At 36.8% G+C, this 128,625-nt stretch overlaps 10 protein-coding genes across 22 annotated transcripts; 2 read left to right on the top strand and 8 right to left on the bottom strand.

The window, feature by feature from the left end:
- The first annotated feature begins 19,760 nt into the window (after positions 1-19,760).
- LOC132055245 (glutamyl-tRNA reductase-binding protein, chloroplastic) lies at positions 19,761-24,473 on the top strand. Its single transcript, XM_059446967.1, has 5 exons — positions 19,761-20,259; positions 20,349-20,429; positions 21,191-21,295; positions 21,653-21,802; positions 23,929-24,473. The coding sequence occupies exons 1-5, from the start codon at positions 19,873-19,875 to the stop codon at positions 24,166-24,168; spliced, it is 963 nt and encodes a 320-aa protein (XP_059302950.1). The 5' UTR covers positions 19,761-19,872; the 3' UTR covers positions 24,169-24,473.
- A 6,340-nt stretch (positions 24,474-30,813) lies between these two features.
- Positions 30,814-33,785, top strand: LOC132055244 (protein MANNAN SYNTHESIS-RELATED 1). Its single transcript, XM_059446966.1, has 6 exons — positions 30,814-31,200; positions 31,706-31,814; positions 31,901-31,971; positions 32,109-32,194; positions 32,486-33,065; positions 33,196-33,785. The coding sequence occupies exons 1-6, from the start codon at positions 31,099-31,101 to the stop codon at positions 33,472-33,474; spliced, it is 1,227 nt and encodes a 408-aa protein (XP_059302949.1). The 5' UTR covers positions 30,814-31,098; the 3' UTR covers positions 33,475-33,785.
- Positions 33,786-34,802: 1,017 nt separating this feature from the next.
- LOC132055243 (calcium-transporting ATPase 9, plasma membrane-type) lies at positions 34,803-51,862 on the bottom strand. 5 transcript variants are annotated; one of them, XM_059446965.1, is made up of 34 exons: positions 51,756-51,862; positions 51,449-51,568; positions 50,784-50,900; positions 50,665-50,704; positions 49,569-49,684; positions 49,335-49,466; positions 49,162-49,251; positions 48,231-48,300; positions 47,166-47,236; positions 46,987-47,070; positions 46,827-46,904; positions 46,675-46,746; positions 45,940-46,023; positions 45,773-45,855; positions 45,562-45,670; positions 44,541-44,596; positions 44,399-44,441; positions 44,203-44,286; positions 43,959-44,096; positions 43,330-43,395; positions 43,147-43,248; positions 42,426-42,536; positions 42,065-42,232; positions 41,309-41,368; positions 40,718-40,882; positions 40,496-40,612; positions 38,553-38,651; positions 37,053-37,190; positions 36,739-36,839; positions 36,082-36,127; positions 35,826-35,960; positions 35,555-35,662; positions 35,375-35,466; positions 34,803-35,285 (listed from the first exon to the last, which is right to left on the bottom strand). In XM_059446965.1, the coding sequence occupies exons 3-34, from the start codon at positions 50,811-50,813 to the stop codon at positions 35,180-35,182; spliced, it is 2,994 nt and encodes a 997-aa protein (XP_059302948.1). In that variant the 5' UTR covers positions 50,814-50,900; positions 51,449-51,568; positions 51,756-51,862; the 3' UTR covers positions 34,803-35,179. The 5 variants fall into 5 exon arrangements, with proteins under 5 accessions (XP_059302948.1, XP_059302944.1, XP_059302947.1 ...); XM_059446961.1 differs by lacking the exon at positions 51,756-51,862 and having other exon boundaries at positions 51,449-51,656; XM_059446964.1 differs by lacking the exon at positions 51,756-51,862 and having other exon boundaries at positions 34,803-35,265; positions 51,449-51,656.
- Positions 51,863-53,657: 1,795 nt separating this feature from the next.
- LOC132058052 (metal tolerance protein C4-like) lies at positions 53,658-56,747 on the bottom strand. Its single transcript, XM_059450618.1, has 13 exons — positions 56,230-56,747; positions 56,073-56,124; positions 55,836-55,968; positions 55,665-55,720; positions 55,445-55,559; positions 55,290-55,347; positions 55,078-55,196; positions 54,870-54,989; positions 54,608-54,709; positions 54,453-54,525; positions 54,305-54,372; positions 54,141-54,201; positions 53,658-54,014 (listed from the first exon to the last, which is right to left on the bottom strand). Exons 1-13 carry the CDS (start codon positions 56,537-56,539, stop codon positions 53,890-53,892), a joined length of 1,392 nt encoding a protein of 463 aa, XP_059306601.1. The 5' UTR covers positions 56,540-56,747; the 3' UTR covers positions 53,658-53,889.
- A 654-nt stretch (positions 56,748-57,401) lies between these two features.
- On the bottom strand, positions 57,402-77,167 carry LOC132055242 (mannosyl-oligosaccharide 1,2-alpha-mannosidase MNS1). 6 transcript variants are annotated; one of them, XM_059446958.1, is made up of 21 exons: positions 77,078-77,095; positions 76,973-77,045; positions 74,889-75,231; positions 74,397-74,477; positions 74,177-74,310; positions 73,279-73,410; positions 73,033-73,141; positions 72,144-72,215; positions 68,017-68,064; positions 67,578-67,772; positions 65,390-65,502; positions 64,694-64,759; positions 64,408-64,579; positions 63,563-63,652; positions 63,278-63,402; positions 63,026-63,091; positions 61,293-61,401; positions 61,105-61,203; positions 60,415-60,495; positions 60,146-60,316; positions 57,402-58,057 (listed from the first exon to the last, which is right to left on the bottom strand). In XM_059446958.1, the coding sequence occupies exons 3-21, from the start codon at positions 75,216-75,218 to the stop codon at positions 57,806-57,808; spliced, it is 2,445 nt and encodes an 814-aa protein (XP_059302941.1). In that variant the 5' UTR covers positions 75,219-75,231; positions 76,973-77,045; positions 77,078-77,095; the 3' UTR covers positions 57,402-57,805. The 6 variants fall into 6 exon arrangements, with proteins under 6 accessions (XP_059302941.1, XP_059302942.1, XP_059302938.1 ...); XM_059446959.1 differs by lacking the exon at positions 77,078-77,095 and adding an exon at positions 76,436-76,561 and having other exon boundaries at positions 76,973-76,991; XM_059446955.1 differs by having other exon boundaries at positions 74,889-75,212; positions 76,973-77,167.
- Positions 77,168-83,687: 6,520 nt separating this feature from the next.
- Positions 83,688-85,764, bottom strand: LOC132055241 (beta-glucuronosyltransferase GlcAT14A-like). The gene is made up of 4 exons (XM_059446954.1): positions 84,902-85,764; positions 84,734-84,812; positions 84,455-84,570; positions 83,688-84,358 (listed from the first exon to the last, which is right to left on the bottom strand). The coding sequence occupies exons 1-4, from the start codon at positions 85,488-85,490 to the stop codon at positions 83,865-83,867; spliced, it is 1,278 nt and encodes a 425-aa protein (XP_059302937.1). The 5' UTR covers positions 85,491-85,764; the 3' UTR covers positions 83,688-83,864.
- An 889-nt stretch (positions 85,765-86,653) lies between these two features.
- LOC132055239 (kelch repeat-containing protein At3g27220-like) lies at positions 86,654-92,936 on the bottom strand. Its single transcript, XM_059446953.1, has 7 exons — positions 92,574-92,936; positions 92,295-92,483; positions 91,774-92,003; positions 90,745-90,915; positions 89,391-89,496; positions 88,247-88,453; positions 86,654-87,109 (listed from the first exon to the last, which is right to left on the bottom strand). The coding sequence occupies exons 1-7, from the start codon at positions 92,748-92,750 to the stop codon at positions 86,942-86,944; spliced, it is 1,248 nt and encodes a 415-aa protein (XP_059302936.1). The 5' UTR covers positions 92,751-92,936; the 3' UTR covers positions 86,654-86,941.
- A 780-nt stretch (positions 92,937-93,716) lies between these two features.
- Positions 93,717-100,983, bottom strand: LOC132055238 (uncharacterized membrane protein At1g16860-like). 4 transcript variants are annotated; one of them, XM_059446951.1, is made up of 5 exons: positions 100,880-100,983; positions 99,096-100,012; positions 94,787-94,942; positions 94,324-94,535; positions 93,717-94,104 (listed from the first exon to the last, which is right to left on the bottom strand). In XM_059446951.1, the coding sequence occupies exons 2-5, from the start codon at positions 99,984-99,986 to the stop codon at positions 93,912-93,914; spliced, it is 1,452 nt and encodes a 483-aa protein (XP_059302934.1). In that variant the 5' UTR covers positions 99,987-100,012; positions 100,880-100,983; the 3' UTR covers positions 93,717-93,911. The 4 variants fall into 4 exon arrangements, with proteins under 4 accessions (XP_059302934.1, XP_059302933.1, XP_059302932.1 ...); XM_059446950.1 differs by having other exon boundaries at positions 100,833-100,980; XM_059446949.1 differs by lacking the exon at positions 100,880-100,983 and having other exon boundaries at positions 99,096-100,026.
- A 5,644-nt stretch (positions 100,984-106,627) lies between these two features.
- Positions 106,628-107,778, bottom strand: LOC132058596 (uncharacterized membrane protein At1g16860-like). The gene has a single exon (XM_059451053.1). The coding sequence runs from the start codon at positions 107,249-107,251 to the stop codon at positions 106,628-106,630; it is 624 nt and encodes a 207-aa protein (XP_059307036.1). The 5' UTR covers positions 107,252-107,778.
- Positions 107,779-113,108: 5,330 nt separating this feature from the next.
- On the bottom strand, positions 113,109-122,034 carry LOC132055237 (uncharacterized). The gene is made up of 2 exons (XM_059446948.1): positions 121,637-122,034; positions 113,109-113,358 (listed from the first exon to the last, which is right to left on the bottom strand). The coding sequence occupies exon 1, from the start codon at positions 121,905-121,907 to the stop codon at positions 121,647-121,649; it is 261 nt and encodes an 86-aa protein (XP_059302931.1). The 5' UTR covers positions 121,908-122,034; the 3' UTR covers positions 113,109-113,358; positions 121,637-121,646.
- Between the last annotated feature and the right edge of the window lie 6,591 nt (positions 122,035-128,625).

Raw genomic sequence — 128,625 nt, 5'->3', positions numbered from 1 at the left:
AAAACAGTAGTGTCAAATCAAAACCATTACTCCAAAGAGTATAAAAAACAGAGTTTACTTTAAAAGCTCATACCTTCAAAGGACAGCCTCTTTTGTTATGGTTTTTACCATGACAAATGCTGCAAGTCATGTCAACTCCTTTTCTTGACAACTTACCATATCTTTTTGACTCAGTGGCTTCTCTTCTCCTGACCTTCTTTGGTCTGCCTGGCATAGGCTTTACAACTGGTGGTGCAACATAGGGGTTATTGGACTCAGGCCACATTTTCATATTGGTGACTGGTTGAAGATCAATCGACGATTTCGGGTCAAAATCCACCGCGATGTTACCACCTAAAGTTAGTTTAACTATGATTCACACTGATTTGCAGTTTAAAATGGTATTTGAGTGATTAATATGGCAGAAATCGAGTGGAAGGTGAGAGAGAATTTTGGATTTCAAATTTTGGAAACCAAAATAATGAAAATGACCCGTCTGATTTTAATTTTATGAGCGCGTGCATACACTCAAACTCGTTTGAGTGACTTTGTCCGGTTGAAAGCGAAAATAATACACAAAAAATAAGTCCGGGGGGTCATAGGACCCCCGCAAAGTTGAGGTGTGTTATGGCAAATTTGGCCATAGTTTGAGTGTGTTTTGAATACTTTTCCCTAAAAAATACTACTACCCTAAAATATCGACTATAGAACTATAAGAATACCTAGAAGATAAATGTCCCAAACAATATATGGTCTATATAAAATCTTTTAATCTTCAAATTGGTAAAGTTGCTAATCATAACTTCTGAAAGTGTAAGTTGAATCAATAAAGTAATTGAATAGCTAACGACGTATTGGAAATCTTCTACAATTAAAATCATAAGCTACTTTTACTGTAATTTATTATGCAGAATATTAGTGACCTAGTTAATAATTAATGTTCGTAGGTATCATTGTTATGTCTCAATTCCACGCTAGTTAAAATTGGTTATTACTGCTGTTGCTCCCAAACGCACACGCAAGTATACGTGGTCGTACAAGTAATATAGGCTTGTTAAGTCCGGATATCGATCCCACGAGACTTAGATTCTCTTGATAAGCTAATTCAAATTCGAATGAAGCTATTCAAGAAAGTGAAAATCAAGATGTTTATTGTACTAAACTAAAACTGAAAAGTAAACAATTTGTGATGGGTGTTTTTGTGACTGGGGATATCTTGACAAAGATTGTAAGAATTATCAGATGAGAGAAAAATCTAGGGTCATGGCTTTCGACAATCCAGTTGATCTTCAGACAATTCCACCTATTTTATTTCCTGGATTACTAGTTGACGGGTTAATTATACTTTGTGATATTCTCTCGAACTACTCACAAGCCTGTAGATGTTACTATAATGCCTATATCTCTATGGTCATCAGAGGTAACAAGAACGCATTTATTTCTCCGTATTCAACTAAGTAGGGCTAAAGGGTATATCTCTATCCTCAGAAGCGAATTGATTAAATCGAACAAACTCTATTCATTCTTATTACGTACGTGAATTCCCTTTCTCAAGTTCAATTCGCGCACCACAGATAGTGTCTAACTATTGGCCAGATAATCAAACAATTAAGATCAAGAATAAATAAGCAACCCAAAATATGGAAAATCAATAGATAATAATTGTCATCAAATCAACTTTCAAGTCTTTCGCCACAACCCTAGAATTAAGAAGTTTAGCTACTCATAATTCGATCATAGACAAAAGAATTCATGAATAACCTAGGGTTGAAAAAGATGAAAAATAAAAGAAACCTAGAGAGAGAAAAGAGAACGGTGGCTTACAAGTCTTTGAAATAATCCCAGCACACCGTTCTCAGCTAATAAAACGTCTATATATAGTCTAGGGTAAAAATAAAAAATAAGGAAACCAAATCCTAGTCGAATCGGGAAAGCTGCGCAGAACCCTGCTTTCCTTCCGCATCGCGGAAGGATCGCGCATTGGTCGGCAGCTTCCCACTTTCCTTCCGCGATGCGGAAGGATCGCGTGATAGTTCTGGGGCTGATTTTTGTCTGCTTTCCTCACGCGATGCGGACGAAAAGCGAGGCCATTCAGTTCAGTTTTTTCTCTTTTTGTTCATCGCTTGTGGTCTTCGACTCGTCACCTCGTCTAATCGTCATATGCTCCAAAATCACTCACTTTCAGCACAGTTTTCCATCGTTTGTTATCTTCGTACCTATACACATGAAATATGACAACATAAGTTCAAATACGACAATTGCATCACGAATTAAGCGATAAAAGTCATAAGAGTAGGATGTAAAATGACACAAAACATGATATTTGTGCCAAATATCACTGCAAAGTCTTAATCGAATCAATAAATATATATTATAAAGCTAGGCATAGACAAGGTAATGTGACACCTCTCTATGACCACCGTTCCTATTTATCTTTTCTCTCAATTTTTTGGTTTTTTCTCTTGTAATTTTGCTATCGAAACTCTAATAATCTTGGTTTTTTCCTCTTTCCTATTTAAAGTCCATATAATTATATATATTAATTGTATGTAATTTGTCAACAACCGGTTGAAGTTTAAGAGTTAAGTTGTCAATCCACGTTCTATACTAGCTTAATTACCTATAACTGCAAAATTAATATCAATAAGGACTATGAAGAATAATATAGATAATAAATAATGGTGTAAATGATGACAATCTATATATAATATAAAGCTAGGCATAAACAATCCTATGTGGCACCTCTCTATGGCCACCATTTCTATTTATCTTTTTTCTCATTGTTTACCTTATTTGATGTCCAAAAAATCTGGAAAATAATAATTTAAATCCACCTTCTTTATGTCATTCATTATTTAACATTAAATTCCATACGCACGCTCTATACCCTGGTGACTTTTTCCATCATTCTTTCAATTCTCTTTGTCCTATTCATTCATTTATTACATGCTACATCAATTACACATTGCTCTTTCTTAATTATTCCTAAAGAAACTGATAGCAGACAATTATGAAGTTTTTTGCTGATTTATTAACGTAACAATTGTTTCTTTTTGGCACCAAGATGTAGTATGATCATTGTTGTTTACAAAGAATTTGTAGAGTCAAGAACTCCAAACGTCTAAAAGCACCGGAAAAAGAAAAGAATGCAGGTAAGCCTTTCCCCTATAATAAATGTAGATTAACGTATATAAACAATTTAATTACCTGAAATCAAAGCAAAAATAAGTTATCGGTTAAATTTGATCCTCAAGAATTTATGTTTTCACCATCTTCATATTCACCAATTACCAGCTCTATTCAACTTCCCCTCTCTATTTGACTATAAATACATGCATTTGTGCGTTTGGTCTTGTGGATAATTGAGATGTTCTTTCTCTAATTTAGGATGCTTTAGAAGATACTTACTACGTATGTTGGATGATTGAAAGGTACGGGATTGGCAATTTTTGTAATTGAGAAATGGTACTATAGAGTTACGTTGAAAGCATTGGTGGGTCTTTAAAGATTGTCAGGATACTTTGTTTCCGAAAATATTTGATTGCATATATTGTCTTCTTTATGGAGTAAGCCGTCTAAGTTTCTTCAAATATTTATTTTTCCTCTAGATTTAGCTTTCTTTTTGTATCTGTGTGAATATTTTCTTCAAGTTTCTTTTCCTATTCAGCTATTCTGCAGATATTTTGGAACTACCCGTCACATCATTCGAAATTTTCTTTTACAGGTATGTTTGTGATACGTTCAACCTTAAAAACTAAACCGTTGACAGTTCAAACGCTTCAAGTCTTGCTAACCCAACAATAATTGCATAGATAGATGACTTTTTCTATGCATATGATAGTATTTCTTAATTACCTTATTTCATTTAAATAACTTCATGTGAGTTTTGAAATTCTCATTTATTTGATTTAAACGTTTGAAAATAGCAACATTTACTTTAAAATTATATGATATTATAGCGAGATTAAACCAAAGGCGATGAGCAAAGAAAGATTTATATATTATATATTTTTAAGATTATATTAGATCAAAATTTATGTAGATGAAGTTATGCATTGCAAGATAAGGAAAGAAGAGTAATTTTAATGATAGATGTATAAAGTGTGAGTTAGTAAACTAAATTGTCTTTTAGAATTTAATATTTCAATATTATAAAATTTTGTTGGATGAGTTATATAAAAGTTTGACATTCTTATATGAAGAGATATTATTTAGTTGACAATGTCGAACTTCAATTTGTAGAAAAATACCTTTTCATTCATTCATCTTAATATCACTGAGAATAAACAAAAAGAACACATCTACAAAAAAAAGGATAATGACAAAGAAAAAGAACATGAAAGTAGCTAGGAGATTCGAACAACACAAGAACTCTTGACAAAAAGAATCACACGATTAGAGAATATAACATTGATCAAAGAATAAATATTGATTTTGGGTTAAGTTTTTTAAAAAAATTATTTAAAAACCGCGCGAAGCGCGGACAAATTTTCTAGTGAAGAGATAATTGTGAGAGCAAGCAACTTTTTGCAGAGTGAGCATATCAATTATATTCAACGAGGGATTACGCAACTCTTTTGAGGCATCATTCTTTCTGCTCATGCTCAAACACAGAGAGGGTTAGCAAAAAAACACACATGGAGTTTTTGTACTTCTCTTTGATTTTCTGCATCAAAGGAATCTTTTTTTTTTTTTTTTTTATAAGAAGTAGTGACTTATCAATGGCTATTGAGCTTCCTCTTTTTTTTCTTCCTCATAATCATTGAACTTTTGATTTCTCATTTCATGGTGCAGATTTTAGAGTATTGAACGTCAGAGGTATGCCATTGATATGCTGAAAAAGAAAGTTATAAGGTTCAGGTATTTGATTTCCTTCAAAGCTTAAATTAAGCATGTTTTGACAATTCATCTTATTTGAGGATGTTACCACAGTTGCAGAAACTATTTTAGAGTGCTCAACGTACATAAAGATCGAAAATTCATAGGTATGTATCTTTATATATGATATTGCTCTTATTTGCATAGATTTGTGCTTAGAAAGTGTTTGTATTCCTGGATGTGTATGAAACCTACTTTTGTTAAATTTGTGAAACTTTTATTTTTGAATATTTATCTTATTTTACCACAGTTCGCAAGAGCTATTTAAGAGTGTTCGACATTCATACAGATTGAAAATTTATAAGTGTGTATCTTTATATATCTTATCGTTTGTATCCCTGGATATGTATGAAACCTATTTTGTTAAATTTGTGAAATTTTACTCCATTTTTAATCAAAAAATTACATGTATATATTTTAAAGATGCATTCATATTTGGATCTTTTAATTTACAATTTTGACAGGGAGCGTGGGGGGGGGGGGGGTGTGTGGTTGGTATATGTGGTGGGTTTCTCTAAGGTGTCATTCTTTGGCGAATATTTTTGTTTATCTCAATATATTTATCAAAAGAAAATTAATGTTCATGCATTTTAACTGAAAGTATATTTTATATATCAATTTTTTTGCAAAATCTAAAAGTATATTATCACATAAGAGTATTATTTGTACTGATAGAATTCCTTCGCAGAATGTATTAGAAGAGACGCCTAATTAAGGATTCTCTGTAACACAAATGGCCTAAACAGCACGAACAAATTAATAACTTTAGCTTCTTTCTCTTTCACTTTGACAAATGATGGGGTAATGGAATTTGCTTTAAAATAGTACCAAGTCTTTTAAAGAATAGTTTATCCTCTCACGATTTTTTCTTTATTGTTTGGAATATTTGGTTATATTTAGTATTCTTGAAATTAAGATAAAATATAAAAAACCAATTACTTACATACAAAAAATAAAATATTTGTTTTTAATATTTTAAAAGTGATATTTTCTGATTTTTTATTTAATATTCTAAAAGTTTTATTTTATCTCATTTTTCCTTTAATGTTATACCTTATTTTAGAAATCCAATTCTATAAAATGGGAGTACGAAAGAAGAGAAAAAGAAGAATGATATACAAATCTTATAAAAGTATAAGGCCCCGTTTGGACATGGTTTGAAACCTGGTTTCAAATCATGTTTGGACATACAATTTGAATATTTTAAGTTGTATTTTCTCTTATAGATATAAAAACCCCACAAATTGTGAAAACTATCAAAACATTCTCAATTCTTATACAATCTTACCAAATGAGCAAATCATAGTTTATAACAAAATTAGTATACTACTAGAAGGCTTTTCTAAAAAATGCAACATCAATTAATCAAATTTTACTTCAATAAAATCGAAAATTTAACATGAATAGTAATGTAACTACTATTTAATATAATCTTCCCACATAAATTAAAGATTGGTAGACATAAATAAAGGTTGGTGGAAGTTAATGAGATTGGTAAATGATTGATGGGGTAATTGTTAAAAATATTTACCAACTTATGGATTTTTTTTTTACAAAATATTAACTTATGGGTTAAATTTTGTATTTAAAAAAGTTGAAACCATCAAACCCAAACCATGCTTTTTTGGATGATTTGGGTTCAAACCATGGTTTCAAACCAGGTTTTAAACCACGACTTAAAATTGATGGCCAAACGCTGGTTTGAAACCATGGTTTCAAAATTGATGGCCAAACGCCTACTAAAACTAAACCCTGTTTTGAATTTTTTAATATTTATTGTTCTTGAAACTAATATTATATCATAAGATTATAAATATATTACAATAATACATAAAAAACAATTATGTGTTCCGTTGGATTTTGCATTCAGTATTTCATATGAAATATATAATATTTACTTAAAATTCATTTTATCCAAGAAATTAAATTGTTTGGGATAATATTACTCTGTCGATGATGTCATATATTATCCAATTTTGACAAATGGCACAACAAAGTAACATAATGTCCATAGTTACGAGAGGCCGGGGGATGTAAGAAAGGAGCAATCAACTTTGGGAATACATTATATCAAGGTAATCAATAGTATTGCGATTGACGAGTATCTATGTAGAGAAATAAAATTGATCAATAATATAGATAAATGTTTTTATATAAAACTTATAAAAATATTTTTTTAGTCATATTTTAATTTTTTGTAATAACTGCTCGAAGCGCGGCCATATTCACTAGTCTCAAATAAGTTAGGAATTGACAGTATTGTTTACCCCGAATTTGGATAATCAATTGAATTTGTAAGTGGGTATAGGATATGTGCTTTATTCTTGACGTATGTTAGATAAAGGAAATAGGGATTGGAAGGCTCTCCAATGAAGCAGCCAAAGATGTAGACGTTTGTGAGCAATGTATTATATGATTAGCAATAATTCCTGAAAGAAAACGGCCTCGGCCGAATAAATAAAAGGGAGAGTAAATATATGAGATTCTTTTCTTACAAATGTTCTTGAAATGTAAAGGAGCCAACCCCCCCAAAGGAGGGGGATGTCCCATATTTATAGTCTTTATCCATGGGCTCAGGTACAATGTGAGGTGAATAAAATAATAATAACAAGGACGGCTACGAACGGATTTGATGGGATTAGGCCCGACGGCGCCGTCGACACACGCGCGTGTTGGTAGGCGTCGTGACGGGGACATGCGACGCGCGGCTCACGTGCAACGGCTATCTACGGACCAACGACCACCGGACCAACGGTTATCCGGCCACGACCATACGGACCGACGGCCACACGGGACCGAATGGCACCCTTGCTCGGCTTCCGGTATAAGCGCTCATCCGGTTCGGCTTTCCGTATAAGCGCTCCTCGGTTCGGCTTCGGTATATGGTCGGCTCGAATGTCGTCGGGCACGTTCCCGTCTTCCTTGCCTCGGCCCTCGCCCATTGGTTTACGTTATGTCGGTTTCCCCGTATACGAATAGCCCCTCACTTCTCGTCATGCCGATCCATCGGGGTAACGGGGAGTGAATAACCTTAAACGGTGACTCGGCCGGCTCGTTCTTATCTTTAAATTTTGGCGGGAATGACCACGTAACGCCTGCGCCAACCGCCTTTTGCACGTTACGCCACGTCGCCCCTCGTGGCAGATGGGGACACGCGGCGGCCCATGCGATTGGTCACCCTCGGTAACCGTTCCCCCCTCGCCTATATAAGGCCCGTTACCTATTCATTTGTCACTTTCACATTTTGTTTCTCTTCGACCTCCTCTCTTCTCTACATTCCTTCACGTTCCCGAAAATTGCTATCTGTTGCGTCGACTGCGGTTTGACTCGTTAACTCAAAATCAATGCAAAAAGAGTTGATTTCGCCAATTGTTTTGGTTTGGTTCTTCTTTGTTTCGTCATCCCCGAATTACCGGTTCCTTCACTTCCCTTTTCACTTTTAAACCTTCTCCTTTCATACTTTCGAAATGTCAGGGTCAGCTTCCACGAAGTTCCACCGACGTCACCCCAGGGATCCCGTCTGCGTCCCGGTAAAATCGAGCTCACGGTCTCGGATATTATTCCGGCCAAATTCAATTTTAACAAAGATCTCGAGGTCGACAAGCGTCCTCGGTCTCGGACAGGGGATACGATGTGAGGCGATACCCTTCGTCGATTACCGAGGAAAAACTCGACGTAGTCCGGGCCGACTGCGGATGGGATACCCGCCGTTAAGGGTTTTTGCACGGGCCGGATGAATCTGTCACCGATCACGCAGAAGGGTTCTTGTTCGTATACACTTACCACTTTTACCCTCGAAATCGATCCTCCGATTGATCGGTCATCCTCGATATGTGCTTGGACCTATGGCGTGACTTTAGCGCGAGATTGGTCCGATCGTTTGGAGGGTCGTTGCGTGTCTCCGGCTTTTAGCCAACAACGCCGAGAAGGGGTTTACGCTGGGCCACTTGATACGCCTGTACTCCCCGAGGGTCTTTCGGGGCGGTGTAATAAAACTTGTCAAGCGCAGCCGGAACCCGTTCTTCTCGAAGATGGACGAGGACCGGGATAGGGGCTGGCTAGAGAGGTACGTCCGAGTGAAAACCGAGGACATCATCCCTGCCGACAATAGGCCTTTTCCGGAGGAATGGAACAATAAGCGTAAGCTCGAATTTTTGGGCAATCTTTCTTGTGCATTTAGTTGTTTTTTATTCATTCTTTGATCTCGTCGACTCATTGCTTTCTCTTCTCCCTTGCCCAGCCAACGGATACGTACCTCCGTCGTCGCGATGCGAGCGAATGGGTTCTTGCGCTCCTCCGCCGGCGTCCACTGCGAGAATCGGACATGGGCCCACATCTCGTGGCGGTGGGTGGCGCAAAACCACGGTAATATGTTTATTCCACTACGTGTTTGTTGTGCTCCTCTTGCGTGTGGCCCTTTGAATTCACTATCTCCGTTATTGCTTTTGCCTTTCGGGTTTGCCCCCGGGCTCGGTGGCCTCGAGGCCGAATCGGGAACCGCTGTTCTGCACCGTCGTCGGGTTCGACACGGCGGGTTCTTCCCGTGTCCTTGACGATGCGCGAAAAAGAAGAGGGCCTCGATAAGGCGCGGCGGCACCAAGAGGAAAAAGGCACGGAGTGTCGCTCGGTCGTCGAGGGAGGAGAATGAGCCGACATCGTCATTCGGAGGGTCGGCTCGGTCCCCTCCGTGGCTCCGTCTGGAGGAGGCGGCCTCGTTCGACCTCCCTCCTTCATCGGCGAAGGCCGTTGGTTCTGCGCTCTCCACTCGGTGCGGATGAAATACTTTCCACGCCGGTTCCCCGCCGGTCGATTGACTTTATCGACATTTCAGGTGAAACTTCCTCGGAGGATGCTCCCTTACAAAGAAAAAGACCCGGGGAAGCGGTAGCTGCCGAGGCCGGTGAAAGGGCAGCGGGAGATCCGGAGATCGAGGCCCCCACAGGTGTCCGTCCATCTTCCCGGGTGCACGAGCACCGTGAGGCTGAGCCACGGTCTTTGCGAAAACATTGAGGCCGCTCCAGTTCCTCCACTCCGGCTCTCTCGTGTGGACGATTTCGATGACATGTTCTCGGGGACCCCCCGGCTTGCGAGAAGCGGCGGGCTTCGGTCGCCTCCTTATTCCTCGGGTCACTAGGCGGCCAACCGAGCATCCGAATCGGCGCTAGGGACGGTTTGGTGAACGTTTTCCCGGCCCGGCGTGGAACCTCGGAGGACCGTCCGCCCGGTGGTCAACGTCCCCGAAGACTTTAGCTTCTTATCACGCCCGTGGGCGTTGCGAGCTATTTGCGTCCCCTTGTCTCGGATTCGGACAAACGCAAAATGGCGGGGTCATAGGCGGTGCCTTATGAATGAGGGTATGCGCGCGGGCAACCGGGTGGATTCTTAACCACCCTTGTACATTCTATCTCGAGAATGCCATCCCTTCTTCGCCTAAGACCTTTGGTTTGTCTTATCTGCGAGTGGTGGTCTTTGGTCAACGAGGCCTTCATCCGTGCCCCGACACGAGATGAGCGACCTCGGGGCCAACTCGATGCCCGGGCGGGAGACGGAGAAATATCAGACACCTTCAACGGCGAGAAGGAGGGAGAGTTGGCCGGGTGGCCGTGCTAGCCAATCTTCGCCCCGAGCTCGATGCGGTTAAGGAGGAGAAACCGTCGTTTGGCGGCGAGGGCGGGCCGCGTGGACCGATTACGGCGGGTCTCGGGCCGACAAGATCGCCCTTAGCCGGGATAAAACCCAATTCTCTACCCGGTTGGACGAACTCGAGGCCACGGTTTCCCAACTTCGGGGAGAGCTGGACTCGGTGAAGGCTGATGCTACGGGCTTGTCCGAGAGGAACCGGCAGCTCGAGTCTGAGGCTGCCTTGTTCAATGAGCGCAGCAGAATTTTGGAGGAAAGAGCCGAGGAGCGGGCCCGGATATGTGAGGGTATTAGAGCCGAACTCGAAGGGGCGAATAAAGCCAATGACAGCCTTAAGGCCAAGTTGGGTGCGGCCAACCATGCCAAAGATGACCTTGAAAGAAACCGGGCTCACTCAGAGGCCAAACTGGCCAAGGCTGAAGCCGATTTGGAGGAAGCATGGAGAAGTGTGGAGGCGGCCGAGGGCTCGGCACCGCTATTGTTGCCGAGTATGAGAAGTGGAAATCTCGGCGCCTCGCCCTCGAGCAAGTTGAGCATGGCCTCGAGAACGCTTCCGGCCACGATACTAGAAGCCAAAGGAATGGAGGAGAAGGCCCGACCACGCTCTCGGGTCGAGTCGGATGACTCGAGCGGACCGAGTCCGACATTCATCCTCTTCGCCATGCGGATAGTGTAGAGCCATTACTTTGGCATCTATCTTTTTATTTTTCATTTTCATAGAACTTTCATTTTTTTTTTTCTCAATGTAAAGAACATCGGTTGTTTATAAATGAAAAGTGTATCTTTCCCGACTTAACGTTTGAATGTTTGTCATTTATCCTTTCCGCGATTGTTGGTCCGTTTTCGCGGTAAGGTGGCTCGTGGTCACCGATTCATCATGCTTGTTCGGTTTTTTACCCGACTCTTCGAGAGTTCGGTTGTCTCCGAATTTTGAGGGTCATTTTACCAGAGTCGACATTTTACTTCGGCTTTGTTTTAGGGCCGGTGTCTTTCGGCCTTGGCTAATAAAGTGGCGACCCCGTTTGGGGGTCTTATCGAGTTTTTGGTCGGTTGCTTTTGCTATTTTGTAAGAGTACGATTTAACGAGGAAGTTGCTAACTTTGACGACTTTTTGACAACTTTATTTTTGTAACACGTTTGTACATACGAGTTTTGACTCTTTCTTCTTTTGCTGTAAAGCAAGTAAAAATGGGACACGATTCATTATGATCGTTTGGTCCTTACATTGGAGGCTATGGCCGGTGGCCGGGTCTTATTTTGCCGTAGCAAATTTTGGATGGGACACGATTCATTATGATCGTTTGGTCCTTAATCGGTGTCGTCGTTGGTGTGGGCACGGTACTCCTTCCCGATCCGAGCTTTGAGGTATCGGGTGCGGGCTTTGTTATTTTCCTCACGGTGAGTGCTCGTTTTGCCCTTCATATTTGTTCGGTAACATGTTGTACTTGTTGCCTCGTTAAAAACCTCGTCGGAAAACCACTTTTGGGACAAAACCGCGCTAAGGAAAAGAGTGCGACACGTGTTTTCGAGCCTAGATTCTATTTTTTCATCCGTTCTCGACTTCCTGCAAAAATGAGAAAGGTTAATGAGAGAATATGACCCATACCTTAGCGATGAGTATCTCTTTAGGTGAGCCACGTTCCGGTTGTTGCGTAGTCGTTGCCGTCCATTGATTCTATGAAAGGTACGATCCTTTGCCCGTTATACCGGTCACCTTGTACGGGCCTCCCCGATTCGGACCCCGACTTCCCCTGCGTTGGGTTTTGGTGTGCAAGGTGACCTTTCGAAGCACTAAGTCCCCGACTGGAAAATGCGGAAGCGGGATCCCGGTTGTAGTATCTTTCCATTCTTTGCTTCTGGGCCGCTATGCGAATAGATGCGCATTCGCGTAGTTCATCCGCGAGGTCGAGTTTCACGGCCATCGCTTCCTCGTTTGACTCCCCGGTGGAGTACCTGAAACGGAGAGTCGGTTCACCGACTTCTACGGGGATAAGAGCTTCGGCCCCGTAAACCAACGAGAATGGAGTTTCTCCGGTGCTCGACTTGGACGTGGTTCTGTAAGCCCACAGCACCTCCGGTAATACGTCTTTCCAACGGTGCTTCGACGCTTCAAGCCTCTTCCTTAGACTTTGGATTATTGTTTTGTTCGTGGATTCTGCCTGTCCGTTCGCGCATGGGTGATACGGGGTTGATACGATTTTCTTAATCTTCAACCCTTCGAGGAAACCGTTGACCTTGCTGCCCACGAACTGAGGGCCGTTATCACAAGTTATCTCGGCAGGGATGCCGAAACGGCAGATGATGTGATCCCATATGAAGTCGATCACTTCCTTCTCTCTTATCTTTTCGAAGGCCTGTGCTTCAACCCATTTAGAAAAATAGTCAGTCATAAAAAGAATGAAACGGGCCTTACCTGGCGCTTGGGGTAGCGGGCCCACGATGTCCATTCCCCACTTCATGAAAGGCCAGGGTGAGACCACCGAGTGCAGTAACTCCCCGGGCTGGTGAATCATCGGGGCGTGTTTCTGGCACCCGTCGCACTTTCGGACGAAATTCTTAGAGTCTTCATCCATCCTATTCCAATAATAACCGGCCCTGATGATTTTGCGGACCAGAGCTTCGGCACCGGAATGGTTGCCACAGGTTCCTTCGTGGACCTCTCTCAATACATACTCCGTTTCGCCGGGGCCCAAACATTTAGCCAGTGGGCCGAGAAAGGATCGCCGATACAACAGACCATCCACCAAGCAAAATCGAGTCGCCGTTCTTAACGACCGCGATTCCTTTGGGTCGTTCGGAGCTTGCCGTCACGCAAGTAGTCGATGTACCTGTTGCGCCAATCCCACGTTAGTCCCATTGTGTTTATCTCGGCATGTCCGTTTTCTATGGCCGTGTTTGACAGGTGCACCGTGGTGCCGGAGTTGATCTCCTCCCCATCGACCGAGGACCCTAAGTTTGCCAGGGCGTCGGCCTCGCTGTTCTGTTCCCTCGGTATGTGCTGCACGGTCCACTCTCTAAATCGGTGAAGTATCACTTGGACTTTCTCGAGGTATCTCTGCATCCGTTCATCCTTGACCTCGAAAACACCGTTCACCTGGTTTGCGACCAAGAGTGAGTCGCATCGAGCTTCGATGCATTCGGCTCCCATGCTCCGAGCCGCCCTCCAAACTCGCAATCACATGCCTCATACTCGCTCGTTGTTAGTCAATTCTAAAGCAGCTCTAATCGATCGTCGAATGATATCCCCGCCGGACTTTTGAGGACGATTCCCGGCCGAACCTTTAAGGTTCGAGGCCCCGTCCGTATGTAGAGTCCAAATGCCCGCGGTTTCTCCCGAGGTCGCAGAGTTCCTTCTCGACCTCGGGGACCATTGCGGGGGCAAAGTCGGCTACGAAGTCGGCCAAGACTTGGGATTTGATGGCCGTTCGGGGTCTATATTCGATGTCGTACCCGCTAATTTCTACAGCCCATTTCGTTAACCGACCGGACAGCTCCGGTTTATGCATGATATTTTTCAAAGGGTAAGTGGTCACAACACGTATAGGGTGGCATTGAAAATAAGGTTTGAGTTTTCTAGAGGCGCTTACCAATGCTAACGCCAATTTTTCCAAATGAGGATACCGGGTTTCTGCATCCCCCAAAGTTCTACTCACATAATAAACAGGGAATTGCGTACCTGATTCCTCCCGGACCAAAACGCCACTCACCGCTACTCCGAGACAAACTAGGTAGAGGAAAAGCGGCTCGTCGGCCTTCGGTGTGTGCAAAGAACGGGGCTAGTCAAATACCTTTTCAGCTCTCGTAGAGCCTCGTTGACACTCCGGTGTCCAAACGAAGTCGTTCTTTTTCCGAGCAAAGAGAAGAAACGGTGGCATTTGTCGGAGGACCTCGATATGAAGCGACTCAGTGCCGCTATTCTCCCGGTGAGCCTTTGTACCCCTTTTATGCCGTTCACGACCTCGATATCCTCGATGGCTTTGATTTTGTCCGGTTGATTTCGATCCCCCGGTTCGAGACCACGAAGCCCAAAATTTGCGGACCTCACCCCGAAGGCGCACTTCTCCGGTTAAGCTTCATGTTGTATCCGCGGGAGCACATCGAAGGTTTCTGCAAATGCTTTAAATGGTCCTCTCGTTTCAGGACTTAACAACCATGTCGTCAATATAAACTTCCATCGTTTTTCCTATATGTTCTTCGAACATTTCGTTAACTAGGCGTTGGTAAGTTGCACCGCATTTTTTAATCCGAAAGGCATGACATTATAACGGAAGTCCCATATCGGGTTATGAAGGATGTTTTCTCTTGATCCTCCGGTGCATCCGGATTTAGTTATACCCGGAGTAAGCGTCGAGAAAACTTAACATTTCATGTCCGGCCGTAGCATCGATCATTCTATCGACGTGCGGCAACGGGAATGAACCTTTTCGGCATGCCTTGTTTAAATCTTTATAATCGACGCACATCCGAAATTTATTACCTTTTTTGGGTACCACCACCACATTAGCGAGCCAATCCGGATACTTCACCTCCCGGATGGAACCAATATTTAAAAGCTTTGTTACCTCGTCTTTGATGAAGGCATGCTTTGACTCCGACATGGGCCTCCTTTTCTGCTTCACCGGGGGAAACTTACCGTCCAAGCTGAGCTTGTGTGAAGCTACTTCTGGTGATATACCTGTCATATCTATATGCGACCATGCAAAGCAATCGGCGTTAGCTCGAAGAAATTCAATTAATTTGTGCCTGAGCTCCGGGGTAAGCCCCGTGCCCGTGTATACCTTTTCTCGTGGTAGGAACTCGAACAGCATGATCTGCTCCAGCTCTTCTATGGTCGACTTGGTTGCGTCCGAGTCATCTGGCGTGATAAAAGATCGGGGCATCCCGAAGTCATCCTCTCCGTACTCCGGATCCGCCCCGATATTCTTTGATTGCTATTGGGGGGCTTCCTCCCCGGTTGCACCCTTTTTCCCCTGAGCCGGTTCCTCGTGTCGGTGCTGATTCTTCTACAGCGAACATCTCCTTTGCTGCGGGTTGCTCACCGCGGACGATTTTCACTCCCTCTAAGGTGGGGAATTTCAGCATTTGATGCAATGTTGAAGGCACCGCCTTCATGCTATGTATCCAAGGTCTGCCCAATAACGCATTGTACTTCAGTCCCCTTCGATCACGTAGAACAGGTTTGTTGAATGGTGGCCTCGATGCTCGCGCGTTCGGCGTGAGATCTCCCCTTTTGTGGTTTCGCTCGCCATGTTGAACCCGCTGAGTACCCGGGTTGCCGGTACGATTCGATCGAGCAGCCCTAACTGTTCGATCACTCTCCATCGAATTATGTTGGCTGAGCTACCTGGATCAATCAAGATACGTTTAACCATAGTTTTAAAGATAAGTACGTAAATTACCAACGCGTCATTGTGTGGTTGAATGACGCCCTCGCGTCCGCGTCGTCGAAGGAGATGGAAGCTCCGGATAAATGATCTCGGGTACGTTTTTCCCGACAATGGAAATCTTAGTCCGTTTCACACGGGACACCTAGGGACGTCAACCCCCCCGACTATCATATTGATCACATGCTGGTGTTCGACCGGTTCGATCCTTCGATGAACTTCTCTCTCCTTGTAATGGCTTTTGGCTCGTTCACTCGGTAAATCTCGAGGTGGCGTTTTTCAACAACCGGGCTAACTCTTTCTCTCAACCGGCGGCAATCCTCGCTTTGTGACCGTGGGTTCCGTGATATTCACAAACCATGCTCGGTCCCGTTGCCCCGGACTGTCCCCAGTGGCTTTGGCCACCGAACATCCGAAACACGACCGACGCCGAGACAAGATCCGAGGTACCGACGTTGAAGTTGTACTCCGAAATCCTTGGAGGACCTTTATTGTTAATTGAACTCCCGTATCGCTCCCCGAACGAGGGCCCCGACCGTTTGGCGCGTGTCCATTCTCGCTACCTCGACCGAGAGGTGGCTCGGCCTTCCTTGATTTTTCCGTTTTGAAATTTGATCGCTCCGGTGCGAGTATGGTCGAAACCTTTCTTTAGTCGATTCGGATTTTGCTTCGTAACCCTTCCTCGGTTTCTCGCTTCGTTCATCTTTTTTGACTTTACCGGAGAGAGCTCGAGCTGGTCGTCCTCTACCCGAATCTTCGACTCATATCGATTGTGGACATCGGCCCATGTTACGGCCTCGTATTCTAGCAAGTTTTCCTTCAATTTGGCCGAGGCAACCGAGCTTAGCATATTGAGCCCCTTCGTGAAAGCCTGTGCGGCCCATTCTTCTGGCACCGGGGGTAATTCCATCCGTTCCCTCTGGAACCGGGAGACAAACTCCCTTAGCAACTCATCGTCCCTTTGTGTAATCCGGAAGATGTCGGCCTTACGGGCCTGCACCTTGATGGCACCGGCATGCGCCTTCACGAAGGCGTCAGCCAGCATTTCGAACGAAGTGATCGAGTGCTCGGGTAGATGGTCATACCACGTCAACGCTCCCTTCGACAGAGTTTCCCCAAACTTTTTCAGCAGTACCGACTCAATTTCGTTTTCTTCCATATCATTGTCCCTTTACGGCGCAGCATATGAGGTCACGTGCTCGCGTGGGTCGATGGTGCCGTCGTATTCGGATGTCCGGCATTCCGAACCTCTTTGGGATCGGCTTCGGGGCGCTTGGCGGGAAAGGCCTTTGGATGTACCTTGAATTCGCCCTTCCTTGAAAGTGCGGGCCCCGTATCCGGTCCACCCGAGAGTTATATGTCTCAACCTTCTTCTCGGTCGAATCCACCCGTTTTGCCAAAGTCTCAAGCATCTTTAGACCTCGGAGGAACCGGCCCAGAATCATTGCTCTCGACCACCCGCCGTTCGTTCCTTCCGCTTTGCACCGTATCCTGGCCTTTTCCGCCCGGCCTTCCCCGTGTCCATTTTGCAACCGGCAATCGCCATTCCTTGCTCGGCAATTGTCGCTCTTTGTTCCCGCAACATTTCGAAAATCGTACGCAAATTAATGCCGTCCATTCGGTGCCTCCGCTCCTTCCTACGCTTTGGGTCCGAGACAATGTAACCGAGTTATGAGTTCTTAGAGGATCGGTGGCGGTAGGGGCGGCATTCTCTTGATCCACGGTGTTTTGCCGATTGAGCCCTCCCTCGAGTCAACGGGGGGTTTGGGTCGGCAGGATTCTGGGCAGCCCCGTTGTTCGCCGCCCTCATTTTCTCGCCACAATTTCGTTGTTGTTAACGTGACCGATTGCCCGACGTCGCCCATAGATTTGTTTTTGACGAGACGAACGAAGGGTTACGGTTTAAATGAGTTTGATAAGAGTCAAGACTAAGAACTATTATCCTAGCCCCACGGTGGGCGCCAAACCGTTTACCCCGAAATGATAATCAATTGAATTTGTAAGTGGATATAGATACGTGCTTTGTTCTTGACGTATGTTAGATAAAGGAAATAGATTGAAGGCTCTCCAATGAAACAAAGATGTAGACGTTTGTGAGCAATGTATTATATGATTAACAATAATTCTCGAGAGAAAACGGCCCCGCCGAATAAATAAAAGGGAGAGTAAATATATGAGATTCTTTTTCTTACAAATGTTCTTGAAATGTAAAGAGCCAACCCCCCAAAGGAGGGGATGTCCCATATTTATAGTCTGTCGCTCCATGGGCTCGTACAATGCGAGCCGAATAAAATAATAATAACAAGGATGTACTCGAACGGATTTGACGGGATTAGACCGACGGCGCCGTCGACACACGCACGGTTGGTAGCCGACCGTGACAGACACCATCGACGCGCGCTCACGTGCAACGGCTGTACGACCAACGACCACCGGACCCGGGCGTTATCCCGGCCAACGACCATACGGGCCAACGGCCACACGGGGCCGAATGGCACCCTTGCTGGTGTCCTATAAGCGCTCCTCCGGCTCACGTCCGTATAAGCGCTCCTCCGTTCGGCTTCGTATAAGCGCTCCTCCGGTTCAGCTCGAATGTCATCAGGCACGTTCCCATCTTCCTTGCCTCGGCCCTCACTTCATTGGTTTACGTTATGTCCGGTTTTCCCCGTATACAAGTATGATTCATTTTCAGTTTTATTTGATGTTTTCTTTTCAATTTTCAGTAACTTGGAGTTCATAATGATTTTCTATAAATTCTACCAACACACTCAAAAACCCATGAAATATTATTAACGTGCATACATCCTCGTGACTCAATTAAATACGAAGTTGATATTGGCAATATATTGATAGTTTATATAACATTATAAGAGTGGGGAAAAATGAAAATGTCGCCCTTCTTTTTAGTTACTTGATGATTTTTCTATAGTGATATATAAGTTGCAAGTCTTTAACGTTTGCAAAAAGGGGTTGACAGTTTCACTCTTGAAATGGATTCTTTGGTTATTGCTAACATGCTTCAAAACAACAATCTGAAGAGGCTTATTCAAGATACCAATAATCAAATTGGAAACTTCTCAATCAATATTAATCACTGTCTCAAGGAAGCCAACATGGTAGCAGATTTTTTTGCGAAAATGGCCTCAAATAGTGGAAATGAAACCTTTTGTTCCTCTTTACAACATCTCACTCAAGAGGTGAAAGGTTTAATTCAACTAGATAAGTGGCAATTTCTTACCATGAGAAGAAGGTTTGAGAAGTGCAATTTCTTTGTTAGTTAATGTACATTAGTGTATAGTGAAGGATATCGTATAAGCTAATCCTTCATTTCTTTTGTTAGAGTAGTAAATACTCCTATGGTTAGAGGTTTGGTCCATGTCCCCCTCTAACATATGTAATTTTTTGCGGTTAATGGACATGGTAGGGGTCAAGCCTAACCTCCTACACCAATGGGATCACAACCATGGTGATGGCTTAATTTTTTCGTGTTGATACAAATTTTTCATGAATCCGCGACCTAAATAAGTTGCATTTAGATCTAAACTCTAATAATGAAATTTGATATATTATGTTTTTTTTATCGTAAAAGTAAGTCATCTAATAGTACTTCTAAACCTATTTCATCATTATCTTCTCTAAATATTTTCTTCAATTCGAAAAAATTACATTAAATATAATTTTCTGAAATTAATGTAGTTGATCACTATAATCGACTTTGAATCATGTATATATTATACCCCTATGAAAAATAGAAAAAAACAAAATTTATGTGGAGTAAGAGTAACGTGTGAATTGGAGATGCGTGCCATTTAAGTAGGCAAAGATAGAAAAAGGAGGCCATTATACATCAAATTTTAAACTGTGACCAGTTGTTGATCGAAATTTCTTTGTTATAAAAAAATATATTCTGAACTGATAAAAGGATAGCTTCTCAACTTTCTCCTGAACGTACACCCAATTCCATTTGTTGTTTGTTGGAGCAAAAAATTGAATGACGACCCATCTTCCAACTTCAACTCTTCCCTCTAAAATTGCATTACCTTTCAATAAACCCTGGAATAAACGAGCTCAATTCACCTTCCCCAAAACAAACCCATGTCCAAGATTTTCAGTTGGGTCTCTTAGATGTGCAGTTTCCGTTGTTTCTGAGCCAATTCAATCTGAAATTACCAACAATGGCAAACCATTTCCAGCTGAGGTTTCCAGGACAATTATGGAATTATCTTCAGTTGGCACTTTATCCACGCCTACTCAAGATGGTTGGCCTTTAGGCATTGGTGTTCGTTTCGCTGTTGACCCTAATGGAACTCCTCTTCTCTTTTTGAATGACTCCACTTCGAAATTCGCTGTTAATTGCAAGTCTAGTTTCCTTGTTCAGGTCTGTAATTTAAACCTTTTCTTCATATGTGTGTTAGAAAGTTTCAAACTTGATTTTTTAATGATGGAAAGATTTGAAATTTATATCAGTTAGAGCAATATGGGTTGCGGACTCCACAGTGCACGATACAGGGAATACTTGAAAAGCCAGAACATACGACAGATTTAAAGGTGAGATAAGGATTATCCAATTTATATGTATATAGGTGCTTTTTTCATTTGATCTATGCTCACGGTGATAATGGAACCTATAAAGCTATGGTATACTTATCTATCTAATTGCATATTACAATAGTCTTAGAATTGGATGGATGCATATATGGGCCAAGTTTGACGAAGTATTAGGACTGACTCTCTGGTTTCCAGCAAGGTTAAGTTCAGCAGTACCTTTTGAACTAATAAGGATGTCTTTTGGCATGTGTTATTGTCATTTGGTTTCAAAGAGGGAGATATAAGTATGCCGTACAGTTTTCTGCAGCTGACTGCGAAAAGACGGAAATTTGTCTATGCTCACCTTATGGTGAGGAAATGTAGGATTTTAGCGAGCGAATTGATTTAATAATCTACTGTTTTTTTTACTAGAAGTTGTTCAAAGAGGGTATCACCTATTCATTCTTGTAAGGACGACTGTTCTCTTCTTCAATGCTTTGCTAGTGTAGGAAAAAGTGATGTCATTTAGAAAGAAATAAATACACAATAACATATTCATAGGTAATAGGATACATTTATCTCCGAGCATGCTATTCACTATTTTTCAACAAATTGTGTGCTGTTGACAGTAGTAACCATGCGTGACGGGTTGCACTTCTTTTTTGGCCAATTTCAACGATGTCATATGTTCTGGCGCTTCATTTATGATGAATTTTACCAAGTTTTGGTCTTCAATGATAGTCTGAACTCTCTATTGATGACACTAAAGTTTCTTGTTTTAGAAGCTTCATTCAGTTTGGGAAAAAAGATTTGGGCATGAAGTAGATGGGGACCGCTTATTTTTGCTTTCTGTGGATCGGGTACTTCAAATTGAAGATTTTGCAGAGGTTTGTTAGTGTATTTTGGTTTATCTCATTGATTTCTGTTGGACCACTCATAGCTTTGTTTTGGCCTCTTTGGTAGGGATTGCTTCACCTTATTTAATCTCCATATTAAAACCAAGTTTGTTTAGTGTATGTAAAAACAAAATTTTATCTTGTTCTAATAACTCTACTTATCATTTGAACAGAACAATTTAGTTTAAATTGGTTATCTAAGAAAGTCTATTTAAATATGAGGAAAAAAAATTAGGATCCATACCAAGCAGCCATTCAAGTTTATTCTTTTGCCCTGAATAGTAGTTCATGTTGATTACTGATTGCAGCTACATTAATATAATTTTATGAGATATATACTACTTTCAGGCTGGAATTTGGGTCACTTCTTCAGACTACAAGTCCGCGAACCCTGATCCTCTTCGAGACTTTGCAGAAAGAATGATTGGCGAGATAAATGCTAACAATAGGGAAGACATCTTACGGTTTTGCAACATCTATGTAGATTTGGATTTCCAGGTTTGTAATGAACAAAACATTATGACTTTCTCTTACTCCCAATTTAGTTTTTCTTTTTCACTTTAGTTCCGTATTTTAGTATAATAGTTCTAGATGTACAATTTTTCTGCTTCAAGTAGTGTCTATTCTTTCATGAGGATAAGATTTTATGGAAAACTTGCCAGGAAGTGTTAGTTTGGTTAAAGAGTAAATAACAACAAACCCATTAAAAATAGAGGAGAATTATTGACAATGTTTACCTATATTATATTCTGACTTCCATATCCTTAGATTTTTTTTTTTTGAGAAGGTAACAACTGTTATATATATCCAGAAAAAACCTGCACCAAGTTAATGCAATCCAAAGTAATTACAAAAGGCTATAGATCAGCCTCCTATTCCTTTGGTTCACAAGGTTCCTGTAACATCTAAAATTGATTCATGATCTTCCATATGTTCATGTTTACACCAAAAATAAAACAAAACTAAGCACTTCATCTTCATGTTCTGGACGGAGCTGCTTTTGTTTTCAAAGCATCTTTGATTCCATATCCTTAGGTATCCTTTTCTCTTTTTTGTCCTGAAATAAAATACATAACAGGCCTAGTCTAGAACAGACCTAATCCTGTTTGAGTTTTCTGAATATATTCACTTGAAAAATATTTTACTTTGTCATATGCATATAAGATGTCATAATTTCAAGTATATATCAAGGTTGTCAAATTTTGTTATAGTATTTACTAAGTGGTTTTCGTGGAAACTATAAGAGTTATTCGCCACTTCTAGAACATGTGAGTTGCACATTGATTACAAAATTGTATACTTTTCTATCCATCATCTGATTCGTAATTCATGTTGCTGATGTGACGTAGTGGAAACTACACTCTCTTGAATGCAACTTCCTTTGATGCTTCATTTCTTCATTGGCACATTGTCAAAATTCTCTTTTCTTCTTTTACAACAGTTTTACCTTAAATTAGTCTTTAATACCTATTATAATACTTTATTTTACTGGCTTAATATTTTTTCAGTTTCAAAAAAAAAATAAAAATCGCTTGGGATGTTTGGATGCTGAGAGGACTATTTGCTTTTAGAGGACCTGTACTTTGTAAGAAGGGAAGAAAGAAAGTCATAGTACTTGATAAATACTCTCTGGACCATTTGTCCACTTATACTTAACATACTTATTACAAGAAAAGTTGAAAACTACCCCTGGGGCATTCCAAAGCAAAGGTAGTACAATGCGGGATGTGTAGCACACACAGATCACGAGTTCGAGTCCACTTGTAAACCAAGTCTGGCATTTAAATGGAGAGGGGTAGAGAGACAAACCCATTATCCACCAAATTTTGAAGTTGGAAACAACATATTTCTTGGTTATTGCAAAAAAATGTTGAGTTGTTCAATGTTTGTTGGAAATACCCGCAACCATACTTTTGATTTTTTCTGTTAAGAGAAGAACAGATTATAGGACAGGTTTGTTGAATAGAATAAGAAGATATTTTACGTTGTCCGTAAGAAAAGTAGACAATGTTTTGGAATAGCTGATAAAAAAAAAATAGGACAGCATTTTTGGGACAATGGAATTTAAGGAACAAATGGTCCAGAAAATAATGTTGACGTAGGGGGCACATAGGCCATCATTGGCAAGACAAATAAAGATAAGAGTTCCAAAAGTGATATACAAAGAACTTTTGGTAAACCTAATCACTGGTCATACATGGTCAAACTTCAGAGCTTAGGCTTTGGGTTATGAAATAGGACTCGCAGTGGCATTTTGATGGCCCTGGGTTCACACTAGCAGTTGATAATGTGCTTTTACCTGGCTCAACAGTTTATTTTGATCATTGTCTCACTCTCTATCTAGTTTGATAGGTATGATTTGGTCATTTTCTCCATGTTCCATTTTGACCAAATAAAAGCTCTCTAAGTTAACAGTGGTATATTTACAATATTATCCATGACCTAATGGTCTGGTAGAATGCTCAATTGTTTATATATTTGACTTGTGCTCCAGGTCAAGAAATGTGTTTTACTTTCCAAGTTTATTGTGTGCTTTGAAGTACATTACGTTTTTGAACTGGTTTTTCTTCACCCTTATATGATGACTTATGTATTTATTTTCTTTTCTGTGGATGCACTCACAGGTTTGCGATGCCAAGATGCTTTGGGTTGATAGATTAGGTTTTGATGTCCGCTTCAGGTCTCCGCGAAATGATGTATTTGAAGCCCGTATCCCTTTTCCCAGAGAGGTTACAGATGAGAAGGGGGCAAAATCATCTTTCAATTGTATGTCTCAACTTGCTTGGGAAGTAGAAAAGAATTTCCATTCTGCTGAGTTTGAAAAGGTGAAACAACTGAAAAAGATCGAGCACAGAGGACTCTAAATCAAACTGGTACCTCTTTGCAATTTTTATGGTTGTTATCTCGATGTTCTGCAGTTTTTTGATGCAATTATCAGTTGTAATATCTTGAGACACCATTCTTTTTCTCGAGGAATCGCTAAGTCGATTTGAACTTTGGAGGCTGATCAATGTAATTTCTCAGTTAGGATAGTGTAAATTGGTGAGTGTTTGCAATTGCAGCGGGAATGTAAATGTGCTGGAAGGACATGTTCATCTCTGCAGCAACACAATAATGTATGTTAGCACATAAGTTATCGGTTAACGGAGCTCTTCTACGACTTATTTTTTACCTGGAGCAGCATATTCTGTTGCAAAGATAAAATTTTGATAGAACATAACTTGAGAATCCAATGCAATTATGGCAAGTACATTTCTTTACCAATTGGCTGCTACTTTACTATCTGGGGTTGCTTTCACTAATCTCTAGATTTCTCTAAGCTAGGAACAGCTGTAGTTGACCCTTTATTTTTTAAACGTTCAAACGACGGGACGTTGTCCGTGGATTGAGGCTGGGCGGAGCTAGGTAGGCTTCAGGGGATCCGAACCCTCTCGGCAAAAAATTACACTGTATATATAAGGTTAAAATTATTTTCTTGTGTATATATAGTAGATGTTGAACTTCTTTGGCTTCTTTGTGTATTTATTTCTTTATATTTTTGAACTCCCCAGCTGAAAATCCTGGCTTCGTCACTAATTGAGGCTGGCAAAAATGGTTCGCTAGTCTTGTTTTGACTCTTTTTAATGCATTGCTTCAGTAACACAGAAACCCAACATGTAAACAGGCAGGCTTGTTTCAAGTTGTTTTTGTCCGTCAATAATGGATGACAACTGAGTCGTCACAAAACACTACAAATTTCCTTCAGTTGGAAGAGAGGAAAGTAACAGATTAACAGTCGTTCTTGTCGTTGTGTTCTTTTTGCCACAAGAGTTGTTCTAAAGAAAATGACGTCTCAAGTTTTGAAAAGTATTCAAAAAATGATTTCTTTTTTATTTTCGGGTGACGTTTAAAGATAGTTAACTCTGCAAGAAAGTGGGCAACTTGAATAAAAGATGTCGCAAATATAAAATGTACGAATTTTGTAAACACTAAACACTACCTTTGAAGTCATCCAATCTCGAATAAACTCCCAGACACAAATATATATATTGCCACACTTTTAGAGACTTGTAAAAAAAAGGAAATTCTATGGATATTGCAATTAGAGTCCAATTAATTAATTAATTAATTAATTAATTAATTTGTAGCTCTCATTTGATGCAGAGTTTTGAATTAGGATTTGAAACCAAACAGACTTTTAGGGCCTGTTTGGAAAGCCACACTGTTAATTGAAATGGAGTGTGACACACACGGTTTGAGCTTCGCATTGTTTGTTGTAAGAATTACACAAGGTGGGAATTAGGTGTAATTGAGAGGATGCAATTACACTTTCCAATTCTCAAGGGAGGGTTGAGAATTAGGTGTGATTACACCTTGTAATTACACAGTTACTTTTTTGTTAAATTTAATTTCTTTTTATTTTCAATTTATTTTTATTTCTATGATTTTAATTTATTTTTTATTTTTAAAATGTATTTGTCTTTTTATATTATTTATTTTTCACTTTCTTCTTCTCATTCCCAACCTTTACTTCTTGTTGGTTCCATATAATTGCTCCTATTTATTTTCTTATTTTATTCATTTAGCATAACTGTGTTATTATTCTAATTTTTAAAACTACACCTCTTAATATTGGAAAGAATGAGTCATTAACAAACTTGACATTTAACGAGTGACGTTATTAAAATAGAATTCCGTTGTGAATGAGGTTATAGACTTATATTTTCCCTTTCTTTTGAATTATTTACTCTAGATACGTTGGAACTTACTTATGTATGATGGAATTTGACATAGGAATATTATGTTAAAAATTTTCTTTTGAATTTTAAATTTAGGTTATATTTTTAATTTTAAGTTATTTGCTTTCACATTGCATGTTGTTTACTTTTCACTTACATTTAAATAATTTAATGGCAATATATTTATAAGTATTATTTTTTTGTCAAACATCCAATCCACGACGTTCTCACAAAAAAAAAGGTCTTCTTTTGAGTTTTATAATTAATTAAAATTAAATACTCCATTATTAATTGAAAAATATATATCAATTATTTTTTTACAATATTAGTTACAAATATATGATTATTAATTAATATATTTTCAAAAAATAATATTTTATGAAATAACTAATTTAATATCATTTATAAAGGCAAATATTTTTTAAAATATTAATTTTAAATTTTATAATGAAATATTATATTTAAATTAAACCAATTGTATAATTGCACCAGTTCCAAATAGGGCCTTAATTAGAGTGGGGACCTAGACGAGGAAAGAAACGAAAAAGCATAGTACTTTCTACAGAATGACTTAAGAGTTAAGAGTTTGAATATTGTGACCTAACAGGAATGTGCATACATGATAAATAGTTGGCTTCCACTTTTTTACTCTGCATTGGTCTCCATCGTCAAATAAATCAAAGATTTGAACTAGGAGAATTGTCAAAAGAGCATATATATTTTCTATATAGAAGGATGAGTTTTTATGTGGATTGATAAATCTGAAATATTAGACGTGATATGAGGTCATGTAGCGATGAAGACGAAGAAGAAAAGGAAGGTGATGAAGTTCATCCAGGAATAAAAGCGCTGGTGTTCGCGTGCATGGCTGCCGGAATCCTATGGACATTATTCATGGGTAATAGTGAACTGCGGTCTAAAGAAGTATTGGACAAGCAGCAAGTTTTCCAATTAGCGACGCATCTCATCTTTGCCATCTTCTTGTTTTGCTGCTCTGTTGTTCTAATCAGCTTTACTCTTTTCAGTTGTATCCATTTTTTTATGAGATACTGCTCTCATCACTTTAATCAACAAACAAACTCACTCCAACGAGCAACGGAAGGATTACTAACAACCCCGCCTGAACCTGAAGAAGAAGTAGCACAAGGGCCATCAACAAGTTTGGTTTAGCTCACTATTAATGCTCACAAAAGTCAAAGACGGTAGACTTTGTGAGAGCTTATTTCTTTTTTCTTTGTAAATACTGTAGTAATAATATACACACCTTTTTTGAGAAAAATAAATACTGCTACTGTATAAATGAAGGATTGGATAATGTAAAATTGGAATTGTGATGAATTTCTTGTGTATTGCTTCACTGCACAGTGTGGTATATATAGTTTTTACAAGGAATCAAAATATTAACCAACTGTACAGGTGTCCTATACTAATTGGGTATTATCTAACAAACTAATAATTACAATTTCTATGTATTAATGCTATATCAGAAAATAAAATAAGTATATACAATTGGGAAATTTCAAGGAAGGTTCCAGATGCAGCAGCCACTTGTCCACTTAGCTGTGAAAGAATAAAATGGTTCCATTCACTTTTCAACTTTACTCTTTGACGGTGTATTTGTCTTCAAAATACCCAAAATCAAAACTTCAACTCTTTTTACATTTTTTCACTGTATTTAATTTTTCTGGTGAATCAACTATGCCAGAGTCAAAGACAACTACGAATATAACCAGTTATACTTTTCGCTTATTAGGTTATACCTGGTGACCTTCTCCACTCTCTCTCACTTTTTTCTAAAAAAAGGAAAAAAAAAGGTTTGTCATTGTTGTTATCTTCAATAGTTTTTAATTTTTCTTTCTCTAACTTGAATCAACAAGAGTAGTAGTTCAACAACTCATACCGGTTTTAATTGGAACACCTTTCCTTTAATTCCGCAATACATGTAAAATTCGGCAACCTATAAATCAGGGCCCGATTAGACATGTTGGACCAGAATCAAGGTAATTTAATTTATCCTAATAGATTATTGTTTGTGGAGATACTTAAGTGTTCGTGAACGATAATACTAAATCCATCAAATCTTTAAGCAAGAGTCCAGCTTCATTAAACTCAATAGCGAGGTTAGTCATTGAGACAAAAAAAAAAAGTCAAATGACATCACTTGTGAATTTAGAGATATTTTAGAGATTATAACCTTCATTATTCTTTTGAAATAAAATTTTATAATTCGTATGCTATTTCATCTTTCAATACTAGGAAAATACACATTTTTCTAAATACAAATCCACCTTTATTTTGGTGCATGTGATATTGTTGTCGGCACATTAATTCTACCTTCAACTTTATCTTTTTCTGCATTTTATATTAGCTTTAAAACGTGGCCATGCGACATCTCTTTTGGGCAACTTGCGGGATTGTCCTTCGCGGGGCTGGTTTTAATTTTTAGCCCTCACAATGGTGGTTCTAACTTTTGCTCTTCAGGCGGAATTTGAGTCTTATGCGCCTTGCAATTTTTTTGTTTACTGAGCTGGGGTTCGAACCCACAACCTCGAAATATTAGGCGAAGGGTAAAAGTTAAAGACCACCAATTTGAAGGCTAAAAATTAAAGACCACCCCAAATGAAGGACAATCTGCACAAAAAAAAGATCTCTTTTTACGTAACCAAGCCCAATTAATTGGAAAACTAAACATTTCCACACTAGTTAATACTCCAAAACTTTCCTTATTGCCATCAAATTTGAATTCAAACGATTAAATAATGAAAAGCTGAAGGTAAAATCAGAATTAACGTTAAACAAGTACAGACTAAAGTAGAATTTTTCTTGCAAATGGTGAGTCAGGCTCTGGCCCTCCATACTTGTTGCATTTTCTTTCTCACTAAAGTTAAAACAATTCAACTTGTCTCACTCCTCATAGACGACCAAAATGATTTTTTTTTTCCAAAAGAAAAACAAAGAAGAGGTAGTTGAGAACAATTTGAGGTGCTACATATACATCGAGAAGGATGTAACCTGTTACAACAATCCAAGTCTTCTTCTCAAAATAGATTTGTTTAATTAAATATTGTATGTACATCCCGAGAATAGCATGTAACAAATTTCTAGAACAATAGAAAATACGGTTAAGTCGGTAACTACTCTACATACCATGGAATTATCGCCAGGGCAAAACTATAACAGCGAATGATTAACCATCTTTTATCGAAAAATTATATATATAACTTAAATATTATTTTATATTAGGCAATAAACAGTTCAAGTAATGGAGATTGTTTTATATTTGAATATTGGTGCTATTAGGTTGAATAAAGAATTGGGCAGCAGATCCACTTCAGTCGTCATTAATGGGTGGGAAGGCAAATTTACTTTGCTCACTTGCCTTTAATTACGGCAGAATCCTCGCTCTGGTCTCCTTTCTTATACTAATACCAGAAAGAAAAAAAACAAAAAACCAATGGTTTGACTCTCTTTTTATTGGCTGCTATTAATTGTGCCTTTAATTATTCAATAATCATGTTTTGGTAGCCCAACTTTGTCCAAACAGGGAGGTAATCTATCAGCTTCAGTAAAGTCTTGAGTGAACCATCAAAACATTATTGATATTATTGATATTGAGAATGGTCGAAGGGATAATCTAGTGTTTGGAATTTATTGATCCGATTAATTACTAACTCGTACTTTGGGTACATTCACTAAAACAATAAAGCACTCTTTTAGTTCCTACCAAGAAATTTTTCTTTTCTTGAGCTCTAACCTGATGCTTCTGATTTAAATTGTGAAAATTTCAACTATTCCATTATGTTCCTTGATGGTAGACATATTAATTAAGTATTGAAGAAACAAAAAGAGAAATTAAGGAAGAAGTTAGAAGTACAAAAGAGTGTTAAAAGGAGAAATAGTGAACTGAATCAAAGCAATAATTGATGGAAAGATGGTAGTCTATTAAACTAACTGAATCAAAGCAATAATTGATGGAAAGATGATACTCTATTAAACCAAGGACTGGAGTCAATTATTAGATCTAAAAGAAACCATTCTTCTCTTCATTATAGGTTTTATATAGTTTGTCGTGTTTGAATATTTTCGATACTAAACCAGATAGTAGTACAAAACTTGAGATGGAGAAAAGGATGAAAGGCACGTGGCAAGTTGAGTCACAAAGTCAGGTAAGTCACGAGTCCTTACAACCTGGATCTTCTTTCCTTGTGATTCACTCATAGTTCAATCATCTATCATACTTTCACCCACCCTAGATCTACAATCAAAACTTGACATATTCAATTTAGGGATACTTTTTCACTTACACATTTATTTCTCGTTTTAAAAATATCCAATTCAGCTGAAACTATTGATAATCCATTTAGATCTGACCTGAAGCATATTCGGATTTACACTTAATTCCTACCTAACCTCAAATTAATATATAATAATAATAATAATAATATTTGAGTTTAAAATCACTATTTATGGGCATTTAATAAATTTCTTACTATATATAGTCTAAACAAAAGTCATTATAATTTACGTGAACACATAAGTTACACGGTATCCGATGCTTAATAAAAAATGAATGTGAGACAATTAGTACTATAATTTTGCTAAAAAAGACTGTTTCTATTCTAATGTAAAAGCCTCTTTATGCTTATCCAAGGTTAAAACATTACTCAAACACTACATTAAAAATTTAAGAAAAATTAGTTCAAGGTGAATAAAAATAAAGATGGTTAATTTGAAAAAGAAGGTTGGGTTTAGGTGAAGAAAAGAGAAGTGTCGGTGGAAGAAGACAGAGTCGCCCTCTCTCCGACACACTTTTAACTTACTCCAACACACACACTAAACACTGTCTGGGCCCTACGTACACAGAAATATATAATACTAGTAGTGAGTAGTAATGTAAACATTGTAGTGTGTGTATTACTAAATCACTGTCCGGGTTTTAGCTTCTGCTTGTTCCAATATCCAAAGCATATTCTATATATATTACAATCCATCATTTATCATTTGGACTGGTTCAGTAGTTTGCTCTTCTCAGTCACCACCACAGTTACTATTCAATACATTGCTGGTGAATTAAAGATGGCTGTGGATCCGAGACAGGTCTTGGCTGGTGTTCTTACTATCACTATGTTCGTTATGCTTGGAGATATGATCAAAAGGGACCATTTTGATGCCCTTCCTGTAATCCCCTTCACCTTTCATTACTGCAATTTTCATTTCCTTAATGTTGCTATATATTCTTCAAGACTGCATCTTTTCATATTTTCATTGTGCCACTTTAATTGGTTCTATTTTGTTTGTACTTCTCCATATTGTATTCTAGTGATCCAGATTGTAGCTTGACACTTGTTCTTCTCCTGCTCTGTTTTTTCCTCAAATATCTTTGTTTGTTTCTCCGTCTACTTTTGTTGCTTTATGAAATCCAATTAGATACAGCAGCTTCACTTGTCTAAACCGTTGGAAGACATTAACTGGAATACCCTTCCCAGTTTCTCGAGATCCCACCAATTTGTCTCTTTCTTTCAAATCTTGTACTCCATCTTGTTTACCACTTTGTATTCACAGATCCCGTTAAAAGCACTTCATAATGATGAAAGAGTGATTATGAAGTAAAGTTATCTTCTTTTTTCACTTTATCAAAGAATTTACATTTGATCAATTCTGATTTCCTTTTATCTTTACCAAGGTGGATTCAGAAATATCAATTCATGGTACCAGAAAGCAAAGTCTAGTTGGTGGGCCTTGGAAAGAGGATGGGGAATCTCTAAACTCATGTTGGACTAAACCAGTTCTTGGTGAGAGATCTATCTTTTAAGGGAGTACAGACTCATTTCTTTCCAGCATATTCTTTTAATCTCTTCTTATATGATTGCTCTAACAGAGGAAGCTGACGAATCACAAGGATATGTTACCTTCTCGCTCACTAATGGTCCTGAATATCACGTCTCTCAGGTATATATATTGTTCAACCTCTACTATTCAACCAGAAATTGCTGCTTTTGTTGCCTTCAACTTCACTTTTTGAGTTATAATTAGTTTACGATGGCTGAATTTAGTGTTGTATGCCTCTTCTCTGTGTCAATTTTCAGATTGCTGATGCAGTGGTAATAGCAAGATATCTGCACGCAACTCTTGTACTCCCAGACATAAGGGGAACTGAACCTGGTGATAAAAGGTCAGTGTTTAAACTGGCATTGCACCATCTAGTTATTCTACTGTAATTGTGCTGCTTGTTTCAAACGGAGACTGAGTTTTTAGTTTTTTAACAGATTCATGTAGTGTACTAGTGTAGTGTAACTGCAAAAGAAACTTTATCTTCTAGTTATTTTTCAAACTCTGGGGGTAAAAGCAAAAGTTACAGTAGATTTGTGAATATTCGAACAGCTTACCTTTAAGTTTTTCCATATCTACAGATTCATGATATAGTATTCACATCATCCAGGGCTCATAATTTTGCGACTTTCAGGAAATTTGAAGACGTCTATGATGTTGAGCAGTTTGTGAAAAGCCTTGATGGGGTGGTAAAAGTAGCTAAATCTAAGCCATCAAAAGTCTCAGGAAGGAATCTAGCAGTTGTGAAGGTTCCTAGCAGAGTTACTGAAGAACACATTGCTGTTAACATCGAGCCAATTTTCAGATCAAAGGGGAACATAAGGCTAGCGACGTATTTTCCATCAGTAAACATGAAAAAAACGAAAGAGAATAGCAACATCGACTCAACTGCATGTTTGGGGATGTTTGGAACTCTAGAGGTTCAGCCTGAAGTTAATGGAGTAGTTGAGTCTATGATGGAGCGCTTAAGAGCTTTGAGTAGGAAATCAAATGGACAGTTTATCGCGGTGGATCTAAGGGTTGATATATTGGAGAAAAAAAGTTGCCAAGGAAACAGTGCTTCTAAATCAAAAAGTTGCTATGGTCCACAAGAGATAGCTATGTTTTTGAGAAAACTTGGTTTCAACAAAGATACAACTATATATCTTACTCAATCTAGGTGGGATAGCAGCCTTGATGCATTAAAGGATCTCTTTCCTAGAACATACACTAAGGTAAAGTTTCTTCTGTGTCATTCTTACCATTTCATGTTTCACTTTTTAATAAGAGAACAGGTCCAGATGTATGTGTATGTGTGTTTAGTCTTTGTTTCGAATCTTAACTTGCTTCGAAATGCAATTGCAGGAAAGCATAATGCCCATAGACAAAAAGGCAAAATTTCTTGACACGGAGAATTCTGAACTGGAGAAAGTTATCGATTTTTACATGTGTTCTCAGAGTGATGTATTTGTACCAGCCATCTCGGGTCTATTTTATGCCAATGTGGCTGGCAAGAGAATCGCTTCTGGAAAGACTCAGATACTAGTTCCAGCTGATATTGCTGGTTCTTCTGCTTCTTCAACAGACTACTTATCTCATTATGTCTCAAAAAAGAACCACTTTGCCTATTCGTGCTTCTGTTAGCTCGTTGCGAAGAAAAGATCAATGACCCAATATACTGTACTATTACGATGTGCGATGGGCTCGCTCTAGTGCTGCAGTTCTTTCAACTTTTGTTTACAGAAGACACAAGTTTGCTTCTAAAGTTTGCAGTGATCAATATTTAGATAGACCTTTCTGGGGTTCATTTGTAGAGGTTTTGGTGGAAGAGATCAAGCTCCCTCCCACTTCAGCCCCAAACAAGTTGTGTTGAAGTTTATCATTTGTTGGACATACGGTATTGTCATACAAATATAGTGATTTTGAATGGAAAACCTTGAACATTTTGAGTTTCATTATGCCGCTGTCGACTTTACGTTTTTGTTGAGAGGAACAGAAATGATGCACTAAGCACCTATTTCTAAAATGTCACCGATGTATTTGGCTCCTATACCCTGGGGAAAACAAACCTTTTGTTTCATTCATTTTCATTCTAAAACATAAAATCGTACACCTTTCTACAAAAATCTTTTGGTCTGATGAGTTTAAATACAGTAACATGATCATGACCGATAAGGATATCGCATATAACATCTTTTTATAACAATCAAGTTTTTCCGAAATTGATTTTTTATGTTATATTTTACTTCTCTATAACAACAACAACCAACTTTATAACAGTATGCTCTTTGTAAAATTACCCCCCATATAACAAGTTTTTTTTTTTTTTTTTGCAATATAATAATTAACCATCTTTATAAAAATAGAATATTTATGATTACCAATAATAAGTGTAGTGATTTTAACCAAATATGTGAGCATTTAATACACTATTTATGACAAAAAATGTCATATGAATATATATACTTTCATCATTAAAGGATTTTTCTTCGTTATACAAAGAAGCTTAGAAGTTGACCATTAAAAATGAAAATTAGATTTTATGCATCTTTTTTGTCTATAACAAAGAAAGTATTATTTAAATGTCAATGCTGTTATAGGTGTATAACAGCTGAAAAATTTCGGACCCAACAATGTTGTAATAGAGAGGTTTGACTGTGTAAGGTTCTAGCGAGGGCACACGTTGACACTAATTATTATGCTCTTGCCGTTGGCATTTGTGAATGAATGCAAACACAACTGCTACACCAAAATTAATACACCTGTTCGGCGGGAAAAAAATACATATCTCCCATACATATCCATAGATACAATCACACAAATTACAATAAACAAGATTTAAACTTGCTACTTAACTCCTGTTCCGTAAAAGAAAATATACATATTTAATTATTTATCATGTACTATAAGCAACGTACTTTTTCAGGTTGGTTTCTAATGGACATATCTTCCAAGTTCCATACATATACATATAAACAAATTACTATAAACAAGATTTGAACTTACTACAGTATTTCTGTTCTGTAAAAGAAATATATACATATTTATCATGCAACATGCTTTCGGCTTGCTTTCTAATGTCTATCTCAACTTTTTTGGGATTCTCTTTTCTTCCCATTCAGCATTAACAAATGCTAAGTTATGTTGTATAACTATTATAAAACCTAGTGGACAGTAATATATGTCTGTCATGTACTATAAACAACACACTCTAGGATTGCTTTCTAATGTCATCGTAATCTTTTTTGGGTTCTTTTTTCTTCCAATTCAGCACTAACAAACACTAATCATACGTACTACACATATATACAACCAAGTAGGACAGTAGATCTGCATGAAAGCAATTTATTCATGCATTACGAGCTGCAATGCATCGCTGATACGATTTGATGAAGACCTTACCCAAGGGGGTCTTTGGAACTGGGATCAATTTTCCTGCAGCAGCAAGAGGCCAGCTGTGACAATAAAACAAAGATGTTGACATGCGGATGAGATAATGGCTAGTCAACCCAACAAAAACCCACAAAATCGTGCTGTACACTACCTGATAATACCAATGGCAAGTGAAACCAACCATAATTTCCAACTGACTCTAACGGTTGAGGTAAATTTTCCAAGGAACTCGATGATAATGATCTGTTGTATGGAGGAATATGCTAGTCAGTGATGAAACATAAAGAAAGAATTGTAATCAGAAATATATCCACGTTGAAAGATATCTCACCTGAAGTATGAGAGTAGTTCCCACAACCCCAGTAAAGAGGGGGTTTTTGGTCACACCGGTAAAGACATTAATTTCATCTGGCTTTCGAGCATTAACCTCATTGAATATCTGTATTTGAACTAGTTAGACAAGTGAAGAATGAAGATTATCGACAACCATTTAAGAAAATACACAGCATACACATTTTCCTTTTTCATCAGATAAGACAATAATTTTAATGACATCTCAGACCCAGACTTCTTCTCCTTTGCACTAAGATGAAAAAACTTACTTGGCAGAAAACAAATGTGTTGAAAATTAAGGTATTCTTCACCATATTAGCATATTTTGGGTCATCATGCTCTAAGCTGAGAATACTCTTGCCCTGGAAATTGAGAACAAGAAGGATTCCGATTTGGTAGAGAGCCTACAGAAAAGAAAATAACCAATTTTGTTTATAAAAAAGGCATGCTATTAAAATTTCTTCTTTAAGGTGAAAATAACAAGATAAAACGAAACAATGATGTTATATCAGTGAGGCCACAGACCTGAATCAACAAGTTCCTCCACATGATATTTGTTACCAGAGGTTCCCTAAATTACACAAATGGTAGTGTCAGAGCATGTAAAAAGCCTTAATGCATTCTTGAGACACAGTAAAATAAGCAAAACAACACTCTCTGTCTGTTTTCTCTTTTTTCTTCAAAAGAATCATATACGGAGCCGTGAACTAGAAAAACAAATATTAGGGAACATACAGAAGGTGCAAGCCAGATTATTTTAGATAAAGAATATCTGTCTCATGATGAATCTTATTCCTGTCAGTGAGGAGTTCTGACATTAAAATAAACAAAGCACAGAAGCTAACAAAAGCAATTAGTAAAATCTACATCTTTGATGCACCTTTTGGAAATAAGTGGATGAAAAGTAGATGCATAATTACACTAGGAGCGTCCCTCACACATATCATGGGAGATAGAAAAATATGCATCTAGCATAGCAGTAGTTTCTTCACGATACTATAGAAGGCTTCAAGCTTACATTCCCAGAAATTATAATAGATATACTGATCATGCACCATTTTAAAACTCAAATCTAGCAGGCTCTGCGGCATAACTCATTTTATGATAACTGGAAATCATAAAAAAGTAATATGAAAGGTAAGGAGATAGCATGGTAAATCCCCATTTTGAAGAGTTGCTGACCTTCGACCAACAGGAGGTCTATGCATTAGATGGTCAGTTGGTGGTTCAGTAGCCAAAGCTAGTGCTCCCAGAGTATCCATAATGAGATTGATCCAAAGAAGCTGCAACAAGAAGTATCCTTGAGCAAAACGCAAAAGCCAAAAAAAAAAAAAAAAAAAAAAAAGAATCCTGCAGTGCATAATATGCAAGTCCTCATTATCTGCTGAATGATAAACACAGCCCCATATACACTATACATACACATATTTATGCCTATGAAATTACAAATTATATATGCATTCCTGCATCTGTGTAGGGCAGGAGAGAGAGGGGACCTGCACTGTGTTTAGAGGAACATCACCAGAAGAAACTGCTGCCACAACATTGATTACAAGAGCTGCGACATTAACAGTGAGCTGGAACTGAATGAATTTCTGAATATTTGCATAAACAGAACGGCCCCAGCGTACAACCTACATTGAGATAAATTAAGTCAAGAACCATGGGTTTCACCTATGCTAGTACGCTGAGCCACTGACAAACTAAAACCAGCTGATACAACAGAGAGATGGGTTAAAAAGACACATCATCTGCTTCCTCAGTGTTTGGTTGCTTTCTCCAAGTTTGTCAAATAAACATGGCTCAAAGGATGGCATGCCAGTCAAAGAAGAATAATATCCACTAGGAAATTTGATGATGCAAAGGCAAAGGGATGCAATAACAAGATAAACAAGAAGCTTGCACTGCTTGTTTCTCATTTTATGATTCCTCTTTCCTGCCCTTGCGGTTTGTCACTACATCATCTAACAAAATATCTGCGGAACTTCGTTTTTCATGTTGGCTTTCAAAAATTGATAAGCCGATGTTACATATGTTTGCAAAATCAATGGAAGTTCAGACTATATTCTGATACCTCCTGGTTAAAAATGGCCAACATCTACATGGTTGTGGCATAATAACTTGTGATCTTAGAATGAGTAGTCACATATTTAGAAGCATTATAACATTATTCCAAGTCACCTTCACAAATTCAGCAAAATTACCTTTCAAGATCAAAACAAAAAATATAAAACATGAGTACATGTCTGAGTTTTTATGTGCTTTCGTCCTCCAAAACCACCCTTCATAGTCCAAATAAATGTTCTCACCAGAATTCTGAAGTTCCGATAAATATGTTTAATAAGCATTCCCAACATCATATGTAGTTGAGGCGTAATGAAAGTTCAGACTATATTATAATACCTACTGGCTAACGATCCCTACATTAACATAATAGATGTAGAATTAATGATCTCAGAATGAGATTTTATATTTGTTAGAGGCATTATAAGTTGGTATAATTCACCTTTAACAGCTTAGCAAAATACCTTCCAAGACTGAAATAAAAATACAGAACATGAATACATATCTATGAGCTTTAATGAGCTTTTGACCTCAAAACCCACCTCCATAGGCCCAAAGATGTTCTCATCAGAATTGTTAAGTTTATGATAAATGTGCTGTATTTTAATGGTAAAAATAGGGCAGCCTGGTAGACAAAGCATCCCGTGTTAGCAAGGGCCGGGGAAGGGCCGCACCCCAAGGGGTGTGATGTAGACAGCCTACCGTAATGCAAGATTTAGTGGCTGCTTCCACGGCCTGAAGCCGTGACCTATAGGTCACACGGTGACAACCTTACCATTGTTCCAAGGCTCCCCTTCTTGTGTTTTAATGGTGAAAAGACTTAATAGGCATTTCTGACATCGTACATAGTTGAGACCTATAATCACACACAATAATTTCTAAAAAGCAATCTAACATTTTCTTCAAACACCAAAAGAGATTCTCCAACTCACCTTCACCACGGAAGCAAAATTGTCATCCAAGATAATGATGTCAGAGCTTTCTTTTGCGACTTCTGTTCCTTGAATGCCCATGGAAAGGCCTATATCGGCCTAAATATTGAAACACAATGAGATTAACTAACCACAGAAAAATCATTAGACAAATACAAAATATAACATTGAATAAAATTACAGCAAATAAAGCATTCAAAAAAGAATAATGTAATTAGGCACAAAAAGCTGCTATTCCAGACTATATACAACACCTGAACCTCGGCAATATCTTTAAACCCTGAGCATCAAGCCATGGTACATTACTTACCAAGGAGAATCAGTTTTATTTGAGGTGTATCATAATAGATTTTGAAGCAGATAACACAATGGTCCCGTTGGTGATACTACCAGATACAAACAAATTGTACTATTTTTGGTACTGCCTTCACTCTGATTGAATGTCCAACTTTTCTGGTCAGACCCAAAATATTGTCAAGGAAACTGTAACCAATATTATACCCCAACTAAATATATGGTCTGACGCATTTCGTCAAACTGCTTCTATACTAATCCTTTTGTCAAATCAAAAACTAGGGTTATCAACTCTTAACCTAGTCATTGTGCAAGTAAAACATGGATATTTATTTACGCTAAGACCCATGGAGTCGAGAAAGTCTACCAAATGCCTAGACAAACCAAACCATTTTACTGGAGGTACTCAAACGAATATATGGGCACTTCTGCCATTCTCAGTTCATAGGCACCCACCAATACCTAGGAACTCACCAATACCTAGGTTCCGATTGCGGAAACTACTAAACACTTTCAAATCGGAAAGGACTTTTGCTCTCTAATTAATTGGGAAAAAAACAGAAACATTCTGAACGGATATCAAGTCTTTGAGAGGGAAGCAACAGAAGAGTATTAGGAAAAGGGAAAATGGAAGACGAAGGAGAAAAGATCATCTTCATCACACATCCATCTATATACCAAGTTCTCCTTCATCTTCTTTACTTGTTAAGGTTTTAACAAAGACAAGTGCTTATTCTTTGATGTTCTGCAGTAGAATACAGTTGGAGCTTAGATATAACAGGTGCTTATTATATGGTGGTTTTTAAAATATTTTCATCTCTGTTCCTCATTGAATTATGCATATTTTATGTTAGTGATAAATTCTTCACGTTTAGTGAAGTTGATTATATTATTGGCCAAATTAAATTTAAAGGGATAACATCTAATGATGTTTGGAGGAAAGAAGTCAGACTGAATGCAATGCTACTCTAGAAATCATAGAATATGACATAAATTTAACAAAACTGCCTAGCTATCTTTGTTGTTGTGGATACAGTGCTAAAAATAAGAGGAGCTTTCTAGATCATACTGCATCATGGACAAAACTAGATTAGAGTCACTAAAGGGACATTCAAGAGTAGGAATTAGATGGTAGTCAACGCTACCCTCGATAGCTACCAAACATTAGGGAATTCCACTGATTTATGAGGTCAGTTATACTCTTAAGGTATATTGAGCAAATCTAATTAAGAACCCACACCGACGCAGCCTTTATGATTAGAAAAGCTTAAGGTAGGAAATCCTACCAAAAACAATGATTATAACTCAGGGAATGAGTATTTTGAAACTCTCCTTATTTAAAACCGTTATTAATAAAATGAGGTTAAGTTGAACTCCTAACCTTCATTTAATATTAACTTTTCCTTCCTCTTGTATATTGAGTGCTCTATGCATCAAGTTTATCTTCCCTTTTTTTTAAAGAAAAAAATTCAAAATGACCAACCAAATCTCAGTCATTATTTCTCAAGTAGCATAGGATCAAACCACTTCTTCTCAAAGTTTGAGTTAGTGCTCAGAAACCAAGCGTGTACAACGATCAGCTAGTGAAGACACAAAAAGGGGAAGAGAGCTAAACAATTGAACAAAAAGAGATAAGAAAGTCGTCAAACCTCATGCAGAGCAGGAGCATCATTAGTTCCATCTCCAGTAACAGCAACGACCTCCCCTAGTTTACGCAGTGTTTGCACAAGCAAAAGCTTGTCACTTGGAGATGACCTTCCCATAACCTAATAACCGGCTTTCTACTTTTAACAAGATGTGCCAACATATAACTGGAGATACAAGTAGATTAAATATAAAAATCAGTTATTATCTCTTCATGGATAACATACCGACATTCTTTTTGCAACTTGTTCTCGCTCCTTCTCAGACAACTCACGGAAGGTCTTCCCGTCAATAACTTCAAATTCTGTGACTTCAGTATTTGAAGTTAAAATTCCACACTCCAAGGCAATTGCTCTAGCTGTTTGAATATTATCTCCTGTCACCATGCGCACCTAGGGTTCTCAAGAGTAAAGTTTTTGCTTATAAGAACGAGTGCTTAAGCCAAAATGCATTGCAGATATCTTCAAATTGTGAGTTACAATCATGTGGCTAAATGTGCATACACAACCATGACAAATACTAAGCTATATGCATCCTCAAAATGGCTAATAACTGAAATATTTTAAACCATTCAAGACCTACCAAATTTCCGAATAAATTTCCTGTAAAGAGGAAGATGGATTTTGATAGAATAAACATCCGAAATTAGTATAATTAACTGGTTCAATGTTTGAAAAAGGTTCAATTAATTAAAAAAGAAATCACCTTGGACCAAAGGCAAATTCTTCTTCCTGACAAAGTTAGATATGATTATATAGTCGATCATATCACCTTGTTGGCTATTATTTCATACATATGCAGCCAAACAAAAAGATTACCTTAACACCAGAATCGGTGCACTGTCTCACTGCATCTTTGACACCTGGCCGACAAGGATCCTATGTAGAAAGGCAAAGAAAGATAAATGTGAACTTGCAATACAACTCATGAAATATTAAATATTGCACACAAATATGTACCATGTAGTAAACTTTTTTTTTTAAATAAGGTGATGTCTCAGACATCTTGGGCACACCTCGACTAATTCAACGGGTACCTGCTACTTCCCACTAGTACAGGTACCCCGTAACTCTACCTACCAAAACTTAGGCAGATCAGAAAGTTCACCTAATGTTGATGTCGTATACTCTAATACTCTATCCATCTCGTTTTGTTTGACCAGTTTTTAGTTTAGTTGTCTACGAAGTTTAGAAGTCAATTTAGTGTATAATACTTCTATAATATATTTTTCTATAAAATGCCTTGAGTTCTATTATTTTATATAGGATGTGACATCATTGAATCTTGTGATAATTTCCAATTATTATTAACACAAATGTATCAAACAGAATAACTAAATTCACACCATTTCTCTCAAACCCCACGATAGTCGAGCCAGGTCAAACTTCAAAAAAAAAGTAGGATGGAGGGAGTACATGTGCTGCAGACATAAGATTGACAAAGTAATCGAAGAATATGGTATTGTATTCGTCATAAATTACCTGGTAGTCAAACTCAACATGAGAGAGGAGATGAGTAGAACAATATTCACGACACTATAAACATCCCGACTACATGACCTTACAGACATGTACCTTTATACCGAGTATAGCAAGCAAAATAAGGTCATCTTCTGGTAGAGCCCATTGTGCCAGCTGTTCTTCATCAGTTGGAACCTCATCTACATTACAAGTTTGGTATGCAATGGCAACACACCTCAAACTTTTTGCTGCCATATCTTCAATAGCTTCTTTCAAAAAATCCTGCAGCCAAAATAATTAATAAAAAGAGATGAAAGGAGGAAGCCTGCACTAAAGTGTCCTTTTCTGATTCCTAGTTTTGCTTATGTTTTTTCAATGCCCAAATTTGGGACAGCATAAAGTAAACAGAAGTGTTCACAAGACTCAATTTTATCTAAATGTTCTCTCTTAGAAACTAGTCTTAACTTCTTCTAACCTTCTCCCTTTCAATGGAATGCAAGCACCCATTTGAGTCAAGGTAGCCAGTACATGATGCCAGTATAATTTCGGCTGCACCCTTCCAATGTATATGAATTCGAGAGCCACTCTGCAAAGGAAGAAAGAAAACCATTAAATATGCAATTAATAACCTCATATGTGTTTAGATAATTTAAGGAGTTCATCCACACATATATACAGATTGGAGGAAATCAGAAGTGTGCATCAGCAGAAGAAACTATCATGTGAGCCATAAAGAAAACAAGAAAGAATGAATCAACTTGAAAATCCAAAGAGGCCACAGCACATCTGCTAGCTATCATTTATAGGAATCCTCTGGTTCTTAAAGCCCGAGGACCTTTTGACATGATCATTTGATTCGAAACACGAGTAGATTAACTTAGCCTATGATGTCTAGCGAAGAGATAACTTGTTGCTTTAGATCATCATGCAAACACTTACTTCCAGACTACAAACTTGATTTTTGATATTAACATAATACTTGAAGCCTCACAAAGTCTTTAGGTTTCAATTATTAGCTTGTTATAGGAAAAGAAAAATCACCAAATAGCTAAGTTCTCCCATTAAACTGATTATGTGGAGCAATAAAGCCCTCTAAATGGACATAAGTTATATCCAATTTAAAATTAAAGAAACCTTAACAAAAGCGAACAGGATTATGAAGCTGCGAGCACTTGAATATCAGATAAGTTGATTACCTGCTTTCTAATTGCAACACCTCCTCTCTTCTTTGTAGAATTAAAAGGAGAGACATGAAGAACTATGGATTCTGATCTGACAACATCGAACTTCATTCCAATCTGAATAAATTGTGCAATAGTTGAATAAGAAGATTTTGTTGATTTACAGAAGTAAATGGAAAGAGAAGTTGTTAATACTACCTTGACGCCCCATGAAAGAATGGCCTTTTCAGTGGGAGATCCTGAAACCTCTATTCCCTTGCCATCCTACGAAGAGGGGAAATTTGGTAAAAAATAGCATGAAACAAGGGTAAATATATGCATGCCAAAGTAAAACAAGAAATCGTTTCTGCAGATTAGATAACAAATTAAAATTAGAAGTATTGGCCGTGGTGAAGGTGGGAAAGGTATCTGAACTACTGCAAATGTGTAATTTTTTTTTTTTAAGTTTTCATTGATAATAACAAGGCCAACTTGGCCATATACAAGGTGTATACCAAAAAAAGGAGAAACCTACAAGATATGGTTCTCTCCAAATGTCACCCAATCCTCTATACAAATGGGAACTACATGGGTGCACCAAAAGAAAATAAGGGATCGGAGACAACTCCTCAGTTGAGCAAAATGTGTAATAAGAAAGACAATGCATGCATTTTTCTTTAAAGAGTTGATCTGTAGGGACTAATATTCAAGAGCATTTTGAGTAAATGTCATCTAAGAAGACTATTCAGAATTCTCATCTAAAACTTTTTCAATCAAAATACATGGCACATGTATGAGAGAGATAGAAAGATAATTTAGGGAGAGACAAGGAAATAGACAGCGAATACCTTAGAAGTAAAGACACTGCCGGATGTATTCTGAGTTATGCCCTCATCCAGAAGAGAAGAAACAGCTGAATGCAACTGTGAACCATCTTCAGGTGAATCCAGCTTCTTTTCCCCGATATAGGCTTCAACGACTGTCATCTGCACAAAGACAAACATGTAAGTCATCATAAAATCTGTGAATAAGAGCAGAGATGTAACAGAAGGTGTCACTCTGAAGATCAAAAGCATGAAACTGCAATGTAACCTGATTCAGAGTCAGTGTTCCAGTTTTATCACTGCAAATAGTTGTAGCAGAGCCCATAGTTTCACAAGCTGAAAGTCTGCGCACCTGCAAATTATTAAAGAAAATATTTCAAGCATGATTACTATAACATCAGCATTCTTATATATTCAAATAAATAATCAAACAGATTTAGCAAAAGGAGGAAAATTATATGTACCAAAGCCTTGTCAGCCATCATTTTCTTCATTGAGTATGCTAAACTGTCACAACATTTTGAGCAGGCAATGATTTAAGAGAATTACAAGGCACAGAAGATTAAGTCAATAGTGTTGAGTAAGAAGCATTTATTTCATACTTACGTCAATGTAACAGCTAAAGGAAGACCTTCAGGGACAGCAACAACCACAATTGTGACCTGAAAGAACTTATTGTATAGTTAGACAACATTCGAATTTGTAGGTTCTGAAACTGTGAGAAAATTAATTGTCTTCCATTAACAACAAAACTTGGACAAATAGTTGTACAGAAAAGATACAACCATTCATTATTGGAGACCAAACCAGAATAAAAAATTAGAAGATATGGGCACTTCTAACAGATTGTTGAACCAATCTGGAGCATTTTTTACCGTCTCTAAATCTTTTATCGACACTTACATTTTTACCATTAAACAATGTGGAGTACTAGAGGATTACGTCCAAAGAAGGTGACCATTTGAACTTGAGGCTATTTAGAAAATGTCTCTTCCTTTCTCTCTGTTTTTGAGTAACGCAAGTCTATACAGGCAAGTTTAGTTGAGAATCTCAAAACTTCCAAACTATGGGCCTCATTGAGAAAAGGTAGAAGAAAGGATAAAACATCTATAGCAAAGACAATAATATAATTTATATACTATGTTAATCTCTAATAATATGTCAAACGCGAAGGCGATATGGAGAACTCACATAGCTGATCCTAACTAGTTCAGGATTCAGGCGTGTAGTTGATTGATTAGTATGTGACAAGACTCCACTTCTACTTCATTGATAGGTAATAAACATGTCCTAAATAACATTTAAATCGTATAATAAAGTTAATGAACAGTATTGCACTGTCTGTTCAATCTAACCCAGACGGCATCTTACTAGAATTATATTTCCCATGTTAATAATCCTCATTGGACATGACACTTGCCCATATTTGTGCTATATAAACAAAAGGTATCTGGACTACAGTACCTAAGAGCAGTGGAAATCAATAGAAAAAGGCTTTTTCAATTCTTAGATAGTGTAACTAAAATTTGTAACTCCAGTGGTGTCCATTGGAATCCACAATGTATATAATGCATGATGGAACAGAGCCTGAAAGATAAAACTTAAACATTGATCAGAAAGAGCTTACAGCTGCAGTGATGATATGTACAACTCCATCCATTGTTTTACTAACACTGGTCTGTCCACGGACAAACTGGGTAGTCCCATCTGGATTTTTGCTATTTCCAGTGAAGAACCTGGGGGGGGGGGGGGGGGGTGAGAGGAAATATTTAAAGTCATATGCAATATTTAGCATGCAAAGCATACAGAATGGCTTTGGAAGTAAGCATTGTCTTTACCTGCATATAAGAACAATGAGCACAAAGAGAGCAACAACAAGGCCAACAATGCCAATAAAGGTGGCAACCCCATTCAAGCGCACCTGCCATATTGTCATTGAAAGCTAAACAGAATGGATAACAAGTAGAGAAATTGATAGTGATTGACAACACATTCTAATTATAACCTGCAAAGGAGTTTCTTCACCGCTATCCTCTGATATACTCGCCATCAACAATCCCCATTCAGTATTGATTCCTACACCAGTTACCTAAATAAAAATAAATGTTTAAGGAGATAGTGATAAGGGTAACTTTGTTTTCAATATAGAACAAAACATAGTCTTTGAAGACGTTATGGGGTGTTCGGATAAAACTTCCTTGAAGTTGAAACAAAAAGAGTATGAAGTTGAAAAAAAGTAATTTTGCGTGTTTGAACATGAATTTCACTTGGAAAAAAGTTGAACTATTGTGAGTGGACCATTGTTTCACTTGAAATACTCTTCAAATCAGTTTTCCAACTTATATTCTCTATTTCAAGAAATAATGGACCAAATTTGTAAAACAAACATTAGTTTGCAAATTATATTTCGAATTGAAGTTGAGATAATGAAATAAAGTTTATGGCCAAGCGGGGAAAAACAAGGACCATTCCAATACACCAAGGTATGTTCAATTACTAGGTCATCTATTATGATGCAGACTATCATAATAAGGTATGATAAAAACAGGTATTATACAATTACAAGCAACTTAGCATAAAGGACTACTTGTCCTCATAGAAATTCTGCAGTAGGAGACATAAGTTAGTGCAAACAATGTCTAATATGTCATCTGCTCCAAATGGATTAGCTCCTAAATCCTCAAAGGGATGGGGGATATTGAAATAAAAGAAAACAAAGAAAGAAATACGATGATCTTACAAGCATGGTTCCAGCCCCATCTGCTACCTTGCAACCAGCCATCAAGAAAGGCGCCTTTTGATTCTTGTTTACCTTTAAAAATGAAACGATATTTAAGATCATTTGGATCAATGAGCTAATACATACTATGCAAGAAGGTCTAACCATCTTACAATCTTGCTTTCTCCTGTCATGCTAGACTCATCAATTGCCAGAGAATGACCAGAGATCAAGACTCCATCCGCAGGAACCTGGAAGAATAAAAAAGCTCTAGCTCTTTGATCAGAAATTGACTAGAGAAGAGGAAGAAAAAACCTATACTGCCACCTTTACCTGATCGCCTATCCTGAGAGGAACGACATCACCAACAACAATTTCGTATATTGAAATTTTCTCCCTCCGGCCATCTCTTATAACCTTTAGAAATCATTTTCAAGTTGTTAGTTTATCATCTATAAGACAAGAATCGTAATTAATATAATTGTAGTCTTTGATTCCTAAAATGCAATTACCTCTATTTGGATATTTCGCTTTTCTTCATTTAAGTTCTGAAATCGCAAGGACTGTCTGTAATCACTTGTTGCTAAATGAAAATTTAATAAGCAAATCAATATATCAAAGATGTAGTAGTAAATAAGGATTGGTAGGGAATAAAGGAGCACGGCAATACAATGAACTACACTTTAATCATGATATATACAAACAATCCGAAAAACAAGATAGGAACTTGCAAAACCATTCTGAAAGGCTAGACAAGTTAAATCTGTTGGAAAAAAACATGCATCGAGGAGTACCACAGAAATTGAACTCTCCTTTCAAAGGCAAAAGGAAAGGAAGCTATATTATGATGACCAACAAGCAAGATTCCAACTCATCGAATTGTTCAATTGCAATACTCACAAGAATACACCTCACCCCAGAAATTCAAAATTCAAAATAGCAAAGAGCTAACGTCTTTGTTTTACTAATAAAGAAGAGAAGCCTGGTTTGAGGAAAAAGAATAAGAGTAAACATAACTAAACTTCAAAACAAATAAGCATATAATAGCTCTTGATTCTTGAAGAACATTAAAAGAACTTTTTCATTATATAAAGAGAAAGAGAATAATCAATTTATTTGATAGGAAGGAAAATGTATGTAAGAATGCAACTTGTTCTGTGGAGAACTAAAGCTACCAGTAGGCAACGAAGAAAAAAACTGTTTTTTTAGCAACCAAAATATCAACTAAATATGATCCGAAATCTGCAACACGAATCTGGTGTGGCTTGACCAAGGTAAACACATGAATAGAGAGAGAGAGAGTAGGAAGTATACAATAGCAAATTAAGCTGCAGCTAGGACTTTTATCAGTTAAGTGAAATTATGAGGTTAGAATCTTTTGTCTGATTCTATTAGAGTTTCATGGTTTTCTTGAATGCTAATGAATATACTTCAATTGGTTCTAGTAGTTAATAAAAATTCAGTAACCTGGATTGACAAAAGAGAAAGCAGCCAAAGCCATTGTAGAATTTAATGACTTCTATAAATCAATTCACTTGGATTAAAAGTAGTAGACAAACAAGAAGCAAAACAATTACCTGTCACAAATATAACAAGAAGTACAGCAAAAGTTATGCTTCCACCATCATACCATCCTTCTTTCAGACCCTGTATAAATAATCATGAATGAAACTATTAGTAACAACTTTATCAAAAAAAAAAAAAAAAACTATTAGTAACAATCATCATTAAATATGATATAACGACATCTCCTGATTTCCTACAATAATCAAGGACCATCATTAATTTGTCATATTATACTTGTTTGTGTTTGATAAGAAATGGATATTGGCCAAATTTAATCTCAAAAGATAGCTCATAAGATGAGGATTGCTCAAGACCATATAAGGAGTCCTCGTGCTTATCTCACAAACAATGTGGGACTCAACACCCCTCCTCTTGCACGCCCAGTACTGGACATCTGGAGCGTAGATAATGTAGTATGGGGGCCCAACATCGGACTATGCAAGAATTGGGATAAGCTGAATTTGCTAACATCATGCAGAAATGGACATGGACCTAACTTAATCTCCAAAGCTAGCTCATAAGGGTCATCTGGAAAACTTTGACCGAGCAAGCGGCATTGGGCTGCCCCTCAGCAAGCGAAGTCGCATAGGTTTATGCTAAGTATATAGAAACTCCGATAGAATGTCAAAAGAGGAAAAAGAAGAAAGAAGATTTCTTATTAATTTAATTACAACATATAAAGGTGATCCTTTTTCTATAATTACAAATGTGTCCATATGTTAACTAATCGGTTCAAACTGCTTTGTTTTTTCCTATGAGGTCTTTACTGATTGCTATAGAAATCAAATTGACAAGTGACAAAACTCTGAAATTTCCAGAGGTTTTCCAATGACAGGTAAAAGATAGGGGAAAAAAAGATATAGTACAATACAGAGCTTTTATCATCAGTAGATGAACCTATTTTGGCAGTGATTGAAACTTGCAATATAAAGAACAAAATACCTTTGTGTGTATTCCAAGTGCCAGTGATAGTACAGCAGCTACAATTAAGATAATGAGAGTCAGATCTTGCCAAGCCTCCCAAAGGAACCTCTACAAAGAACAAAGATAATAGTTACATCTCACTTCTCCTTACAGAAATCAATTCAACAAGACAACTTAGGAATAACTAGTACCAAGTAACTGCGACCCTTTTTCATGGGATACGTATTTGCCCCGAACACATTCTTTCTTTTTGACAATTCATCATCATCATCAACAATTCCTGAATCAATATCTGTTTTTAACTTCTCTGATAAACCTTTGGCCTGAAGATGTCAACATCAATATCAGCATGCGTATAGAGATGAACCCTCTCTAATAGCACGGTTTTACATAAGATAAACTAAAACTCACTGAAGTTAACTTACTCCTCCGTATTGTTGCAGTGCAGACAGATTGTGATCCCTAGTCACTGAAGCTAGCTGTTCAAGTGAAATTCCATAGTCACCGCTGGGAGGTAGAGGAGCAACTTCGGTACCCAACACTAGCAAACAGAACGAATACCAAAAATGAAGCAAATGACAGCGTTTAAGGTCAGCTACTGATACAAATAGTTAGTATCTAAGCTACCAACAGTTAAAGACAGAGGCTTGCAGTTAACTATATCCTTAAATTCATTTGATGATTAAGATCTTGAAACTTCTGCTAGCATTTCGTCTATCTACATTAAAATTAGCTTTAGGCAGTTTGGCTACCTTGCATGTGCTTCCAAAAGACAAAGTGTGAAACAATAGAATATACTAGAGCAACATTTTCATTTGTTTCTTATTTACTTCACCAAGGGAAGAGTCAACGTGGAACTGCAATAGGATGTGGCTATGCAAGATTAGAATTAACTGATAAGAGTAGGAGAACAGAGCACAAGGAACTATGTGCCAATAACATAGATCTCTTGATAGACAATCGTGCAACCATGAGACAAAATGACAGCACTAACTTCACCTGTACACCAAACGGGTCAAATGTGATAAATTGTTAACCTAGAAAAGAAGAAGAATTTTACAAGTAGACGATCTCAATAGATAGAAGAAAAGGAGGATGAGGGGGTGAGACAGAGAGAGGGAGCAAAGAGATCGCAAGCAATGAGTTAAGAAATAAAGCAACTATGGTTACAGATTAATCAATCAAAAGGTTTCTCTTTCATATTTTCTCATGTCATGGATATTCCGGAAATCTAAATTTCCTTTTAATAGGAGACATTCAATGACCAAATGCCAGTGATCTATTAGCTGCAGGGGTGGACCTAGCATAGTATTTGTTTTGAAAAATTCATTGAATATGTATAAATTATTAATTTAGAACCCAGTAACTTAAACGAATTAGAATCTCGAACCCACAAGCTTCGAATTCTTGCTCCACCTCTGATCAGTACGTATTTTAACCAGTGTTATGCAAGGGAAGCCGCAATATTTGGTAGATATTCAAGATAAAGCATTAGTTGAAAAGGATTTACAAAGTATATACCAATAGCTCTTTGTCCAGCGAGTTTAAAAAGTAGTGCAGCCTACAAAAGCAAACCAACGATGGTGAAATATTCATTAAAGCAATCAAAAGAACACCATAGAAATTAATTTCATCATTACTCTTATGACTTGAGCGTGTGCTCTGATCATCCTTCTTCTTTGTTCTTTCTCTTCGGCTTTTCTCAAGTCGAGAGTATACCTAAATCGGCGTGATGCATTAAGCACAAGTGCTGCTTCCTGTCAGTGATCAAGGTTAATCAGAAAGATAAAGCACAATGTTGATCAATTATTTCTTAAGCTATAGACAAGACGAATGAGATATTAATGTGTCGACGCAGATTACTTCCTTAAAATCTACTAGTCACAAACTCTAACACAAAAGAACACTTTAGCCACCATGAAAATTACTGAGCAAAAGAAAGGAATACATATGGAAAATTATCAAGGCACCATGATTCACTGGTTCAACTAACAGAACATACTCATGCCAACCTGACAACAAAAGGCTAAGACACACGATTCTGTAAGGTACCTAAGAGTTCATTAGCATATTTATAATAAAAATAATCACTTTTTCGCGAGTTTCACGCCCTAACTTTCAGTTGTTCCCGTTTTCCTACCTGAACTATCACCATTGATGTATGAACACACACCTCGAGTTTAGGTAAAACTCGGGAATAAGTGATAGTTGAGGTGTGTTTGTGAGGATTAACTCAAATTTAATGATTAAGAATAGAAAGGACATCATAAAAGACTGAATTGAAATTCAATATAAGAAGACTTACCCTCCAGCGTTTAAGAGCGTGGAAAGACGCCTTCTTGGTATTGGCAATGTCGAAAGGATCAGAGAAATGATGTTGGGAAGAAGAGGATTTGAGAGTGGGGGAGGCAGCCTCCAGGTCAGTCTGATCGTTGAGTTGCATTGTATCAGTCATCAAGAGATGGCACCAACTCTTCAATGGCTATATAGAGGAGAGAATCGGAATGCAAAGAAAACAGCATATACAGAAATAGTAAATGAAAGAAATAGCAAGTCAAAGAGTGGATGAAGCAAGGGAGAGGTGGAGCGATTATATCGGTAAAACCATGAACCTTGATTTGGGTTTTGCCCCAAAAAACTCGGAATGCCGTTAAATAAGAGCTTTAAGTTGATAGCGGCAAACCACTTCTCCTCCATTAACTTTGATTTGGGTTTTGCCCACAACACCGTTGGGCAAATCACTCCTCCCTTCTGTTTTCCTATGACTGACACTTTAAGATTGTCCATTTCAGTTATTGTTTCAAAGTTACAGTCTTTGACCCAATATTTGATCTAATTCAACTGTGTCTCTGCTCCCCTATTTTATGTTCTCCCTTGTGTTTTTGGTCGATTTAAAATGGCGCCTTAAATATATTTTTGAGCATTTTTTATATGGGAAAAATTTCAGAAACCTCCCTCACTTTTGCTTCATTTCACTAACATCCTCTTATTAGAAATATTACGGCTACCTCTCTTATTTTCAACTCCTTTATTTTATTTATTATTAACAAAACATAACATATGTGGACTGATTTGTCCTCCATAAGATCATGCTTTTTTGATTAATTATTAATTTATAAATCCACCTTTAAAAAGTTATTTCTCAGGAATGGATATCATGGGATGTTCACCGGCATGTTCCTAACGTTTGAGCTTTTTTTGTTTCTTCATGTTTTAATTTTTAGATAAAGTATCTTGCCAACTACTCTGTGATTGATTAAGAAAATATAAAAAAATTCTGAAACTAAATTTTCTATATTAAAAATATAATTATCTTATTGCAAGCAAAATCCAACAACACGTGTTAGATAAGTTTTTGATAAAAAAAACGTCTTTAAAATGATGAAGCAGTATAGAGACCTTTACCTCTTAATCCCAATTCGTCAAATCCAGTCCATCAGAATACTACTTGATTCCTAGAAGCAAAAACATAAGGAGCACTTGACATACTTCCAAAAAAGATTACAAGTAAATTACCTTTATTTGTTGAAGACACGGTCAGTAAAAGATAATTATTTTTTTTGTAAAAATTATGATGAGAACACTGGAGAGGTTTGAAGGGGAATAGGAAAAGAGAACCCTTGCTGAGAAGACTGAAGAGCACTTTGGCATATTTTTATTTTCAGTTTATCGAAAATGAGATATTAATAAAATAATAATTAATCCAAAGAGCATGATCTTAGGGAGGGCAAATCAGTCTATGAATGTTATTGTTCATTAGTTACAAAAAAGTTAAAATGAGGGAGGTAGACATAATATTACAAACGTGAGGGGAGGTCAGTGAAATGAAGCAAAATGTGAGGGGAGGTCTCTGAATTTTTCCCTTTTTATATTTCAAAGTTTGTCAAAATTTATCACTTTTGATCTCCAATAGTATTTAATAAACTCTAACCCTTAGATTTTATGAGAACCCGCAGGAAAGAAAAAATTAACCAGAAATACAAGGAAAGTCCCATCAAATCTCAAAAATCATAAGACCAAAAACTACATCATACACCAAAAAAAAAAAAAAAAAAAGAAGAAGAAATTGTACCTCAAAAAGCCCAATTTTGTGATCTCTTAAAATAGTACTGATAAAATTATATGAGAAAGGATCAAATTGGTCCGTCTACTATTAAAAAGGCTCAACTTTGTTATGCATTATACAATCGGGATAAAATAAACCTATGAAGTTACCTAAAGGTACAAAGATATCCCTCTACGCTAAGTTGTCCAATGTGGAAATAAAGATTTCACAATTTTTTCACATGAATACCACATGAAAAATATCTCCAACTCAATTATCTTCTGCCCATATTTAGATCAAATTTATCTCTCTATTATTCGATTGGGAGCAATTTTACCCCACTAATAGTTGATTACGAGCAACTATACCCTTCAAAGTTCTTCGTTTTCATTTCTTATCCTTTTTCCGTTGGTTTTAATGGTAAGAATGAAATTGTCAACGACTGATAACTAAAAATACTTAATTACATGCATGGCGGCGAGTATATTTCCAACAATATTGTAAAAGTGTACTTCCAAAACACCGTTGCTACAAGTTTCCTTTAGATGCTTTAAAGAGCTCTCAATATTGTAGTTTGTAGAACAAAGTTTCATTCGCCTAAGCTAATATGACATTAATTTCTCTTAATAGAAAGCCACAAACGACTTTCTTTAAAAACAAAGTTACATACATTACAGTGAATTAAGCATGTGATAACATGCTCATGGGGATGCACCAATTGAACTATGTACTTCAATGTCCACATGCTTAATACCAGGAACTATTTCCTGGATTTCCTTTTCTAGCCGATCAACTTCAGCCCCTAGTGCTGTCACGACTTCTTCACCTGCCAATATATAGTGATAAATTTATGAGTTTGCTAACATATATATGGTTTCTAATATTCTTACAGTTAACAAGAACAAGAAAAGAACACAGGAAATCACAATAAAGCCTTCGAATTTATTCATACCATAATGTGACATGATTTCCAAGATCGCTGCATCATCCTTGTGCTTTGAAGCCTTTCGAAGCTATACGTATATATATATAAAGTGGATATCAAAAAACTGTTAGAAACTAATCTTGTCATTTCACAGGAGATAACTTTGAATTTCTGCGAAGCTAATCAATAACCTTTTTAGCCCACTGTTCACGTCCAGCTCTGTCGAGATAATTTTGTACCAGTTTTACGCCATTGAAGTCTGCAATATAAAGACCATCATACTATATATTAATAGATGTACTAAGAAATAACCTGAGAGGAAGCACCGGATCCAATCACCTATCTCAGCCTTAAACCTAAAGAAGCCAGGTCCGATCACCTCACTTTTGTAATCATAAACAGAATCAACAACCTGCAGTGGCAAGAACATTTCAGATACTTTAGTTAATTAATCAACCAGATTAGGAAATAAGAGTGTTCCAGAAAGAACATACTGGATCCTTTTTCAACAAATGCATAACTTTTTTCAAGTCTTTGTCGTCAATTGCTCTACCAATTAAAGCATGGCGGTTCCTCTGAATCAAAAATACTGCAACCTGCATATCATTTTCCATTTGATGAGCCTGGATTTCCTTTAATTTAGCATACCCAAAAGAAGGGCCTAATGTACATTAATAAAGAAGAAACAAACAAATAATACAGTTGGACACGTGAAATTAACTGTAAACATGTGAACAAGTGTATAGTCTCACATACCATTCCAAGAAGGTTGCCCACAACAATGGAACCAATGGGATCATAAATTGGATTTCCTGTGACATTAACTGCAACCAATGATGCACCGGCAACGACCAGGCCTGCAACTGAAGCACCATCCTACGAATTGAACACCAAATCACTCATCACTATAACAACAACACACATACGAGTAGCTAGCAAGTCCAGTAAAAGATTTGGCTATCACCTCAGTCATGACAGCAACAGCTGTAGGATCATGACCACGCCAAATATACTCTTTCACTTTCATTCCTTCTGAAGCAGCGCCTTTCCTCACGGATTGTATGGCCACCACAAGAGAAACACCTAAATAGATCCCGAAATGAGACAAATAACATGAACCATGATAAGAATGGACAATCCTGCTACATGCACTAAAGATTATTTGAGAAAGCGTACTCTCTATAATTAAAGAGCCACCAATGACCAAAGCCGCATATTCTAGATGTTCAGGGGACTGAAACAAATACAGAGAAAAATGTGATTCTTACTTAAGTGACAAAAAAGTATTCAACAGATAATGAACTGCTTTATTTTATCAATGATAAAATTACCTGAGAAGTCCATAGGTTTTGAAATCCGTTAACAATTGTAGCACCAGAACCAAGGCAAAAGATGCCAACAGCAGATATCAACGACCAGACAAAACGTTCCCTAAAGTAACCATATCTGAAAAAAGTATACAAATAAATAAAAGATTCACCAGGTTCACAAACTCATCCACGTGTGATATTTAATTAAAATGATGTTGCATGTCAAGGTATTAAGACTTACGGATGGGTAGAATCTGGTGCACGTTTAGAGCTATTTAAACCATACGCAAGAAGTGCCTACATGTATAGAAATGAATAATCTCAATGTTCCTAGTTTTATCCATGAATTATAATATGAGAACGTAACTATATACGCTGAATCCAAGTGGTAGATGGATAATGAGTTGAGAACCTGATTTGCAATATCTGCAACTGAATGTAGAGCTTCAGCCAGCATGACGTGACTGGAGCTGACAAACCAAACCCCAAGCTTCAGGGAAAGAACAAGAAAATTGCATCTTAAAGCCGTTGTGACGGCTCGCTGGCTACAACAAATATTAGGAATGCAAAATAAAGAAATTATAAGGTGACACAAAAAATAGAGATTTAAAGTTTCAGCTAGCTAGCTATCCATAAAAGTTACACGTACCCATGATCATCAAACTCTGCCTCCTTTTTCTTCTTAGATCTACTGAAAAAACCTGCAAATTAATAATTTACAGTAACGACGCCATTACTACAAAGTAATGTCTATTAATGGGAATTTTTATAGGTGTGTCAGCACTGATGGAGGAGAAGAAACTCACCACGGGAGAAAAGGAGGTGACTAGTACTTTTTCTGGAAAGCGAAGACAGAAATGGTGCAGAATTGACTTGCTTGAATACAAGTGAAGATGAGGAATAAGCTGCTCCCGGCCCTCCAATGAAATATTGAGAAAACGCATTGCCATGTAATCCATGATTACAAGCTTTGAAATAAGGTTCAGGCTCTTTATCACAATAATGATCAGAATGTTGGGAGAAATTAGGGGAGAGAAGTGTGTAGAAGGAGCCGGCGGGAGAAGAGACTCGATAACGATGACGAAGGAAAGAAAGAAAACGAGGAGTACTAGCCATGGAAGATCAATAAACAAGTGTGTTGTATATATATTTTACTGTGTATCAGAGTGACAGAGTAGAGGCAATTGATCAGAAGAGGAAAGGGACACGTACGGATAGACTATCCATTATCAAAGGGGCATAGCAGCATAAGCATAGGCGTATACTCCCTTCATCAAAGGCCGTACTATTAGAGGGGAACTATTCTTTCGCATTTTTACTACACAATGCCACTGTGCTCGCCGTACGTAGTGGACGGGTGTCTGTCCCAACCCTCCCTATTTGTTGGATTTGATATCATAAATATGACATGCAATTCAATAATAATGTTCGTTATCATTTATTTATCAATATAACACTAGAACTCAGCTGGTTTGTTGTATTCTCGCTTCACCGTCTTTTGGTCTCTGATTTGTTTTGTTAATTCTTGTTTCTGTTTCCGTGCGTTTGATGCTTATCGGATCGATAAATCTTTAGTTTCTTTGTTTTCATTTAGAATTTAAAGTGAAACATAAATTAAAAAATGAAAATGGCTTCCATTTCAGAAAGGGTTATAGGCCTCATAGTACAAAGATCAGAACATCCAATTTTCAAAAGTGAATTCGAACATTAATTCCTCAATTGACATATCAAACTATGAAATTCAATTTTATACCTTATTGTTATAATGGTTTATAGTTTTATACTATATTAAACAGCAAAACTCTCTAAGATCACTGGAAGTTGAATGGTTTCTTGGTAAAAGAAAGTCGTATAAAAAAATAAACCATACCATAGCCAAACTTAGAAGATTGGTATCATTTGAAAAGGTCTAATCATTGAACTTGCTAAACTAGCTACTGAAACATGTAACTACGAAAAACATATTAGATATATCGGATACATAGTGTCACAGAGATATTAAATTCACAATTTCAGATACATATAACTTGGCAAACGAGAACTCTGTTCGCTCTCTAGGGAAAAAGATTTTGTGAGAGTAGCAAGTTGCTCATCAAAACCAAAAATGTCGATGTGCCGGCAAAAGAAAAATGTTACCCCTACAGTACAAGCCAGTTTAAGAGGCTAACCTAAATTGCTATGCTACATACAACTATTGCTCCAGGTAGAGCATTTAATAAACTACAATGTATAGCAATACATCCAATATATCCAGCCAATCTGGAGTTAACAGCGTGTAGATCCTTCCTTCACCTCAAATGCAAGCTTTCATGAGGCTGCAAGCTTAATGAAGCTAGTACTTTCTTGGTGATTGAATCCCATTATAATTAATCAACAGCTCGATTAGTGGTGATTACGAAATCGACCTTCTTTCCTGGTTCGTAACTGCCTATCTGATTCTTGGCTTCCACCTGACCTTGCGGAACTCACTGCCCGATCATTCCGGGTAACAATTTTTATGGGGTGGGCTTCCGTGTTGAAAACCCACTCATCTAGGGGGATGACTGATGAGGGAGAGAAAAGAAGATACAGATACTTCAGAGTTTCTGCAAGAAAAAAGCTTTGCATCATATTGTCTTTGACACCGGTGTTGACCTGGGAAAACCGGCAAAAATGTGTTAAAACAGTGGTGAAATTAAACCTTGGCTTCACAACCAAATTTATTTATACCGGTGTCAATTGAAAAACAGGATAAGAGCAATCATACTAATAATTACAAGCACGAATCCCCGAGTTCTAGAGGTTCCCAACAGACTTTTGACTGCAGACCATGAAGTCACGTCATGGTCATAAAAGTTGGCATTATACATGCTAAAGTAGTCACAACAATTTAATTACATTCTCAGAAACTAAACGCCTTGTGTTTCAAAAACCCTCCACTTCATTTTTATCTTCACAATCTGGTTCATAACCCAAAAAAAAAAAAATATTGGTCTACGAGGAATGGAGTCAAGTTATTGCTGTCCCAGGACAATTTTTAGCGTAGCTCTGATTTTGAGCTTCAAGTGGGAGAAGATAAAGATCAGATGCAGCAATAAAATAAAAAGGGTTCTCAGCTAGCTCAACGTTGCTCTTTGCTTACAATTGTGTAGTGGATGGTGGGCTGAAAGAGTAGACCTTTTCAAAAGTTACATACTTCATTCTTCATTAAATATTATGGTTGCTCAATAAATCAAATTCGAAACCTGATGATTGAAGTACAGTAAAAGTAAAATGATTGTTAAAAAAAAAAAAAAATTACATTTAGACGCAAGCTGGTGTTTACAAGGTGAAGGAGAGGGAACAGCACCAAGTAGGAGCACCAGGTTTTCTTCAAACAATAGCATAAAAATCACATGCATGTATGTAAATCCAAATTATCAATATTTAGATCCAATAAATAGTGTGTATTTCATGAGGGTAGCAATTTTTTTGACAAGGAACATGAGAAATGGCAGTGGTTTCTTAACCTCCAGAAACAGAGTAAAAAATGCAGCATTTGAAGGCATTTAAAGAACGGAAAAGGGCCAAATATACCCCTATACTATTGGAAAAGGGCCAAATATACCCCCCGCTATACTTTGGGTCCAAATATACCCATACTGTTATACTATTGGTTCAAATATACCCTTCCTCTGTTAAAGTTATCCAAGGTGGACATACCATCTTACGTGGCAGTAATATTAGATGAGGTGGATGCCACGTGGCATTGCCACCTCAACACCCCTAACCCATTTTACATCTACCCTCTTCCACCACTAAAATTTCCTTCCCCTCCACCACCATTACCGCCATAATTATCTTGTTTTCTTTGTACTGACTTATGTTACGTTTTCATTGTTCAATTTCAAATTACACCGTTCAACCATTTGAGTCTTTCCTATCTGGTGATTTATTTGATCTTTTTTGTTTATGGAATTCCTTTCTGATGATCTAAGCACTGAGAAAAATTGGATCTTCCGTTGGTTTTCTTCTTCAATTTGGAAAAGTTTGCATCTTTTTTAGTAAGTTTTGATGTTATATGGAATATCATATGAGTAGTAATTCTTGTTCTTGTTCCTCTTGTATGTTTACTTTAATTAATTCCAATAGTTTGCCTGTGTACTTTAATTCCAAGAGTTTGCCTCCGTAAAAGCTTTAGACAGAAGCAAAGCTTTTCATTTCCTTTTCTTGGCGATTAGTTATACAGTTGCGGGGAGATGGATGGAGAGTAAAGCCCCATCAAATGCTTTATTTTGGAATAGTTTGGAGTCGTGTGCTTCCTTTACTTTTCACTTGTGATGCACTCACTTTATGCGGTTGACTTCTTGGCAATTGATAAATACTGTTCATCGTGCTTATGGACTAGTTGATCGGCGGTAATGGTGACAATGGGTGGAAGGGAAGGAAATTTTAGTGGTGGAAAAGGAAAGGTATAAAATGGGTTAGGGGTGTTGAGGTGGCAATGCCACGTGGCATCCGTCTCATCTAATGTCAGTGCCACGTAAGATGGTATGTCCACCTTGGACAACTTTAACGGAAAAAGGGTATATTTGAACCAATAGTATAACGGTAGGGGTATATTTGGACCCAAAGTATAACGAGGGGTATATTTAACCCTTTTCCAATAGTACAGGGGTATATTTGGCCCTTTTCCGTTTAAAGAAAGCAGATAATGGAGTAGCAGATACAATCTAAAGTTTAAAGAATTGGGTTTGAGCTTACATCTTTTAGTCCAACATATCCAGACTCTACCCTTGAGTTCTTTTCAAATGCTTGAAATATGTTCCAACCCCACTCTTGGTATGTCTTGTTTCCGGTTAACCGCCAGAGGTAAAACAGTGACTCAACTGTCTCGGGCCTTAATATGTTCCATGATGTGCCCACACTCATATCCTGAAAAGCATTAAAAAGGAAGAACAATTTAAATAAGTTATCACCATAAGCAAGCAACAAAAACAAACATCACCATGAACTAAAATGATAACACTGACTTGGCCGTCATTAAAAAAATAGTTCTCTCCTGCCAATTTTGTAGGTGTTGACTGGTAAAAGTTATAGCAAGTCCAAGCAAGCTGCAAGAGAAGGTTAAGAGATTCAGCCAAAAAAAAAAATGAATACTAGAACTTTCTGGTAACAAGAAACAACACTGCAGCGATTAAAGCTCCTATAGATTGAGCCGACCAATCCTCTGGGCCTTCCCATGATGTGAAAGGCAAGTTAAACCATAGAAGGCAAGCACACTTAAGAGTCACTAACACTTGGGTCTTATCTCATACTTCACCATTCAGCACCCCCAGCTAAATATAACAGCCAATGAAAGCAAACATCTGGTGGTATGAGAGCATTGCCCACAGCCCACCATAGCTAATGCTCAAAAGTTGAACTAAAACCTAAAACTTCTTTCAACAAAGATCATTTCTCAAATGAATTAATCAATTTCTAAACCTAAAACACAAACTAGCCATGAGAATGGTAACTTGTATATTACTGAAAAAGAAAATAATCAGCACTAGGTCCTCGCCAAACCATATCTACAAGAAGTCGAAACCAAACTAGTAAGAGTTGACTATATGAATCCTCTGTATCCATCTGCTCTACCTACACCCATTTCATTCCAATAATAAATAAGAGTTCACTAAAACTAGATGTTCACTAGGTGATGCTTTGTAAGTTAACATTACCTCCTCAGACAGTGATAAGAATTTCTGAGCCTCATCAGGGCTATAACCAGATGATCCTAAAGCTAACATCCCAGGAGCAAAGCATGCAAGTTCATCCATCTGCACAAAATCCAAAGGGTAAATAAAACAGATTCAAGAACTTAACACGTCTCAGACTCCCCAAATATATGCAAAAGCCCGTCCATCACCTTGTCATTTAAAGAACTTCCCATCTTCTCACAAAGATATGCAAAAGACGAAGGGGTCGTCCTCCGGACCAAGCTTAGAAGACCTTTCATTGATGTCTCCCACATTTTCCTGTTTGCAGAATTAATGGAAGAATTATATTGAGGAACACGGAGGACTGCAAAACTTTGTAAAAGGAATACAAAAAAGTTAAGCAAAATCATTTCATATTTCAAATCTTTTCAAATCTTATAAAGGCTAATATGCATCCAACATTCTTTCTACTTTTCCACATCACAGATCCATTTTTGTTCTAGCTAAGCACTTATAGCACAACCTTTTCACTATAACCAATTTCATCTTCCTGCATTCTAGCACCAGAAAAGGATAAGGATTCAAGGGAAAGACCAACCACCTAAAAACAAATTCCAGTTCTACACAAAGCTCTTTAGATTTGACGCTTCAAGTTCAAACTCATAAAATTTACTAAAAGCTTCCAATTGAAGGAAGAGTCTGAGGAGCATAATAAAGTTTAATACTCCAGCTACCTCACTTTGACTACTCCAATGTGCCTGACAAGTTGACGCTTGGAACCATTAAATAAATATATGTGAAAATACAATAAATATGTAGTACTGTTACAATATGTGAACTCGAGCTCTTCAAGCGGTAGTTTTTGCACTAAGTAGAAAGATCAATTTTAAGAGAGTGATATAACTAGTAGTAACTTTAACAACTAAAGTTATAATACGTATTTTGGGGCCATTGCTGGTAAGGCATTCTAATCCCCATTTAACCAATGTGCTTCCATAAAACCACGCAGCGTGATAGAATAAATATTAATCACTTATTCAGGTCTGGCTGCGAAATATCATCAAAATTCCCAACTAGCTTCGATTGAGGCGTATTTGCTACTGTTGTATGTACTCAGGTCTGATATTATGTATTCACAGCAATTGTGGGGACTATTTGGAGAGACCAAGAGAGAAATAGTATAGAGAAGGACTACGTACACATAAGGAATAGCCTTATATCCCTGATTCCTTTTGACGCACCTATGAATCCCTGTAGGTATAGAAGATTGGATGTCGTTCATAGAAAATCATGCTCCCTCTGTTTCAATTTATGTGAACCTATTTCCTTTTTAGTCCGTGCCAAAATGAATGACCTCTTTCCTAATTTGGAAACAAATTCACTTTATGAAATGATTTACAGCCACACAAATATTCAAGACTTATTTTGAACCACAAGTTTCAAAAGTCTTCACTCTTTCTTAAATGTCGTGCCCAGTCAAATGGGTTCACATAAATTGAAACGGAGGGAGTATCATTTTGAAAGATTTTCTACTTTTTGGTATACCCTTTGTATGCAGGTGTTTTATCCCCTTTGTTTATAAAATTTTATTACTTGATAAAAGAAAATCGTGTATTCACAGTGACATCATCTTTCATTTCTTTCAGTTTTTTATCCTTATTACAAATTTTCTTTGGTTTCCTTGCTCTTGGCTTTCCTACTTGAAAATCTAAAAAAGGCTCCAACTATGTAAACACTGCCAAAGAATATTTCTGTTTATTCCCGCAATGCATGATCAAAGATTTGATTTGAGGCTGATGAAGTATTGAAGCATTAATATATATGGACTTGCACCTACAGGAACCATCAAGTGAAATACCAGATGGACTGAATTGAAGATTAAAAAGGACAACAATATCTGAAGTGAAAATAGACAGAAGTGAACTTAAGCTAAGCTGCTTACCTATAATGACTCACAGCAGCAGTTCTGTTTCCTTGTATCCAAGCCTTGAGTAAATATTCATAAAAGCTGAAATAAAATTTTTTTTACAAACTTTTCATATAAAAAGAAAACGTGGAAGCTCTAAATGCAAATTCACAAATGCATAGGACGAAGGCTCTCCCCCATTTTATTTTTTCTTTTGGGGAAAAATACTCCTACTCGATCAGGGTTTCGCAGGGATCATTCTGGAATGGACGAATGAAGGTCATTTACCTGTCACCCATTGCCCCAAATGTTATAGTTGAGTATGATGTTGTGCCTTTATGTGGATTGATGTATATTGGAAGCAAACCATCATCTGGAAAAGTTTTGTTAAGTTCTAAGATAACATTCTCCACCTGAAATAGGAACATACACCTCTCATCACCATGGGAAGACTGATCCAACAATCAGTAGCTTAATCAATTTATGCAAAACCAATTTACATATCATAGTTTCAAGTTGTAGTTCTTTGACAACATAAATTCATTTGTGTTTTAAGAAATTTTCTCAGGCTACCTTTTGTTGATATTTTGGGTTTCCTGTCCTCTGCGAAAGAGCAATGAACTCAAGCTGCTCGGTACCAGAATCTGCCAGGATACTATCACCCTGAGAGCAAAGAGCACAATAATTTCAAAAAAACAAAGGAAGCACAAACCACCCTCTGGAAAAATACAAGTTTTTATAACTATAAGCAATATGTGACGTGCCAGCAGAACGATCACCATCAGATATGTCAATATGTTTGCACAAAGGACAAAAATACATCTTTCATTTGTTTATAAAATTTTATTACTTGATAAAAGAAAATCGTGTATTCACAGCGACATCATCTTTCATTTCTTTCAGTTTTTTATCCTTATTACAAATTTTCTTTGGTTTCCTTGCTCTTGGCTTTCCTACTTGAAAATCTAAAAAAGGCTCCAACTATGTAAACACTGCCAAAGAATATGTGACATGTGCCAGCAGAACGATCACCATCAGATATGTCAATATGTTTGCACAAAGGACAAAAATACAAGTTCTTTGAAAAGAAAGGGGGAAGATGAATGCAGGGAAGAGTGCAAAAAACAAAGAGAAGCAAATTAAACATTCTTTGAGCATATTATAAGAAAACTTCAAGAGAGTATCCTTCGTTCAGGCACCTGCCAATAGATAGAAACTCTTCTCCTATGACGGGTTCCCTCGACAATCTTCACGAAACATAAGAATCAGGAAACCAAATCTTATGACTTGTCACATACAGTATTAATCACATCCAACCTCCCATTTTTGGGATAGCTGATCCCTCCATCCACTTGCCAGAAGATATTGTAGTACTATCACAAGGGGGCTTAGGTGCAATTTTGAGAGTTCAAACTTACCCCTGTCCAACCAGGATTATGTGGATTCCCATGTGCCAAGTTGATAATGTTGTAAGGGATGCCAGATTCTGTATTCCATGCAGGCAACAATCTGTCTGCAATGTCTTGAGCCTTATCAAGGAAAAGTTTATCACCAGATAGATCATATGTGCTAAGAAGCCCACCTACAACCCTGAGTTGTTGAAAAACATAATTAACCAACGAGAATCATAGTGCCAAATTATTGAAAACTGCGACAGGATAAGAACAACTCATTAATAACTCATATTAAACCTTATAAAGCAACCTTATGGTTGTCTCAAAAACACTTGCATCGTAGTTCTTGTTGAAATCCAAGGAGTTTGCAACCCATCTGTCATCAGTAAATTATTAGCCAACTGTTAGCCACGTGGAATAATTCATTGGAAACAATTATATATGGAAAGTTTAAATACCTTACATACTGCATAATTTGCAAAAACAATTCAATAGATTAGAGCAAACATGCTTAATATGACGAGAAAGAAAATGGAAGTAATGAAATTAACACTTAAACATCTGACAACGGTCAAGATGCAAGGCATCAAATCCATAAATAAAAGAAACAGCAAGCAAAACGAGGGAAAAGGGATGGAATAGGAACGTAAATGGAAAATTGACAAGTCTCTTGACCAATTGCAGATGCATTTTACCTTTTTTTTTAAGTGACAACACAAAGTGTCTGACTTTTGACAATTTTCACTATATTTTAGTTTAACATTTTCTCTTGTCTGAGGACAAAGCGAGGACCATAAGTAATACACAGAAAATAATCATGCTTGTGGTGTACAGCGGAGCAGCCTCAGTGAAGATGGTACCATTTTGGACAAGTAGCTGACAACGATAAATGTACAATCAAGAACAATGACAAAAATACAATATTCTTAAATCTGATTACCAGAGGTGATCCTGACAATATAGGAAAAGAAAGATGATTCTAGAGGAGGCAGGAGAACAAACTCACTCTCTAGCTCGCTGAAACTGCTCATCCAGGCCCATGATATATAGTGTGTCAAGAGAATCTATCAAGGTCGCTCCAAGACCACCAAAACTGTCAACGCCATTCTTTGTTTGCGGCTGGCATTGGATATTTTCAACATAGTTAAGTAATTTTACAGAAGTGCACTAAAGAAGTAATATAAGAAGTACGAAAAGCACATAGCAGAAACAACTGCAGCATCAAGGCAAGTTTCAACTCCTAAAAATATTCAATTATGAACGAAATAAAAAGGATATGTCCAACAGATTCATGCAGTTATTTCCTTTCTGATTTTCAATAAATTATAGTTCATGATCAAAAGCCAATGCTCTACAAATCGACAATAGTTAGTTACCTAATCCTATATGTACCTTTTATTTTCCATAAACACAATCATTTAAGGCAGCCTCAAGGGTATCATAGGAACATTTACTTGAGCTGAAAGGTATGAACTCTTGTGTCATTGTTTTCTAGAAGTGTGTCTTAGACACAAAAGTAGAAAGAGAGTAAAATAAGATTGCATACGAAGCGATACTATTTCCTTCTATAAGTAAATATTTTTTTTTTGGTTACATCATATCACCAAAGAAAATGCTGCATATGTAAATTACAAAAAGTCAGTTGCATCTTAGGCTTCAAGGAAAGTAAGAAAAGTGTCTATTCCATATACATATTGTTCTTAACAAAAGTAGCAGCAAAGGTGGGCAAAAAAGATGTTTATCAATGTCCAAGTCTATTTTTTCATGAACAGCTAGACCACTTTATCAATAACAGACTAGTTCAGCATAAAGCAGACTTCTTTTGAGAAATATAACTCCACAGCCTAAACCCCAAACCTTCTCTAATCTTAAATTGATATCGGAACTTCTCCAAAAACACGTAGCACATGAACTTATGTTTTGATTTAAAATCAACCAAAAATCAAGCAAATTCAGAAGATTGAAGTTCTGCAGTTTAGGTAACATAAAGGTGTCTGTTTTAAAACCCAAGTTATTAACACATTGCAAGAAGAATGTGCTATCCTCACTACCAGAAAACACACAATAATTCATCAATTCCTCGAGAATCATGTCAAAACATACCCTAGAAAATAATAAATTAAAAGCCAAGTCTTACCCACTCATGTAATTGCTTTTTCATCGTCTTTTGCAATATTCAGAACGTCCAAACATGCTAAATAAATATTTTTGGTCGGGATATAAGAAGAAAAGAATCGTACTTCCTTCGTGCCATTTTTTGTGGCACTCTTTCCTCTTACTCTATCCAAAAAAGAATGTTACATTTTTGTAACTGGAAACAATTTAATCTTAGCATTACCATTTTACACTTACAGATGTGACCCCACTTGATATATAAACTATTTTATTATCAGGAGGGAGAAATAGGGTGATATCTGGAACTCTTACAACCCTTTTTTTTTTTGGGGGGGGGGGGGGGGGGGGGGGGAGGTGGGGTGTGGCAGCTACTCCTTTCATTTATTTGCTAATAGTAAAGGTCATTTTGGTAAGTTGTATATATTTATATTACGCGCAAAAGTCTTTCCTTATTTCATACATTTTGTGCCCAACCGTCACATAAAATTGGACGGAAAGATTAAAAACTAAAAACATAAAACGAACAAAAATATTAAATTTGTATGTTAGTAGGAACAGTAGAGAATCTCTACTCTTAGAAAACCTCAAATTATTGAAGATTGAAATCAAAGGGACCCAAGAGCCGAGGGTCTATTGGAAACAGCCTCTCTACTCTACAAAGGTAGGGGTACGGTGCGTACATCCTACCCTCTCCAGACCCCACTTGTGGGATTACATTGGGTATGTTGTTGTTGTTGAAATGAAAGGGGCCCAAATAGAGCAAAGGATATCATGATAATTCATATTTTTGAGGTGTAGTTGGTGTTGCTTCTGTAAACTAACCTACAGAATGTTTTAATTGAAAAACTAGGAGTCACATGCTTATCTAGTCAACAAAAGGTATAGCCCTTCGGAAGCTTAAATAACAGAGAAAAGAAAATGTAATGGAAAACATCAATCAACAATATATTTTTCAAGAATTTCCTTTCCGGACCGCCGCATAGCGAGAGCTTAGTGCCAATGATCTGATTGTGAAATGGCAAGATGCAAAGGCAACATTAACAGCTTAAAAAATAACTTATTAGAAGTAACATCCAAACCTGTAGTTCATCATGGCCCCACGCATATTTTTCATAAGAACTCCAAGCATGAATCATAGCATCTTTCACTTTCTCTCTTCGCTGAGCATCAAGGATATTATCTGGTGAATCCATATTCTTCACCGCATGACCACCTTCACCACTATATTTCATTTTTTCACCTGAAACGCCTCCACCATTCTTCAGTTCTTCCAGCTACAAATTCCAGAAGAAATACAAACAAGATGAACCTCATTTAATTTTAAGAAGGAAGAACAGGAGGTAGCTCGCGTAATTACAGCTTGTACTGCCACGTATTAAAAGACACTCTAGCATATCGGTCCCCCGACCAGGCAAGAAGAGGGATGGCAGCCACAACAGAAATAAAAATAGTAGGCTGATCATTTAACTCAAAACTCCATAGCTATAGAAAATTGAGAGAGGAAAATAAACCACTTACCAGATTTTGCAAGTGTGTCACTTTTTCCTTCAACTTAGAAATTTCTTCCTGCAAAAAAAAAAAAAGCTTTTCAATACAACAAGATGCAGATAGAAAAACTTCTGAAATGTCCAGGCAACAAGATGATCAATACAACAGAATACAGATAGTAAACGATCACATTCCTAGAGGTTAGGACTGGCAAATAAACAGCTTACAAAAGAAGAATGGAAAAGGAAAAGGAAAAAAGAAAAGACAGAGTAAACCCAACAACAACAGCTGATTTAGAAACTTGAAATCCCCTAAATCACATTTATCCCCACAATCAGTGAAAATCTGTTATCTTTTTTCTAAGGGATGTGAGAACCTATGAGATCAGGGGAGACAGAAAGATCACACCATATGTCGTGTGCTCTAAATCTGGCAATCTCACATCCGGAGTAGATGAAAATGAGAAAACCAGTGCGTGAGTTCCAATTTTAACCAGCACCTCCATCAAAAGAATCTGAAAGACAGATGAGAGTAATGCCTCAAGATCCCATAGCCTTTCCTATGATGAATTAAACCCACTCGGGAGATAGGGATACTTGATTGGACAGAGAACTTGCTAAAGACTTATCAGACCCACTGTGTCTTTTTCCATATTAACAACGACAACTAATCTCAATCTCAAAAATCCCAAGTTGTGTCAACAGTGAAGGGAAAAAAGAAAAAAGAAAAAAAAAAAAAAAAAAGGAACATCGAGATTCAATTCAATGATAGGAACACCACGAACATAGTTGTTATTTTAATTGCAAAATTTGAAAGATGAATTGGACAAGGAAGAAAATGAGAGAAGAAGACAGACCTGATGATCACGGACTAAAGTCTGTCGATCCCAAAAGAAGAAGGTTGCAAAAACAAAAACGAAGAAGAGCAAAGCGAGGCGCTTAGGTCGTTTCAAATAGTAAGCGGGATTGATGTATCTGCATATAGTGGAAGACGATGATGATCTACTCCTCGCCATATTCAACAGCAAATCTCAAAGATGCACAATGGGGAGAGGAGAAACGACCAAAGAGTCAGTGGACTTTTATTACAGCAACACGAAAAACACACCTAATCACTATAACAACAACAAGAAGAAGACGTTAGTAACGTAACAACCGGTTCACCCTTGCTAATAAGACTAATCGGCTTTTGGTCCTGTAGGGATTAAATTGGTTATTGCATCCTCCTTCGCTCCTAATTTGTACCACACTCTTTCCTTTTTACTTGATAAAAGAAATGACACTTTTCTATTAAAATTAAAATTTTATTTTATCTTTTCTATATTTAGTTAAAATTCAACTTTAATTTTACATTTTTACCTTTAATAAAATAATTTCTAGCCACATAAACTTTTAAGAATTATTTTATACTAGAAGTTTCAAAAATGTTCCTCTATTCCTTAAACTTTATATCAAGTCAAACACCTTCATTTAAAATGAGATAAAGAGAGTAATTTATATGTAAAAATACTAAAAATATCTCTAAATTAATAAAAGTAGAATAAAAATGCCCCTCATTTGATTTTTTTAATCCAAAATGTCATTATTGAAGACAAGATTAAAATACCCTCAATTATGGCAAACTAGCCAAATTATGCATTATCCCATTACGAATCTACAAGTCTCATTTATTTTATGAAAAAAAAAATTATTTTACTTTATATTTGGTATAATTTTTTATTTTAGAGTTAGCACTGCAATTATTTATATCATAATTATGATACTATTTTTATTTCACATTTTATGATAGATAACAAATCCGAGATTACTAGATGATAACGGTATTTTTATTATAATTCCATCATTATAGTTTTGACATAACTTGCCCTTCTTTTGGGGTGGTCTTTAAATTTTGCCCCTCATATTTAAATCTTTAAATTTTGCCCTTATTAAAAACCCATGTGGGTTCGGTTTGAGCCCCACTCACCAAAATTTTTAAAAAATTGGCAAGAAAGAGTTTAAATTTCGCCACGCCACCACCTAAGATACACTTGTTAAGGAATTACCAAAGTTATCTTGAAGTCCGCAAACTTTTAGTTAGCGCTTAACTAAAAAGTCTTTTTCTAGTTATGTCTTATAGGGTAGACTTTTAGTTAAGGCATAACTAAAAGTATACTTATAAGGCATAACTTTTCCTTAAGACATAGATTTTGTCTTACGACAAATTTTTAGTTATCGCCTTAAAAAAGTTTCACTATATAGGGCATACTTTTAGTTATGCCTTAGGGGCATACTTTTAGTTATCATTAACTAAGCACCGCCCCGTAAAAGATAACTAGGAAAAGACTTTTAGTTAAACTTAACTAAAAGTTTATCCATTAAAAGTTTTACGTAAAGATGCCCCCCATCTAAGCGTAAAACACATTGAGAATTCTCAAAGTTATCTTGGCCGGACGCATACATATGCCAAGTCTGTTATAAGGCATGAGTATCGGGTCAAGATAACTTTGGTAATTCCTTAACAAGTGTATGCCGGATCCGGCATACACGCGACCCAAACCTTGTCTTGCAATTTTTTTTTTTTAATTTATGCTTAAGCCGGATTCGAACCCAAAACCTCATTATTTTTGCGTGAACGCTCGTATTGCAATGCGAAGAAAAAAATTAAAAAATCAAAGAATATGAGGGATAATTTAAAAATAGCACACAATATGAGAGAAAAATTTAAAGAAAGACCCCAAAAAAGGGCAATCCGCGCAACCCACAAGACCCGTAAAAGAGTGAAAGACACGGTTATTATAAATACTTTTCAATCATGCGCTGTCTGGTGACTTACATTGACTTGTGTTCCATTTGAGATTAAGAATCCAAATACTTTTCAATCATGCGCTGTCTGGTGACTTACATTGACTTGTGTTCCATTTGAGATTAAGAATCCCACCTTACCTTGGACTGAGGATACCAAGCTTGTCTCCTCCCATCCCCCCATTCCTGTATGCCTTCCAATATTTGATCAAACCACGTTAATAATCTTTTCCTTTACTGAAAAAATTCGCATATCCATAATTCTTTCAAAAAATATTTTCTTATGGAGTAACAAATAGTTATACTGATGAATAAAAATAGGAGCAACAGTGGGAGTAAGTTTAACAAAGAATCCATATTAAATGAATGAATGTGAAAAGAAATTTAAAAGTCAAATTTTGAATTTAACTAATTCTTGACCTCTTGGGAGTTGGAAGACTGTAGTGACACTCCTTCAATTACAATTAATTCAAAGTTGACCAACGAATCAATTGACTAGAAAAGCAAACCAGTTCATGTAATTATACTCGAACCGAATATTAATCTGCTTTCCAAATGCAGCTTAAATAACATCTCATAAGACATATAAACTATGGAAGAAGCTGAGTATGCACAAATCAGATAAATTATAAATGTACTTACACTAAAAAAGTTAAGGCGTTTGATACTCATAATATGTGTTTGTATCAGCAGTATACGCCATGCACAAAGGGTAAAATTTTATTCACACCGACATTTACATCAACTGATACAATTTAACCATAACAATTACACCAATTGAAACAATTTAACCGTAATGAACAAAAATTAAAGTGAAAATAGATATAACATAATCATGGTTAAACGATAAATATGTATAAAAACAAATGTCTTGTATTCATCAATTTGGTGTAAAAACACCTGCTCCAGGTCCAGGTAAGTTAAAGATACTCATTGAACCAATCACCATCGACTGTGTATTATTTAATCCTCATACTAATATTGATTGAACTTCTATTAATAGTCTGGTGGTTGACACTGAGATATGTGTTTTGTGTAAACAATGCGTCATATATCATAAATAAATGGGGATACAGTTATATAGTCAGTCCACAAATCCGGCTCTTAGATGATGCCAAGGGTAAGAACTCCAGGGCACGTTAAGTGAAGTTATGAAGGAGACCCTCTATGACGAAATGATCATCTACTGGTCTAAATCAAACTACTATACAAAATATTCTCCTTGGAGTAGCACAAATTGATCATGACGTATCATCACCATTCCCTATGCCTCCAGGAACCATCTGTTGAGCCTCAAGATTTTCATTCTGGCATAACCAAAATATCATAAGAGGGCGCAGAAAATTGCTAGTATAGCTACTAAGAATGAGTTACCTCTTCGCCTCTATCAACTGATTGATTCTGGACCAACGGCGGTGCTGCCTTTGAAAGGTCCCTTAAAGTTCCCTGTATTAACAAAATAACTGTAAAACATGAGTTTGCCAGTATCGGCAGTAGCTAACCGGACTTTAAATTTGAGATCAGATCATGTTATAAAAGTCCAAGAAGAGCACAGCTGAATTACTGAGGGAGAAAAAAAAAAAAAGAGAGAGAGAGAGAGAAAAAAGGGAATCTTGTCCCAGCCCACACTTTAAGACTGCATTGCTCTATGGCTTGATGTGACTGCCGGTTTTTCACAAACAAAAAGCTTCCATATCAAACATCAAACCTCCTGTCTTAATCAGAAACACTTGCCTTTGCTTCGAGACTAGGTAATGCAAAGACAAAGGAAGAGAGGAAGATTGAAAAAGGCAAAGATTTAATAATTATGTTATTTTGGTTAAAAGAGAGGAAGAAAAAAAAAAAAAAAAAAGAAGAAAAGTTAAGGATCATCCTTGTCCCAGGGAGACAAGTGGTGAGCTCAAGAGGAAAATCTCCTTCGTATTTTATTTCATAATCTTGTACCCCAAACAAGAGAAGACAAGCCTAACACTCTCTTCCATTTCCTTTTCTCTCCTTTTCAAACAAATGGTAATTGGTGTCGTGTAACTGGAGAAACTATTCATATAAGAAGTATTATAACATGGTAGACTAATAGGTATTCACAGCATATAATTCTGATAAAACCATAGCAGAGAAGCAGCATGATGTAAGCTCTAAATCAAGAGCGAGCAAATACAGGAAGTGAGCACTTTCCTTAATACAATCAACCTGCTTAGGAATAGCATGAAATGACTCAAGAAGCTGGAAAAAACATGATGTGTAACAAGTCTCCACTATTTACCTTATTCGCCCACATAAGTCCGCATGCATTACAAAGGGTCCTAGGTCCTTCAGGTCCCCTGCGCATCATTGGAGTAGATTTCTCGCTGATGCCACAATGCCGACAGCTGCTAAATATTCACAAGTAATGTGACCAAACGATCAAAAGCAACTGAAATATTTCTTTTATAGTTCTTTGATAAATTACAATAGTGTGAAATAGGGGGCGACTGAGAGAAAACAGAAAACTTCTGCAGAATGAACTTACGAAGTCTCGTGACTTTGAGTGCCACTACCATCCAAACCCCAGCCCTGATTCTCTTCCCAATTTGAGGCTGTTGCTGAAGAGTCATCACCATTGGGTTTTGAAGAAGTGAATTGACCTTTGTTTCGTTGCATTCTGCATAGCCAAGATAAAATTGCTCAAGAACAGACTGAAGACAAAGATGATATTCTAATATAATAACTGCTGCATAATTGATAAAACAGTGAGACCATATTCACACAAACAAAAGCAATCCATGAAGAAGGGCATAGACATTGCAATAACCAAGTATAAATACTGCCACAAGTATCTGATATCACAAGACTTCAAAAATTCATATCCCACATGAAAGCCATCTTCAATGTAGACATCAAAATGAACAAACAAGATAAAGCATATCTATGCCCCAGAAAAGATTGTTTCAAATCCTCCAACATACTAGCTCATACACAAAAATGAATAGATATACAGAGATGGAGGAGTAATTCAAAATATATAGGAGACTCAACACTCAGAAAATTGGGCATATATCAACCTTTTCGAAGAGAGCATTCCTAATGTACAATTGAAATATCAACCAACCAACGCTAGCTGTCATATGGAAAAATGGAGCTCCAGCAGACATAATCTACAATCAATGCCAAGCTTATAACTACTTTAGAGCCTGATTTGAGAGGTGGATAGAACAACTGATTTGTTTTAGCAAAAGAGATACAGGCAGAAGGCTTCTTTACTAACAGGTGCAAAACAAATTCTTCCAAATGCAAATCTTTTAACACATTATCCACACACCCCACCCCCCCCCCCCCAACCCCCCCCCCCCCCAAAAAAAAAAAAAATTGAATCAGAACAGAACCAAAACCAAACCAAATAAAAGCTTGAGTTAAAGAAGTTTTTGTACCTAAGAGCGACCTCCTTCCGAACAGTATAACGAATTTTCTTCTCAAAATTTCTCTCCTTCCGCTTTTCACGGAATCTCATCAATGATGCCAACCTTTGAGGCACATTAAACCTCTGCGGAGTATTAGATAGTCCCTGGTCAAGGCTTCACCAGTTAAAACCTAAGCACCATTCAATCTCTCAAAAAGAAAATGACTTTATCAACTCAAACTGTCACGCACTCTATTATTTTGAATTGTTATATCCATTGGATTGCTCGGCGGCACTTCACGGGCATCTAACAAAAGAAGTACAGCTTGCACCTGAACATAATCAGTTGAAGGAAAATGAACACATAACAATGTGATGTGGAACAGATTAAGGCATATAAGCAGGACCAAACAAGTCAAGAAATTCCAGAACATCTGATGCACCAGGATCTTAGGTATTGAACTAGCATGTCGTGAAATCTAAGGAGGTCAGACTAATATTTATGTCAACGTAAAAGTCTCTTATATTCAAGTACATTGCCTTAAGGAGCTATCTGAGCACTCTTTACTATGAAATTGTGATAGCCTAAAAATCTCTACCAATGACTCAATGACTATGCTTTTAAATTAGCCAAAGGACACTATTGTTTAACTGAGATCAATTCAGTGAATCTTTAGGTTGAGCACAACGAACTAAAGCATTCTTAGATAGAATTGCATGAAGAATAAAGATGAAGAAGTAACCTGTTCAGGAGATACAGACTCAAATACATAGACCCGTCCCTGGAAAGAGAGCGTGAGCTGATTACTATTTACAGTAGCACCAGGAACTGCCATCCCATTGTGATTATCAGACAGATTTCCAGGATCAGCAGAAATGTCACCCTCTATGCACTCACTACCACCACTTCCAACCCCAGCAGCAGCCACACCATTATCATCATGATCCATCACATTCCCATTACTTATAAGGTGCAAACCATGATAACGATGATGATGACAACTGTGATCATCCTGTTCTTGCAAGTAGTGCATCATTTCTGACTCACTCGCTGGTATTGGATCCATCTTCATTCCAAAATAGTACCTGACCAGTATGTTCAGCTCAGGGGCAAAGAAGGAGATAAAAAGAATATATTCCACACATTTTCAACCACAAGAATCTTTTCGCAAATGGATTTAATAAGGAGAAGGACAGAAGAAACTGCTGAATACACTAATATCAAAGTCCCCGCCAGCGCTGAAACAGAAAAGGAAAGGACTAATCCACAGATCCAGGAAAATAAAAAGATGTCAAGGTTCCTGCTTCACAAAAATGTTCCAATAGCAGCAAGTCCAATTTCATTAGCAACCTTTTTTGGGATTACATGAAAAGATAAAGTATAGGATTAATACACATAATTAACTTAATTCAGGATGTAAACAGACTAATCAAATGGTTGACACCTCTAGTGCAAAAGTATCGTCCTGCAATTTGAATCAGTCAACGGTAGAAGTTAAGGAGAAAAACAACTGAGATGCAGGAGCACTATGTAAGATCCAGAACAGGAAGAGTAAATGCTGGAATCAGATGGAGGTGGGGATTCTGCAATGGGACTTTTGATAAATGGGCGCTTCAGTTATCAAGGGTTTCTACTGTGAAAAGTAGGGTCTTTTCACATAACAAGTGGTTAGGCGTCCGCAAGGCGCTCATTCTGGAGCTACACTTTGAGTCCTATACTGATATGCAGACCCCACCTGACTTTCATCACTACAAATGCAACCTTACTCATCATCTCTAACACAAAAATATAAATCAAAATGCTCAGCACACATCTAATATACAGAAAGCTTTAATAGATATTGTGCAAATTCACGACCAAAGAGAGAGGAAGAAGAGGAGTTAATAGGACTAGCCACCGATAGAGAATCAGAACGTTAAATTCAATGATTGTTTAGAAAGAGTAATGGCAATGGAGGTCCCAAAAGCATGCAAAGTTATTCTTAAGTATGTGTTTTGTGGCTATTACATCCTTCAAGCTAAATTTTTCAGATATACTTCACCTTAGTTACTAGAGCAGATTTTAAACAATTTTGACACCACAAGATAGATGTGTAATGGTACAAGGTTGTTACCAACATGTGTTTTACATTCAACTATGTGTATCCCAGAGACTCAGACATCTTAAGCACAATCTATAAAATACAAATCCTAAAATGATTCCTTTTAGAGAGAGATCCATTTAGAATTGCGTCAGTCAACTCTTCAAATCATGAAAAAGAAGTAAAATTTAAATATAAAAACGCGTTACCTCCTGTTACGCTTCAACAGTAACGGCTCATAGTTGAGAGGAAAAAAAACCCAACTTGAGGAAAAAGAGAATTAGCGTAACTTCAAAAGCAGCCACTTGGTTGACAACAGGAATGGGCATAGGTCCCTCCAAAATCAAGATAAAAGACTAGCCAAATGGTTTAGGGAGAAGTGATTAAAGTTGTCGTCTTTCCTTTATAAGGGGTAGGGGGCAAGCGCTATATTCGGTTGATCAAACAAATATAGGTGTGAATAGCAAGTAGACACGCTAGTAACATAAACCATGAAAACCAAGTATTTAGTAGGTTTAGATGACGAACAAAAAATCCATAATAAAAGTAAAAGCACACCACTGCATCGTTTAAGTACATAAGAGTAGAAACATCGTGAAAACTAAAGGCTGAATTTTATTAGTAGTTCATTTTTCTGTTTCGTTTGTATTCAGGGTGGCACAAGGGTGGGAGGTGTTGGAAAATTCTTCTTTTAAAAAAAAAAAAAAAAAAAAAAAAAAAAAAAAAGCAGTTGGAGAAAGGAGTACCATGTAAATGGCTTCAAAGCATGAGACTAATTTATTAGTCCGAGGAATCCGATAATAAAGTTGGCAGATCTTCCTATCTAAATTATCCGGTGGGCGCTTCTGCAATTCCAACTCCCTTCTTCTTCTTCTTTTCTCCAACTGTAATTTGAAGTCCCTTAGCATGACCAATTTGTCCCCTTGCCCTTTGATCCTGCCAAGGTTAAACTTGGTATTCTGTCCATATGGGCTTCGTCCCACCAAGAGAATCAAAGGGTGATTACACCTCAACTATTTTATCCTACTTATTACTTTTCGTCAGTATAAGAATTGAGTAATTATGTCCATTAAAATTTTGAATTGTATAGTTACTACTTACCATACATTACTCGTTATAATAATAAATTAATTCTATTACATTGAAGTTTTTTTTTTTTAATGCTATTATATTAAAGTTACTAAGTTTTTATCCACTATAACAATAAATTTATAAAACATTTGTTTGTCATATTAAAATGTAATTGAACTTTATCCATTATAGTGGAACGCCACATAACTATACCAATTGTAACAATGAACTCACCTCGATGACTAATTTTTATCATTATAGTGGACAGAGTTTTGTGACTTTATTTAGATGAAAAAATTCAATTACTTTAACGTGACAAATAATGATTTGTGATATTTATTTTTTTTTAATAAACTGGACTTTATTTATTTAATAACTAGCTTTGTACATACGAGTGGATGACACTAAGAAGGATACCAGATTATTACAATCAGTAAAGGAGACTTACTTAGTACTACCTTGTCCATTTCTATCATCTAATATTGTAAACATCACCCAAGAGGGTGGGGAATCCAAAATAACTAGTTGATCACTGGATGAGTAGGTGCTTCTTTTTTTTTTTTTGGCAAAACATTGTGTCACCTTGTTTACTTCTATAAAATTATGTCGGAGTAGTGGATTCCGCAGTTTCTTCAACCAACACCTGCACTCAAAGAAAGTTTGTATGTAGTCGAACTTCTTTTTCCATGTTACGGATTATCTTGGTGGAGTCGGTTTCTATTATAGTTATGGCAATCCAAAATTTGTCTGCAACTTCTATACCTTCGAGCAACGCCAAGAATTCAGTGTAAAGTGGATTAGTAGCAAGAGAGAGATTCATGTAATAGTAGTGTGATGTTGTTGTTGTAGAGAGATTCATGTAATATCCCAAAATCCAGTTATCCAGTTCAGAGTTATCCTTTTCTAAGTATGAACCATCTATGTTGAGCTTGAATATATTTGACCATTTTATATAAATGATATGAGTCACAGTAGTGTGATGAATATTGTTTAAGGTATAGGTTTACTCTAGGACTCTTATCAATTACTAGAAAGAAGTAAAGTTTAATGTCACCATTGTAATAAGGATAAAATCTAGTCACTTTAATGTGACAAAATAATTTTGTGAGTTTATCAACTTTCAAATACACTTTTTAGGACCCGTTTGGCGATAAGAATTATTCATTTTTTTCCGAATTTTTTTTCACTTTTTTCCGGAATCAATGTTTGGCCATGAAAATTCCAAATACAACTTGAAGTTGTATTTGGAATTTGAAAAACAAGAAAAACTTGTTTTTCAAGTTTTTCACCTTTTTCACCACCAAAACAAGTACATTTCGACAAAAAAAATACAATTTCAAAAATTATGGCCAAACACAACTCCAACTCCAAAATTCCAAAAAAAAGTGAGAAAGTTTTTTATTTCTATGACCAAACGCCTACTTTAATTTCAATTTCAAATACTCAAGTTTTTCAACTTGGGCAATTCGCAGAATTGCCCTTCTTTTGGGGTGGTCTTTAAATTTTACCCCTCATATTTGAAATCTTTAAAATTTGCCCTTGGCTAACACCCATAGGTTTCGAGGTTCGAACCCACGCGCAACAAAATTTTAAAAAAAAAATTCGCAAGGCAAGTTTAAATTTCGCTATGCTTGGGACCCGGATACTTTTTTGTTAAGGAAATACCAAAGTTATCTTGCGGACCGCATACTTATGCCTTGTAGAGGCGTAGATAAGACGGTTAAAGATAACTTTGATAATTCCTTCACAAAGTTATGCCGGTCCGCATAAAAGTTTGCCCATTAAAAGTATCCCACCGGCATAACTTTGTGAAGGAATTATCAAAGTTATGCGGACCGCATCTTATGCCCAGGGATTTTGGCATAAGTATCTTGGGTTCGGCATAACTTTGATAATTCCTTCACAAAGTTATACGAAGTCCCGCATAAAAGTTTGCCCATTAACTTATGCCGATGGGCATACTTATGCCTTATGAGCAAACTTTGTCTTGAAGCATATATATGTATTTTTTTTTTTTTTTTAACCACTTCAATCGTGTTAGAACAGAAAGTTACAAACATCCAGACAAACCTATGTAAATATTGAATCGGGATGTACTTAATTTCTTTTTCAATTCCACATAATATCTTCCCGATGCCTTCAAATATGTACACTCTTTAGAATCTAAACAAAGCATCACTTCAAGTCCATATTTCGAGCCAATTAATCCTTAAAGCATCTTTATAAACCACGAGCTTTTTTTTGGTCCAAAACCACAATGAGTAAACTACCAAATTTGCCTTATAAGGCAAAGTTTAAATTTGATGCCCCCTCGGCGTACTTTTAGTTATGTTTAACTAAAAATTACGAGGGGCGGCGTACTTTGCCTCGAGGGCAGACATTTAGTTATGCCGATCCCAAGATAACTTTTAATCTTTTTCTCAAAGATTGTATCTTCCGGATCCGCATACACTCCCCCGTCTGCCTTGCGAAATTATTTTTTTATTTTATGCTCGAGCGGGGGTTCGAACCGTAACTTCACGTATTCGCTCATCTTTTAGCAAAGGGCAAAATTTAAAGAATTAAAATATGAAGGGCAAAATTTAAAGATCACAAATTTGAGGGGCAAAATTTAAAGACCACCCCAAACGAAGGGCAATCCGTGCAAAAAAATGTTTCAACTTAACCCAAAAATTGTCCAAATGGGCCCACTCATAGTGCCAATAATATTTATAAAATTAAGTCAATTATATGTAAATTTCTATGATAAAGTAGAATAACTTTAGAAAACTTTCCTCAGCTTTCGTTATGTAACATTGATCTTCATTATGATTTACGATATTACACTTACCTTTACAAATTTACTCTTACTTAACCAACAGATATGGGTATGAGATGAATAGATTTATATTTCCACTAAAAATTTTATACTAACAAATTTATCTTCCACTAATTATTAAACGTGTTCCCTATATTACTTTACTGCTAATATTTAGAAGGCAACAAGGTAATGGGCAATCAGTTATTGTACCAAAAGCAATATAAATGGTACTTTAAATTGGGCCCAGATAGGCCTAACACGTGTATTGCTCTTTATTGTTTAGGCAGACACGCACGCGTACTCGTGATTTTGTTCACGTTGTAAGAAAAAAAGCAAAGTGAAGAAATTGTTGTTCATCTTCAATATCCGGTGAAACTTAAGTCGCTCTCCTTTCCTTTCCTCTTTTATTTCCCAGTGCTCTCTAACTGCTACGTAAGGTTTTATTTCTTTGTTTTTATTTTAGCTCTTATTTGTCGATTTTTCTTTCCATTTTGCTGATTTATTTGGCTTTTGGGTTGTAGTAACGTTGCATGCACTCAATTTAGACTTCATTAGATGTTGCCACTTGCCACTGCTGCTCCTTTTGTTTATAGGGTTTTCTTTCAAATTTTGTTTTTTGTTAATTCTTGGTTATTGAAATTTAGTTTTTGTTCTTGACGTGGGTGTTTTTCCAATTTATGCATTTACTTCGAGCCGAAGAGAAAGGAGAGAATTGCAAACTTGAGATATGCAGGGATGGAGCATAGGAAGCTTCATATTAAAAAAACCGAAATTGCTATGACGTTATACTGCAGGTACACTGACCTTTATTCTACCTAATCAAACCAAGAAAATGTGATTTTTTCATTCGATTTCTGGTTTAGTGACTACAGATGTCTTGGTTTAAGTAGAGATTCTAACACTAAATTCCTCACAGTTTCCCGGCCTATCAATTTTGAAGCTGGTATGTCTTATTCCTTATACCAATATTCTCCTAATCTAATTTAATTGGGAATGGGAGTTGAGGGTGGAGATGAAAAAGATACCTGGGCTCAAGTTTTTTTGTTAAATATGACTTATCCATAAGTTAAAAAGATCATAGCAGTAATGATTGAAACTTTATTACTTCTTAAATAGTTTAATATTCAAAAGAAGATACCGAAGGTTAAAGGTTCCCATGAAAAATTTTTAGTGTGTTTTGGAAGGTTGAAGGACAAATTATGTTATTCTTTGGATTCATCATCGGAGGAGTGATAAAATGACGATCTGTGTCCTAAAGTAGATGTAGTTTCTGAAAAATTAATTTTTTTTTTTTTTTTTTGACTTCTTATGGCGTGAAACCCTCCGTTCTTGATTTTGTGATTGTTATCTCTAGAAGGATATGCGACTGTACAGAAGAAAATGAAGGATTGAAAAGTAGAATGTGGAGGTGTGTAAGTTGTGCAAGGAATTAAGATTTGGAGGTGCGTAAGTAATGCAGTTATGATATTTTATTTTATCTGAAATTTTTTGATGCAGTTCTTCTTATTCAGGTCGTAGTTAGAAGTTTGGGGGAAGAGCTCTGTGTAGTTATAGACTTAAAGCAGATGAACAACAAGAACAAGAAGGGCGATAAATGACGAGGGTTACAACACCAGATTAGCAAATCACTTAAAACAGTTGGCACACGCTGTGAATGGGCTATAACTTATTTTCAAACAGTACGTTGACAGAAGTGCAGGTTAGCTAAGATCTTTAGAGAAACATGTTTAATATTTGTACGTATGGACGGTTTTCTGATAATAGTTTTACATGGGACCTAAACTAAAATGATCAAGCTGGTCTGCTGGTGAAGTTTCTACTTCTTTGACTAACTGTTTTTTTATTTTCTTTCAACGATCATTAGTATATATTCTGTATAAAAATATAGTTCTGCTTCTTTCTTATTTGAAGTGTTCTATTGCAAGCTATTGAACTTTTCATATGTTCCCTAGCTAAAAGCCAGTGATTCGTTTGCTTTAGTCTCTCTTCTTATAGACTGGTTTTTCAAGGCCAAAGAAGAAGTTGCATCCTTTTTCCCAAAAGTTGATGGAGAATGTAGTCTACGTTGCGACATTATGGTGATTAACTTGCAAAAATTGCAACGATACATGGAGTTAATTATTTGAGAGTCTGCTTAGTAATTTTCGGTGTATGGACTAATCTACTTAACAAAGCCATGGTGTTTGAAAATAGCTTCTCTGAATTTATTTATGCAAGATGTGAGAATCTTTAATTCTAGGTTCTGTTGATTTTGGATGGACAAGTTTGTCATACTTTTTAGTTGGGTTTTATGTTTTTCTAACTCTTTCCGCATAGGTTTGATATACCACATACGACCTCTCTTCCAGGCTAGTAGAAACATGTTTGGTCGGGGCGGGGACAAGCTTACTTCTTCACAAGCCTATGGCCCCCAACGAAAACCAACCCTTTAGCGCTCGTGCTTGGCGTTCTTTCTATTCCATTCTGGGATAGGCTGCTAATACTAAAATAATTTGGGAATTGACGACTACAAACACAACTTAAGCCTCTACAGCTTTCAAGACGGAGGAGAAACAACAAATAGCAAGTGGTAGTTCAATTCTCAGATTACCTGAGTTAGGCATTACTGTCTTCTGTTAAAGTGTGTCAAAAGTTTCAAACTATGAGTTTTGACTATTAAATTCGTAGATTGTCTATATTCCGTTCACATAACTCTTATGCAAATACAAGTAAAGGGCTGTCATGCTGTTGAAATATGATTTACATATGCTTGGAACTATTGTGTTTCAATATTGAAGTCCCTTTGCCAAGTTGCTATATCTTCATGTTTTGTTAAGATAGGTTGTCACATGTTCAAAAAGTGTTCATACCTGTAAAGTATGCTTCGTGATCATTTTATGATGCCTGTTTAGCTGATAAGAATCTTCATTAAGGGGCTGAGTTGCATCAAGTCGTCAATGTGTGTGGAATAGGCATGGAGGGGAATGGTACCTTTCTTCTTCATTGTACAGTTGTAAGTTAGTTGTGGAGCTGTTAAACAGATAAAGCTGCACGAGTCTGGTGATGCCTAACTCTCCAACGACCTGGTTTTGCTAGGGAGGATGCAAGTTCATGAAGGAATTGAGGAGGAATAGGAAGACGACCATAACCTACATTGCAGGTGTCAGCAGATTTTGGTAGTGGTCCTTGTGTTAAAATATAGAGTGTTCAAAGGAGAGTATAAATTACAAATTTCTTAGTTAGATTATAGTATTAGGAAGTACTGAGTATGTATTTGACTATGCATCCGTGTGATAATATGACCTGTTGAGCTATATTAAATTTTAATTTTCAAGTGTTAAAAACATGAAGCACCCTTGCAAACATGTTTTGATTTAAATAGCACGGGCCTCGCCCCTCTAGTTCTTCCATATATCAATTGACATATTGCGAAGGAATGTCTCTATTAATGACTAGACGAAATTCCAAAAACAAAACAATAAGAGGACTTTTTACAATAAACATTTATTCTATAAAGTTAAAGGGCTGTTCTATTTCACAAATTAACAAGAAGCTTACATATTCAAAAGGCACAATGAATCTTAAATAATCCGGAAGAAAAGAAACAACAACTTCATCATGCGTGATCGATTGATAACTATAACAAGCAACAAGAAATGTTTGGTATTTACAGCGTTGCCATTTTACAAAAGTTACAAGAGCACTTGGTAAAATCATCTAAGGTTTCTGCTCGAACTAGAGAAGTAGAGTACACATCATTTTTTGTAAATAGAAGAATATGGAGTGTATTAATATGAACTGCCGGGACAATGGTTGGTTCGGTTTCCAGCGGTAAAATTGGACATAATATTTTTAAGCTTTTGGCCATAAAATCCAGGGCTCAATGAATCAATGTCATCCCAATTAGTGGAGTTGGAACAAGTAGAATTGGGTCCTAAATAATTGCACCATTTCCCACGGACCAGCCCTTGCGGCACGCGATATAGGATAGATCTGTCGAGCTCGTCTAAAGTAGGATCACCTTCTTTAAATGGCCTTGCAGATATTGCCCATTTGTTCACAAGATAGTCGTAGTTTGAAATATTTACAGGCACGGAGTACCTTAGATCTTGGTTTACTATTGTATTCCTAAATTCTGGGGAATTGCATAGTACGGTGTGGAAGTAGGATTCGAGAGGGGATACTACATTGGCGTAGTACATAAGTAATTTTCGAGGAAAATTGTCCCAACCTTTGATGCAGTGCTCCATAAAAGCTCTGCTCAATGCCATCCATGGGGAACCTAGAAATTGAAATTAAAGTCATTCATCTATCGAATTCAACAAGAAACGGGATCATTATTGAAATTTGCACCATACAAAAACCAAATGTAGCCAACCTTCAAATGTATCAAAAGCTGTTGGTATTTCTCTAGTCTCTACAGCATAGTAAAGGGGAGCAGCCTGTTTTAAGTATAGGCTGGGGTCAACAACAATCCGATTGAAGTTGTCTTGCCTGCAGCAACGTTACATTTTTGGCAAAATTATCACACCCTTGTTGCGGTTCAGATTACATGCAACGCTCTAATGTATATATACAGACAAAATGAGGAGTTTTTACACCATCAGTCAAATCAAATATATATTTGTACAGGAACTTGATGGTTCCGATACCTTACCCCTTTTGGTTAACAGACTTATTGGTGAAGCCTATGAAATTGAGATCCCTTGGCAAGGAAGTGAGAGCAAATAAGATATCTACAACCGCAAACGTAGATCACCAATTAGTTGCTGTATCAGTAGACAGTAGTGTACTAGTAGGCTATTAATAATCACGAAAAGTTTACCATCTTGAGTAAAAAGCGGGTAGTCTGAAGAGCTTAAGGTGAAAAACCAGTCCCATAGTGGACTAATTCGAAGGAGCAAAGCTGCAGCATGAAGCATGGCAGCGAGGGCAGAGGCGCCTGATTCCGCCATGTGATTCACTGCATAACTTTTACCGACGACGTTCACATTCCCAAATGCACGAAATACATGTTCAGATTCAACAGAAACAGCTAATTCCATCCTCTCTTCATCCCCGTCTTCCCCATCAAGAAGGTGCAAAAGGTACTGGTTTCTTGGGTGATACACTGCTTTTAACAGCCTCAACATTCTTTTACTTTCCCCTTTAAAACCAAAAATCCAATAAGCTAGGATTGGAGGATCACCAGGTCCTTTTGATGGATGGATCATCTTTGTTCTCTCTGTTGATGTATCATTAGCAGCATCAATTATGCTAGCGTAATCTGGAATATTTTTTATCCTGTACTGATCAAATCTGCTGCAGAGGACTCCTACAACTAAAAGTAGCAAAGCAGCTGCAATGAAAATTGAAAGCCGAACACCTTGACCACTTCTCCAATTCCAGGAAAGTAATATCTTAAGCATCGTCATTGATAATTTGCGATGAGCTTAAGCGATGAGCTTAACAGTTCAATATTTTGATTTGAATAATGAAAAGCTTGAGGTGAATTCTGGAAGATGTAATAGACTTTTTGTTAATTAAAACAAGAAAAAGCAGGTTAATTTGTGGGACCCGTTCGAAGGAGGGTATGAAAAAATATGGCACCAAAACGAAACAGGTCATGTGTGACATCTTAATGATTATTAGAAAATGAATGCTGTGTTGATTAAATCTTACGCCACAACTGCAACACCAAATTTTCATGTTTTTTGCTAATTGACAAGTCAACAGACACTTTAAGCTGGACCTCATAGACGGAATAATTGAGTATGGATTATTTTGAAGTGAAGGAATAGTAAAAGGTCAAAATACTGCAGCTAGTTTGGAAGAAATTTTGTTACTAGTATTTTACTTTGACGGGACTTTATATGCAACAATTCATCAGTCTGACCATGTTGATTAGTCTTTTGGAGTAAATCAATATTTAAAGTTTATAGATTCTTACATAAACCTCAAGTTAATATATAATATAATAAATTACAATACAACAATAACTAGTTTGCTGAGAAGTATGGACCTGTGAGTGAAAATCCTTAGCAAAGACTTCTACAAGACGTTATATTTTTCCATAAAAATAGATTCGTTTCTAGTCTTATCTCTTTCTATTTCTTTTCTATATATGGAAAGTTCAAAAATCATCATATAATAATCCACAGAAATTGGCATATCAAAAAGACAACTCAAAATCGCCACCGTACGAGACTTGCAGGGCATGCCCGCCAGAAAGTGAAGAGAGGTTTATAAGCACCCCGACTTAGGAATCCGCTAACAGAGGTTATAGGTTTTTGTGGGCTAGTTTTTTCAGAAAGTATGTCAACCTCTTTCCATGTTTTCATTGCAGATGGGGGCTCCCAAGCATCTGAAATGTTTTTGTATATAGATTAAGTCAATGCGATAATCAGTGCTCTTTTATTTGCAAATTAGGTATCTTCTTATTCATGTAACAGAAGCCCGTATTGAATTGTCAACTTGCATAGTTAGCTTTCACAATTAGGTCTAGATCTGTACAGGATAAACAGCTCCTTGCGACTCTTCTTCCTTTCCTAGTCACTTTCAACAAACAGCAGAAAAAGAAGTAAAGGCGAGAGAAGAATTACTTTTTAGAAACATGTGTCAAATTCGAAAGAAAAGAAAACGAGAGTAAAGCATTTCTTCAGTTACTTGCAATGTAAAAATTGAAGCTAAAAGAATATAACACAGACCACTCTCCACTTGGTAATTGGTTTCCGACCGTGCAAAATGAGGCTGGACCAAAATAAATTGCATGGAAAAAAAAAAAAGGAAAAAAAAAAAAAGAAGAGGAGAATAACAAAAAGCACTCGGGTGAATTTACACTATAACATTTCTATATTGGAGCAGAATTTTAGGTAAAAATATGAGCTCATAACAACTTTAGTTTAGTTCTCCACATCTCTCCAATGACCTTTCTTGGTGATGGGTCATCTGGTCCTTTGTCTCTTTGTCCTGATGTGAAGTACAGCCATCCGTTCCAGAAGCCAACAAGAGTTGTTTTTACACGGTAAGGGAGTTTGCCTAAAACTTTCCATGTCTGCATAGGATCAAATCACCAGGTAAAGAACCAAGAATACAAAAACAAGCACATAAGAAACAGGTCGATTTCAAAAATCACATCAGTTAACTATCTTAACTTACGACTTCACTTTTGACTAGACACAATTATAAAGCCGAGAACTTAAAATATACTCCCCCCATTACAATTTATTTGTCTGATTTTGACTTGGCACGGAGTTTAAGAAAGTGAAGAAGACTATTGAATCTTGTAGTCTTAAGCTAAAGATATGTAGAATGTACCGAAATGCCCTTTAATCTTGTGATCTTAAACATGCCATGTGGAAAGTTGAATTTAAGAAGTTGCCATAAAAGGAAAGAGGCATTCTTTTTTAAACAGACTAAAAAGGAAAGTAAGACAAACAAATTAAAACGGAGGGAGTATTGTTTAACATCAGTCTGTTCTGAAAAGCGCACAGTCTTCATGGCAATACTTGATTCTACGTGTTGGAGCGATGTAAGGTAACTGCATGACCAAAATGACCAAAGAGATTCACTGAGAGTGATGATCCTAAGGTCAAGATGTGAAGCTAAGATGCCAGGGCAGAGTATTTATTGAGACGGTGAACACGTCACCAACTGCAGACAGTTCAAACGGTTGATAGCAAGAGAAATAAGTACATGTAATTTGTGGAAAAAATTAAGAATCTTTGCTTGCATAGCCATTTTAATCTTGCATTAATGTTCAAATTTGAGGACCAAATTAAAGGCATTGTTGAGATCTAAATGTGTGTTGTATTTGTACTGTCCCTGTGGATTCTATGTGATAGAGAAATGTGGAATTGGAATAGATAACAGGCATATCTTGATGAATTATGAGTCTAGCCTGAGGAAGAAAGGGCTAAAGGATGATTAGTAAATGCTATAAAGACTGTTGGGGAAAAGGGGGGAGGTATGAACAAGATCCTAATAAGACACTCTAGATCCTTTATTTACCTTTTTAAACAGTGAACATAAATTGAAATGAAAGGATAAGTCTAAGCAAATCATGCAGTTTAATGTATCCGCTAAGCCAAACGCAGCTGATTGAAGTGGGCAGGCTATAAGCCAACACTAAATTCTAACATAAACAAAATAAACACCTTAGTTGCAGTTTGACAAAGATTAGAAACAATACCTGTGTATCGAATTGAAACTGGAGTATTTCTCCAACGAGGGTCATCTTTTTGGTATTTGGGTGCTTATCAGTAGTTCCTCCAACAATCACAAGAGTCCTGTTGACAATAGCCCAAGCAAACTCTATATGGGAATCTGGCTTTGGCATGGGAGGCAACACTTTCCATGTCATATCATCATCTAACATGTAAACATCATCATATACAACCTGTAAAGTCAGGCCCCATAGTCATATTAAGCCAAAACGACATTAGAGTAAAACACACTCTCAACCCCTACATCAGCTTCAATTCTTAGCATGTTGGGAGTATGGGACTTAATCTGCTTTTATCAATCCCCAAAACTCCTTCCAGTTTTCATCTATTAGCTATACTGTTTTTCAATTTGCAAAGGATTTGCATAATAGAGAATAAAGAGGAGAATGATTATATCAACTTGAAATCAGTAATATCCTTCAATTGTTGCTGGTATAGCAGAACAAAGAACCAACTAGTCAAGAATGTCTTCTTTCTTTTTTGTAGATTCTTTACCTTTTGGTATACCCCTTGTATACGGCCAGCTTTTTGACCATGTTTATGAATGAGAATATATTTACCTGATCAAAAAAAAAAAAAAAAGAAGCGTCTTCTTTCTTTAAGTAATAACATGCCAAAAAGCAAATATGACCTTCCATTTGGCAAATTTCATCTAACAGGAAGAAGATCCTTTAAGACAATGACTGACTGTTGACACCCAAAATGAGAACAAACATGTCTTAATCTGCCCAAGTTTTTTCGCACGAAAAAAAAAAAAAATCAAAATCGGCCAAAGTTTAACTAGAAATAACGTTTTAAAATTTGTTAACTAATATACGACTTACAGATTGGTTGAAGAGAAATAAGAAATGCTTTGAAGGCCAAGAAAAATTATATTTCTTTTTTAAAAATAAGATGCCTACAGCACTTATACTTTTGGTGTAGGAGTAACATGGTAGAAACTGGCCTCAGTATTTTGATTTTCAGGAACTTTAAGGGATATTACAGGAACAGCAATGCTGTCATCCCTTGTTAGTATTTTTGTAGTACCTCCTTGGTACTTTACTAATGCAATTTCCTTAAGTTACAAAAAAGATCACAACTTTCAGAACCAAGTCACAGTTCGATTACCTCGTTTCTACGTGAGCATTTGAAAATAGGTGATCCAGGTTTAGCCATGAAATCACCCTCTTGACCACCAAGGACATAAAGTCGGTCATCAAACACAACACAGGCCCTGCATGAAAGTTCAAGCAAGATGAAGAAAATTTACTCAATTATGCACTCCTAAAAGCTCATCGAGTTAACATCAATGTCTCACTAACTTCTGAATAGATCACGCACAAAGTAGAAAAGTTTGATTTTTCTCTTGCTAATTGTACTGACACCTAAAGCTTTAGAAACAGCAACTGTTTATTTGAAAAAGGTTAGACTCCAGAGACCAAGACTTGGGGCATAGTGATTTATCAAATTTGTTAAATCAGTTGACTCATCCACATCCTAGATATAAGCAAAAGATGCTAATTGGACCACCAGCACAGATATTTTTCTCCTCTATTCTTCTATTCCCCTTCTCCGCCTTAACGATCTGCAGACATCTAGTCCTGCTCAAAGCACGGAAAAGGGTATCTCACAAGCATCTAAGGAGAACCAGACTAGAACTGCTAGATACACGAAAGAGTTATCCAGAGTACCAAACTATCTTATACCAATCCAACCCAAAAGAACAAAGAAAGCATCATGCAGTTGAAACTGAAAGGACAAGCTTGAGAGCACAACAACACAAACTATCAACATCACAATGGACACAATATCTCCCGCAACAGAAAAGAAAACGTGGAATGCAACTCCCTCCTTATTCCATGTTATCTCACAAATAACTGCACTCTAGTGAATTTCAAACCAACTACACAGAGAGACTATCACTAAACTGCCAAAGTTCTCATCACCATAGAAAGATTAGTAGGAAAAACTCATTTTTCATCTTTCTATTATGAATTTAAATTTACCCGCAAGGGTGGCTCAAATGGTTGAGCATGTGACTTCCATAATGGAGGTCTCAATTTCGAAACCCCCTGCCTACTACAGCAGGGGATTTGCCTTCTAGGTCGAGCTCGTCACACAGGGCTTGCTTAGTGAGGGTTGTCTCTCCAGTGTGGTTTGTGGGCTATAGCACAGGAGCGGGGTTTACCTGTGCGCACCCGAAGGGTAGCGGCTACAGGTTCCCTTGTCATTAAAAAAAACTATGAATTTAAAGTTCCTAGGCCATAGTTACTATTCACCAGCTGCTCCATACAGAACTAAAAATAAAATAACCAAAGTATTGTTGCTTTCAGGTGTTCACTCTTTCTCTCTAAGATGAACCCTTCACACTGCCCATCAAGATTTCCCTTTCCCTCCTTTTCCTGCTGAGGGTACCTTATGTAATCTATCACATATATTATATTATGCTTTAGAAAATATTTGCATGAAATCAGCCAAATACCTGTGAGGTCCACCACGAGGAATGGGTACCTCAGTCCGCCACTCCGTTTCTAAAGCTTTTCCATCCTTAACAGCAAGACTCCAATGCTCTAATCCTGGGGTATGCCGATTCTCTTTGCTCCCACCCATTACATGAAGCCTGCCTCTCCAAAGCTGTGTTGCAGGCGCATACCTGACAATCAAACTCATGAATAAGTGTATACAACTTTACATAAAACTTAAACATATTACAGTAACCTTATCTAGTCAAGTATCTCAAAATCACTATAGTATGCTCAGTCAATGCACAGCGCCTTCTAAAGATAGCACAAATTCCATGGTGCTTAATATTCAAACTTGATTGAAGCTTCGTAAAGATCTAGAAAAATAAGGGTTTTGAGGAGCCAGACAATAGTTTCTTTCCCCTGTGCTGAGCATTGTCAAGCGAAAGTAGTGGTAATAAGAAAAATAGTTGTTTACACATCGAATATAATGTAGGCAAATGCTAGTCTCTGAACCACGCCTCTCTCACATACCAACAATTTTTTACACAACTATCTAAGGTAGTTATGTCTACCGGAAACAGCCTCTCTACCTTCTCAAGGTAGAGGTAAGGTCTGCGTACACTCTGCCCTTCCCAGACCCCACTTGGTGGGATTTCACTGGGTATGTTGTTGTATTCACACACAATATTAGCACTATAATGGCAATTAGTACCAAATCTTCCAAAAGAAATGGTTTAAAGTACCAATGGCACCAGTCATTCAATACATACAAGTCAAAGATCAATTTCCTGATGTTAAAACCAAAATCTAGGTTTTCAGTTTGATGATTCTTCCAGCCAGCAAAGGGGAAAAAACCAGTCGGCAGAGAAGATAATATTTACCGGGTTAGGATAAGAAGAGGACAATAATAAAGCATTAGAAACATCCATGTTAATTCTTGTAAAAGTAATTATAGAGGTGTCAACATGTCCAAGTTGAGAAAGCAAAGAAAACGCACAAGTGTGAATGATGAGCCATTTCGCGTATATCAGCAACAAATTCAATACCTTGGGACTGGTAAAGGAGGCAAGTCCTGCCATTGCTTCGTTTTGGTATCAAGAACAAAATTCCGTGCAGTCGGACCCCTGCACTGGGGACCGTATTGCCCAGTAACAACGTAAATATATCTCCCATCAGTAACCATACCCAAGTGTGAATGAGCCATTTCTTTAGGCATATTGAATGTCCCTCCCCAAGAGTTAGATGTGAAATTGTAAATATCCACATGCGAATGAACCTGATACAAAATGAAAACAATCAAGGGAAAATTACAGCCCAATGCCTTTGGGTGATCTACCTTACAAAATATGATCAAAATGTATAGGTTTTGTATATTTCGGCCATATTGGTAAATAAGTTTGGGCGACTGTACATATTGGCAAGTTTACCAAAAATCAAAGCCCCTACAATTTTTTTATGCTTGTAAGATCTAATTTCAATATAGGCAGAAGGTGAGAAAATTAGGCAGTGTATTGACATAATAAAAAAGGAAAACAATGGAGAAAGGAATATAGGGGGGTGGACGGACATGATCAATGGTACCATAACCAGCAAAGACGAAGAGAAGGTCGTTGATCTGGATAGCAGCACCATCAAGACGAGGCACAGGTGATGTTGCCATCTTCTCCCACTTCAATTGTGGGGCTGGCAAATCGGCAAAGGTAGCTGATAAAATCCTCCCATCTCCTTTTTTGTTACTCTTCTCCTCCTTTGTCGCCTAATGATTTTTTTTTTTTTTTTTTTTTTAAAAAAAAAGTAAAGTTGGGAGGATAGTTAAAGGGAAAACAAAAAGAGAAGTTTCTTTTACCTTGGGGAGGGTTTGATTAGGAAAGACGAGAACATTGGAAGTAGAAAATGCCCAGTTGAAAGAGGAGGAGGAAGCCCAGAGCAGATCTACAAGAAGAAAGGCACCCAAGAGGGCCACACAAATAAAGACCAACTTGGTGGTGCTGCTGCTGCCCTTAGTTGCCTTGCCTGTTCTCATCTCACAATGGAGAGATCTGTCGGTACACTAAGGACTTAAGTGACCACACCCACTTTTGTTGATCCCCAGAGACACACTGCCACCCCCCTTTTTTTAATTTTTTCTTAAAGTTTACGCGGTCACTTAGGTTCACTACGTCGTCCCCGCCCCTCCTAACTCTTTTTCCTTTTTTCTCTCTACATATTTTTTAGGACATTGGTATGCACTTCTAGAATTATTATTAAGGCATCCTAAACTGCATTTACAGATTATGAGTTCTAACATTTATATCTATTTTTATTTATATATATTATTTTTTTATATTTATAAATTTTGATTTCAAAATTATGAATGCGAGCTCGCACCTCAATTACCCTGCCTCTTTGAATGTAAAGCTAATTTTCCACCTATTTTTTAACGTTCAGACATTTCTTGTTAAGGTCAAAGGACATACATGTATTTTTAATTGCATAAATTAACGAAATTTTCTTTGTCACCAAATTCGTATCTCGTTTAGTTTCTCTACTTTGGGAGTTTTAGGTGGTTGTTTTTCAGCTGATTGTCAAATGAAGCAAAGATCCAAGCTTCGCCAAGTTCCAATTGAAGGCTAGAGCTAGAGTTTTTGACCCAAAATAGAATTAGACAAACAAAACATTACCGATCAGTTCACCTCTTTCTTCAAGACGTTTACACAGCTGACACATGGATGGTACTCCCTCCGGATCAAAAAAAGAGTCCACTTAGCCATTTACACACCCCTTAAAGAAAATACTAACTCCTAAACAAAAATAAATAATTTAACTAAATTACCCCTAATTAAATAGGCATTCGGATTTGATGATATAAAACTTAATAGGGGCAAATATGAAAGAATAAGGTTAATTATTTCTCGATTTGCTAAGTGAACTCTTTTTTTTATTCAAGAAAAAAGAGGCTAAGTAGACTCTTTTCAGAGGGAATATATATTAGCAATACAAGTATAACCACTACTGCTCAAACATTCAGATTTTCCATTGCTACAGCATTTACCATTCCTCCATTACAACATACCATATAAAAGTTTAAACAACACCTAGTAACTATACAGGAAATAAAACACAAACTATTTCCAGAAACCTCTCCACAATAAACATCTTTAACCTAACATCACACATACCGTCTTAGTATGTTGAACATAACCTATCATACTGGTATAGCATCAACTTTTGACGCGTCTTCACATCTTAACACAATGCCCTCAAGGCTAGCAGGAAATATACATTTCAGCCACTGGCACCCTGTTGTAAATGGATCAGGAGGAGGGACAATCATAAGCACGTTCTCATTCCTCTGAACCACTCCAATCACGCTCACTGTGCTTCCTTCTTTTATATACCTATCAGAAAGACGAAATACACGTCTTAATTAGCATCTCCTACCACCTAGCCACACATTCGAAGGATACAGCATATAGACAATTCAGCAAATGGTACAAATACATGTAGTTAACTGTTCTGCAACTGTTGCCAGAAATTAAAGAAATATGAACAAATATGATGTACTGGCAGTGCGCTAGTAGGAACAAATAGAGAACGAGAGAAAGAAAAACGCTTACCCTTCCTTCAGTCGCATTATACGATCATCACTTGAAAGATTTCTTTCTCTCAACCACCTGATAAATTCTGGAGGTAACTCACTATTCAAAGGATCCACATCAACAACTACTGACTCGTCTACATAAGGAGTCACCTTTGCACCATAGCCAGTCTTAACCAATGCTCTTAACCCCGACTGGAAATCAGAGATATAAAAGTCGACCACATGCCTCTGCAAAACAGTATGGACAGAATTCAAGTCAGCAAAGTAAAATCTCGAAAATGTTTATCAAAAATTTATACATCATTCAAACAATGAGATATCTTTAACCCGAGGTCCTAAAGACTGAATCCAGCATCATCATGAGAACCTCAACGTTGAATTAGGAGCCAGCAGATCATCCCTTTCAATATGTAACAATTACAGGTATTTGAGGAACCTAAACAGGATAACAAGATTAGGGAATCTGTCTAGCGACTCACTTCTGAAGACCTGAGGCCCCATGTAAAACGGCGGTGAGTAGTATTTGCAGCTTTTGAATCCCATCCTCGATACTCATATAAACTTGTGGAAGTATAGACACACCTAGGAACTTTTTGGAAGGATGACTCAAGAGGCACGTTTCCACATGTCACCACCTTCATGAAAATAGATTGTTATGATACTTAATAGTTCCAACAGATGTCAATCAACAACAGGAAAAGAAATTGTTGAACAGAGGAATCTCAATGTTCATATGTTAAAATATCAATTCAGACTAAATAGAAATAATAGTTTTATTTCATAAATAGACAAGCAATATCCCGGAGTTCTATCCTAGCAACTTCACATAAGATAAGAGTTTTCACCTAATCCAATATTTGTTCAAGAATTAGAACCGATCACAGAACAGGCCATTGCAGAGCTGATAAGAAATGATGGAAGCAATCAATTCTCTACTAGGTAGATAGATATAGAAGATTAGAAAGGAACACACACGAAAGACAATTCTGGCAACAACTTAAGAATGCCCATGACTTGTCTAATGACGGATACTTGGACAATCCCTGCTAAAACAAATTACTTGGTGCAAAAAGCTTTAAATTTTCATGCAAAAAGTGATGGAAAAAAAAAAAAAAAAAAAAAAAACTCCACGATCAGAAGGAAAGCTCAGATGGGGGTTCACTGGCACAAGCTTGTATTCCAGGTAGATGCAGGCAACAAACTAGTATAGCTAACGAGAAGCTAACGAAGCAAAGCTGCTGAAGAAAAGCTAGTTTCGGTTATGGATACGGGAATGGTGCAAGTACATCAAACTTCTACTCCACTCACCAGATCCTAAGCATGCATGAGTGAGAAGGGTGCACTCTGCCATGCTGTTTTCTGATATGATCCATTCCTATGATTTCCTTCATGTAAATGAGAACTTGAGCATCAACAATAATATATCAATCTTCCATTTAACAGCAAATAGTTGAATACAAAATCACCCCCAGAAAAGGAAATAGTTCCTTGATTCTAAGCTCTTATCTTTCTATTCCAAACTTCGCAGCATCAAATGAATTGTTAGTAGGGAAGACAATTGGTTCAACGGTTACATCAGTGCCAATATTAAGCAATCCATCAACTGTAACATGTCGATCCTTTACATTTAATCATATTCTAGAGATAAATGATGCTTACTTCAATTGATAGCTACGATTTTGTTTCCCGCCACTCTCCCTGCTATTTGGAATTCATAAAAAGGCAAGAACAACTCAATAATCCTCAATACAAAAGCCATGCAACAATTTAACTAGCATGTTCCACATATCATTACCCGTAAAGGATACCCAACCCCAACACCATGATCCCAGCGGCATACCACCGAATTGCACCACTGACCAGCTTTCACCCATGTCCTCGCTAATAATCCTCACGACTTAGATACTCTGCCATAGTTGACAACTCACCATAACAACCATTATATCAGCCACTGAAACCACAGCAGCTGCATGTGAGCAACCCATATGCAAATACTCAATAAACTTTTTCCAGAAAAGGAAAACAAAATAACTATCACAAGTGCTGCCAACACCATCACACAGCGGCCATGTGCTACTTCTCGTCTACTGCAAACCACCTAAGCCATCTATAAATCATTACCAATGAAACCCATCTATACTCCCCAAGGTGTAGTTCTCGTAACTTCAACAGACCACTGCTATTGCGGCCATCATGTCCCTCAAAAAGGAAGGAAATGGCAAAATCTAGTTGCATCAGAGTAACAACCACTTTGATTTAAATATGAAGAGAAAGTATTTCAAAAGGTGAAGTTATCTTTTGAATGGAGAACATATAAAGTGTTGTCTCTCAATAGACTTTCTTACCTATTTTGGGTGTAGCACCATATAGGTAATTAAACTGGAGAAGAGGTAGCCTAGTGTAATGGACCCACCACCTCCAAATCACCAAGGGGACAAAGTGGGAAAGGACCACTGTTGACTCCTACGAGAGGGAGGGTCTGGATGGATGGTGTTACCATATCAAAAAGAAAATACGTAATTACACTTCAAGATAATTCAGATTGAGACTGGGAATATGTAAGTGCTAGAAATGAATTTGCAACTTGCAGGATAAATATGAGTAAGAGTTCAAGAAAGATATTTAACGGAAAAAAAAATTATTAAATAAGGTAATTTAATATGATAGCACAACTAAAGAGATTAAACAAATGACCCTAAAAAGAAAGAAATTAAAACCGTTCCCGCATGATCGCGAAATTAGGACCACAACCACTGGGAACTACAACAACAGCTACCACTACACCTCAAAGTTCCAAACAAGTTGGGGCTGGCTAGATGAAGACTCACTAAAAATCATGATTCTTCACTTAACCACATCTCAAGCAACCACGGGAACCACAATGTGGAGGAAGTACTTCTTAAAGCCTACTAAATATTAGAGCCAAGTCTTAAAAGTAGACTTTTACCTACTAACTACTGATATGGCAACAGTATACAAGGTCAAAAACAACTAGAATATTCAACAGACCACTAATATACACTTTATGCATTAAATCATTTTTTTAAAAGCAGAATGCCTAAAACAACGGCAAGACAATAAAAGAGGAAGGTGTAAAAGAGTGAACGATTCTTGGGGCACGTATCTTCCGAATGAAGCCACAATTTACAAAAAATAGAATTCTTCAAATACATGATTGTAGTATGACATCAGATTACATTTAAAATTACAATTTTTAGCATCCAGTAAACAATAACATCATTGTTAATCCAATAACTCATACAAGAAGAAGAATAAATCATTTTTAACCCAAAGAAATAATAATCAAGATACCATCTTTTAAAAAAAAAAAAAAAAAAAAGTAAATCAAGAAGGGCAGATAAACAGAAGTAGTAGAAGATAAGTCATACAAACTTGAGAAGAAGAAAAGGACGAAAATCGCAGAAAGGAGTCTTAGTACTCAGTTAACAAATGGCCCTATTTTTCCTTTCTTCATTTTAAAAAAAAAAAAAAAAAGAATCTGTTGAAGCTACACTCAACTAATCAAATCCGTCTTGCTTGGATCACATTGCCCTTTATCATAAGAAACGTACGTTTCCTAGAAGCAAATCGCTTGGCCCGTGAAACTTATCCCATCGCACCGCTTCATTGCTTTAAAAGTGACGAAACAATCATTTCTAATAACACTGATTAAGCCATAAAAGTTACTGCATAAACATTTACTCCCCCAACTTTAAGATGAGAGACGATATATCTTCATAGACTTTCGATAGGGACAAAACACCCCATGTTCACGCATTTTTTGGATTGGTCGAGAATATTCTAATGAGGGCTGAATAAAAGGACAAAAGTCCTCATAATGAAGGGGAATTTATATTTGATGAAACAAAAGAAAATTGACTTGACAAACCACAACATCTATAAGATGAATAAAAGAGAAACAAAAAGTTGGTCGTCTAGTGGAAAATGTATTTCATGGAACAAAGACCAAAAAGAGAAAAAATGATTACCGTAAAATCAATTCTTTGTTTTTTTCCCCACAATGTCTACTTTATAATATAAATCAACTTGCTTCAATCTGTATGCAAAACAGAGAAATAGAGAGAAAGGGAGAAAGGTTGGCAATTGCTATTCCTTTATTTCGCAACTCGAGAGTCGGCTCCAATTACTTAAAGAAGTTGCTGATTCTAAATGAAAGAGGGCCAAGGTTTTTCAATCTTTCTTTCTGTGTGCGAGGACACGGAGGAGAAAAGCGATGCAGTTAGATGGTGCGTAATTAGTTTTGCTGGAAAATCCAATGCAAACATCGTGTTTATTTTCTCTCCTAGCTAATAATGATAGATAGAGATCATCTATAGAAGAGTTCAACTTTAAAATCAATTTACAAAAAACTAGGTAGATTTGTATTGCCATAAATGACCTATTCTGTCCATTAAATATCAGCTTTAATCATTTTACTTAATGACTCATTAAAAAATCCCAAAACTTGACAGAAAATGTATAGTGTGTTAGTGGACTATACCTACCCATATTTTATGGGTATCTTGTACCTCTCTCAAAATTTGCAGGGGGTGAAGTGAAGCTAACCTGAAATAAATGCAAGATCCTAATGTAACAAAATTAAGATATGAACTAGGCTTATTTTTATAAAGCTATCATCGTAGCTAAGAATAGACATATACGACAAGTGAACATCTCTAATTGGCATAATATAAGCTTTAAAGAGAAACGAAACTAAGAACTCATTAATCAATGGCTCTAATTATGGTAAGATGTAAGTTATCATCATATTATGGAGAAAATACATACCCCAGAAACCTTGACATACTGGCCATTTTTTGCTGTTCTTAGTTCAGAATCTGGATAACGGGTAATAAAACCAATTACAGCACTTCCACCCCAGCAAGAGTTCCATACGAACAATGCAGCAACAATGCCAAATAGAACCACAACAACGATCAGCAGAATAGCATTGTGCACGGCTCCAAGAATAAATCCCCCGGCAAGAAAGCCCATCACAAATAACAAAATCATTGCCCACAGGATAGGCTTGGGGAAGCTCCTCTTGAAGGAATACACATCATTTTGACTGAGAGTGGTCACAGCCTGGCTGTTAACAACAGGAGGACCATGAAACTTGGCTGACCCCATTGAGTCCAATGGACCTGACACCTTTCTTGGGGCCCCAGAGGAATTCAGAGGCCCAGAAGAGATAGGACCAGAAGTAATAAGACCTGTTGCAGGGAGAACTGGTGCTTGAGGACCTGAGTGCTGGCGGCCAGTTGGTGTCACTCCTCCAGATTGAGGACCGGAAGACTTTTTTATTGGCTCACCATGCTTGCTAAGGGGCCCAGAATTTGATTTCTTTGTAGAAACTGCACCAGGCACCCCTGAGGATGATATGGGACCTGAGGTTGAGTAGCTAGTCCTAGCAGAATTGATAGGTCCTGAATGCGATGAGGCAGCTGTATATAATCCAGTCCTCGCAGGTCCACTTGTTATGGGTCCAGATTTCCTCGACTTGGAGCCATCCACGGGGATATCAAACATTTTCCCAAGCTCTCCTGACTTCTTAATGTCACCGCCAGTATAAGGCATGGGCGCAGAAGTCATTGTCGGTGTTCTTTCTTTTGGCTGCTCCGGCCGGCCTGACACGTAAAGGCCATTGCTGAGCTGGTGAGATGGGAATCTAGAACCCATCAAATCCTTTTCCCAACTGTACAAGTCTGGCACAGGCACGCTAAATTCAATGAGTTTAAATTTCCTTCTGCATTTAGTACTCAGATTAAATACGCTCAACATCTTCTAAATTCACACAAAAATTCATTGAAACAAAATTAAGATGCTAAGCAACACAAAAGCGTGTAATAGTTACAGTGTGATGATAAGGGGCCGTTGATAAATAAATATGGTCATAGCTTTGCCATCCACATTGCAGGAAAAAGGACATCACAATTTGACAAAAATATAAAGAGATTTCCACAAGTAGGAAAATTAAGCAGCGAGTTGAAATCTAAGGATCAGGATATAACACCTAAAATTTTCTTTTTGTTGTGTGTGTCCTTATCTTTTTCCTTTTTGGTTATTTTCCAGAAAAAGGTACACAGAAGAAACAATTAGAAACTGCACAATTTGCAGGTAAAGTGGCTCTACAGTTACCACACCAAGCATCAATCACATGGGATATTGTAGCCTCTAAGGGAAAAAAATGAATATTGACAAAGATACTTGCATTAGACGTCAAAATAATAATCAGAAAAATGCAAGATTGTTCTCCATAGTTGGATGGGGTCTGTCTATTTTAAACCCCAACCTGAAAAAGAAAAAGGGGAGAGGACAGGTAGAAGCAAAATAGAAAGCTAATTGAGCATCACATATAGATATGGAGTGAGAAATAGTAAGGAAAAGAGATAAGAAACGAGTGAAAGTTAGAGATGGAAAGAGAGAAAAAGGTTAATGAAGAAAAGAAGCAAAAAGTTTTAAGGATGGGAGAAAAACAAGGAAAGAAAGAGCGTGAGTGTGTGTAGGAGTAGGTAGGTTACATACATGGATACCCTGAGAAAGAAAGAGAGTTGCAGAGTGGCAGGCCGTACTAGTAGCTGCTAAACGATCCCATCACTGTCAGGGCATCACTTTCTTTCTAACTCAGCCGCAACCCTTTTGTCTCCTCTCGTCGGCACTGGCACACACAAAATCACTCCTTCTCTCTTTTTACCTCAATACACAACACTAGTAGGAGTAGTAAATTTAATCATTTCATTTGAGATACACATACTTATGGTAACCCCGGCGTACACCTAAAGTAACTGCGAGTGCGTAACACCGACGGGATTACTGACACCTACTCTCAGCAACATTGACCCTAACCTTCTTCCCCATTTCAACTTTTACCCCTTTTTTATGTAAAAATTCAATCATATAAGCTTTAATTACAAAAATAAATTCCCTAATAGACTGGGCAAGACAATTTGTTGATCCGTGTATCTATGTATGAGCAATCAATTTATTGAGGAGAATCAAAACCAAATACAACACTAACTCCAACTACTTTAAGTTTAACAAGCATTAATGTAATAATCTAGCAGCTTCAGTTGATTTAAAAATTAAAAAAAAAAAAAACAAGTTTAACAAGCATTAATGTAAATTTATATTTAAAATAAATTCAAATGACACAAAACATAGAAAATATGATAAACATCACTAACATTTGTTCTAGCAACAATGTTATTTTGATTTTTTTTACATGATGTAGAAGACAAATATACATCATGAATTTAATAATAAAATTAATAAATAAAATTATGTATTGCCATTTAAATTTGGGTGTGATTCACGTGACCCACGAATGATTGCAAAGGACCAGAAACTTTAAGTTCGGAGGTGTCAGTAAAAACCAAAGATTAGAATATTCCTTGCCGTATAAATTTTTTCTCGTGAGCTAAAGGTTTGTCTTAGCATCTTAATGGTGACATTCGCAAACTAGCCATGACTGAATTACCAAAAATAAAATACATTAAAAAGAAAATGAAAAAGAAAACTACGAACAAACGGACAAAAACAACTGATCAACAACCAAGCAAAAATATACATTTCAGAAACACAAATACACGATATATTAGTTTGAGGTTCAATTAGAATGTGACATTCCAAATTAGGTAGTTTAAATATCAAAACAGATGAGTAAAACACTAATTATTTTGACATGATATTAAATAGCCCAAATTTATTTTCACTTAAATATCTCATCAGGTTCAATGTACTTCAACATACTCACAATGTAGTATTCAACATTTTTTCAACTCGTTTGAGGAATATATTGAGTAAATTTAAAAAAATGATCAGTTCACTAGACACATGAAAAATATTGATATTCAATTATAATCATTTGGTTATATTTCCACGCAAAGTGTGTGTAATCATCATCATTCCTTTTTCTTTCTTGTTTTTGCTCAAATAGAAGAAATTGAAATCCTTTTAGGATATTTGCCTCATTTTAACTTCTACTCCAAACAAAAGGAACTATCTTTGTTGTGTCCCTCCATGCTCACTTAGCATACGCCAACATTTGGGGTGGTAAATAAGTCCAAATAAATTTAATCCTATTTGGTTGGACATATATATATATATATATATATATATATATATTTTGGTGGGTTAATTGAGCACAACCCAAGCTAACTCCTTTGAGATTTGGGCTGAACATATAGTCTAAATTGATCCATTTGAAAAATTGACAAGAAACATTTTAAAAAATATATTTGTGCAGTGTATTAAATATAGTTATAATAAGAAGAATAAAAGTATAAGTTTGAAATTAAACAACTTATAAATAAACAAACAAAGTAATTAAAACTTTTTAAAACTTGGGCAGGTTAAATTATGACCCATTGCTTAGCCCATTTTGACCGAACTCATTTTTGGCCAAGTAAACTTTGAACATAAGTTTTTCCAGGAATTGTCCTTCAAACGCACTGGTCTTTAATATCTGGCCCCATATTTGAGGTCTTTAATTTTTATCCCTACTGCTCATTTAATGAAAACATTCAGCCCTGCTTCACTCAACGTAAGCTTTGTAAAATTTATCTTTGGAAACCGAAACTTTGCTTCTCTCAACATAAGTTCTGTAAAAATTAAGATATACAGCATAAGTTGTGTAATGTTCTCAGAATTTGTTGTAGTGTTCAAGAATTGAAATTATGTGGGGCATATGTTCTTTATCCCTTTTTTTTTTTGTGCCTTATTCATTTTCATTCCAGTTTTCGTGGAGTTTGATGTACTTTTTAGACATTTTTATGTTGAGTTCCAAAAGATTTGTCATGTCTGTCATAACTTATGGGAATAGAATATAAACTTATGCCGAGCAAAATCTACACTTACGTGGGGGAAAAAATGATGAAGGACAAAAATTAAAAATCACAAATTAAAGACTCCCCTCAAATAGGGACATTTGCACGAATGACCATCTGGACAGGGTTAGGCATTTATTGTTTCACCTCTTCTTAACCCGCCCAGTTCCAGCCCCAATAATCCATTTGGCACCCCTATCTCACATCTATTATTTGCACCCAAGGTCTCAGCGCATGCACAAAATTTGATATTCACTTGACTCCGTAGATTTTATCTTTATTTATAATAGTAGTTTAATTTTTCAAGCAGACAGATCGCATTCGAATAGTTGATGAAGTGGGTAATTTTATCATTAATCAAGTTGACAATTTCGAAGAACTTGGGGTCCTTCCATGGAAAATTCGACAACCAGTTGTACACCAAGAGATAATCCTTAAGACATAGGAGCAGCCACGAAGCTTGTCACACTTAACGTACTTTTCATGTCTAGCTTTTCATTGGCAAAACTAGTACGTCTGTGTTTAACTGCCTCCATACTACAACAATGAAGCCTGGCCATGATTTAATAGTGACAGATTTAGCCAGGTCTCCCATGCTTAGCCGGAGGCATGTCTTCCCAGAATTTGCCAGTACGCACCAGAAATTATTTTCAATAGTACTGTAGGCAAGGTAATGAGACAGTGAGACTCATAGACAACATGCTGTAGATACCGAGACACAGTAAAAATCTTTACATCAATTCCTTAAACGGGTGAAACACAATCAAAAACCATTTTTGCCTATTCCAGGCATGACAACACCAAGTATAAACGTTAGGAACTTGCAGCATAGCAAATTTTATTTTCATCAGTCTAAATGAACCACATTTTGCACACATTGATACATTAGGTAAAGGAAACAGAAAGTAACCAACAAACACCAATGCTAGTCCTTCCCTGAACCATCAAACTCCGACTCCCAAGAAATCTGTCAAGAAAGGCAGATGGATGAGCTTTAACATACAACTCCGCTTGACAAGAATATAGAACACTATTCTAAAACACATGCAATCAATGGGTGTACTACAGAAATATCAAGAATTGCATATTGTTTTCTCATTCAACTAGACTTTTATTAAAACTTCCATTGTTTTCTCATTCAACAAGACTTTTATTAAAACTTCCATAAGAACATTGCAATAATAATTCAGCTTCTGAGGAGAAGCCATACATGATTAGCCAACGTTTACAAGATTGAAATTTACTAAAAAGAACGAGCTTAAGATATATATATATATATATATATATATTACTATAATTAGTAAATAAATAAATCCCGAGAGATATAACTAATTTCTCAATGCACTTAAATCAATGCATCAACGCCAACGTCAAAATACTCCTCCCTAAGCAGTTGTGTAAATTTCTTACATCAGTGTCTACTCAAGTTAAAGATAACATAACACAAACAACTGAGAGTATGAGCTTAGCTACTAGTGGATTAATTCAAAAAGTTTAAAGTGGCTGCTACAGAAAGTAATACTTTTATAACATGTTTGGGCACAAAAATACCCGTAGACAAGAAGCATATCAAAAAGTAGAAAACCAACCGACAAATATGGAAACTAAGGGTGTGGGCCGTGTGGCTTAGTGGTCAATGAGGTAACCATGAGGTCTCAAGTTCAAAGTGGAGACAAAAAACACTAGGTGATTTCTTCTCATCAGTCTAGGCCTTGATGGGTAGAACTACCCAAAGACCTATGTTGATGGGAGGTATTAGTCTCGTTGCGGCAAATTGGCCCCAACACCACCACAAAAAAAAAGAAAAAGAAAAAAAGAAGACTCCAAAACGAAACCTCATGGGTGCACCAAAAGAAATAAGGGAAAGAGGTTATTCCTCAAGTCAATTGTATTTAAGAAAAACATCTCAACACTTTCAAAAGCTCTCCTATTTCTTTCCCTCCAAACGACCCATATAAGTGCTAGTGGAACAACTTTACAAGTCATGCAACTTCCCTTTCACCAACCACAAGTTCAACTTCCCTTTACCTGAACACTAAATCTTTAGCATCACCCAAGTTAGACCAAACCAGCAAAGGATTCCCCACCATAACCTCGAGGCAACATTTTCATCCAAACCCTTCCACATAAAGAACCAATTGATGTATGTGACCTTCCTCTTCCACAGATAATCGAGTTACAATATCTCCCCCTCTTGCTGCTCACCAAGGGAAGAAAAACACCTTTCTTTTGTATAGCCACCTCTCTTGTGTTGTCGCCAGAAATATAAGGAGTATGTTTCTTGATATCTTTTGTATACAATGGGCAATGTAGCATAGTCATAGAGAAGCTTTTGTAAATGGGATACCATGGAACGCGAGAAAGAAAAGAAAGAGATGGCAAGCAAGTACCTTATTGCATTTTTTGGACACTCTTGAAGGAAATGAATACCATATGCTCTGCGAAACTTCAGCTTCAATCCCGACTAAAAATTAGATATCTGTTAAATCTTTTTTTCTTTTGGTGTAATCATAGGAATGAAAACGACTTTGTTAGACCTATCGTCTATAACCGTAGGAAAAAGGGTGAAAATAAGGCTTAATTGTAAATGTTTTATTAATTAATTATTATATGTATGTATTTCTAGTAGTTACCTAGCGCTTTAGGCGCTTATTATGTGTTATATTGTACTAAGAAGAAGGAAAGATAGTCGCTTTTTTCTCGTAGGATTTTCTCTGCGCGATTTGGAGGTTAAGGTTCCTCAAAATACCTTGGTTGTTAGATGTAATGAAGTTCTTTCTCTATTTGTAAAACTTATTCTATTTGTTGGCGAAATAATAGTTGAAGTGTTGCTCTTATTTCGTGTTGTGTTTGAAGTCTGATTAAGGTTAGCAAAGTTTATGGGTTCCTAACGATTTGGTATCGAGCTTCATGGTGTCAACCAGAATGGAGGGAGGATCAAGGATTAGGGCAGACAATGGACGAAGTACAAAAGGAGATTGGTTCGAGACGTGATTACCTGGGCGTTTACGAGACCGGATGCAAAGAAAGGATGAATATAACGCTGAAATTCTTCAACATATGCAGGGAAAATCAGCAGTTCAGGCAGATGATACGGATGTGATGGTAGAGAACAGCAACAATCACAGAGGTGATGGATTCCGAGAAGAAGTTCAGCCACATTTTCGTGATGAAACACGTCCTAGAAGATTGGAACTTCCTTTATTCTCTAGTGATAATCCATATGGGTGGCTTAACGAGCATAACGTTATTTTCATTTTAATGGCATTGATGACAAGAATAAATTGGAGGTTGCTGCTGTTTGCCTTGAAGGTAAAGCCCTAAATTGGTTCCAGTGGTGAGAGACAAGAGCGCCGATTGTCACATGGGATGTGTTTCAAGTAGCGATACTCCAACGCTTTGCACCGTCACAGTCAGGGGAACTTATATGAGGTTTTGATAGGATTGAAGCAAACTGGAAGCGTGGCACAATACCGAGAAGATTTCGAATTACTTTCAGCACCTTTGAAAGATGCCGATGAACTTTATCTCTCGTGCAGTGGCCGAAGCATCAGGGTTAAAACAAACAGAAACTAAGCTGTTTTTGGTGGAAGTGGGTAATGGACAGCAAGTAAAGAATAGGGGAAGCTGCAAATGAGTAGAATTGTGGATTGATAACGTGCGGATAACACAGGATTGAGGACCTGAGTGCTGGCGGCCAGTTGGTGTCACTCCTCCAGATTGAGGACCGGAAGACTTTTTTATTGGCTCACCATGCTTGCTAAGGGGCCCAGAATTTGATTTCTTTGTAGAAACTGCACCAGGCACCCCTGAGGATGATATGGGACCTGAGGTTGAGTAGCTAGTCCTAGCAGAATTGATAGGTCCTGAATGCGATGAGGCAGCTGTATATAATCCAGTCCTCGCAGGTCCACTTGTTATGGGTCCAGATTTCCTCGACTTGGAGCCATCCACGGGGATATCAAACATTTTCCCAAGCTCTCCTGACTTCTTAATGTCACCGCCAGTATAAGGCATGGGCGCAGAAGTCATTGTCGGTGTTCTTTCTTTTGGCTGCTCCGGCCGGCCTGACACGTAAAGGCCATTGCTGAGCTGGTGAGATGGGAATCTAGAACCCATCAAATCCTTTTCCCAACTGTACAAGTCTGGCACAGGCACGCTAAATTCAATGAGTTTAAATTTCCCTTCTGCATTTAGTACTCAGATTAAATACGCTCAACATCTTCTAAATTCACACAAAAATTCATTGAAACAAAATTAAGATGCTAAGCAACACAAAAGCGTGTAATAGTTACAGTGTGATGATAAGGGGCCGTTGATAAATAAATATGGTCATAGCTTTGCCATCCACATTGCAGGAAAAAGGACATCACAATTTGACAAAAATATAAAGAGATTTCCACAAGTAGGAAAATTAAGCAGCGAGTTGAAATCTAAGGATCAGGATATAACACCTAAAATTTTCTTTTTGTTGTGTGTGTCCTTATCTTTTTCCTTTTTGGTTATTTTCCAGAAAAAGGTACACAGAAGAAACAATTAGAAACTGCACAATTTGCAGGTAAAGTGGCTCTACAGTTACCACACCAAGCATCAATCACATGGGATATTGTAGCCTCTAAGGGAAAAAAAATGAATATTGACAAAGATACTTGCATTAGACGTCAAAATAATAATCAGAAAAATGCAAGATTGTTCTCCATAGTTGGATGGGGTCTGTCTATTTTAAACCCCAACCTGAAAAGAAAAAGGGGAGAGGACAGGTAGAAGCAAAATAGAAAGCTAATTGAGCATCACATATAGATATGGAGTGAGAAATAGTAAGGAAAAGAGATAAGAAACGAGTGAAAGTTAGAGATGGAAAGAGAGAAAAAGGTTAATGAAGAAAAGAAGCAAAAAGTTTTAAGGATGGGAGAAAAACAAGGAAAGAAAGAGCGTGAGTGTGTGTAGGAGTAGGTAGGTTACATACATGGATACCCTGAGAAAGAAAGAGAGTTGCAGAGTGGCAGGCCGTACTAGTAGCTGCTAAACGATCCCATCACTGTCAGGGCATCACTTTCTTTCTAACTCAGCCGCAACCCTTTTGTCTCCTCTCGTCGGCACTGGCACACACAAAATCACTCCTTCTCTCTTTTACCTCAATACACAACACTAGTAGGAGTAGTAAATTTAATCATTTCATTTGAGATACACATACTTATGGTAACCCCGGCGTACACCTAAAGTAACTGCGAGTGCGTAACACCGACGGGATTACTGACACCTACTCTCAGCAACATTGACCCTAACCTTCTTCCCCATTTCAACTTTTACCCCTTTTTTATGTAAAAATTCAATCATATAAGCTTTAATTACAAAAATAAATTCCCTAATAGACTGGGCAAGACAATTTGTTGATCCGTGTTTCTATATATGAGCAATCAATTTATTGAGGGGAATCATCAAACCCAAATAGAACACTAAATGTTTCGCATAACTCCAACTACTTTAAGTTTAACAAGCATTAATGTAATAATCTAGTAGCTTCAGTTGATTTAAAAATTAAAAAAAAAAAAAACAAGTTTAACAAGCATTAATGTAAATTTATATTTAAAATAAATTCAAATGACACAAAACATAGAAAATATGATAAACATCACTAACATTTGTTCTAGCAACAATGTTATTTTGATTTTTTTTACATGATGTAGAAGACAAATATACATCATGAATTTAATAATAAAATTAATAAATAAAATTATGTATTGCCATTTAAATTTGGGTGTGATTCACGTGACCCACGAATGATTGCAAAGGACCAGAAACTTTAAGTTCGGAGGTGTCAGTAAAAACCAGCATTAGAATATTCCTTGCCGTATAAATTTTTTCTCGTGAGCTAAAGGTTTGTCTTAGCATCTTAATGGTGACATTCGCAAACTAGCCATGACTGAATTACCAAAAATAAAATACATTAAAAAGAAAATGAAAAAGAGAAAACTACGAACAAACGGACAAAAACAACTGATCAACAACCAAGCAAAAATATACATTTCAGAAACACAAATACACGATATATTAGTTTGAGGTTCAATTAGAATGTGACATTCCAAATTAGGTAGTTTAAATATCAAAACGGATGAGTAAAACACTAATTATTTTGACATGATATTAAATAGCCCAAATTTATTTTCACTTAAATATCTCATCAAAGTTCAATGTACTTCAACATACTCACAATGTAGTATTCAACATTTTTTCAACTCGTTTGAGGAATATATTGAGTAAATTTAAAAAAATGATCAGTTCACTAGACACATGAAAAATATTGATATTTAATTATAATCATTTGGTTATATTTCCACGCAAAGTGTGTGTAATCATCATCATTCCTTTTTCTTTCTTGTTTTTGCTCAAATAGAAGAAATTGAAATCCTTTTAGGATATTTGCCTCATTTTAACTTCTACTCCAAACAAAAGGAACTATCTTTGTTGTGTCCCTCCATGCTCACTTAGCATACGCCAACATTTGGGGTGGTAAATAAGTCCAAATAAATTTAATCCTATTTGGTTGGACATATATATATATATATATATATATATTTTGGTGGGTTAATTGAGCACAACCCAAGCTAACTCCTTTGAGATTTGGGCTGAACATATAGTCTAAATTGATCCATTTGAAAAATTGACAAGAAACATTTTAAAAAATATATTTGTGCAGTGTATTAAATATAGTTATAATAAGAAGAATAAAAGTATAAGTTTGAAATTAAACAACTTATAAATAAACAAACAAAGTAATTAAAACTTTTTAAAAGTTGGGCAGGTTAAATTATGACCCATTGCTTAGCCCATTTTGACCCAACTCATTTTTGGCCAAGTAAACTTGGGCAATTGGCGCGAATGCCCTGCTTTTTGGGCAGATTTTGCCCCTCGAAATGGTGGTCTTTAATTATTGCCCTTGAAAAACTAACATAGTAAAAAGACATTACTACCCCTAGTTTTATAAAACACAACAACTCAAATCCTTACATCGTTAATTGTCCTTCTCAAATTCAAATCGTTGTTTCAAGCGATTTCTCCATTGATTTTTTGTCTTCGGTAAAAGGTACAAATCTTAATTCAACTCAATTTAACGATTTTATGGAGTTTAGATGGTTAATATTTGAAAAAGATCATCTTCGACACGATTATTAAGAAACCATATAAAATTATTCGGCAAATAGGTCTTTAATTTTAACTATCCCAATGCTTATTTACTTGAAATTGTAATTATAGTAAATTCAATTTAAATCATTTAAACTTGAAAAAATTTAGAACAAGTATGCCGGAGGAGGCAAAAGTTCAATTTACAAAAGAGTAGATTATGTTAACTTCACTCAACGTATGCGGAGAAGGCAGCTTTGTAAAATTTATCTTCTGAAACCATTATGAAACAATTTACAAAAGAGTGCTTCTCATAAAAAGTATGCAGAAGGCAAAGTTAAGTTTATGTAGAAGTATAAATCATCCGGTTGAAATCCTCTAGTCAATCATTTGATTTGATTTTATTTGGATGAAGGTAGAGGAGGTTTTCATTTTTTTAATTTTTTTTAACCAAAAACAATTCTTTGCATTATCATCGGCAAAACAAAAATTCATTATGCGGAGGAGGCAAAAGTTCAATTTACAAAAGAGTATTTGTTGTTTTGAGTGTTCAAGAATTGAAATAAACTGATATTTGATGGATGAAGGTATATGTTTTTTTTAATAACCAAAAACAATCCCTTTTTTTTTTCAATTTACAAAAGAGTAGATTATCATGCCTTGTTTTGATTCAATTTTCATATCAAGTATTTTCTGGAGTTTATGTAGAAGTATAAATTAGTCCGATTCTTGCATTATCATCGGCATTCATTATGCTGAGGAGGCAAAAGTTCAATTTACAAAAGAGTAGATTATGCCGTTGTCATGTTTTGAACCAATTTCATAAAAAGTATGCGTTATTTATGTAGAAGTATAAATCAGTCCGGTTGTGTCAATCCTCTAATTGGAATAAGCTGTGCGTGGCATTTGATTTTATTTGGATAAGGTAGAGGAGGTTTTCTTTTTTTTAATTTTTTTAACCAAAAACAATTATGCAAAAAGTGCTTATGTCGAAGGAGGCAAAATTCAATACACTTACGTATGCCGGGGAAAAAAATGATGAACAAAGTACAAAAATTAAAAATCACAAATTAAAGACATAAAATCCCTCAAATAGGGACATTTTGCCCGAATGACCATCTGGACAGGGTTAATAAGGTTGCGGCATTTATTGTTTCTTTTTTTTAATTTTTTTTTAACCAAAAACTTCTTAACAAAAAGTGCTTATGTCGCCCAGTTCCAGCCCCAATAATCCATTTGGCACCCCTATCTCACATCTATTATTCATAAGTACCAAACTACCAAGGTCCCATTCCAAATTGCCCCGTCGCATGCACAAAATTTGATATTCACTTGACTCCGTAGATTTTATCTTTATTTATAATAGTAGTTTAATTTTTTGCCCGTGGCCAGCAGACAGATCGCATTTTGTATGTGATTATGTCGAATAGTTGATGATATAGAAGTATAAATTAGTCCATTTTAAATTGGTAATTTTATCATTTGATTTAAATTGGATAAAGACGTTTTCATTTTCATGAAAATAGCTGTTGCAATTTCGAAGAACAATTAGTTAATCATGAAACCAAGCTAATACTTGTCAATGATGGTGTAAATTTTCATTCATTGGTTTGACAAGAAAAACATCGAAGGGATGCGTGTAAAAAACGACATTGACAATGACAACTTCGAAATTCCCGTTTCATATTAGAGTTCGACATAATGACTCTTGTAACAAAAATACTATAATTTTAAATCGAAAAGGATAAATTAAATATAAAAAACGACGAAGACAAAGATATCAATTCAACATAAAAACAAATATTGAAACGAGCAAATATCAACCAGAAAAGAACAGCTATAAAATAGAAAGGGTTGTTTCGTCAAAAAATATTCATTAAACCAAGAGATAATATAAAGACCCTTAAACTTTGAACATAAGTATTTCCGAGCAGCTTTAATATTTGGCCCCATATTTGAAGTCTTGTTTTTATCCACTTAATTTAATGAAAACATTACTTTTCACTCAACGTAAGCTTTGTAAAATTTATCTTTGGAAAGCGAAACTTGCTTCTCTCAACATTTTCATGTCTAGCTTTTCAAAATTAAGATATACAAAAGTTGTGTAATGTTCTCACGTGTTCAAGTGAAATTTATATGTTCTTTATCCCTTTTTTTTTTTTTTGTGCCTTCATTTTCATTCCACTTTTTAGACAACAATGAATATAAACTTATGCCGAGCAAAATCTACACTTACGTGGGGGAAAAAATGATGAAGGACAAAAATTAAAAATCACAAATTAAAGACTCCCCTCAAATAGGGACATTTGCAGTCTGGACAGGGTTAGATTTATTGTTTCACCTCTTCTTAACCCGCCCAGTTCCAGCCCCAATAATCCATTTGGCACCCCTATCTCACATCTATTATTTGCACCCAAGGTCTCAGCGCATGCACAAAATTTGATATTCACTTGACTCCGTAGATTTTATCTTTATTTATAATAGTAGTTTAATTTTTCAAGCAGACAGATCGCATTCGAATAGTTGATGAAGTGGGTAATTTTATCATTAATCAAGTTGACAATTTCGAAGAACTTGGGGTCCTTCCATGGAAAATTCGACAACCAGTTGTACACCAAGAGATAATCCTATTTGTCACACTTAACGTACTTTTCATGTCTAGCTTTTCATTGGCAAAACTAGTACGTAACTGCCTCCATACTACAACAATGAAGCAGTGACAGATTTAGCCAGGTCTCCCATGCTTAGACATGTCTTCCCAGAATTTGCCAGTACGCACCAGAAATTATTTTCAATAGTACTGTAGGCAAGGTAATGAGACAGTGAGACTCATAGACAACATGCTGTAGATACACACAGTAAAAATCTTTACATCAATTCCTTAAACGGGTGAAACACAATCAAAAACCATTTTTGCCTATTCCAGGCATGACAACACCAAGTATAAACGTTAGGAACTTGCAGCATAGCAAATTTTATTTTCATCAGTCTAAATGAACCACATTTTGCACACATTGATACATTAGGTAAAGGAAACAGAAAGTAACCAACAAACACCAATGCTAGTCCTTCCCTGAACCATCAAACTCCGACTCCCAAGAAATCTGTCAAGAAAGGCAGATGGATGAGCTTTAACATACAACTCCGCTTGACAAGAATATAGAACACTATTCTAAAACACATGCAATCAATGGGTGTACTACAGAAATATCAAGAATTGCATATTGTTTTCTCATTCAACTAGACTTTTATTAAAACTTCCATTGTTTTCTCATTCAACAAGACTTTTATTAAAACTTCCATAAGAACATTGCAATAATAATTCAGCTTCTGAGGAGAAGCCATACATGATTAGCCAACGTTTACAAGATTGAAATTTACTAAAAAGAACGAGCTTAAGATATATATATATATATATATATATTACTATAATTAGTAAATAAATAAATCCCGAGAGATATAACTAATTTCTCAATGCACTTAAATCAATGCATCAACGCCAACGTCAAAATACTCCTCCCTAAGCAGTTGTGTAAATTTCTTACATCAGTGTCTACTCAAGTTAAAGATAACATAACACAAACAACTGAGAGTATGAGCTTAGCTACTAGTGGATTAATTCAAAAAGTTTAAAGTGGCTGCTACAGAAAGTAATACTTTTATAACATGTTTGGGCACAAAAATACCCGTAGACAAGAAGCATATCAAAAAGTAGAAAACCAACCGACAAATATGGAAACTAAGGGTGTGGGCCGTGTGGCTTAGTGGTCAATGAGGTGGGGGAGAACCATGAGGTCTCAAGTTCAAAGTGGAGACAAAAAACACTAGGTGATTTCTTCTCATCAGTCTAGGCCTTGATGGGTAGAACTACCCAGTACCTATGTTGATGGGAGGTATTAGTCTCGTTGCGGGCAAATTGGCCCCAACACCACCACAAAAAAAAAGAAAAAGAAAAAAGAAGACTCCAAACGAAACCTCATGGGTGCACCAAAAAGAAATAAGGGAAAGAGGTTATTCCTCAAGTCAATTGTATTTAAGAAAAACATCTCAACACTTTCAAAAGCTCTCCTATTTCTTTCCCTCCAAACGACCCATATAAGTGCTAGTGGAACAACTTTACAAGTCATGCAACTTCCCTTTCACCAACCACAAGTTCAACTTCCCTTTACCTGAACACTAAATCTTTAGCATCACCCAAGTTAGACCAAACCAGCAAAGGATTCCCCACCATAACCTCGAGGCAACATTTTCATCCAAACCCTTCCACATAAAGAACCAATTGATGTATGTGACCTTCCTCTTCCACAGATAATCGAGTTACAATATCTCCCCTCTTGCTGCTCACCAAGGGAAGAAAAACACCTTTCTTTTGTATAGCCACCTCTCTTGTGTTGTCGCCAGAAATATAAGGAGTATGTTTCTTGATATCTTTTGTATACAATGGGCAATGTAGCATAGTCATAGAGAAGCTTTTGTAAATGGGATACCATGGAACGCGGAGAAAGAAAAGAAAGAGATGGCAAGCAGTACCTTATTGCATTTTTTGGACACTCTTGAAGGAAATGAATACCATATGCTCTGCGAAACTTCAGCTTCAATCCCAGTACTAAAAATTAGATATCTGTTAAATCTTTTTTCTTTTGGTGTAATCATAGGAATGAAAACGACTTTGTTAGACCTACTGTCTATAACCGTAGGAAAAAGGGTGAAAATAAGGCTTAATTGTAAATGTTTTATTAATTAATTATTATATGTATGTATTTCTAGTAGTTACCTAGCAGTTTAGGCAGTTATTATGTGTTATATTGTACTAAGAAGAAGGAAAGATAGTCAGTTTTTTCTGTAGGATTTTCTCTGGCAGATTTGGAGGTTAAGGTTCCTCAAAATACCTTGGTTGTTAGATGTAATGAAGTTCTTTCTCTATTTGTAAAACTTATTCTATTTGTTGGCAGTAAATAATAGTTGAAGTGTTGCTCTTATTTCTGTGTTGTGTTTGGAAGTCTACAGATTAAGGTTAGCAAAGTTTATGGGTTCCTAACGATTTGGTATCAGAGCCTTCATGGTGTCAACCAGAATGGAGGGGAGGATTGAAGGATTAGGGCAGACAATGGACGAAGTACAAAAGGAGATTGGTTCAGTACGTGATTACCTGGGGCAGTTACGAGACTGGATGCAAAGAAAGGATGAATATAACGCTGAAATTCTTCAACATATGCAGGGAAAATCAGCAGTTCAGGCAGATGATACAGATGTGATGGTAGAGAACAGCAACAATCACAGAGGTGATGGATTCCGAGAAGAAGTTCAGCCACATTTTCGTGATGAAACACGTCCTAGAAGATTGGAACTTCCTTTATTCTCTAGTGATAATCCATATGGGTGGCTTAACAGAGCATAACGTTATTTTCATTTTAATGGCATTGATGACAAGAATAAATTGGAGGTTGCTGCTGTTTGCCTTGAAGGTAAAGCCCTAAATTGGTTCCAGTGGTGAGAGACAAGAGCGCCGATTGTCACATGGGATGTGTTTCAAGTAGCGATACTCCAACGCTTTGCACCGTCACAGTCAGGGAACTTATATGAGGTTTTGATAGGATTGAAGCAAACTGGAAGCGTGGCACAATACCGAGAAGATTTCGAATTACTTTCAGCACCTTTGAAAGATGCCGATGAACTTTATCTCTCGTGCAGTGGCCGAAGCATCAGGGTTAAAACAAACAGAAACTAAGCCGTTTTTGGTGGAAGTGGGTAATGGACAGCAAGTAAAGAATAGGGGAAGCTGCAAATGAGTAGAATTGTGGATTGATAACGTGCGGATAACACAGGATTACTTCCTTTTTAATTTGGGCAGTGTTGATGTACTGTTGGGATTAGAGTGGCTGGAGACTTTGGGGGATATTCAAGCTAATTTCAAAACGTTGACGCTGAAATTTGAAATAGAGGGGCAAACACGAGTTGTTCAAGGAGACCCCTCATGGTCCAAATCAGTGGCTTCACTCAAAACTCTGTTTAAAGCCTTACAAAAAGATGGAGAAGGGTATTATGTTGATTTAAATGAGTTAACAGCAAGGGAAGAACAAGAGAATTTCGATTTGCAGCAATTACTGGACGAATTTGGAACTTTATTTGAGGAACTGATAAGGCTGCCACCTAGTAGAAGTCATGATCATGCTATCCGACTTAAACAAGGATCTAATCCACCCAATATTCATCCATATCGTTACCCTCATTACCAGAAAAACGAGATTGAGCGAATTGTACGAGAAATGCTGGTAGTTGGTATCATCCAACTAAGTACAAGTCCATTCTCTAGTCCAGTGCTGCTGGTTCGCAAAAAGGATGGCAATTGGAGATTTTGTGTGGACTATCGGGCCCTTAACAAGATTACCGTTCCCGATAAATTCCCAATTCCAGCAATCGATGAGTTACTGGATGAGCTTGGGGGTGCCACAATATTTTCGAAGTTGGATCTAAGATCGGGGTACCATCAAATACAGGTTTGCCAGGAAGATGTAGCAAAGACAGCTTTTTGTGCCCATGAAAGCCACTATGAGTTTTTGGTCATGCCATTTGGGTTGTCTAACGCTCCATCTACTTTTCAAACCTTGATGAATGAGATATTTCGGCCTTACTTACGTAAGTTTGTATTGGTCTTTTTGGATGACATATTGGTTTACAGTGCAAATTTTTCTACTCATTTGGACCATTTGCGGGAGGTGCTGAAAATTTTACAACTTCATAACTTGGTTGTCAATCGAAAGAAATGTCATTTTGGACAACCAACAACTGGAGTATCTAGGACATATTATTTCCGCAAGTGGAGTCTCAACAGATCCTGCCAAAATAACAAGCATGGTTAATTGGCCAAGTCTCCAAGATGTTAAAGGTTTGCGGGGATTTTTGGGATTCACCGGTTACTATAGAGTATGGGAAAATAGCCAGGCCGCTCACACAATTGTTAAAGAAAGATGCTTTTTGTTGGAACAAAGAAGCCCGGATACCTCTTGATTCTCTTAAGAAGGCTATGGTCACTTTGCTGGTTTTGGCACTACCGGATTTTAACAAGGTGTTCGTCGTTGAGACAGATGCTTCAGGATTAGGGATTGGTGCTGTCCTAATGCAAGGACATCCCATCGCTTTTCTTAGCCAAGGACTTTCTATTCGAGCTCAATCAAAAATCTGTTTACGAGAGGTAGTTAATGGCCATTGTTTATGGTGTACAAAAGTGGTGTCACTACCTGATGGGTCGACATTTCATTATACGAACAAATCAACGAAGTCTCCAATTTCTCATGGACCAACATGCTATGGTGGAGGAGCAACAAAAATGGGTCCCCCAGTTGATGGGTTTTGATTTTGAGGTTCAATATCACCCAAGTTGTGAAAATAAGGCCGCTGACGCCTTGTCCCGCCAATTTCATTTCATGGCTTTTTCTGTTTTACGCAGTAGTACCTTAGATGATCTTTCCACAGAAATTCAACAAGACGATCAACTCCGTCAATTGACACAAGATTTGCTTCAAGACCCGGCTTCACGACCGAATTATATTCTAAGAAATGGCTGCCTATTTTCCAAAAGTAGGCTGGTGATTCCCCGATCGTCATTACACATTCCTACGCTTCTTAGGGAATTTCATTCCTCACCTACAAGTGGTCACTCGGGCTTTTTCCGGACATACAAGCGCATTTCACAAGTGTTGTATTGGAATGGAATCAAAAGGGATGTATAGAACTTTGTGGCTAGTTGTGAAGTTTGCAAGCAGAACAAGTATGAAGCCCTTAGTCCTACTGGTTTGCTACAGCCATTACCTGTTCCTACTCAAGTTTGGGACGATATTGCTATGGATTTCATCAGCGGATTACCAAAAGCAATGGGACATGATACTATACTTGTTGTGGTGGACCGTTTCACTAAATATAGCCATTTTCTTCTCTTATCTCATCCATATACAACAAAGAGTGTTGCTGAACTATTTGTTCATGAGGTTATACGTTTGCATGGTTTTCCCAAGTCTATTGTTTCAGACCGAGGTCGGGTTTTTGTCAGCCAATTTCGGCAAGAATTATTCAAGTTGTCCAATACTAGCCTCAAATTGAGCTCAGGTTATCACCCTCAAACAGATGGTCAAACTGAGGTTGTCAACCGCTCTGTGGAGGCTTACTTACGTTGTTTTGCAGGGGCACATCCAAAACAATGGCCAAGATGGATTCTTCGGGCTGAATTTTGCTTCAATACCACTTAACATGGTTCCACCAAGATAACCCCTTTTAAAGCTTTATATGGGCGAGATCCTCCCTCTTTGCTATGGTTCGATGATGAAATTTCTGCTATTGAAGAGGACAACCAGAAACTTGCCCCTTGCAACACTATTTTACATGAACTCAAAGCTAATCTGACCCATGCCCAAGCTCAAATCAAAGCTTATGTGGATGCTAAGCGCCGTGAAGTTGTGTTTCAGCCTGGTGATTTGGTTTATCTTCGCATTCAACCTTTCAAGTTGCGCTCACTTGCTAAAAAGGTTAATCAGAAGCTAAGTCCTCGTTATTATGGGCCACATACTGTCTTGAATAAAATTGGTGAAGTTGCTTATCGCCTCGATTTACCCCCTCATTCACGGGTGCATCCCGTATTTCATGTTTCTTGACTAAAGCGTGTTGTGAAGGATTCTGCTCCAGCTCAGCAGCTACCTCCTTTCTTATCCGAAGAACTTGAAAAGCAAGCGCAACCTGAAGGTGTAGTAGACTGTTGGACACTCTTGAATGGCTCCCAAGAGGTTTTGATTAAGTGGAAGGACTTACCAGACTTTGAGAACACTTGGGAATCCTATGAAGTCATTGATGCACAGTTTTCTCATTTTCACCTTAAGGACAAGGTGAAACTCGTTGGGGTGGGTATTGTTAGACCTGCTGTCACTAGGGTCTATAACCGTAGGAAAAACGGTGAAAATAAGACTTAATTGTAAATGTTTTATTAATTAATTATTATATGTATGTATTTCTAGCAGTTACCTAGCAGTTTGGGCAGTTATTATGTGTTATATTGTACTAAGAAGAAGGAAAGATCGTCAGTTTTTTCTGTAGGATTTTCTCTGGCAGATTTGGAGGTTAAGGTTCCTCAAAATACCTTGGTTGTTAGATGTAATGAAGTTCTTTCTCTATTTGTAAAACTTATTCTATTTGTTGGCAGTAAATAATAGTTGAAGTGTTGCTCTTATTTCTGTGTTTTGTTTGGAAGTCTACAAATTAAGGTTAGCAAAGTTTCTGGGTTCCTAACAGACTTAAATCATTTTTGGGGCTTCAATGACTCACTGAATTTTGTTTGGCAGACACTTCATATTTCGGTAACTTGTGCATCACCCAAATGCTACTGAGAATAAAATACTCTATACTGAATTAAAAAACAAAAAAAAATAGTATAATTTGCAAGGATATATAAGGGAAGTCATATGTGAAGTGGCTTGCTTAATGCACGACCGATAGCGAGGTGATAATGGAGATAATATTGCAACTATCTTGCGTGAAATGCAGTTCATGAGAGCTAAAAACTTATTTAGCAAAGCACAACAATTTTCTATATTGACAACTCAGTATGTACTCAAACAAGATAATCGGTTATCCTTTTCTTAGATTTTTCTCACACTGATTAGGATGCGACAAATAACAATGGGTGGTTGCAACTGAATATGTGCTTAGACAACCCAAGTGAAGATAAATCATCCATCAGGTCGTCGGCACATAATCTCCTCACCTTTAAGCAAAGAGTTAATAGCATCAATTTGAAAAACTTTTAGCCTGTTCTCTTCTCTCTATGATGAGATGAAGAATAAAACTTATCCCAACCAAGAGGGAAAGGCATGTGCAAGCACAGAGAACGTAGTAATCATTTATTCCTCTACTCCTCACTACTACTGTTGCTTAAAGTCACATGATTGCTTTAAAACAAAAGGCTTTTTTTGTGTCCTGCACAGTGGTAAACCACTGCAAAGACATGATGCACCTAAATAAGTACAATGTCATATGATTGCCCTAGAACAAAAAGGCTTTTCTCTGTGCCCTGGACAGCGGTTTTGATAAACCACCGTAAAAGCATGGCGCGCCTATATAAATACAATTTGCAGATGATACAAGTTACAATAAAGTAGATGAGGTAAGGGGGAAAATGCACTGAAAGGAAAAGATGGCACGTGTTAAACCAAATGAGTTGTGGAATTGGGGGAGAAGGTGTGTGCATGCTAACAAAGACAAGATTTGATTACTAACATGGGAGGAAACGAAAATTAAATGAAGAGTAAGAGACAACGCGTTTTGAAACTAGGTATACAGGAGAAAAGAACTGCAGTCTAGAAGACCAGGAGGAAAGAGAGAGCATGAGAAAAGTAAGAGAATTTGGATAAAGGAAAAATTCAAATCATAGAATTATCTATATCCTTGTGATCCTAGGCCTTAGTGGACACAAAGTAACACGGTACTTGTGCAACTCAAGCATTGGTCTAAGATCTAAACACAAGTTTACACAACTTGGATTGGCGCTTAGAGAAGGACAGAGTCACGCTAATCATTGGATGGACCATATTCCTGCAGGCCTCGCATGTGCTTTCATTCAGAATCCCATGTTCAATCCTCCCTCAAATAATGACTCTGAGGAGAACCAAGTGCTCCACGAAATATGTCCAACATATTCTTAGACTGCAGCCCAAATATTATAGCATCTTCGACAGGATCATATTCACTCTCCAAACACCAAAGAATTAGTTTATCATTTTCATAAACCCTGTGATCTTTACAGAGAGTTTCATCTTACCAACCCTCCTAAGAAGAAGATAGAGGAAACAAACTAGCATTAATGGCACACAGATTGAGCAAATTTGAAGTACAAAATCAAAATCTGCTCAAGCTTTCTCCTCTCTCGTAAACGGACAACCAGAATGAGATATCTCCAGTCCACAGAGAATCCTACGAGAGCAAGTAGAAAGGATTTAATGTCGCCACGAACAGAAAAAACTGTGATGTCTAAAAGTGAAGCAAAGCATCAATCAGTGTGATGTGAAGCATATGTTCCCCACAGGAGAAAGATTGCCAAAGGCCTTAGCTTCTAAATTCGCCAGCTAATCCATTAATATTATACTTCAGGGAGCAAATAGTATAGCTAGTAAGCCAGACCTATCAAGCCAGAGAACTATGCAACAACAACAATATACCCAGTGTAGTCCCACAAGTGGGTTTTGGGGAGGGTGGAGCGTACGCAGAATCAAGCCAAAGAACTATATATAACATAAATATCAGATGATTTCAATCAAAATTGTATTAAGGCGCTACTTCATCCGAAAACAGGAGAGATCCCCAAATGATAAATAGCTAAATTGACTAAAGGTAAGAAGATACCTAAGGAGGATCAGTGTTTGGCGTGTTGTTTGTGTTCAAGGTGGCGACGCTCTTCAGGAAGGGCAACGAGGTAGGAGAAAGCCATGCCTCCGAAGCAGACATGGTAGACTGGATCAACAGAACTGGTTTGGATGTATTTGGCATGGTAATTATCCAATCCCCTCTTCACAGCACTCTTCGCGTAACCAACAGACATCATCGGCTTCAGGTAATTCCCAACCTCCTTCACTCTCATGCCCTTTATCTCGTTGTAGAAGTTTCTCATCGCCATCCCTCCCCTGAGATTTTCGCTCAGATCTCAAACCCTAACCCTAGAAATGAAGATTTCTGCTTTCCCTCTGTTTGGACTACGCTGGATCAAGCGTTGCGAGAAAACGACCAAAGTAGTCCCGGACGGAAGAGTGTTTGGACTATATATACCGCCTAATCGAAATGATCCTCGATACATTGAAAAAGTGATCATTTTAGTTTGAGATGAAGGGCCGAAAACACACCTCAACTATGACTGATTTTTTAGTTTCATACCGAAATGTTGAGAAAATTACCTAAACTATCACTATCTAATTTGTAAAACGCATCTCAAATTATTCTTGAATGGCATGTGATCTATAATCACGACCCAGCTAGAGGACCATGACAGATACCCGGAGCTAACATACCGAGCACCACCTGTCAGACTTATCCTCAAACATAACCTGAACATACACCATTTCCAACACAAGCTTTTCATGAAATGATCTTCAATTACTCTTTCAAAATAAACATGTATGTACAAGCCCACGAGGCTACAAAATGATACACAACATAGACACTAAGAGATCGCATAACACCTACTACCCACACGTATGTATCTACGAGCCTCTACTAGAATACTGAAATCACAAAGACGGGACAGGACCCCGTCATGCCCCAAATATGTACACAAAAGAATATACCAATAAACGGCAACTCCGGAGTAGTGGAGTGCTCCGCAACCGCCGAATAAAGCTCCTGCGTCCGTGCCGTCTCCCCCGTTCACTGCGGGCATGAACGCAGTCCATAAAAAAAAGGACGCGCGCACGAATAATGTACTGAGTATGTAAGGCATGTATAACAACATAGTAAGGAAATAAGAGAGCATAAAATGCCGAGATAACATGTAACTGATTACTTTTTAAGGCGGAATCATGCATGCAACTTTCATATATAAACAATATCATTTCATATATACAAATGCATAAGTAAGCTGCATGAGTCATGTATCATCATTAGCCCGCGTCCGGGGTAATCATCTCACGCCACCCACTAGTGATGACTGCCCGACCAACTAGGTCCGGTGTAATCATCATAGCCGCCCACTACACCCGGTGTAGTGGTGTCTGCCCGGCCAATTAGGCACGGTGTAATCATCATCATCATAGCTGCCCACTACGCCCATCATAGTGTTGGGATATATATACTATTAACTATGTGCTTGGATATAGTATTTATTATAGAACAATTATTTATTCATTGTTTAATAAAGAATTAAATAGATCATGTACTAGTATGTGTGTCCTTTACTTATATAGTAGATGATTTAGTGTATAGAGTTTAGCTTATACACGAAAGATTAAATCGTCGGTTCTTATAAGTATAAAATTTATGTTCACAATTTAAGATGGAATTGGACAAAGCCATCGGTATGATTGTAGCCCAAGATTAATATAATGTATCTTTATTATGGGAACAAAGATAGTTTCGTCTTCTTGTGCTAGTACATTTTGTATGTATTGAACGGACCAAGTAGAGATAAGTGTTTTTTGTACTGAATATATAAAACAAATTCTCTAGTTCATTAAATGTACTTATACTCTTAATCTTGATATAATTATTATGATCAATGTGATTTGTTCATTATTTTGATTTATTAAAAGGTACGACTCAATTGCGGATCTATGTATTCCAGGTAAATCGGATAATGGCAAATTACATTTGTGAAGTAATAATTAGTTGATAGAATCCATGTCTCGACTTTGAGATTGATGATACCCTTTATGGATGCTTATAAGTCTCATGTGAAAACCACGGGTGGATTTTGTATCCGTCACATGATATAAGTTAAGTGGAAATATAAAGGACTCAATTAGTCAATGAATTAAATTGTCGGTAATTTAATTTAATTGATTGGTATCTGTAATCTTAACATGAGGAGTTAAATAAGATTTAATAAAAGATTTCGAAATTGAATCGAGAGTGCGATTACGATTTTTTAGTGGAATAATTCGTAATTTATTACGGTAAGATTAATTCAGATATTTCGAATTAATTCCATAATAGTAAGCCTCGTTAATTAAATTTTGTGGTCCCTGCTGTGCCCGAATAATAAAGAATTAAATGAAATATTATTTCTTGGTGGAAAATAAAGACCCAACAGGTTTTGGAAAAGGATGAAAACCCTTAAACCTGTAGTTATAAAAGAGGGGTCTTATTCGATAAGGAGGCTAAGGGTTTTACAAGTTTCTACTCTTTTTCCATAGAAATTCGCCCACACGAATTTCACAAATTCTGGTATTATTCGGGTTACACAGCAGAAGACTGTGGAACTGAAGGATGAACATGTGGACAGCTTTTGCTCGTGCTTGAAGGTTCGATTTGCAGCAGCGGTCACGCTCCAAGAGATAAGTATCGATTTTATGTTTGATTAAAATCTTTTGATTATGTGTTGTCTATATTACATGCAAGTTCGATCCTAACTATTTGCTTCCGCTGCGTATGCCTGTATTCCATCACGTAGTGGTGTCTGCCCGGCCAACTAGGCACGGTGTATTCTCACATATACCTAACATCAAGCATGCATGAGAGCTCAAATAAAAGCTATAACTCTATCGGAGGAACGTAAGGTCGGTGACCTCCGATTATATTATGGATCAAACATCATTGCTAGGTCTCACCTTGAAGGAACTAATATCATGAAGTGAGATGGCCAACAATGCATAACATCAAGGAAATTATGAAATAAGATCATTAAGCTCATAATAGCAGCAATTCATAAGCTTTGGAATCTCTAGAAGTAAAATCATCATCATCATCATTATCATAGAACACATCTTATCTATTTCTCATAAGAAGCTCTTAAGAATCTTTAACTTTCATCTATTGAGACGTAAGAAGGTCATGGAAATATTGAAAGGAAATCGTAATATATGAGTCATGCCTTTGAAGGAAAGGGCATAGCCTTAACATACCTTTGCGTCTTCATAACGACTAAACGTTCTTCTTCCAAGCTCACAACTCTACATTCAAGAGAATTCGTACCATGATTAGGCCATTGGAAACGTACTTAAGGCTAAACTAAAGCAACTAAGAGCTAACGAAAATTGGGCAGCATTTCCTTTGTTTCGACAACTTTCTCCATTTAATAAACAACTCCCAAACATCCATAGCAACACCCATAATATCATAATCAATAGACTTCTTCAAGTTAAACATTATTCAATCCCCAAAACCCCTTTTCAAAATCACTCATAACCATAATTTTAACACAACACTATATTCATTTACATATAATACTTCCTCAACATCCTTGGCATCATTTATAACAATATTATACTCATAGCATACTAAGAATCATGATTCAAGTTAACTTACTACCCAAAATATCATTATTTCCATATTTGAGCTCATACTCTACTTTCTTCTCTCATCCAAGTCATTCAACCACTCAATTACTCTTAATAACATGGAATGGATGTAAAACTCACCTTTGATCATATAGGAATGAACTTTGAATGAGGATACTTCACTTGAGAAAAACCCCAACTTCAATACCAAAGGGAATCTTGACTTCCACAAACCCTAGTAAGCTTATCTACACTTGATTCTCTTGGGTCTTGGTGTTTAATCTTTGATTTCTCTTGAATTTGTGTTGATATGGTGTGTGGAATATTCTAGGCCCGCATAAGTGACCGTATAATATCACCAATGATGACCCTTCACTGTAACTGTTATATGGACCATTATACGGACCGTATAAAGCTATACGGACCGTATAAGTGGTCGTATAACTCCCTTTTCCAAAACTGTTTTCGTTTGATCTCAAATCCTTATGGAGTCTTCTTGGCACATGTTTAACACTTCATTAACCATCTAAGGAGCCCTATAACTCCTTCCCAAGACATTACTAAACAATCATTAACTCGATAAGTGCAAAAACCTTCCCAACCACGGCTTATACTTTACTTCCTTCGACGAACTTAGTCAACACAACGATATGAAATGTCCGAGGTGTAACATCTACACTCTCCATTTTATATAAAAATGTTGCCAAGTGTTGTCCACGTGGATAAATAATGTCACAATGGCACCTACATGGATTAAAAAAAAAAAAATTAAAAAAACAAACTGAAAAATAATACTCCCTCTGTTTCAATTTATGTGAACCTATTTCCTTTTTAGTCCGTGCCAAAATGAATGACCTCTTTCCTAATTTGGAAACAAATTCACTTTATGAAATGATTTACAGCCATACAAATATTCAAGACTTATTTTGAACTACAAGTTTCAAAAGTCTTCACTCTTTCTTAAATGTCATGCCCAGTCAAATAGGTTCACATAAATTGAAACAGAGGGAGTAATTTTTTTAAAAAAATATCAAAAATTATAGAAAATAAAAGATAGCTTAAAAAATGGATTTTTTTTTTTTTAGTTTTCACATTAAAAAAAAAATCAACTTTTCCATTTTTTTAAACCTTTTTTTTTCTGATTTTCTAAATTTTTTGATATTTTTTTACAAAAACTATTTTTTTCAGATTTTTTTTTAATTTTTATAAAAATATTAATTTATTTTTTAATTTCCATGTCGGTACCACCATAGCATTACTTATGCCATGTGGACAAATTTTTAAAAAAAATTCAGCTTCACTTGCCTTTTGGAGAGTGAATTCACACATTTAGTTCAGGTATATTTTGCAAACTAGATAGTGATAGTTTATGAAGTTTTCTCAACCTTATGATAGTTTAGGTATGAAACTCAAAAAAAAGTGATAGTTAGGGTGTGTTTTTGACCCTTATCTCTTTTAGTTTCCTTTATATATACCACATAACCGAATTAGTCTTTAATGTACAAAACATATGATATTTTATTCCTAAACCTTGAAATTAATGCTCTAAGTCAATTAATCTATTAAGTTTGACCAGCTACTCAAGTGAGGGAAGCAAAAACTATACTTCCTTCTAGGGGTGTGCAAAAAAACAGTTTAACCGAACCGAAAATAGTGACTTTGGTGGGATCCATTTTTATTCGCCTCTCCCATTGAAGTTTCTTAGATGCTTTATTTAATCTAAATCCATAAAATTCTTTATTTATATGTTTTGTTTTAGATGGTTTGGCATATGTTTCATTTTACTACTATATATAAGAGACAACCAAAGGACTTTTGCAGTCCTTACAAAAGTTTTCAATAAAATGTCAAGCTCTTCAATTAATTACTTCTAGGTCTTGACCTTATTTTTTAAAGTCAAATTTACTTTTTGCTCTTATGGTCTACTTTTCAAAAGTCGTAGAACCTGCTACCTTATTTACCTTTTTTTGGTTTTCTCTCAAGTATTTAATACTCGCATTGGAGCTCAACTAATCCGGATCTGCGTCGCGTTGGGCCCAATCGGAGGAAACGCTCCCTACTAAGGATTTTTTCATTCCAAGGCTCGAACCCGAGACTCCTGGTTAAGGGAAGAGCTGCCCCATCCGCTGCACTCTGTTTTCCCTGTTGCTTTCTTCTATTAATCTTATCTATTAACCTAAAAAACAGTCATTTCTCTCCTAGATACTCTTGCTTCTTGTTGCTCTCGTGTGATCTCTTTTTTCGTTTGTTGCTTATTATAGATTTTTATATGTAACTTTTCTTTTACTTTATATTTATACTTTAATGAGCTCATACGTGTATACAAAGATTTGTATTAAAATGATTTTCATATAGTTTTAAAAATAATTAAATGATGTCATATAGTGTTGGAAATGAAGACAATGTTATCAGTCAAGATCTCACTATCTTTAAAATCTCTTGTTTGGTTAACTAAAATTAATCTTTTAAACACAAAATGAGTTTGAAGTAGGGCGGAGTTAGACTTTCGGCTAACCAATTTGATCAGACTCAGTAGTGCTTTGGTTTAAATTCTGAATTTGTCTTAAAAGTTCATTAAATATGTATAGATTATTAGTTATAGAACTAAATAACTTTAAAAATTAAGATTCAGATCTCATAAACTCCAAATCTTACTTTGCATCTGATTTGAAGTAAATAATTTCATCAAAATGAAAGGTATTAGTCTATTATAGGAGCCAAATGAAAGTTTTGCTTTTATATATTAAAAATATACATATTTAAAATTTAATTATTACTAGCATAGATTATATTTATGTTTACTTTTATAACTTGAATTAAGCCCGAGCCTCGTGAAACTAGTCCTTGTTTAAAGTATATATCTTTGTTCGTATGGTTTACTGTTGAAGTTTTGATGCATGATTTTCTTTGTGAGCACATTCTGCCTATTCTTTTGTGAGACGTATATACTTTGTGAAAATTGTATATATGAACAAACAAAATTTAGAGAAACATTTTTTTATTGGTTAAACTGAAAACCGAACCGTTAAGGACCGTCAATGGATTAACTAAAAAATAATAACAATTATTTTATTGATTTCTTATCGGTTTAGTATGTTTACAAACCAATAACTGATAAACAGAATCGATAATATATAAAATCGAACCGACAGATGAGCACCCCTACTTCCCTCCCCCACAACCGTATGCACCTGCAACAATGGAATATACATTTTTCTTACTTTCTTTATAACATAGTTTTCTTTTTTACAGCGGAGACACTGTTGGGTTACAAATTCAAAGGCAAAAACATATGTTGATTATTGATCGAAGAGTTTACATTAACTGTAGCAAAAGTTGACCTTTCTTCTCATCACGACCGAAAGGTTTCACTCCCATTTTATATTTTTATACAACTTAAATGAGTTA

Source organism: Lycium ferocissimum, chromosome 5, assembly GCF_029784015.1.
Source record: "Lycium ferocissimum isolate CSIRO_LF1 chromosome 5, AGI_CSIRO_Lferr_CH_V1, whole genome shotgun sequence".
Taxonomy (NCBI): domain Eukaryota; kingdom Viridiplantae; phylum Streptophyta; class Magnoliopsida; order Solanales; family Solanaceae; genus Lycium; species Lycium ferocissimum.
This window is presented reverse-complemented; position numbering and strand designations above follow the sequence as displayed.

Bases quoted from the DNA above. Each gene is read 5' to 3' on its own strand.
- LOC132055237 (XM_059446948.1), bottom strand. From the start codon at position 121,907: ATGGCGATGAGAAACTTCTACAACGAGATAAAGGGCATGAGAGTGAAG.
- LOC132055242 (XM_059446955.1), bottom strand. From the start codon at position 77,134: ATGCTAAGGGACTTCAAATTACAGTTGGAGAAAAGAAGAAGAAGAAGG. The intron at 72,216-73,032 runs GTAAATAGTGGA...TTGTTAATACAG, and splicing joins GACTTATGTGGGCGAATAAG to GGAACTTTAAGGGACCTTTC. The intron at 60,496-61,104 runs GTAATGTTAACT...CTTCTCTTGCAG, and splicing joins TCTTATCACTGTCTGAGGAG to CTTGCTTGGACTTGCTATAA.
- LOC132055245 (XM_059446967.1), top strand. From the start codon at position 19,873: ATGACGACCCATCTTCCAACTTCAACTCTTCCCTCTAAAATTGCATTA. The intron at 20,430-21,190 runs GTGAGATAAGGA...TTCTTGTTTTAG, and splicing joins AACATACGACAGATTTAAAG to AAGCTTCATTCAGTTTGGGA. The intron at 21,803-23,928 runs GTTTGTAATGAA...ATGCACTCACAG, and splicing joins ATGTAGATTTGGATTTCCAG to GTTTGCGATGCCAAGATGCT.
- LOC132055244 (XM_059446966.1), top strand. From the start codon at position 31,099: ATGGCTGTGGATCCGAGACAGGTCTTGGCTGGTGTTCTTACTATCACT. The intron at 31,815-31,900 runs GTGAGAGATCTA...TTGCTCTAACAG, and splicing joins TTGGACTAAACCAGTTCTTG to AGGAAGCTGACGAATCACAA. The intron at 33,066-33,195 runs GTAAAGTTTCTT...ATGCAATTGCAG, and splicing joins TTCCTAGAACATACACTAAG to GAAAGCATAATGCCCATAGA.
- LOC132055238 (XM_059446951.1), bottom strand. From the start codon at position 99,986: ATGGGTTCTAGATTCCCATCTCACCAGCTCAGCAATGGCCTTTACGTG. The intron at 94,943-99,095 runs GTATGTATTTTC...ATTTTCATGAAG, and splicing joins AGTATGTCAAGGTTTCTGGG to GTGGTGACATGTGGAAACGT. The intron at 94,536-94,786 runs GTGAGTCGCTAG...ACTGTTTTGCAG, and splicing joins GGGGCCTCAGGTCTTCAGAA to AGGCATGTGGTCGACTTTTA.
- LOC132055243 (XM_059446961.1), bottom strand. From the start codon at position 51,598: ATGACTGATACAATGCAACTCAACGATCAGACTGACCTGGAGGCTGCC. The intron at 47,237-48,230 runs GTAATTGTTTTG...ATTTTCATTTAG, and splicing joins TCTTGTTATATTTGTGACAG to CAACAAGTGATTACAGACAG. The intron at 46,747-46,826 runs GTAAGATGGTTA...TCATTTTTAAAG, and splicing joins TGACAGGAGAAAGCAAGATT to GTAAACAAGAATCAAAAGGC.
- LOC132055239 (XM_059446953.1), bottom strand. From the start codon at position 92,750: ATGAGAACAGGCAAGGCAACTAAGGGCAGCAGCAGCACCACCAAGTTG. The intron at 90,916-91,773 runs GTATTGAATTTG...TTTGATTGTCAG, and splicing joins CCTCCTTTACCAGTCCCAAG to GTATGCGCCTGCAACACAGC. The intron at 89,497-90,744 runs GTATTTGGCTGA...ACTTTCATGCAG, and splicing joins CCTCGTGGTGGACCTCACAG to GGCCTGTGTTGTGTTTGATG.
- LOC132055241 (XM_059446954.1), bottom strand. From the start codon at position 85,490: ATGACGATGCTTAAGATATTACTTTCCTGGAATTGGAGAAGTGGTCAA. The intron at 84,813-84,901 runs GTAAACTTTTCG...TTGCGGTTGTAG, and splicing joins CCCGCTTTTTACTCAAGATG to ATATCTTATTTGCTCTCACT. The intron at 84,571-84,733 runs GTAAGGTATCGG...ACGTTGCTGCAG, and splicing joins AAGTCTGTTAACCAAAAGGG to GCAAGACAACTTCAATCGGA.
- LOC132058596 (XM_059451053.1), bottom strand. From the start codon at position 107,251: ATGGGTTCTAGATTCCCATCTCACCAGCTCAGCAATGGCCTTTACGTG.
- LOC132058052 (XM_059450618.1), bottom strand. From the start codon at position 56,539: ATGGCTAGTACTCCTCGTTTTCTTTCTTTCCTTCGTCATCGTTATCGA. The intron at 55,348-55,444 runs GTAATTTTATCA...TATTTGTTTCAG, and splicing joins AAAACCTATGGACTTCTCAG to TCCCCTGAACATCTAGAATA. The intron at 54,202-54,304 runs GTTATTGATTAG...ATATACGTATAG, and splicing joins GTGAACAGTGGGCTAAAAAG to CTTCGAAAGGCTTCAAAGCA.